Source organism: Camelus dromedarius, chromosome 35 (genome assembly GCF_036321535.1).
Source record: "Camelus dromedarius isolate mCamDro1 chromosome 35, mCamDro1.pat, whole genome shotgun sequence".
Classification (NCBI taxonomy): domain Eukaryota; kingdom Metazoa; phylum Chordata; class Mammalia; order Artiodactyla; family Camelidae; genus Camelus; species Camelus dromedarius.
Window position 1 is genome coordinate 9,352,281 of NC_087470.1, and position 144,179 is coordinate 9,496,459.

Below are 144,179 nucleotides of genomic sequence, written 5' to 3' on the forward strand. Positions count from 1 at the left end.
AAAAATGATGTTATCAGATCAATAAATGCAGAAAAGACATTTGACAAAATACAACATCCTTTCATGAAAAGAAAAAAACCACTTAGAATATTGGGTGTAGAAAGCACATACCTCAACATAAGAAAAGTACTGTTAGTATGTATATATAAGATGGCTGTTATTATAAATACAAATTTCAGTAAATATTCATGAAAATGAATTTTCTAATGAAAATACATAGCACATGCTATGTTGTCTCATTTATTCAACGTTCTTTATGTGTGCCATCATTTTTAACCTCATGACAAGCCAATGAAATATGGATTATTTTCATTTCTAATTTGCACAGAAAAATTGAGGGCCAAAATTTCATCTGTATTTCCTGATGTTACAGGGCTACAAGGTTGCAGAGCCAGGATTTGGATCCATCCAGTCTGAGTCTAGAGCTCATATTCTTAATCTTTATGTTCTGCTACCCATCTTGAAGCTAAAACAAGGACAGTGATCACTGCATCAATTCCTGTGATATTTGTGATCACTGCATCAATTCTTAAAGTTTCCTGTGTTTTAGGCCATTTTGCAGATGTTTGAATTATGGGATAAAGTCGAGTAGAGGTGTATATTACTGACTTGGAAGACATATGGAAGTGGTTTAAAACCTTGCTTTGGTACTTAGCAAAATAACCTCAAAGATTCATTTACTTCTCTGGACTTTGGAGTTTTAATCTGTATACTTTCAATAGATGTACCTAACTTTGTACTTTTTTTTTTTTTGAGTTGAAAGCATGATAACAAAAAAGCACTTGACACATATCAGGTACTCTACTTCTTCCTAAAATGAAAAGATATTTAGAATTCATAGTTTCTCTTTTAGGTAAATCACTTTGGAACATAAGTGATAACTGCAAAATTATACATTGGATGGACATTGTGTCCCAGATATTTTTAAAAAATCATGTAATGCTCCCAGTTTTAATTTGATTTCAAGTACTTTGAACCACATAAACTCCTAGGTTTTCTTTACCTTTATGACTTCTTCCTACTCTATTATTTTAGTTTTATATATACAATAACAGATTAGCTTATTTTATTTTCTTCTATATATCTTACCTTCATTCATTCATTTCTCTGGAATGCAAATAATCATAAACCACTGTATTGTGTGTGTGTGCATGTGGTGTAATGGAGGTATAGTTAAATGAATTTATGACCAAATCATGGTATGTCCATTCTTTTTTATATATATGACTCTACATATGCATGACATGCCAATTTTGTGACACCAGTTTGACACTGAACTTTGTAATGTCCCAGAAGGAAAAAAGAATTGATAATAAGAAAATGTAATGCCATTTTTCTGAATTTATTTGAATAAACTTTGACTGGAGACACAGTTTGAATTGGTAAGTTTGGGCCATTTAAAGTATAAGAAGACTTACACAACATTATAAACTGACTATAACTCCATAAAATTTTTTTAAAAAAAGGAAAAAAGTAACTATAAGAAGACTTGTCATTCATTTTGCATGTAGACTCAAAAAGATAACAACTCACAATCAAAAATGATTATATGTCCTTCCCACAATAATCAGACACCCTCATGTTTGATATCTGTACAGATTCAGTCAAACTATGTTTCAATTCATCTTTTGTTTTCTGATGAAATTTTGATATGCTATAACTTTCTCATGGCATTTTTCACTTCTGCATTCCTTAGCGTGTAGATGAGTGAATGAGAAAGGATGTTGCAATAGTATAAAATATTCCCACCATCTTTCCTGTGGGGAATGTGGTTGGGGGAGTGGATATATATAAATGTACATGGACCAAAAATAAGACAACTACAGTGATGTGGGACGTGCAAGTGGAGAGAGCTTTTATCCTCCCTTCTGCACTGTGGTTTTGCACTAAATGCAAGATAACTGTGTATTAAATTATCAGAATTACAAAGTTGCTTGTGCAAATGACCCCACTATTAAACACCACCAACAGTTTCATCACATAAATATCCATGCCTGCAAGTTTCTACAAGGGCTGCATATCACAGAATTCATCAATCAAATTGGGCCCACAAAAAGGTAATCTCAAGACCAGGTTAATCTGAGTCATGGAATGTGTAAAAGACCCTATCCATATAAGAACAATCAGGATGATGCAGACCTGGAAGCTCATGATACCTGGGTAACACAAGGGCTTGCAGATGGCTAAATAGTGATCCATGGCCATGAGGAAGAGAACAAAGACCTACATGATGCCAAATAAATGCAGTGAAAAGACTTAAGTCATGCACTCATTGTAGGACATGATTTTCTTTGCAGATGTCATCCACAATTAGTTTGGGGTCTGAGGAAGTTGAAAAGCAGGTATCAATCAAAGACAAAATAGGAAGAAGTACATGAGGAATCCCAAGTGTCCAGCTGGACTTGCTGGTCACAGTAATAAGCAAATTTCCCACCATGGTTCCCACATAGAAAATGAAGATTACAAACACCATTTTTTGCTTAGAATCCTATTCACATTCATAAAATGAAGAAATCTGGCTAAGAGCAGGGAGAATATCAAGGCAACCAATTTGTTCATATGATGACATCCTCAGTTTCAATTTCTATCTTATTCATACTTTAAGCAGGAGGTGAAACAAATTGTGGTTTCTCAAAGAAATATAGCTAGAATACTTCTTAGAGTCTGAAAAAGATAAAGGTAGAAAAAGTGTCCTAGTCTCCAGCAGTAATTTTTTGCTCTGTATTTTTTTTAAATTGAGGTCTCATCAGTATACAATGTGTCAATTTCTGGTGTACAGCATAATATTTCAATCATACATATACATATATATATATATTTGTTATCTTATTCTTTTTCATTATAAGTTACTGTAAGATATTGAATATAGTTCCTTGCTCTTAGTAGAAACTTAACTGTTTATTTTTTATGTATTTATTAGTATCTGCAAATCTTGAACTCCCAATTTATCCCTTCTCACTGCCTTTCCTCCACTGGTAACCCTAAGTTTGTTTTCTGTATCTGTAGTCTGTTTCTGTTTTGTAAATAAGTTCATTTGTGTCTTTTTTCTTTTTTTAAGATTCCATATATGAGTGATATCATATGGTATTTTTCTTTCTCTGTCTTACTTAGAATGTATTTTATTAAATTTGTTCATCATGCATTATATCTGCCTTTGTTAATTCAGCATTTTTTGTGAACCAAACATTGTGCTACTTGTAGAAACTACTATTATCAAGTAGGTAAGTACTTTATGGAGTACGACTATTTACTTATGTTATAAATTGAAATTTATGCCTGGTATTAAAATATTATTTTACTTGAATCACTACTTTTTCTGATGGGTTATCAGCATAAGATGGTGAAACAAGTGATAGAAAATGATTCTGAATGCTACAAAGAAATTTGGAAATGTGGTGTAATATGCTTTACTACCCCTTGGAGGTTAAATGGTCCATTGCATTTATACTCCTAAAGTGGTTACAGTCAACACATGACTGTCAACTATAATATATTAAAATGGGCAAAGTTATTAATACAAAATTTTAGAATTTAGTTATGTGTAATAAACTAATTTGTATATAATAGTATAATAATAATACATACAATTAATTATATAACATATACATACATATATTATATATTCTAGCACAGTCCTGTCTCAATAAATGGTAAATTGTATAATTGCACTACCTTTCTATCATATTGTCTGGCAGTGTATGACAGTGACATAAGAACATGGTCTGAGAGGTCGGTTAGATTCTGGTTACTGGTTCTTTAATATTTCTGTTCTGGAACTTTCCCCCTTGTGTTTGTTTCCTGACCTGCAAAATGTAGATAATAGCAGTGCCTACTTTGGATTGTTATAAAGATTATTGTTCAATAACAAGATGTTTTTATTTTATTTTATTACAATGAAAGCTTACTAATCAATGTACATTAAAGAAACAAGTAATATTAAGCCCCAATCTACTAGAATGTTTCAAGCAAAGTTTAGTCCTGGGCTAGGTGTTTCTCCCTTTTCTTGCATCCATTTCTTATCCCCTCCATGCAGAATCAATGATTTGTAGTGGTTAATTTTTGTCTTTATCTCATAGGTATTCTTTGCTGAAATCCCCAGTAACATCCTTTTGATCTTTTCATCAGTTGAGTGAACATTGGACTCCACACACATTTTATTGATAACCTGAAATTACTTTCCTACTACATAATTTCCTAGTGGCATTTTACATCTGGCCATTTCTCAAGGTATAGATTAAGGGATTTAACATTGGAGTTATCATCGTGTAGAACACAGCAACTGCTTTATCAATAGGCAGAGTAGCTGCAGGTCTCAGATACACAAATATGCAGGGCACAAAAAAGAAGACAACTGCTGTGATGTGGGAGACAAAGGTAGAGAGGGCTTTGCATCTTGGCTCCAAGCTATTTGTACTTAGGGAGTACAGAATGACTACATAGGAACCAATCAAGAGAAGGAAGTTTCACAGACACATGAACCCACTGTTTGCGGCAATAAAGAGTCCTAAAACGTGGCTATAAAAGCAGATGAGATTGAACAAAGGATTCAAATCACATGTTCTGAACAAGCTAGCTAAAGGACTGTTTCCACACACATTCAGATCTCAGAAGTGAGCATGTGGAGAGGCGTTCATTCATCCAGCATAAATGGCCTGGGTACAACTAGAAAGAGTGACTCTGATTTCTCAGCATGTTTCCTAGATCTGGTTTCCAAGTAAAGGCAGTTTGCGCTGGAAAACCAAGTTGAAACGAGTGCCTCCCCATATATATATAAGTAGTGTACTTCCCCTAACCCACAAACTCTGCATTCCCAACAAGCCAGCTGAAGGATGGCTTCCACACACCTTCAGATCTCAGAAGTGAGAATGTGGAGAGGCATTTATTAATGCAGCATAAAGGGCCTGAGTACATCCAGAAACACTGACTCTGATTTCTCAACATATTTCCTAGAACTGGTTTCCAAGTAAAGGCGATTTGCACTGCAAAACTGAGTTGGAGCGAGTGCCTCCCCATAGATATGTAAGTAGCGAAGTTCTCCTTACCCAGAAGCTCTGTGTTGCCAACAAGCTAGCTGAAAGATGGCTTCCACACACATTCTGTTCCAAGAATGGAACACGTGGAGAGGCATTCTTTTATCTAGCAGTAGGGTCATGGGTACATCTATAAACAATTACTCTGATTTATCAGCCTGTTTCCTAGAGCCAGATTCAAAGGAAAGGCACTTTGGGCTGGAAAACCAACCTGGAGCCAGAGCCTCCCCATAGATAGCTAAGTAGCGTAGTTCCACCAACCCGGAAACTCTGTGTTGCCATAAATCTGGCTGAAGGATGGCTTCCACAAACATTTGGATCCCAGAATGGAACAAGTGGAGAGGCGTTCTTTCATCTAGCATAAGGGACATTGGTACATCAAGAAACACTTACTCTTAATTATCAGCATGTTTCCTAAAGCCGATTTCAAGGGAAAGGCCCTTTGCACTGGGAAACTGAGCTGGAGCCAGTGCCTCCACGTAGATATGAAAGTAGAATATTACCCCAATGCAGAAATTCTGTTGCCAACAATCTAGCTCAAGGACGGCATCCACACACATTTGGATCCCAGAATGGAGCATGTGGATAGGTGTTCTTTCATCAAGCATAAGGGGCATGGGTACATCTAGAAGCAGTTACTTTGATTTCTCAGCAAGTTTCCTAGAGCCAGTTTCAAGGGAGAGGCCCTTTATGCTGGAAAATATAGCTGGAGCATCTGCCACCTAATAGATATATAAGTATCAAAGTTCCCCTAACCCAGAAGCTCTGTGTTGCCAACAAGTTAGCCGAAGGACGGCTTCCACACACATTCAGGTCAAAGAATGGAGCACGTGGAGAGGCATTCTTTCTTCCACCATAAAGGGCATGGGTACATCTAGAAACACATACTCTGATTTCTCACCATCTTTCCTAGAGCCGGTTGAAATGGAAAGGCACTTTGCACTGGAAAACGAAGCTAGAGTGAATGCCTCCCCATAGATACGTAAATACCGAAGTTCCTCTAGCCCAGAAACTCTGTGTTGCCAACAAGCTAGCTGATGGAAGGCTTCCACACACATTTGGATCTCAGAATGGAGCATGTGGAGAGGCGTCCTTTCTACTAACATAAAAGGCATGGGTACATCTAGAAACACTTACACTGATAACATGTTTCCTAGAGCTGGTTTCAGTGGAAAGGCACTTTGTGCTGAAGAAACAAGCTGGAGCTAGTGACTATGGTAGATATGTAAGTAGCCTAGTTCCCCTAATGCAGGAATTCTGCATTGCCAACAAGCTAGCTGATGAAAAATTTTGACACGCATTTGGATCCCAGAATGGTTTATGTGGAGTGGCATTCTTTCATCTAGCAAAAAGGGCATGAGTACATCAAGAAACACTTAGTCTAATTCCTCAGCATGTTTCCTAGAGCCTTTTCAAGGGAAAATCACTTTGCACTGGAAAATGGAGCTGGAGCGAGAGCCTTCCCATAGATATGTAAGAAGCGTATTTCCCCTAACCCAGAAATTCAGTGTTGCCGACAATTTAGCTGAAGGAAAGATTCCACACACATTTGTATCCCAGAATGGAGCATGTGGAGAGGTGTTCTTACTTTTAGCATAAAGTATCTTGGGTATATATAGAAACACTTACTCTTGTTATCTCAACCAGTTTCCTAGAGCCGGTTTTAAGAGAAATGCACTTTGCACTGGAAAACCATGTTTTGGCCAGTGCCTCCACATAGATATGCAAATAAAGTAGATTCGCAAAATCAGAAACTCTTAATTGCCAACAAGATAGCTGAAGGACAGCTTCCACACACATTCGTATCCAAGAATGAGGCATGTGGATAGCAATCTTTCATCTAGAATAAAGGGTATGGGTACATCTAGAAACACTTACTCTGATTTCTCAGCATGTTTCCTAGAGCCGGTTTCAAAGGAAAGGCACTTTGCTCTGGAGAACTGACCTAGAGCCAGTGCCTCCCCATAGATATATCAATAAAGAAGATCCCTGACCCAGAAACTCTCTGTTACCAAAAAGTTAGTGAAGGACAGCCTGCACGCACATTCAGATCCCAGAATGCAGCATGTGGAGAGGCATTCTTTCATCTAGCATAAAGAACCTGAGTATATCTAGAAACAATTATTCTGACACCTCACCATATTACCTAGAGCTGGTTTTATGGGAAAGGCACGTTGCACTGGAAAAGCAAGCTGGAGCAACTGCATCCTCATAGATATGAAAGTAGCGTAGTGCCCCTTACCAAGAAACTTTGTGTTGTTAACAATCTAGCTGGGAGAGTTTCCACACACATTTGGATCCCAGAATGCAGCATGTGGAGAGGCGTTCTTTCATCTTTTATAATGGCATGTGTACATATAGAAAAACTTAATCTGATTTCTCAGCATGTTTTCTAGAACCCATTTGACGGGAAAGGCACTTTGCTTGGGAAAACGGGACTGGAATGAGTGCTTCCACACATATATGTAAGTAGCGTATTTCTCCTAACCCGGAAACTCTGGGTTGCCATTACATGTCTATGGGGAGGCACTCGCTCCAACTGGGTTTTCCAGCGCAAACTGCCTTTATTTTGAAACTGGACCTAGGAACCATGCTGAGAAATCAGAGTAAGTGTCCCTAGGTGAAACCAAGCTCTTTATGATGTATAAAAGAATGCCTCTCCACGTGACCACATCTGAGATATGAATGTGTGTGGAAGCCGTCATGCATGTAGCCTGTTGGGAACACAAAGTTTCGTGGTGAGGGGAACTACGTTACTTCCATGTCTATGGGGAGGCACTAAACCAACTGGGTTTTCAAGCACAAACTGCATTTATTTCAAAACTGGCTCAAGGAATCATGCTGAGAAATCAGAGTAAGGGTTCCTAGATGTAAGCAAGCCCTATATGATGGATGAAAGAACGCCTCTCCACATGCTCACAGCTGAGATCTTAATGTGTGTGGAAGCCATCATGCACGTAGTGTGTTGGGAACACAGTTTCATTGTGAGGTGAACTATGCTACTTCCATGTCTATGGGGAGGCACAGGCTTCAACTGGGTTTTCCAGCACAAACTGCCTTTATTTGGAAACTGAGTCAAGGAACCATGTTGGGAAATCAGAGTAAGTAGTCCTAGATGTAACATTACACTTTATGATGGATGAAAGAATGCCTCTCCACATACTCACATCTCAGATCTAAATGTGTGTGGAAGCAGTCATGCATGTTGTTTGATGGGAACACAGAGTTTCATGGTGAGGGGAACTAAGCTACTTATATGTCTATGGGGAGGCACACTTCCAACTGGGTTTTCCAGCAGAAACTCCCTGTATTTTGAAACTGACTCTAGGAACCATGCTGAGAAATCTGTATAAGTGTTCCTAGGTGTAAGCATGCTTTTTATGATGGATGGAAGAACGGCTTTCCATGTGACAACATCTCACATCTGAATGTTGAAGCTGTCGTGCATGTGGTGTGATGGGAACAGAGTTTGGTGGTGAGGGTACTATGCTACTTACATGTTTATGAGGAGAGACTCACTCCAACTGGCTTTTCCAGCACAAACTGCCTTTATTTCAAACCTGGCTCTAGGAACCATGCTAAGAAATCAAAGTGTTCCTAGGTAAAACCATCTCCTTTACGCTGGATGGAAATTCGTCTATCCACATACTTACATCTCAGATCTGAATGTGTGTCGAAACCGTCATGCACGTAACATGTGGGAACACACTGTTTCATGTTGAGGGTAACTGTGGAACTAACATGTTCATGGGAAAGCACTCCCTCCAACTGGGTATTCCAGTGCTAACTGCCTTTATTCCAAAAGTGGCTCTAGGAACCATGCTGAGAAATCAGCATAAGTATTCCTAGGTATAAACATACCATTTATGCTGGATGAGAAAACAGCTCTCCACATGCTCACATCTGGGATCTGAATGTGTGTCGGTGCCATCATGCATGTGGTGTGTTGGGTACACAGGGTTTCGTGGTGAGGGGTACTATTACATGTCCTTGTGGAAGCACTCCCTCTAACTTGGTATTCCAGCACAAACTGCCTTTATTTTGAAAGTGGCTCTAGGAAAAATGCTGAGAAATCAGAGCAAGTGTTCCTAGTTTTAACCATGGCTTTATGCTGGATGAAAGAACAGCTCTCAACATGCTCACATCTCAGATCTGAATGTGTGTCGAAGCCATCATGCATGTAGCATGTTGGGAACAGAATTTTGTGGAGAGGGGTAGTATCAAAATTAGATGTCTATGGCGAAGCAGTTGTTCCAACTGTGTATTTCAGCACAAAGTGCCTTAATTTCATAACTGACTCTAGGAACCATGCTGAGAAATCAGAGTAAGAGTTCCTAGGTGTAACCATGCCCTTTATGCTGGATGGAAGAACAGCTTTCCAAATGCTCACATCTCAGATCTGAATCTCTGTCAAAGCTGTCATGAATGAGGCCTGTTGGGAACACAGATTTTCATGGTGTGTGGTTCTGTGTAATATACATGTCTATGGGGAAGCACTCGCTCCAACTATGTATTCTAGGACAAAGTGCCTTAATTTCAAAGCTGACTCTAGGAACCATGCTGAGAAATCAGTGTAAGAGTTCCTAGGTTTAACCATGCTCTTTGTACTGGATGAAAGAACGACTCTCCACATGCTCACATCTCAGATCTGAATGGGTATGGAAGCTGTCATGCATGTAGCATGTTGGGAAAACAGAGTTTCATTGTGAGGGAAACAATGTAGCTTACTTGTCTATGGGGAAGCACTCCCTCCAACTGGGTATTCCAGCACAAACTACCTTTATTTCAAAACTGGCTCTGGGAAACATGCTGAGAAACAATACTAAGTGTTCCTTCGTATAACCATGCCATTTATTCTGGATGAAAGAACGGCTCTCCATATGATCACATCTTAGATCTGAATGTTTGTCTAATTAGTCATGCATGTGGCGTATTGGGTACACAGAATTTCGTGGCAATGGGTACTATGTAACTTACAAGTCCTGGAGGAAGCACTCCCTCTAACTGGGCATACCAGTTAAAACTTCCTTTATTTGAAAGTGGCTCTAGGAAACATGCTGAGATATCAGTGTAAGTGTTCCTAGGTATAAACAAGCCATTTATTCTGGATGAAAATAACAGTTCTCTGCATGCTGACATCTTAGATCTGAATTGTATCGAAGCCATCATGCATGTAGCGTGTTGGGAACAGAGTTTCATGGAGAGGAGTAATATGAAAATTACATTTCTTTGGGGCAGCACTCACTCCAACTGGGTATTCCAGTGCAAGCTGCCTTTATGCCGCAATTGGCTCTAGGAACCATGCTGAGAAATTAAAGTAAGTGTTCTTTGGGGTAACCATGCCCTTTATGCTGGATGAAAGAATGGCTCTCCACATGCTTGCATTTGAGATCTGAATGTGTGTGGAAGCCGTAATTCATGTAACATGTTGGGAACACAGAGTTTCGTGGTGAGGGTACTACGCTACTTACATGTCTATGGGGAGGCATTCACTCCAACTGGGTTTTCCTGTGCAAACTGCCTTTATTTCAAAAGTGGCTCTAGGGACTATGCTGAGAATTCAGTGTAAGTGTTCCTATGTGTAACCATTCCCTTTATGATGGATGAAAGAACACCTGTCCACATACATCTGAGACCTTAATGTGTGTGGAAACCATCATGCATGTAGCGTGTTGGAAACACAGAGTTTGTGGTGAAGGGTACTCGCTACTTACATGTGTAAGGTGAGGCACTCGCTCCAACTTGGTTTTCCAGTGCAAACTGAATTTATTTGAAATCTGGCTCTGGGAAACATGCTGAGATATCAGAGTCAGTGTTTCTAGATGTACCCAGGCCCTTTATGCTGGATGAATGAACGGATCTCCACATGCTTCTGAGTTCTGAATGTGTGTTGAAGCCATCCTTCAGCTAGCTTGTTGGGAACATAGATTTTCTGGCTTAGAGGAAGTATGCTACCTACATATCTATGGAGAGGCACTTGTTCCAACTCGGTTTTCCAGCACAAACTGCCTTTAGTTCGAAACCGGCTCTAGGAAGCATGCTGAGAAATCAGAGTCAGTGTTTCTAGGTGTGCCCACACCCTTTATGCTTGATGAATGCATGCCTCTCCACATGCTCACTTCTGAGATCTGAATGTGTGTGCAAGCTGTCCTTCAGCTAGCTTGCTGGGAATACAGAGTTTCTGACTAAGAGGAACAACGCTACTTACAATTCAATGCAGAGGCACTCACTCCAACTCCATTTTCTGGCGCAAACTCCCTTGGAAACTGGCTCTAGGAAACATGCTGAAAAATCAAAGTAGATGTTTCTGTATGTACCCAAGCCTTTTATGCTGGATGTATACACTCCTCTCCACATGCTCACTTCTGAGGTCTGAATGTGTATGGAAGTCGTCCTTCAGCTAGATTTTTGAGAACACAGAGTTTCTGGCTTTGGAGATCTACGTTAGTTATATATCTATGTGAAGGCACTCACTCCAACCCATGGTTTTCCACACAAACTGCCTTTACTTGGAAACCGGCTCTAGAAAGCATACTAAGAAATCAGTGTAAGTGTTTTTAGATGTACCCAGGTCGTTTTTACTGGCTGAATGAATGTCTCTCCACGTGCTCACTTCTCAGATGTGAATCTGTGTGGAAGCTGTCCTTCAGCTAGCTTGTTGGGAACATAGAGTTCTGGCTTAGTGGAACTATGCTACTTATATATCTATGGGGAGGAAGTCCCTTCAACTTGGTTTTCCAGTGCAAACTGCCTTTACTTGGAAACTGGCTCTAGGAAACCTACTGAGAATTGAGTCAGTGTTTGTAGATTTCCAGCAGCCCTTTATGCTGGATAAAAGAACGCCTGTACACATGGTCACTTCTGAGTTCTGAATGTGTGTGGAAGCCATACTTCAGTTGGCTTGTTGGGAACACAGAGTTTCTGACTTAGAGGAACTATGCTACTTAGATATGTATGGAGAGGCTCTCGCCTCTCTGTGGTTTTCCACGCCAAACTGCCATTACTTGGAAACTGGCTCTAGGAAACACGCTGAGAAATCAAAGACAGTGTTTCTACATGTACTCAGCCCCTTCATGCTGGATGAATGAACGCCTCTCCACATGCTCACTTCTGCGATCTGAATATGTGTGGAAGCAGTCCTTCAGCTAGCTTGTTGGGAACAGAGACTTTCTGACTTAGGGGACCTACGCTACTTACATATCTATGGGGAGGCCCTTGCTCCAACTCAGTTTTCTAGAACAAACTGCATTTACTTGGAAACCGGCTCTTGGAAACATGCTGAGAAGTCAGAGACAGTGTTTCTAGATGCAACCAGGCCCTTTATGCTGGACGAATGAATGCCTCTCCACATGCTCACTTCTGAGATCTGAATGTGCGTGGAAGCCGTCCTTCAGCTAGCTTGTTGGTAACAGAGTTTCTGGCTTAGGGGATCTATGCTACTTACATATCTATGGGGAGGTACTCTCTCCAACTAGGTTTTCCATTGCAAAACTCCTTTACCTTGAACAGGCTCTAGGATCCATGCTCTGAAATCAAGATTACTGTGTCTAGATGTACTCTGGCCATTTGTGTTATATGAAAGTACGCTTCTCCACATATTCCATTCTGGAATCTGAATGTGTGTGGAAGCTCTTCTTCAACTACTTTGTTGGGAACACAAACTTTCTGGATTAGGGGCCCTATAAAACTATATATATAAGGGGAGGCCCTCTTTCCAACTCGGTTTTTAAGCACAAGCTATCTTTATCTTGAAACTGTCTTTAGGAAACATACTGAGAAATCAGGGTAAATGTTTCTAGATATACCCTTGATCTTTGTTCTAGGTGAATGTACGCTTCTCCACATATTTCACTATATGATCCAAATGTATGTGCAAGCAGGTCTTCACCTACCTTGTGAGGAACAGAGTTACTGGGTTAGGGACACTGGCCTACCTATATATATTTAAGGAGAGGACTCACTCCAACTCGATTTTCCAGCACAAAATGCCTTTACCATGAAACCTGTCATAGAAAATATATTGAGAAATCAGGGTAAGTGTTTCTAGATGTATCTTTGACCTTTGTCCTAGATCAATAAATGCTTCTCCACGTGTTCCATTTTGGGATCCGAATATGTGTGTAAGCCAATCTTCACCTGCCTTGTTGGGAACACAGAGTTCCTGGCTTAGGGGCATGGTCCTTCCTATATATATTAGGGGTGGCACTCACTCCAAATCAGTTTTGCTGTGCAAACTTCCTTTACCTTGAAAGCGGCTCCATGATACATGCTGAGAAATCAGTGTGTTTCTATATGTACCATTTACCTTTGTGCTAGATGAATGAATGCTTTTCCAGATGTTTCATTCTGGGATCCGAGTTTGTGTGGAAGCCATCCTTCATGTACATTGTTGGAAACATGGAATTTTTGGGTTAGTGGCACTGGCCTACCTTTACATATAAGGGGAGGCACTCACTCAAACTCGGTTTTACAGAGCAATCTGGCTTTATTTTGAAAGCGGGTCTAGGAAACTTGCTGAGAAATCAAGGTAATTGTTTCTAGATGTACCCACGTGCTTTGGGCTAGATGAATGAAAGCTTCTCCACATGTTACTTTCTGGGTTCCGAATGTGTGTGGAGACAGTCCTTCACATACTTGGTTGGGAACATGGAGTTTCTAGGTTAGGGTCATTGGCCTACCTGTATACATAAAGGGAAGCAATTGCTCCAAGTAAGATTTCCAGCATAAAATGCCTTTACCATGAAACCTGTTCCAGGAATCATGCTGAGCAATCAGGATAAGGGTTTCACTTGCCCCTTGTGCTAGATGAATGAATGCTTATCCACTTGTTCCATTCAGGAATTTGAATGTGTGAAAGCCGTCCTTCTCCTACCTTGTTGGGAACACGGAGTTTCTAGGTTAGGGGCACTGGGCTACCTATATATATAAGGGGAGGTACTCACTCCACCTAGGTTTTCCAGCACAAAGTGCTTTTACCTTGAGAGCGGGTCTAGAAAACTTGCTTACAAATTAGGATAAGTGTTCCTAGATGTACTCTAGCTTTTTGTGCTAAATCAATGAACGTTTCTGCATATGTTCCATTCTGGGATCCAAATGTGTGTGGAAATGGTCCTTCACTTACCTTGTTGGGAACAAAGAGTTTCTAGGTTAGGGGCACTACCTACCTATATATATAAGTGAAGGCACTTGCTCCAACTCAGTTTTTTAGTGCAAACTTTTGTTACCTTGAAACAGGATGTAGAAAACATGCTGAGAAATCAGGGTAAGTATTTCAAGATGTAAACTTGTCCTTTGTGCTAGATGAATGAAAGCTTTTGCACATATTCCATTCTTGGATCTGAATGTGTGTGGAAGCCATCCTTCATCTACCTTGTTGGAAACACAGTTTCTGGGTTAGGGGCACTGAGCTACCTGTATATATAAGTTGAGGCACTGGCCCCAACTCGGTTTTTCAGAGCAAACTGCCTTTACCTTGAAACCGGCATGAGGAAACATGCTGACAAAACAGGGTAAGGGTTTCTAGATATAACACTGACCATTCTGTTGATTAAGGAACCCTTCTGCACATGTTCCTTTCTAGGATCCGAATGTCTGTGGAAGCCTACCTTCCACTACCTTGTTGGGAATACAGAGTTTCTGGGTTAGTGGCACTGGCCTGTTTATATATATATATGGGGAGGCACTCATTCCAACTTGGTTTTCCAAAGCATTCTGCCTTTACCTTGAAACCGGCTCTAGGAAACATGCTGAGAAATCAGGGTAAGTGTTGCTAGGTTTACATTACCCTTTGTGCTAGATGAATGAACGCTTCTGCACATTAGCTATTCTGGGATCTGAATGTGTGTGGAAGCCGTCCTTCATCTACCTTGATGGCAACAGAGTTTCTGGGTAAGTGGCACTGGCCTACCTATATATATAAGTTGAGGCACTGGCCCCAACTCGGTTTTCTGGAGCAAACTGCCTTTACCTTGAAACCGGCTCTAGGAAACATGCTGAGAAAACAGGGTAAATGTTTCTAAATTGCCCTTTCTGCTTGATTAAGGAACGCTTCCTCAGATGTTCCATTCTGGGATCCAAATATGTGTGGAAGCTGTCCATCAACTACCCTGTTGGGAATACAGAGTTTCTGGATTAGTGGCACTGGCTTACTTCTATATATATAAGAGGAGGCACTAGCTCCAACTCGGTTTTCTAGCACAAACAGCCTTTACCTTGAAACCAGCTCTAGCAAACATGCAGAGAAATCAGGGTATGTGTTGCTAGATGTATATTACCCTTTGTGTTAGATGATTGAACACTTCTTCACATTATCCATTCTGGGATCCAAATGTGTTTGGAAGCAGTCCTTCACCTACCTTGTTAACACAGAGTTTCTGGGATAGGGGCACTGGCCAACCTGTATATATAAGGGAAGGCTCTCGATCCAACTCGATTTACAGCACAAACTGCTTTTACATTGAAACCGGCTCAAAGAAACATTCTGAGAAAAGAGGGTATGTATTTCAAGATATATCTTTCCCCTTTGAGCTAGATTAGAGAACGCTTCTCATCATGTTCCATTCTGGGATCCGAATGTTTGTGTAAGCCAACCTTCACAAACCTTGTTGTGAACACAGAGTTACTGGGTTAGAGTCACTGGCCTACCTATATATATTAGGGGAGATCCTCGCTCCAAGTCATTTATTAGCACAAACTGCCTTTACCTTGAAACTGACTATAGGAAACATGCTGAGAAATCAGGGTAATTGTTTCTAGATGTACACTTTCTCTTTGTGCTAAATAAATGAATGTTTCTCCACACTTTCCATTATAAGATCTGAGTGTGTGTGCAAGCCATCCTCACCTACTTTGTTCAGATAACAGAGTTTGTTTGTTACGAGCACTGGCCTAGCTATATAAAAGGGGAGGCACTCGCTCCAACTCAGTTTTCCAGAGCAAACTGCCTTTACCTTGAAACCGGCTCTAGGAAACATGCTTAGAAATCAGGCTAAGTGTTTCTAAATGTACCATTGTGCATTGTGCTATATGAGTGAATGCTTTTCCAAATGTTCCATTCTAAGTCTGAGTGTGTGTATAAGCCACCCTTCACCTACCTTGTTGGGAACACAGAGTTTCTGGGTTAGGGTCAGTGCCCTACCTATATACATAAGGAAAGACACCTGCTCCAAATCGCTTTTCCATCACAAACTGGCTTCACCTTGCAACTGGTTGCAGGAAACATGCTGAGAAATCAGGGTGTTTCTAGATGTATCTTTGCCCTTTGTGCTAGATGAATGAATGCTTTTCCACATGTTCCATTGTGGGATCAGAATGTTTGTTGAATCTGCCCTACACCTACCTTGTTGGGAACACAGAATTTTGGGTTAGAGGCACTAGCCCACCTATATATATAAGGGAAGGCACCCACTCAAACTTGGTTTTCCAGCACAAACTGCCTTTACCTTGAAGCTGACTCTAGGAAAAATGCTTAAAAATCACGCTGTTTCTAGATGTGCCCTTGCCATTTGTACTAAATGAATGAACTCTTCTCCAATGTTCAATTCTTGGACTGACAGACTGTGGAAGTTGTCCTTCTCCTACTTTGTTGGTAGAACAGTGTTTCTGGGTTAGTGGCACTGGCCTACCTATATATATATAATGGGAGGCACTCTCTCCAACTCGGTTTTTTAGCATAAACTGCCTTTAAGTTGAAACTGATGCAAGAAAACATGCTGAGAAATCTTGGTAAGTATTTCTGAAGTACCATTGCCCTTTCTTCTACATAAATGAATTCTACACATGGTCCATTCTGGACGTGAATGGGTGTGACAGCTTCTTTCACCTACCTTGTTCAGAACACAGAGTTTCTGTGTTAAGGGCACTGGGCTACCTACATATATATAAGGGGAGGCACTCACTCCAACTCAGTTTTCCAGCACAAACAGCCTCTAACTTGAAACAAGCTCGATGAAACATGCTGAGAAATCAGGGAAAGTATTTCCATGTGTACCCTTGCCCACTCTGCTAGATGAAAGAATGCTTCAGCAGATGTTCCATTCTGTGATCCTAATGTGTGTGGAAACCATCATTTACCTACCTTGTTCCAAACACAGAGTTTCTGGTTTAGGGGAACTGGCCTACCTATATTAGGGGATGTACTCACTCCAACATGTTTTATTAGCACAAACTGCCTTTTCCTTGAAACCAGCAGTAGGAAACATGCTGAGTAATCAGGGTAATTCTTTCTAGATGTATCCCTGCTCTTTGTGCTAGAAGAATGAAAGCTTTTTCACATGTTCAATTCTGGGATCTGAATGTGTGTAGCAACCATCCTTCAACTACATTGTTGGGAACACAGAGTTTCTGGGTTAGGGGCACTTGCCTAACTGTATGTAAGTTCAGGCACTGGCCACAACTTGGTTTTCCAGTGAAAACTGCCTTTACCTTAAACCTGCTCTAAGAAACATGTTGAAAAATCAGAATAAGTGTTTCTAAATGCACCCTTGCCCATTATGCTAGATGAATGAATGCTTCTCCAAATGTTCCATTCTGGAATTCGAATGTGTAAGCAAGCAGTCCTTCCCCTTCCTTGTTGGGAACACAGAGATTATGGATTACAGGAACTTGCCTATCTATACATATAATAGGAGGCAATCTCTCCAAATCAGTTTTCCAGAGCAAACATCTTTTACCTTGAAACCGGCTCTAGGTAACATGTTGTGATATGAGGGTTCGTGTTCCTAGATGTACCCTTGCTCTTTGTGCTAAATGAATGAACGCTTCTGCACATGTTCAATTCTGGGATCTGAATGTGTGTATAAGCCATCCTTCACATACAATGTTAGGAACATGGAGTTTCTGGGTTGGGGGTCCTGGCCTACCAATATATATATTAGGGGAGGCTCTCACTACAGCTCAGTTTTCCAAAGCATTTTATCTTTACCTTGAAACTGGCTCTATGAAACATGCTGAGAAATCAGGGTAAGTGTTGATAGATGTACACTGCCCTTTGTGCTAGGTGAATGAAAGCTTCTCCATATTTTCCATTCTGGGATCCGAATGTGTGTGGAAGCCCTCTTTCACCTACCTTGCTGGGAACACAGAGTTTGTGGGTTAGGGACACTGGCCTACCTATATATATTAGGGGACCCACTTGCTCCAACTCAGTTTTTTAATGCAAATTGCCTTTACCTTTAAACTGGCTCTAGGAAACATGCTGAGATATCAGAGTACGTGTTTCTAGATGTACCCTTGCCCATTGTGCTAGATGAATGAACACTTCTCCACAAGTTCCATTCTGGGATTCAAATGTGTGTGGAACGCATCCTACCCTTATGTTGCTGGTAACACAGAGTTTCTGGGTATAGGTCACTCCTATATAAATAGAGAGAGAGGCACTCCCTACAACTTGATATTCCAGTGAAAACTGCCTTTATGTTGAAACCACACTAGGAAACATACTGAGAAATCAGAATAAGTGTTTATAGATTTACCATTGCCCTTTCTTCTAGATAATTGATCACTTCTGCACATGTTCCGTTCTGGGATCCGAATGTGTGTGGAAGCCATTGTTCACCTATTTTGTTTGTAGCACAGAGTTTTTCGGTTAGTGGCACTGGCCTACCTATATACGTAAGGGGAGGCAATCGCTCCAACTCGGTTTTCCAGTGCAAAAGCCTTTACCTTAAAAGCTGCTCTAGGAAATATGTTGAAAAATCAGGGTTAGTATTTCAAGAAGTATCCTTGCTCTTTGTGCTAGCTCAATGAACGCTTCTCCACCTGTCACATTCTGGGATCTGAATATGTGTGTAAGCCACCCTTCACCTACCTTGTTGGGAACACAGAGTTTCTGGGTTAGGGGTAATGGTCTACCTGTAATAAAAGTGGAGTAAATTGCTCCAAATCGGTTTTCCAGCACAAACTGCTTTTAACTTGAAACCGGCTCTAGGAAGCATGCTGAGAAACCAGGGTAAGTGTTTCTAGGGAGTGTCTTTTTCCAGCCTAATTCACATAAATATTTCCTTTCTGAAATCCATAAGACCAGCACCATTTACTGTAGAGGAATTCAGTAACATTATCTCATGTATCACCTTTCTGTGAAACTTTAAATACATAATTCCTTGATATATCTCCCATGTAATACCTTATTCTCTTAAAGATGTAAAAAACTTACTTTTTATAAACTTGTCAAGTTTCCTCTTGATATTTATGGCAAAAGAAGAAGAGTGACTGTATTACTTAATTCCTAAGACCTAACAGATTGCATGCAGTGGCTACTTATTAATGTCACTGGACTATCACCTTATTCTTTGAATACCCTAGGTGACTTGGCTTGTGAATACCCTAAGGTTCTTACAAGAAAAATCTCCAGTGGGCAATATGTTTACCTAGAAGCTAGTTTGTGACTGTCTGCTTTACCTTCCACTTCTAGATTCACTCTCAAGTAGCTGGCATAAAATTAGACTAATTAGGCAACTTAGGACCATAAAGAAGTGGAATAAAAATATTGGTCAGGAAAAACAGTGTATAAATAAATAAATCAAGAACCACGCTGTATCTGCAGCTAGTATTCCATGGGACAAAATCTTTCCAATGTTAGTATGTTCCTACTCTTCTTACTTACTTACAGAGTGATGAGAATTTGTATTCTGGAAATTGGAAATTGGATTATTTTCCATTGTATCTTTAGCACAGAGAATCCAGCACATACAGGCACTCAATGAAGTAGAAAAGTAAATTCAAAGTGATATTTTAGACACACAAACATACACCAAACAAGTGAGCTATAGTCACTTTTGTGAAAGACACATCAAGTTTATTGAAGTAAACCTGGAGGTAAACTTAGAGGTAACTTAGACTACTTAAAAAAAGAAAAAAAAAAAGAAAAGAAAGAAAGAAACCTCTGAATTTAATGATTGGGTAAATTGGCTTGATTCATGTCCAAAACTCTTAGGCTCCCAAAATGCACATTTTTCAACTCTCATCTGTGGACCTATGATTTTATTGAAAACCTTAGCATCTCTCCTTCTTGTGCCACTCTTTACTTCCAACCTTAGAACATTGCTCTGCATTCAGTAGTATCTTTTATCTCAATACTTATTGACAGGCAAACTATTCTCATCCAATTCGAATAGTTCTGTCAACAAAATATTTCTGTGCAGGGCTGCTGATCTGCTTGACTCCTGCATAAAACTGCCTGGCCAAAAGAGCTGGAAATCTAGTGTCTTGGTGGTCGCAGGGAGCCTCACCATCCCTCTAACCAATCACCCTCCTCTCCTCCTGTTGTGACTTCTCTCCCACACTGACCAGCACAGCCGCCTCAGCTGAATTCTGTAACTTATTTGCTCAGTTGACTCCCACAGACTTGGACCTTTTTCCATATTTCTTTGTTCAAAAACTTAAGAAAGATTTCCAGTTTCTAGTTCCACATGCCAGGAGACTGGAAGTAACTACTTCATTCTAACAATAAGTAAAAAGTTTAATGGATTTAAAAATCAGCAACTCTTCTAGGATCCATAAGAAAAGAGAGGACACATGGCAAGCTGCTACCTCCAAGTTTGGAGAGACATACAGGGAAATATAGGGAGACATGGCTCACTAGAGCAGAGACTCATCAGCAGAAACTGCCACAGGAACCAGTGCTGGAGCAAGAAAATGTGGGCTGTAATGGATAGATATTAACCCAGCTATATCAGTGATCACTTTGAACATCAATATTCTAAGTGCATCCGTTCAGGCTGGGGGACATAGCTCAGTGATTCAGCACGTGCTTAGCATGCATGAGGTCCCAGGTTCAATTCCCAGTCCCTCCATTTGAAAAAAAAATCGAATAATGACTGAAAATATAAATCCATCCCTAGGGGCAGTATTGTTTTGTTTTTAATTTACAAACAACATTCTTCTCAGTCATCTCAGGAGTAAATAAAAGAAGTGTCTTAATGGGGACCCATCCCTATCTTTCACAAACTTCCCTGGCATTTTGTTTTAGATAAGACCAGAGACTGTCCCAAAGACAGTTTCTTATCTACCTAGCGCCAAGTTAGAATAAGTTTTGTGATCTTCTTGTTTTCTAAAAAGTGCATCATTAATTTCACATTTTAAAGAAGACACTGAGCCCTAGTGGTTATGAATATAATTAAGTGTATTTTCAAAGACTCAAATTTCAGGAACTGAGCCCAAGGTAAATTCATTCTTCTGGATCATTGTTGAATATTTCCACTATGTAATTTTCCCAACTCTGTTGTTATGCCTTAAAAAAAATGTATATCTGGTGGATAAGCCAGTGCATTTGGATTATTTTATTTTCTTTTAAAAAAGAATCATAATATCTGGATCACATTGTGGACAAGAAGTTCGAGTTTAGCTTCATCAATATGTTTTATGTGTTTCTCTTTCTGTACATTTCTAGCAATATTTGAGCCTTCTTAAAGTTTTACACACTTGCAAACTTTCTATAATGTATAATCCACTGATTAAAGGGATTAATTATAAATAGCAATCATGAATTTCACTGTCATTGTATCTAATTTAAAAATATGTTCATTGTGCAAATCTCAACATCTGTAAAGTTAAAATAGAAAATTCTCTTTCCTTCTCTCCAATTTTACATGCAAGAGATAACCATGGGTAACATTTTGACATGTATCTTTTCAGATTTTATTTTCCTATTCACATAGAAATATGCATGTACATATATTTTAATTTAGTTTAATCTTTATTGTAGAAAATTTCAAAGTTGTGGAAATTAGAATATTATAATGAGCCAATATATACCTTTCAGCCAACTTGAACTCTTTCAATTTTTCCACAGTCTTGCTTCATCCACACTCCCACACACTTTCTTCCATCCCTCACTGGGTTATTTATAAAAGGCATAATATTTTATTAGTCAATACTTTAGTATTTGTTTATCTCTAAAACATAAGACATTTAAAAACCATTACCATATGTAAAATTTTCTAAGTAAATAACTTCAAATAAAATGAAATACTGTTCAAGTATTCCTAAATATCTGAAAAAATATATAAACTATGTACATATATATAACAGAACTATACTAGATATAATGCTAGTTTATTGCAGAAAAATTTAAACTTTAAAAGAAAATGGTAGATGAAAGAACATTATTGGGATCCATTGGGATCTTTGAGCTTATGTTTTACACTCCTATTAATTTATGAAATTCTATCTGAGGTCAGGCTTAAAGCTCACTTCCTCCATAAATGGCTACTAATATAACCTATCTTTAAATCTGTGTGTTTTCCAATCCTATATCATTAGTGAAATGCCTTTTAATGCCTTTTGCCCATTTTTTGAATTGAATTGTATTTATTTCTTTATTTGACTTTGGAGTTTTGATATGAACTTAAGAGATGAATCCTTGGTCAGATGTGTGGTTATCAAATATTTTCTCCCTTGCTCTAGCTTGTCTTTTTATCCTCTCAACAGGCTCTTTCATATAGCAAAAAAAATTTCATTTTGATGAAGTCCAATATGCTGATTTCTTTTCCTTTATAGGTCATGCTTTTGGTGTCAAGTCTAAGAAGTCACCACTCAGCATCAGCTCCCCATGTTTTCTCCTATGAAATCACCTAAAAGTTTTGTAGTTTATGTTTTACATGAAGGTCTATGATTCATTTTGAGTTAATTTTTGCTTAAGGTGTAAGACTTAGGTCAAGGTTCACTTTTTTCTATGCATATCCAATTGTCCCAGTACCATTGTTTGAAAAGACTTTTCAAAAATTGCTTTTTGTATATTTGTCAAAAATCAGTTGTCTGTTCTTGGGTGGGGGCTATTTCTGGCTTTTCTATTCTGTTCCATTAACTTATGTGTCTATTGACAAATATAAATCTTATGTAATGGTTCTAAATATTTCCTACTATACAATCTAGTCACCTGTCTAATTTAGTCTCCTGTTCATTGTTGTCCTCAACCAGGGACACTTATCATTATTTTCCTGGTGTAAGCTTTTTGTTTTGGGGGTGGTTTTTTTGGTCTGTAAAGAAGATATAGAGAATCTTGAATATTATTCTATATAACGGTATTTTGTGAATTTCCTTGTGAAGAATTTAGTCTTTTTATTAACCTTTCTTAGAGGGAAAGCTCTCAGCTTCACCACTGAGTATGTTAGCTGTGAGCTTTTCATATGTAGCATTTATTATGTTGAGGTAGTTATCTTTTATTCCTAGTTTGTTGAGGGTTTACATCATTAAAAGTTGTTAAATTATGTCAAATGCTCTTTCTGCATAAATTGAGATGATCATGGGTTCCCTTCACCTTTATTCTGCTACTGTGGTATATTAAATTGATTAATATTTGTATGTTGAACCATTCTTGCATTCCAATAATAAATTCCACTTGTTCACAGTGTATAATACTTAAATGTGCTGTTAAATTCTGTCTGCTGATATTTTCTTGAGAATTTTCATCAGGGATATTGGTCTGCAATTTTTATAGTGTCCTTGTCAGGATTTGGTATCAGTGTAATGCTGACAACATAAAATGAATCTGGAAATGTTCCCTCCTCTTCAATTTTTTGGAAGAGTTTGGGGGAGAATTAGTGTTAATTCTTCTGTAAATGTTTGGTAGACCTCACAAGTGAAGTCTTCTGCTCCTGAGCTTTTATTTGTTGAAAGATTTTGATGACTGATTCAATCTCCTAACCAATTTTGGATGTTTAGATTTTCTATTTCTTTATGGTTCAGTCTTGGTAGGTTTTGTGATTCTAGGAATTTGTCCATTTCATCTGAGATATGCTATTTGTTGGTGTACAATTTTTCATAATGCTCTAATAATACTTTTTATTTCTGTAAAATTTATTGTAATATCCCTTCTTTCATTTATGATTTTAGTTATTTGAGTCTGTCTCTTTTTTCCATAGTCAATCTAGCAAAACATTTGTCAATTTTGTTTATGTGTTAAATAAAGCAACTCTTAGTTTTATTGATTTTTCTCTGTAGCTTTTCTTTTCTCATTTTGAATATCTCTGCTTGAATCTTTATTAACTTCCTGCCACTAGTTTTGCATTTAGTTTTTTCTTTTTTAGTTCTTTAATGTGTGAATTGTTGAGTTGGGAATCTTTCTTTTTTTAATATAAGCATTTGCAGGTATAAATTTCCTTCTTAGTACTACTTTTACAGAATCCCTAAGTTTTATATGCTAGGTTTTCATTTTCATTTGACTCAGTTTTCCTAAATTTTCTTATGATTCTTTCTCTGGCTCATGGGTTGTTTAAGGGTGTTAATTCCTCACATTAGTGTATCTTCCTGGGTTTTTTTTTTTCTGCTATTGATATCTAGTTTCATTCCATTTTGATTTAAAAGATTATTTGCATGATTTCAATCTTTTTAAATTTATTGAGACATTTTTGTGGCCTGACATATAGTGTAACCTGGAGAATATTCCATATGTACTAGAGAAAAATGTGTTTTGCTGTTGTGAAGTGGAGTTTTCTATATATATCTCTTAAGTTCAACTGATCTGTAATGTTGTTCAAGCCCCCTATTTCCTAATTGACCATCTGTCTTGTTCTACCTGTTATTGAAAGTGTGTTATTGTTGTCTCCTACTATTATTGTAGAGCTGTCTACTTCTCCCTTCAATTGTGTCAATGTTTGCTTCATATATTTAGGAGCTTTAATGTCTGCTACATATATCATTATAAACTATATTTGCATAAAAACTCAAGTGAAAAATAGGCAGGAGACCTGAATAGACATTTTGCCAAATAAGACATACAGATGGACAACAAGCACATGAAAAGATGCTCAACATCACTAATAATCAGAGAAATGCAAATCAAACCCACAATGAGGCATCACCTCACACCTGTCAGAATGGTCATCTAAAAGAACACAAATAACAAATGTTGGCAGGGATATGGAGAAAAGGAATCCCTCATATGCTGTTGGTGAGAATGTAAATTGGTGTAGCCACTGTAGAAAACAGTATGGAGGTTCCTCAAAAAGCTAAAAATGGAACTACCATATGATCCTTGGTGTATATCTATATATATATATATACAAATATACACACACACATACATACAATGGAATACTAATCAGGCATAAAAAATGAAAATTTGCCATTTACAACAACATGGATTGACTTGCAGGGTATTATGCTTGGTGAAATAAGTCAGACAAAGACAAATACTGTATGATATCACTTGTATGTGGAATCTAAAAAATACAACAAATTATAAACTGGTGAATATAACAAAAAAGAAACAGGCTTATAGAGAACAAACTAGTGGTTACCAGGTTACATTGTCTTTGTGTTGCTTTGTTAAGTGACTGTGCTAGTTTGTCATCATTCAGGATCATCAGGGTGTGCTTAAATAACACATTACTCATATCAACTGAATTATCTTACTTTTTGGAACTCTTAAGAGTTTCTTCATTTCTAACATATGAGAGTTTTCTCCTGCATGGTGAAAAAAAAAAGTGAAAATGAATATACGTATGTTCATGTATAACTGAGAAAATTGTGTTCTACACTGGAATTTGACACAACATTGTAAAACGACTATTACTCAATAAAAAATTTAAAAAGAGAAAAAGAAGAAAAAAAGAAACATTTTTAACACAAAGTAAAGCACTCAGATATAAAACAGAAAAAAAAAAATAGAGTTTTCTCCTGGATCCATCTCACTGTACCCACTTGAAACTCTCATTATAAAATGTTGCTTTATGGTTTGGTTTGAAGATTCTAACCCTAGTCTCTATTAACTTTTATATCTTTTCCTTTTTTAAGTTTAATTGAAAAGAAAACTAGGAAAAAAAAAAAAAAACACTTCTGGCAGCTGTGATACCAAACAGAATTATATTACAATAAACATCCTATAAATGATGAAATGCATTTTTAAACACCTGTAAACAGAATTTACCTGCATGAGGTATGGTTATGAAGCCTAATGTATGGATGTTCCTTGCTTCTGCTTTTGAAGTCCATGATGCTGAACTAGCAGAGGGTTTTGTTGATGTGTCCCTCCATGGTGTCATGCAGGTGGACCCCTAGGGTGGGACGAAGAAGGACCAGTAATACACCAGGCAGGATATTGTGCCTGGTGTGAAAGCGGTGATCATGGCCTATGCTGGGAGGAAAACAGTAAGGGGAGCATTAATTTACAGCCTTTATAGTTATGGTCAACAGAAATGACAGAACTTCATTTTCAGCAGTAGATTTTTTTTTTTTTAAGATTCACAAAACTTAATTCTTTCCTGTAAACTGGATATAGATATTGAATGTCTTAAAATCTTTGAGCAACTGCTTTAAAGTAGAATAGTTACTTTGCTTTTGGTCTTTAACCTAAGGGAATATCCAGGAGTCCAGTGGCAGTTCAAAAGCAAGGGTCTGATCCTTGCCTATTACATTTTTTAAGTACAGTAAGGTTAACTGTATACTAGGTCACTGTGGGTAACTCAAGAGTTGCTTGGATATGTTATATGTAAGTTATATTTTCAAAAATTAGAAATATCATGAAAATCAATCAACCTTGGAGATCTATTTGGTATAATTTAATCTTTAATAATGTAGATTTAGATAGACCTTTTGTATATGTAACACTTATGAAAATAAGTTGGCATTATATAACTCCTTTGTAGATAAATGATTAAAAAATTTTTATCATTTGCTTCTTAAAAATAGAATATTAATTGCATAAAATATATTTTCCTTCAAATTCATACTTTTTTCCCTATACTATCTTGACTTGTTTAGATAAGTCAACCCATAGTCTGATTTATTTGAAACACTCAGTATTGCTTTTGTCTTTTGCTTTATTAGAGAACAAGAATTCTTTATTATTTTTAATAAAATACACTAGCAGGAAGCTATACTGGGATTGTTCCATTCACAGAGTCAAGCAATGATACCTGCTTTGTTAGATCAAGTGTCTAAGCCTCTCAACTTCCAAAAGATTACATGGACAAAGTTAAAAACGTCATAAATGATTGACTAACAAAGTTTAGTGTGTTCCTTGATTAAAAGTATAAATATGGGTCAGTCTTAAATTCAGAAGTAAAGCTCTTATGAATTATATGAGTTTTCTCCAAAATTCTTTAATTTGGGCTTTAAACCCTCCAGTAAAAAACTGGTTTGAAGGAAGAAGAAAGTCGAGAATAGATTCAATCCAAATTCTATGGGAATAAACAAAGCTAGATATTTCAGTCATTTTTTGAAGCAGAACAGGTATGTTTTCTGCACCATATGATTTTAATAGTATTCATCTGAATACACAGTTTAGACACCGTGAGACCACAAGCCAACAAACGAAATCTCAGGCAAAGCAAGAAAAACAGCTAAGGGGATTTTTTATTTCAAAACTTCCCCAGCTGGAACTGTAATAGAGGAGAACAAATCTGACGCCATATTGGATCTGTTCATTTACTTTTAAGCACTGTGTCCTGTTTTCCAGGCTTAATCTTGATGGCTCTGCCCCTTTTGTAAAACAACGTTGCCTTTAGCCTGAAGGCTACAGGAGAGCATATTCTCGGGTCTCTGACCTTTAAGGATGTTAGCACTTCTGCACTTATGCAGAGATGGCAAGTTGCAAAATAGAGAATAACCTTTGTTTTGTTGGAGGTTTACAGGGACACCATAGCCTGACCCACATGGATGGCTGCAAGTACAAAGAATGCCTGCAGCAAAAAGTCTGCACAACCAACCACACCCCCTCCCCTTTTTAGTTTAAAAGGAGCCTGAATTCTGACTTGGGCAAGATGGTTCTCCAGGACATTAGTCCCCCATCTTCTTGGTCTGCCAGCTTTCTGAATAAAGTTACTATTCCTTGCCCCAAAACCTTGTCTCCTGATTTATTTATGTATCACTGTTGTGCGGTGAGCAGAACAAGTTTGGCCTCGGTAATAGAACCAGCTTTGTCATCCCCTCTGATGTGAAATCTCTCTGGGTGTTCACGTGCTTGTCTGGTGGTGGTGGTTGTGGTGGTGGTGGTAGGCAAAAATATTTCACTTCTCCTAGATTTCAATAGGCTAAAATTTTCTGCTATTTAAGTCAACTCTAGACTTTTACAGAATCACCTGCAGATGTGCTTCTGGAAACTACAAAAATTCCAACAATGAAAAGAAGTCTGTTGTCTCCTGACAAGATAGTTTTTCTCAAAACTGAGCAGCTCTGAGAAACACTTCAGGAGTACAGATAGATGCAATGTGCTTCATTTCCCATGCTGTTCTGACACAATTTTCCACTTATATCAAAGTAAGTTAAAATCGGTCTTCAATAGCAGATGCTCTGGCATGATACAACAATGTCAATTCCACTTATTTATTGAGCCAGAGCAGCTTTAGAATAAATGATTTTATACCAAACTCCTGCTTGATGTCCTGTCTTCTCCCTGGTGGCTAATTCCTTCTTCTTTCTTCCTAAAAGTTCTCTTGTTATGGGAAGTTAGCCTTTACTGTGCACATTCAATTGTGAAGGCACAAATTAACTATGTGAGGGGATGACATACATATTTAATTCTTACTTATACATATATGCAAGCACACAGGACCTGTGTCTTGGAAGATGTCACTTCCTAATGTGGGCAAGAGGATGGTCTATAGTTCAATCAATGATCTAAAAGCAGTTTTCTAGGGTATAATAAAGCAATGCCTGAGTTATAAGACAGAACAACTCCTGGATATGAATCAGTGGCACCAATCAGTGGGTGCACATGTGTGCACGCACATGCCCATGCACACGGAGCAGCCTTGGAGACACTCCATCTGTGCTGATGAGCAAAGTCATGCTGGGGAGATGAGGAAAAAGTGCCTAATACTCTCAAACCAGGACACCTGAGTAATGGGTAATAGGAGTCAACTGAATTTTCTGGTTAGCTGAAGGTCAAACAAAAACACTTTTAGTTTTAAACATCGTTGCTAAAAATTTCCTTAAAGCACAGGAGCCTGTTTTCTTGCCTTGCTTAGTGTCATATGACTTATTAAACATGACAGATTCATACTTCTCTGACTGTGGAAAGGGAAAGGCCTTGCTGTCATATTTCTGAACATTAGTCTATGTTTTGCAGCACAGTGGATACTGAAAATGGGGCAATTTGAGTGGATGGGAATGGACATAACCTAGCAGTCATTGACTGTGTGTGATTTGCCAACTTTCTCCAAAAAGTAGGGGTAGAAGGAAATCAGATAAATTGAGGGTTCTTGGGGTGGGGAGTCGGGTGGGCTGACAGCTGGGTGGTCCCAGGTAGCTTGTTTTACTGTGTAAAATTGTGACTATGATCCAGACAGTGACACATTGTCAAATTCTTGTGCCTGCAGCTTTGATACCTGGGCAAGTCTGTGCAGCCAATTTTATCGATGGTTCATAATGAAGATAACTAACATTCCCTGAGGACCAGGCTGTGTGACTTCCATGTATTGACTCACTGAATTCCCTAAGCACCCTTTGTGGTACATAACAGTCTTAAAATATGCAGCATGGAATTATTCTGTTTGCAGATAATAAAATGAAGCTCTGAACTGTTGAAGCCTGGCCCGAAATCATGCAGATGGGAAGACGCCGTGCTGGGAGCTAAGCTCGGGCCAGACTGCAGAACCTGAAGGACCCAGCAAGTCCCCTCACCCAGGAACCTGGCCAGCAGCCACTGCCAGGCCCTGTTCTGTCTCTATGAGTGCTCATAGGAAAATGCCAGGTACTCAGGGTCAATGTGACTTGGTTAAGAAATTCAAACTGGGATAGCCTTTTGTTGGGGACTGTAACCTGGGAGTGAAACTGGCAGTGAAGTGAGGGAGGAAGCAGCCCTGGTTGTAAGAATATTTCTAGGGAAGAAGGTGCCCTGATGGGCTGGCATGGGAATCGCTGTGGTTGTGAGCCCCCTGTTGCCCTGTGGGGATGGGGGCAGGGAAGGAGAGAGACTGTTCAGACTGATCATAGTCAATACAGTTTGTAAACAGCTGAGTTCTGTTCCCTCACAGCTCAGACACATGCAGGGAATGAGGATGCTTAGCTAATGACCAACAGTGGGTAGCAAAGGCCGAGTGGGGTGGGGAGGAGAGATGGGACAACCTTCTGGAAGAACCTCTGCCCCAGGGGACCAGGAAGGTAATGAATGACTGGGGAGGCACAAAGTGTTTATATGGCTTCATCAGGTAGTTCCTACTTTAAACTGATAGTGTGGAATATATGGTAAAATACGGTGGAATGACTGCTCTTATTTTAGGTTCTACAAACTCTTAAAAGGGTAGATTTCTATCTCCATTATACAAGCACTGCTGGGTGACATTTATAGTCATGTGAGGATCAAAAGGGTGGGTACTTATTAATGCTATTACCATGCTTCTACTGAATTAACACTTCAGCAAAAGTACAATGGCCACGCTTCTTAACAACTGCCTCTGTAAGAGCCCTTGTAAGTCACAAATAATAATTATAAAGAAAATATATTAAAAATAATAACAAATACAGTTACAACAACTACATTGTTTATAATAATGATAGTGTTAGCAACTCCCTCTCATATTAAACAGTACCCAACACTGGGTTCCTTAGGAAGCAACGCCAATGCATTTTTGGACTTTTCAAGGTCTTCAGCCCGTGAAGCCTTTTTACTCACATTGGTCACCACAGCCAGAATTGCTGTTCCTTGCATGGTTGGCTGCCCCGCTGCGATGTTCTGGGCTTTTTCTGGCACCATGCAGCTATACTGGTTAGTCAAGTTTCCACGTATCCACTCTGATTTCCAATATATTGTTCCCCAGAGCCAACAGAGGGGCCACTGGAAAAGAGACCACAAATAAGGTGGTAACCCAAACTGCATACCTGTTGAAGTAATGGACACACTTCATGGAGTGGTGGATGGATGGAAGGACAACATATATTCTTTTATCCTGTAAAGAGAGGCAAATGGTGAACTAAATCCCAAAGAGAAAAGACATTCATGGTAATAATAATGTTCAACAGTGAAAGAATCCAAACAAAAGACAAATATAAAATCTCTGGGAAGAAGAATAATTACAACCTGTTTCTTTCATGTATATACCCTTAGTAGGAATAACATACTTAAAAATCTTTAACCAACCATAGTTATTTGCTGGTGATAAACCTGGGAATCTTGAAGCATATTATTCACTCTCAGTGTTGAAATAATATAATCTTGGAAGATGATTTGTAATTGAGGATTAAAAAAAGAATATTGTGGATGTATCTAACAAGTTAAATGTAAATAAGAAATGTAACTTTGGGAAAGCTATGCATAGAGAACGTTGGAGGAAATACACTGAAAACAGGCAAGTGAGCAAGCTCCCTTGAGTCTGGGAAGGTGAGTGCAGCACATTCAGAGGGTCTATGAAGTTATTACAAGTCACAGAAAGGTATGCAATTAAAGTGCCTTCATAAGCAAAATATCCTTCTTCAGGAATTTTTATCTTGATATTTCTATGGTCTGTACCACTTGTTGTCTGGGTTACCTGGGGTGGTCCCCAAAATATCCTTTCCCCCCAAAATATGGGCCTCCCCCCAAAAATAGTATCTTCCATTCTGCTGCCAGAATAACCAGATCTTCTTCAACATAAATATTATGCAATTCTCTTGCTTACAAATATTCCAATATATCCCTGTTTCTTTAAGGATACATTCAAGTCTAAGCACACAAGGCCCATCGTGACAGAGGCCTTGTGCACCTGATATTCCCACCTATGGATCCTTTGTTCTAGCCCTACTTGTTCTTCAGTCTGGCCAAGCTGCTTCATGCCATGTGCTCTTATATGTCTCTACCTCTCTGCATGAAGTGTCCACTCCCTCTACCACATATTAGAGAGCTAACTTCCTTTCTCCTTTCAAGATTCAGTTCAAATATTTCCAGCTCTAGGAAGTCCAATGTGTGTTCACCTGCTGAGCAATTCATCAACTACTCGCCAAGTCTCGCCTGGCCTGCGGAGTGCAGACACCAAGTTTTACCTGTCTTCGTCTCCCCAGCAGTTGATACAGTGTTTGGCATAGCAGGTGCTCAGTGTTTGTTGGATGGATAAACGAATGAATCAGTAAAGAGATAAAAGGTCTACAATCCCCCCCAGTTACTCAGCTGCCATTTTGGGGAGTTCATTTTGCGGAGTTAAGGAAATGTCATGCAGGTGGTGGGCAGACAGAACAGAGGTGAGGGCGTGGGGGAGTCAGACCTGGTCCTGTAGAGCACAGGAGCAGCGTGGGTGGGATTGCACTGGAGAGAGAGGGAATGAAGGGGGCGGGTGCAAGGAGATGTTGAAGAACAACTGATATTAAATGCAGTAAATTAAATGGAGGATATAATATATGAAGGGAAGATCAAGTTAACACAGCAAGGGTGGAAGAGGCAGTACCAGAGACGAAGAGCTCTCACTTCATCACTCACTGCTTTTCACTTACGGCACCCGCCCTCTGGGAAGGCAGTGCCAAATTCTTGAGAGACTGGTGTTCGTGCTGTGGGTGCTCTAAGTACAAAACGGTATCTATGGCTTCCAGATTTTAAGACTGATAGATCATTTCTCTTATGTCCCATGTCTGAGTTCTCAGACAGCAGGATCACTCGCTGGTGGGGGGAGAGCTATTGTGGTTAACAACTCAGGGTTACTCTAATAATCTCAAAGGACAGTGGGGAATTCACTAAAAGAAATAAAAGAGAAATTTCACTCAGAAAAAAACATATGCCATATAGAACCTTGTGGGGGCCTTGGGGGCAATGTTACCGCCAACTCATCTAGCAGTTGTATGTGAATGTGTTGAAACTCCAAGCTCAAGTCACTTAAACACGTATGAGAACCAGGGTCCAGGCTGTGGTGCTCCAGACATGGACGGGAAGGTGAAAAGCCTGACTACTGCCTCCGACAGGATCAGTCCAGCCGGGGAGCACAATGGACATGGACACAATCACGCACCATCAAGACAAGAATCAACTGCAATTCATGCCTAGAGAGGAGAGCAGAAAATCTCTAAAAAGTGGAGGGTTTCCTGCCAAGGCTTGGCAAGAGTCCTTCCAGGCAGAAAAGCAGAGAAAGGTACTTCAGGCGAAGGAGAATAGGGTTGGTGGCTGGGTGCGAGGCATAACGAAGCACGGGTGGAGGGCTCCAGGGTCATCTGTCAGAAGCTGTTCCCCTTCAGCAGCTAAGAGGCATAACTAAAAAGGCAGGTGGGGTGTCATTAATGATCATGGGGAAAACTGGGAGGAGGAAACTGAGGTCAGTGGATCACCACCAAAGGCATTTTATTTTACAGGAACAAAAATAATTCAAAAAGCACTTGGAAATTCTATCTCCCATGAACGAAAAGAACACAAAATAAGTTTCACTCCAGTGTTGAATACAGAATAACAGACTGCCTACTCTCAGAAATGGATTGAATTTTCTAATTCGTTAGGGATTATTTAGATAATAGGAAAATGAATAAATCTGAAAAATCTCTCTAGAATAGCTGTTATTCCATCCTGTTTTGCAGGGTAGGGGGAGGCTGAATTATTTGGTATTTTAATGAGACTATAAAGTTCTAAAAGTCCTATCAATTTCTCCCGAAATTGTACAACTTTTCCTTTCAATGACCTTTATTTGACTTAACTAGAACAATAACTTTTTTCCAAGGCTTTTTCCATGTGTGTTAAATTACCAAATGATATGCTGTCCCCAGAATGTTGTTGTTATTATTAATGATGATAATAGCCCCAATAAGACATATTTGCAATTATGACTCATTTTGGAATAGTAGGTCATTAGCTTATAGTCCTTTTGAAAATAAGCAGAATAAATGAACATAACTTCTACACCAGGGACTGCAGCTGCACCCGTTAAGGAAACCGGTCATGAAACACAACAAAAGCAAAGATGAAACTCAAATCAGACACCAGGTCACAAAGCATAACTGACTGAAGATGCCACAAGATGACCTTTCACTCACCGAGGGAACCAGATGCGTTTCCATGTATAACATATATTTTTAACAGCAATTATTTTATATATAGAATGTAATTTAGGAAAAAAAAAAACCTCCCTCTATCTGTAGACTTATAAACAGGAAGCACAAAGGGGTGCCTTTGCAGACATGAACATGCATGCATAAATGCAAAGCCTATTGACCAAAATCTTTTCCTGTCTCCTAAGCTTAAAAAAAAAACAACTAATTTAAGGCAGTGGTGAGCTGAAAGGGCTTAGAAACAAAACGTGCACATCATCAGCCTTCTGGTAGATAAAAGTGCTGCATGCATAATAGAAAAGTTGATGTTTCCCATGGAAATCTATTTTGAGATGCAACCATTTAAAGGCAACCGAGAGCTCAAAACCAAGTTCAACCAAAGAGAAACAGAGCCCAAGCAAATGTACAGAAATGGACAAAGACATTGGAGAAGGAGGGGACCTGTGCTCAACCAACACCCCAGATCAGCAAATTCATCCTGAATTCAAGCCAGTGATGTGCTAGGTCACTCAAGGAACCAGGCAGAAACCATCAGCCAGAAGAAATAGGAACAACGTCAAAGGCAGGTGTGAGATGTGGAAGGGGTGACCCTGTGACCCTTGCTGCCATGAGGCAGGACGCTCTTGCGGGCTTTCTGCACAGGCTGGAGGGCTCACATGACTCTGTTTAGAAGGAGATCAGCCAACAGCTGTGCCACACGGGCTGCAGCCCTAGCTGACTCACATCTAGTAACGGTTCTGAGTTCATCCTTAGACGACACGACCAGAAGGATCTGAGAATCAATGGTGGAGACGTACCTGAATGAGTATTCCATTTCATTCCTTGGCAGTAAATCTTCAGCTTTGTACAACATAAACATTGATAAAGATACACACAGGCACCCTGTTTGAAAGCCTGACTGCATAATTGCATCAAATGGAGAAAAGCGGGCTCTGTTTCGGTATGATAGGTCATTGTTTGGCTCGGTAACCGATGCTTCTGAGACCCCAAGCATATTCTAGTATAGCCGACAGCACCGAAATCTCCACTGATGACTTGCTCATTTCAAGGTATTCATAAAATAACCCCAGATTGCCCATGGGATACAGATGGTTGTCCCGTTCCCATCATGGGGTGGTCTGTTCTGCTCCCAAAACTGTGGCACCATTAGATTCATGACCCAGCTGCCAAACAGATCAAATTATAAGGCAGGATATTATCAGACCAAGGTCATAAAAGTATTGTTGACATTTCAAGCTGGACACATCATCTTCCCAAGAATTTACTTTCTTGTTTTCAGGATACATTTCTTATTATTGCTGCCTCCCTACCCCCAAATATTGTGAAAACTAGTCCTGAATACATACCTTGGGTTTACTAAAATTGTAACGACTGCTACTTTATCTCCTAACTCCTTTTCAGTGGGCATTTTAGCTTTTAGAAGATACCTTCCCTCATTTGTCTTTTTCCCCCCATTTCTCTGCTATTATCCACCATGGCCTTTCCAGTCTGAAAATCGTCAGAGAAAATAAGTAAAAGAAAGAAATACAGGGTCTGTGAGCTGGTGGTAAGTGCTGCAGGGAAAATAAAGGAGGGCGAGGAATGTGTGGGAGGGAGGAGTGGGGATGGGGCCGTGACCTTTGAATAAGGCAAAGATGGAGGGAAGGGCCAGGCAGAGGAGGGGCAGAGGGAACGGTGATCACAGGCCTGGAGGTCCCTCACGCTGGACAGACAGCATGGAGGCTGGTGTAGGCCAGAGTGAATAGGAAATAAGTGGTGGTTTTGGGGGTGGAGCCTAAGGGACTGCAGTGAGGATGTGGGCATTTTTCCCTCTGAAGGAATTGCGGAGCCATGGAGGGTCACCGAGCAGGAAAGTGATACTCTAACGTTAGATCAAACAGGTCCAAGACACTAATTTAAGCTGAAGAAATCAAGGGCCAAAGAAGTGACATGCCGCCTCTAAGTCAGTGCAGAGCTTGAAAGAAACACAGCCTCGACTCACAGCCCAGTGCTCTGCCCCCTCCTGGATGCTGTCCCACAGAGCTGTCTCTAAGGTTATCTTTTTTCCTCACTCAGAGGCTTGTGGGCCAACTGAATGCTTCCCCCTTTTTCAAATGGCAATTTGTCCTGAAAGGAATTCGGAGTTGGCAGTGAAACAAGGCATGGACCTGTAGCCTACAGAGCTATTGTCCCTGAAACAACAGCTGGCGTGTGGCTTACTCGTGGAGCTCAGCAGAAGAGACAGAGCAACAACAGACAACTTAGCATCTGGCGGAGCTTCGGCTGACTGCACTGCACGTTTGGATGGATTTCAAATTTGGACAGTGAGGCGGCTTCACATGAAAGGCAGGTGTATACATCATACATGCCCACACATCTGTATGCACACACACGTGGACACACACAGAGTATATGATGTGACTTGTAAAGAGCTGCCCCTGCTAGGATTCCCACTGCCTCTGATCTCAGCATTAACCTTTCCCTGGCCATGCTCCCAGGTTTGCTACGAGATTTCTTTGCAATGGAACATGCCCTTCGCTTCACAAACTTTCCCCACTTCTTTCAATGACATTAGGGGAAGAGCAGGGAGCTCTGGGAAGGGGTGAGGATATGGACTCGAGATACCCCTGAATCTGAATCCACACTTCATGGCTTATTTGTTATTTAACTTTATTTACATTCAAAATGCAATTGTTGCAGATCTCAGAAGTTGATTTACACTCACTGCTGTGGCAGAATGTTGTGGTTAGTAGACCCACCACTGGATCCTCTTATTCAACACGTCCTTCCAATAATTCAGATAATACTGTATCACAAATGCCCATTTCTATATTTTGATATCTGCTTTTCAGTATAATTATCTTCCTTCTTTATTCTCTAAATCTTATGATTTTTAAACATTTTTCTGAGAAGTGTTCCACAGGCACTTTACATATGATAAGTTGATAAAGAGATCCTGGAGATCAAAACCACATTTAAATCCTGAGATAAACTCAACTGTGCTGTATACATGGCTAGTTTTAGTCTGCTTCCTTTGTTACTTTGTTTAGTAATTTTTGTTTCAAACAACAAGGTCCTACTGTATAGCACAGGGAACTACATTCAATAACTTTTAATAGCCTATAGTGGAAAAGTATATGACAAGGAATATATATATATATATATATATATATATATATATATATATATATATATATATGTATGTATATATGAATCACTATACTGCTGTACATCAAGAATTAACACAATATTGTACACCAACTATACTTTCAACAAAAAAAGTTGAAATAAAATTGGGAGATGAAACTTCCACTGCCCAGGCTGCTGTCAGGATGAAACTATACAAAGCAGGCCAGGTATTAGCAACCCCCCTAACACATCAAAACCCCATATGGGATCTTCTTTTTGAGCAACACAGGCTAACATGCTGTGGTCACATGTAAATAAGGTTGATGTCACTTAGACCCTTGGCTTGGGAACGCCGTGGCCACAGGGGTGGGGGTCACTGCAGCACTTATGAGAATGACGGGGACAGCCTGCTCCTGACGCTGCTCCCCAGGCCGCAGCCCAGAGCGCTGCAGTCAGGTCTGAGGTCCGGCCGGGAACGCGCAGCTCCACAGCCACTCGGAGCCCTGCGGTGCGGGTGGAGCTGGGACCGCGCTCGTCCATCACACTTCCTGGCACCCAGACTCGGGAGTCTCCTGGGGAATTTTTCTCTGCCTCATAATTCCTGTCTCAGCCTCTTATGGAATCCGGTCCATGCCCCACGGAACCAGGGCTTTAACCCTCCGGGACCAAAATCCATCACGGTTTGGATCCAGGAAGTAACTTCCATGTTAACTCACCTGGTGCTCCCTTCTTGTGCTGAACTGCCCTCCCCCGTCGATGGCATTAGGTCGTATTAGCAGTCCCGACTTGCTTGTCCTTAGCTAAGGCTCTGAGCCTCTTGATCAGTCTTCCTGAGTGGAGCCACTCATCTGTGGCAGAAAAGCTTGGGCTGTCGTCTACCCATCATTGTCCTCGGTCTTTTGGGTTTTCTGTTGGTTTATGGTTCTCATGCAGGGATACCAATTTGCACATGAGAAGCACCTGTAGACATTCTAAAAAATACAGACACTGGATCCTCCCCACTCTCCAGCCAAGGCTGGAAGCTTTCTCCCTCTAGCAGGGGTTACACGATCATTTGCTTGGGAATTGACCACACATATTGGCATAATCATGGTAAATTGCCCTTTACTCAGTGCTTCCCACGTGGCATTTTCTACTTCATGTTGTCTTTGTACGTTCATTATCACATTTAATCCCTGAATTATAGATAATCACCATTTCTTTTGAGGACACTCCTACTTGCTAATCTTGAATACAAGTATCTTTGATTCTCTTAATCTATTTCATTCCTGAGTTTCCTGTTCCTGGATTTAAAGAGTGAATTATGGACACATGTATTTAAGATTCTCTTATTATATCTATCTGACTCATCCTCTAACCAAATCATATCTGGAGAAGAGAGATTTTCTCTTTTAAACATTTGTTTTTTCTTATTATATAGAAGTGTGTACACACGGTGGAAAATGTAGAAAGCATATAAAGTAAGAAAATTACAGCCATACATTATCTAAACACCAAAGGACAATACTATGTCATGTTGGGCATTTAACCATTTTTCTTAATATTTTATCATAAAATTTCCCTAGGGCAAGTTACTTAACCCTGGAATTGTACTAGACTTTTGTCAAGTACAGAATAACATTCCCAGAAATGACCCCAACATCAAAATAGTATGTGAGGCTGGGAAGGCCATAGGGCACTCAGCTTATTCTCTGAGTCCTACAAAGAATGCTGTTAATTCACTGATGTTACGCATTCGATGCCTGTGAGTCACTCACTCACTCAGCTGGCTCGGACTGAGACCTACTTTATACCAGGTGCCGATCCAAGTGCTGGGGAGACCCCAGAGGGAGCCTGGATCACGGCATCACTGTCCTTCTTCATTTGCTCCCAGAATCCTACTCAAGAAACCCACATGGGATTGGGGGGTGGAGGCAGGTGAGATATGGTAAAATTCATTTCATTATGTTCCTTTAGACATATTTAAATAGCATGAAAATAGTCACTAACTTTGATAAGTTTTCTTTTCCCTTCCTATGTATTTTTGAGGATGGGTATAGTATTGGTGCAGCAAGAGTAATTGATAGATCTTTGGTATGTTAGGATTTTATATGAAAAATTAAGAAGGAAACTGGCACCTTATACAAAGAGAAGAGGCAGTGAGGAAAACACAAGCCACCCTCGAAATTGGCTACAATTCAGAATTCCTGGTTTTCAAAAAAGGGAAACATAATTCAAAATATATTCCCTAAATATTTTAGCCCAGACTAGAAATACATGTAGGCAAAGTTCAGCTCACTGGAACCTACAACAATGTGCTTACTTAAGCGAAGGTATAAACAGACCACAGATACTATAATGCATCCTTTACTTTAAACTAGTTCATGTGAGCAAGTTTCATTTCACATGAATTGCTCAGAACCAATTTAGGAAATATATCCTTCTTGATTGGTAAAAATAGCTCACTGATAACCAGATTCAACAAAATTTATTGTTAAATAATTTACCTATTTCCTTCAGGAAATGCTTTTGAGTAATCTGGGTTAAGTATTTCCTCTATCTGATCTATTTCTTTTCACAGAGAAAAGTAGTATTATTTGCACATGAGCTACTTTTACTCCTCTGGAAAAATCTGACTGTGAGCTCAGGGTAAGAGTTGTCTACTGCACAGTAGGGAAAAAAAGGATTCATTTCACAGCGAAGATCAGAATCTTTTTTTGAGGGGCGTGGTGAGCTGGGGGACAAGGGAAATGCCTTTGTTTAGAGTCAGACCACAGTAATCCATCCTGAAGCTGAAAGATGAAGACCTTGTGAAGAAATGTGGAAGGACACACTGACACCCAAAGGTGTTCACTCTGCAAAAACAGAAAGAAGGAAAGAAAAAATAATTTAACTGCCCTATAAAGAGAATGGACAGAAAATTGGTAATAAGGGAGAGTGAAGGAAGGTTAGGGAAGGGAGGAGAAACAGTGAAAGGGAACTTGGATGCGGTGGGCAGAATAGCAGGTTTCTGGAGCTTACAATGAAGGATGATAAGAAAAAAAGTAAAGTTTAAAAAAAGTTTCATAGTTTAAAATAGTTTAAAAATTAAAAAATGAAGTTAAAAAAATAATTTTTTTTTATAGTGGCATGGAAGATTTTAAAATGATGGAGGTTTTTTATTTCAAAATTCAAGTTGTTTGAGTTTCTTCTCCATGCTCCAAACAACAGTAAGACCTGCTTGTGTAATTGGTTTTGGGGGACACCACAGAGAGGGTGAGCAATGCAGTTAGGTTGGCCAGGAGCAGAATGCTTTTGTGGAAGGCAAGACAGAAGAGAGATCAACAGTTTCATGAAGACAGAAACTCAAAGCCAGAAATTATCTTAAAAAGCTTAGTGTGGTGGGCAGAAAAATGTTCCCCCCAATATGTCTATGTCCTCATCCCCAGAAAATAGGAAGAGGTCAGATTCCCTGGCAAAGGGGGCCTATGGTTGCAGATGCGGTTAAAGTTGCTAACCAGCCTACTCTAAGAGAGATGAGCTGGATTATACAGGTGGGCACATTGTAATCACCAGGGTCGTTAAAGGAGGAAGAGGGAGACAGAAGAGGGGAGAGAGGAGAGGAGATGTGACCACAGGATCAGAGTCAGAGGCACACAACCATGCTGACCTTGAGAGAAGGAAAAGAGGTCACAGGCCAAGAGACGTAGGTGGCCTCTGGAAGCCAGAAAAGTCAAAGATACAGTTTCCCCTGAGGCCTTCAGAAACAGCCGTGCCAATATTTTGACTTCAGCAGGCTCCTGCGTTCAAGAAACGCACAAGGTTAAATTTGTGTTGTTTAGTGGAGACTATTTCTTTTTTCTTCCTACTACCATGTCATTTGGGGATACTTGTTACAACAGCAACAGAAAGCGAATACACTAAGCTCCTTGAAATGTTCAGAAATTGCAGATAACACTGGACTGTCCACTTTGATATGGGATTGGGCTTACGTGAAAATCCAAAGGACAGTGTGACCTTTGCTAACATCTGCTTTTCTCATTTTTAGGAAGAGAAAAGGAAGTCAAAACCTCTGTAGTTATTATTTTAGACAAGTGTCTCTTAAAACATTATGTAACCCTGTGCCTTAGGACCCCAAGAGGGTCTCTGTTCTTAGAAGAACATGGATTCCATGAGATAGGGTCTTACATCTGAGTCCCACAGTGGTCTCTTATTGGCAATGAGAACTTGGGCAAATAATTTACCCTCTTTAAGCCACAGGATCTTCATTTGAAAAGGAAGATAAGAATAAGGATTGTTTGGGTGATTAAATTGTACACACACAAACATGCACACACACATATATGTAAAACATTTAATACAGTGACTAACACATACTAGGCACTCAACAAATTCCTGTTATGGATTTTTAAATGCATGTATAAAAGGAGGAGAAAGTTGCGGGAAGTTGTGGGAAAACATAGTTCACGGCCTCAAAAAGGGCCATCTCTCAAAGTGCTCTGATCAGTCAGTCCCCAGTGATGGGCTAATAAGCAGAAACTATAGCACTTGAGGATTTAACTTAAACATAAAAAGGAAGGTATTTAAACATAATTATTAAACAGGAGGTATGTTTACACTGTTGGCTGGATCATCTTATCTGGAGAGCTTTAATAAGCAGAGTCTCCCCTGTTTTAGAGATGGGCATGCAGGAAAATGACTTGAATGGGTGGGCCGTTCTCACCCCAAGATCACATGACTTAGTACTCACAGAAGTAACACCTCTTGTATGTTATTCCAGATGGACTGTCATCCCATGTTTATTGTCAGCTGCGTCATCAGTTCAAGGAGACAGCCACCAGGGTCACACTGGAATATTAGAAAGAAAATCTCATTTAAATTTTAGATAGCTCTAACATGAAATAAAGTCATTATTTTATGCTTAAAAAAATCTAAGGAACAGAGAGTAAAGACACACTTCATTGGGCAACTAAGAGAAAACCTGAAACAGGTTAGACTGTCAGAACACAAAGCTGTATTCACACGTCTTCATTTCTGTATTTTCACAGCCAATACACCAGATCTCCAGGATAAGACACAAATCTGACCTTAAAGAATGTGATGTAGAAACACGAGGAGTAGTAGTTGACAAACTGGAAGAAGAACACCTTCATGGCTAGGTTGTTCCCACAGTCAGTCTGCCTTGGGATCTCTGCAGCTAGAATAAAGAAAAGTTAAGTCTGTAAAACTGTGAACGGCTTTGAGACCCTAATCAAAGCCACAGACACATGAATTAACATGCAAAATATGTATATATATATATACACAATTCACACTTTTTTCATATAAGCTGTTTTGAATTCCTTAACATAGCTACTATGTTAATTCCAACTGTACACACTGTTGTAAGAGTTTCTCCCACTATGAATGCAATATCACACAAGGCAAAAAAAAAAAAAAAGTCACCCGTTCCTTAAAATTTATAAGCACAACAGTATCCAATGGGCAAGAACTGTCCTCTGTCAGGTGTAAGTTGAAAGAAAGCTACTTCTAAACATCCTGCTAAATGAAATTCTCTTGTCTCCCTGAACGGCAGGAAGGTAGGACTATTGAAGAAAACAAACAAAATACGGGGCAAATTGCTAGAAGCATTTGGGGAACATAAAACATCCTCCTAGTTCAGAATTTGAATTGGTCTTAGTGTTTTCAGAAGATGACCACTGAGCAGACAACTGGGAGAACGACCCAGCCACATGCAGCGTGTGGGAAGCACTTAACTTGGGCCACTAAGCCGCTGGCTGGGATACAAGCCAGAGAGAAGAAACATTTGTTATAGAAGCCACAGCTGATGAGAATGGAGCTACACTAACAGGAACAGCATGGGGGGAGGACAAATAACAGTGTGATTACTTGTCCTCTCAGTAATGCACAAGCAAATCTGCCACTGGAACCACGACCCTCTTCCACTTATTTGCAATACAGAGACTATTTACTTTCAACAATAGGGTACATGATCTAATGTAATTGAAATTATTATTAAGCACTGACATATTTACACAGAGCTTGGACATTCTAAAGCTTTCTTTGTCCCTTTTACTAATGCAAAGCTGCAGCTAATTCACTTCTCATATAGGCTAGAGAAAATACGTTTACACTTGAAGTTTTCTAAAGACTGTAATGTACTGGAATTGAAGTGCCTAAAAGATAAAGTCTCTGATTTGACCTGGTTCTAAAACTGGTGTAGAAATGACCTCAGCTGCAGAAGGAGCTTAACAGACTCAGTCATCTTGATTGCCACTTTCTCATATATGGCGTTCAGGGTCACGATGATGATAAAACTGATGAGGGAAGCAGTGATGGGCGTGGCCCACCTGCACAGTCAGGTACTTCTGGATTGGGTCTCTTCCATTCAAGTTCTTGGGAAGTTCTGCTGAAAATACAATGAACACTGAAAGTCCGTAGACAATGATCCCAATAACTGAAGCAATGGTCAACAGGACCTGACAACCCAAAAACCCAGCAGCATAAGGCTCACTAATGATCGTATTTTTACACAGAAAACTTGCCCCCAATCCACGCTTAAACAGACAACATGCACGTGCTCTAAACCTCACATAAACGTGAGAAGTGATGTAAATCGCATGTAAATGCCACAAGAGACGTGAATATCAGGCATGTTAAATTTTAGGGGAGGAGGAATGAAGGATGTCAAAAAGAATGAGTGCATCCACTAATGTAACATGCTGACAGCAGGAGCAGCTGTGTGCAGGGCATAAGGAATATATGGGAACTCCACTTTCTGTGAATTTTTCTGTAAACCTAAAACTGCACTAAAGAAGGAAGCCTGTTAAGTATATCTTTAAATGGCTGAAAATGGAGTAACTGGTGGCATGTTCTTTTGGAGACAAGTCTGTGATAGCAGAACCAATGAAAGTATCCCTTCTACATCTATAGAATTACTTAGGTTATGAACTAGTTGTAACCCATGAAAGGTATATGCTTCCTTTCAAGGGAGAACCTATCACTGATTCAGGGGTCAGCAGGTGCTAGCTGTCATCTTCATTCTGAATAGGACCAGTGAAGCTGTGGACATGCCCTGAGGGAAATAGTGGAAGTGACAGCAGGTCTCTGCTGATGAAAGCTTCACATGCTTTTCATACTCCTTGAGATCTTAAAATGGCAGGTATTCCTACTCCCTGCATTTGCACAAGATTCATGTCCCTGATCCATTGTAGTTCTGACTGTGTGGACCCAAAGGCAAAGGGAGTGTCTGAAGCATAATTTGCACGTGGCTGGTAGGGCTTCAGTTCCTCACTAGGCAGGTATTTTTCTGCCCACTGAAGAATGCACATTAAAGGTCCCATTTTTAAACTGTTTTCCTTCCATCTACCTTCTTGGTCATAGTCCAGAAGCATGTACTCAGTGTCCCTGGCCGCTCCTGATGGCTGCCCCAGAGAGAAAGCTACAAAGAATGTGAATATCAAGACTAAGTGAACCACATCATGTTATTTACAGTAACAGCGGGAGGCTGGCTTGCACCTGCAGGGGAGAGCAGAGGGAGTGTTTACAAGCCCCTCCTGGAGCCACACTCCTGTATCTGGATCCCAGCTCCGATGCTAGCTGTGGGGCCTTGTGCAAATTTCTTAACTTCTAGGGGCTTCAATCTCCTCACCCATATAATGGGGGGATAATAATAGCAATTTATAGGACTATTGTGATGAGTCAATTATTTACTAATTGTGAAAACAATTAGAACATTAATCACAGGCATGTGAAAAACTCTACCTAATTATTAGCTATGAATATGATGACCAAAGTCTTAAAAAGGTGTTTTTCTTAGTTTTTAAGCCATCAGTTTGTAGAGAAAGCATTTTATTTTCTCCTCTACTCTCTTTCATCATCCTTTTCTTCACAGTAAGTCTTCATGATTGTGAAAGGAATAACTTTTTGGTGTGTGTGTGATTAAATGTGAAAATTACTTAAGGCTGAGAAAAATGTATTATAGAAGGTATATTAAGCCTTCCTCTCTTGTACAGCACATATAGGCCATTTAAATACTATGCATTTTTAAAAAGTCTGCATAATAATTTTTTAATTATGTATTAAGTAATCTTAATAGTTAAGATTCTTTAAATGCTTACTATTGCTTCAGCACACATCTATTTTTCTAAATCCTCACAATCACCCTGTTGGGAAGGTAATATTATATCTCTTTTACAGATGATGAAATAGAGCCACATGGAGATGATGCAATTTGCCCCAAATGAAACAACTATTAAGTGAAAGAATTGAAACACTCAAAGAGCCCAGAGACACACTAACTGTAGAGCACTGTCTCCTACATAGTCTGTGAAATCAATTGTAATTCATTTCAGAACTTTTACAAACTTGACACATTTCCATTTTTCTTCCAAGCACTTAATGGGTTCAATATTTCTTATGAAACAGGAAAGCTTTCCATTCTCCTTCCTCAAGCTTCTTCTTATTTATCATCTTTTCTGATCATAACTTTAACATTTGCTCATTAAAGAAAATTTGAAAGTACTCAGTAGTGGACAGAACTGTTGTCCTGGATCTGTCCCCAGTCTTAGAAGAGGACCCAGAATTTGCTTTAGGATAAATAACCTCCCTTTTGTTTTTAGTCCTGTGATTTAAGGTCAATTAACCCACTCTTTCTGAACCACCAGAAGTAGATCTCAGTTGGTTTAAGACAAATAATACCCCTCATTGTATTGGTCTCGCACATGATTGGAGAATTGGCAAATAACCCAGTAAGAGCCACTATTATGTGAGGAGATACGTGCTTGTGCCCATGTGAATGATAAGCTTCCTCTATCAAGAGAGGAAGCTGCCAAAAGAGACCTTTCTTGGTTTGGATGGATGATCTGGGATGCTGAGTGCCTAGAAGCAGCATGCTGAGACATCATTGGACACAGAATGAAGATAGGACAAGACCAGCCCTTGACATCATCTGGGCTATAGTATCTCTCCTTGACTGAAGCCAGACCTCAGATCTGAGGTTTTCATTTACAGAAACCAATAAATCCCATGCATCCCCATTTTTTGGGTGTTGTTTAAACACATTGGAAATTGATTTTGTCACCTACAATGAAAGACTCCAACTCTGAAAATGAATAAAAAATAAAATAGAAAAATGCTTCTACCTATAGACATAATTCCTTCAGAAGTGTACATTGTTTGTATATTAAAAATCATTTTATATATTAAATTTATTCTCAAGCCTATCGTAAGCATAACACTTTGACTTGTCATAAAATATTTTCATGGGCACACTTTTTCATGGCTGCGTACTATTCTACTTTGTGAAGGGTTGGAAGAATATTTTGGCTGAGATTTTATATATATATATATACATATAAAAGTATGTCTGTGACTTGCATCCATACTGATTTTTCCCTGCCATTTTGAAATACTTCCTGATTAAAAGTTTTTCAAAGCTGAATTAGTGGATTAAAGCATATGAATATTTTTGACTCTTGATATCAACTGCCAGACTGCTTTCTAAGAAGGCTTGTGGAGTACACCAGAAATTAACACAGCATTGTAAATCAACCATACTTCACAAAAAATATCCAGTAACCTAGGCATGGGATTGGTGATCACTGGCATTTCATCCTCATAAACAGAGCTGTGTCACTTGAGAGGTGGAAAACTACTTCATTTTGATGTGCACTGAGTGAATTACCATTGGAGTGTGACATCTATTTTTCCTTTGTGAATGTGTGTTCATTTTCTCTGCCTTCTACGCTCCTGAGATTTTTTGATGTTACCTTTGAAGTGATCTGAACTCTCTATGTATTGAAGGAATTAGCCCCTTGTCAGATTTGTAAACAAATAACATCCTCTGGTGTTTTGTTTAAAATTAGGATGCTTCTGATGCATGGAAATCTTTGTATACTTTCCTCAGAAAGTTACTGTTCATCTAGAGGTTGTGTAAACATCCATATTTATTTCTAGTTTTTTTCTAATTGTGTTACTTTTTAAATGTTTCTGGAATTTATCACAATATGTGGTTCACTGTATGATTTCAATCTTTTCTTTTCCCCCCAACTAGCTAACAAGTGTTCCATTCACTGAATAACCTTTATTTATCTCCCTGATTTGTAATGCCTTCCATCTCTTATATTAAATTATTATTGATATCAGAGCCCATATCTGGACTTCCTGTCCTATTTTCTACTCTGGCTATTCTTGAACTAGTAAAAGTCTCATTATCTTATTAATTATTATATTACTAATATGATTTTATTCACAGTAAACCCCAAATCAACTTTATAACTTCTGATATTTTGGAGATATGATCTTTTAATCTAGAATCATGTGATTAAAGCATCTTTTATGTCTTTCAGTAGTTTTTACTTTTATTTTTTGATAGTTCCTACTATCCTTTTCTTAGGTTATTCTTAGACATTTTACCTTGGTTGTTACTCTTGGAAAATTTTAGAAATATTAATGCCTCCATCTGGTCTCTTAATCAGACCATGGAGAATCCTAAACCACTGATCTGATTTGAACAAATGAGGTGAAAAGAATTGGGGGAGGCACTGTGAGCAGAAGAGACAGTGGAACCTCCAGAGTGGCACCCTGCATTGGCTCAGATGTTCTCTGGAAAAAGTTTTCTCTATGAGACTTCATAGTTCCCAGCTTGACTTTCAGTTTTCTCAGGATTTCACATTAGATTTTAAAAAGTCTGTGGCAGGTTCTTACCCAGAAAAAGAGCACTTGCACAAAGGGTTATATGTATACACTTTCCCCAGGTGGTAAATGGAAAACGTTCTTCTTCCTAATTAAAAAAACAAGTTAAGTCAATCAAGGGATTACACTAATGAAATGACTTTTCTCCTAACTGGTCAATAAATCCTAAACATAATTAAAAAAAAAATAATTTTCAGACATAGCCTCATTATTTGTAATTACATGGGGTTTTTTTCCTGTTTTTTTCTTTTCTTTTCTTTTCTGTTAACGATGTCAAACAAACAACAAAATACGTACAGTGTTCATTTTAATACTATTTTTTTGAAAATGCATACGTGAACAGCAAAATGTTTCCCTGCCATGGTCTGAGCTTGGGGGTCTGGGTACCTGACGAGGCCAAGCTTTAAAGCTCTACTCCTGAGCTTGCCTTAGATTTCAGAAGTGACTCTAGTGACAGCATAGAGTCCATGTAGGACAGAATGTTTCACAGGTGTCGGCAGCTACCTGGTCTCCACTGTGTGTTTCTTGGTTGAGCTTTGTGTGTTAATTAGCTACAACTATGAAGTTTTAGAGTTTCCATTTTAGAGTTTATATTTCGAATTATTTTAAGAGATGAAATCAGTAAGAATCAAGATTTACCTGGATTATAAAAGCAGATATAGTATAATAATAGCTGTCCCTAAGTACATGGCCCTTCTTCTGTGCCAGGAAGTCTTCCAAGTAGATTCTGTACATTACTTCAACCCGTCCTTGCCACAGTCATGAAGAAGCAACTCTCTTATTCTTATTTTATAGGAAACTATGGCACAGAGAAGTTAAGTTGTCCAAGATCACTCAGGAAGCAAGCTGCTGTGTTCAAATGTGAATTTAGGCAACTTCATTCCCAAGCTCTCACTACCACAATGCTGGCCTCTCTAAACAATGGAGCATACTTTCACAAGTAAAGTAAAATGCTTCAATTAAAAAACTAAACAAAAAATTAGGCAATTTTTTAAATAAGGAAGAACGATAAAGTGAAATGAGTTTCCATCTTCAATTTTTCAACAAGCATGTTCTAATGAAAATTTAAACTTATTAGCTGTCAATTTTAAATTTAAAATTGGCAGTTTAAATGACCAAAAAACTTTTCTTCAGTATTTTTTGTATGCTGCCAATATGATACGTTTTTGTTTTTCAGGACTCAAAAGCATTATGAACATCTAATTTTGTCTAAGTTTCAGCTTTCAACTCTGAATGTACAGCCTTTTACCAACATATGCTTTGACCCCCATCTTCAGTTGTAAACAATGGGAAATATTCATAATGGGGATTATTAGAAGCTTATTACATTGGAAAAGACAAATGTCACTTTCTATTGGTAGCTGAACCTCATTTTTTTCCATTTATAAAAAGAGGAGTTTTACCTGTTCCCTCCAGAACTTTTCAGTGCCAACATTCTGTAGATCTGTGATTCAATTTATTTAATCTATAGTTGGAGACATTTTCAGATGCTCCTAGTAAAAGCATTTTCTTTCCAAGAGTTATTCATGCTCACAACCTACTGTCCTGCTGCTGCTGGCTGCAAGTACCATCAGCTCTAAATTATCTCAGCTGATGGAAAGAAGCAATAATACAGATGACTCAAAAAATCATCTTTTCATAGCTCTGGAAAGTTGATATAAAGATACATAGTTTTATTTTTTAATTTTGCAGCAGGAGTGGCAGCAATAAATTTACATTTCCAAGTATGTAAAATGCCTAGCTCAAACACTGCTCAAACACTGATGGCACCTCAACAAATGTTTCCCTGCTTCTTCTACACTTTCTCTGACTTTAGGATGAGAGCCATGCTGCTTTGTGCACATCCCAACAGGAAGGGGAAGCAGTGACCGGGACTTAGTTAAAGACAAAGGGGCACCTAGTCTACAATGAAAAGGAGGCGGCAATAATGAAGGCACATGTGAAAAAATGGGAGTCAACTATAAAAACCAATGTGTCTTTCCTCCTACATCTATGTCATAGCAGCTAATTTATATTTTGCATTTATTTATTGGTGTTATGAAAGGATACAAGTCAATGCCTCTCTTCTTATACACTTATACCAGACGTTTTTTTTTCCCCCTTTTTACTGTTACTATGAATGAAGGACCACACTTCTCTTCTGTGTCCACCATTCCAGGCAGGGCTCCTACAACTTGGATGCACATTAGAATAACCAGAGGAACTTTAAAAACTTCCCTATGCCAGAATGCACCCCAGGCCACTAAGTACCATCAGAGTTTGCAGTGATGGAATCCAGGCAGCAACATTTTTTAAGGTCCCCTGGTGATTCCAACATGCAGCCAAGGCTGACAAGCCCAGAAGTAAACAGACTAAAGTGCATCTAAACAGCGCCCGCTTTTCCTGGGTAATTTTATCTGTCTCCACGTGGGGACACCACACCTCCTATTCTGGCCGGACTTGTTCTTCCTGCTCAACCGTGTCCCATTCTTACCCAAGTTCCTCCTGGGGACGCTTCCAGATCTCCAGAAGTAAGGTGACTAACAGAGAGAGAGAACAGCAGAACGTGGATCTTCAGTGATGACTGATGCTTCAGAAATCTGTACTTAATACTTATTACCCTTAACACTTTGGTAAACGGTTAATAAAATCACATTTTATTTATAGGCGATAGTAAAGAGAAACATGAGTTAATGCCTTTTTTTTAAGAAAAAAGAAAATGTAGATAATTTATTGAACTTGTGAAAACAGACTATGTAGCTCTCTAGCTCAGGGGAAAGGTATTAACATGATGGTCAGAGGCAGGTTACTGTGTCTGATGCTAAAATACCTGCTACCAGCACATTATGCCCACTAAAAACACAAATATCTGGGGGAAGGGTGGGTATAGCTCAGTGGTAGAGCACGTGCTAAGCATATACAAGGTCCTGGGTTCAAGCCCCAGTACCTCCATTAAAAAAGAAAGTTAAAAAAGCACAAGTAACTGTCATAATTTAAAAGAAGTGCACGGTCCACCCTCCAAGCCTTCTCCTCACATCCCTGTCTCTTCTGTCAGAAGGACTTGAGTGTGGGGAATGGGATGAGAATGCTTTAGTAGCCCCTGCATTTCTATTTTCCACCACCCCAGTCACACAAAATTAAAATAATATTCTTAAATATGGAAAACTGCCATTTTCCTCAATCTTCGGTAAACTAACTTTTAGAAATCGTTATTCTGTTTAAGACTCGTAACCTCAAATAGTAGACAAAAACAACATGAAATGTTAATTGAAAATGTGGCTTCAGGGTAAATCCCCTAAGCCTTTCTTCCAACCAGGCTGTTAACCCTAGGCCCCAACTCTAGAGAAATTCCAGAATAACCACTGTTCCCTCCACCATTATACCTGAGTCTCTACCATACTCTGAGAATAAAGAGAAAAAAGACACAGTCCCTGCTTCCGGGAGCTCCTAGGTGCACAGGACTGGTCGTGAAATGATGGCTGAGGAGGCGTGTTAAGAGGGCTTGGATAACAGTCAGCAGTGGGTGCTCTGGGCAGAGAGCCAGAACTGTAGCCAAGGCTCTCCCTGAGGAGGGAACCACTGTGGTGAGTTCTGAGATGCCCTAGAAGTGATCAGGTGAAGGTATAATTTTAAGGCCATTTCTCCCTGGGGAGCTGCACATGCAAAGGAGGGAGACAAAATAGAGCCAGGTCACTTCCAGGAACTGCAAATAGTCTAGAAGTGAGCACAGGGTGTGGGAGGTAGGTGAGGCAACCAGGTGGAGAGATCACAGGTGCACATCACACAGGACTCTGTGTGCCTCCAAGGTAGAGGAGACATGCAAAATGATCTAGAAGGAGACAAGTTAGAGGCAGGGAGACCTATTGGCAGGTTCATGTGAAGGCCTGCTGAGGCCCCTCCATGAGGAGAGAGTAGAAAACATTTCACTAGGTGGACGGATTGGCCACAGGTGTGATGGAAGGGCAGGAAGAGGTCAAAGATGCCTGTCAGCTTTCTGGTTTTGGCAGTGTCCTAAATTATAGTGCCATTCCCTGAAATAAGAAGGGCAGGAAGAGGGGCAAGTCGTGAAAGGAGACAACTGATTCAGTTCTGGCTGGGTGACTGTGGGCCCCAGGAGAGATGTCCAGTAGGCAAATAAAAGTCTAGAAATCAGGAGAAAGTTCTAGGCTGAGCCAAGTAGTTTTCCTGTTTAAAGAGGCTAATGGGTGTGAGTGGACAAACTCATGAGAAGAGTTGTAGAGGGGTAACTTTCACCCTTCTGCACATGGGAAGCATCTGGGAGCCTTTAAGACATAGTGCACCCCAGCCTGGAGTGGGGCCTTTGTACTCTTTATTGTTTTTTAAATACTTCTTTCCTTTTTTGGGGGGTAGTTAGCTTTATTTATTTTAATGGAGGTACTGGGAATTGAACCCAGGACCTCTTGCATGCTAAGCACGTGCTCTACCACTGAGCCGTACCCTCCCCATCTTTTTTTGTTTTTAGATATTAGCTCTACTGAGCAGTCATGTTTGAGAATCAACCTGTAGAGAGCAGAGAGCCTTGGGGTAGAGATCAAGGAGAAGCTGCCCAGAGTGCTGCAGACCCCACCAGGGACAGCCGGAGACACAGGGAGCCTCAGACAGGCTGTGAGGAACGTGAACTCAACACTCCCCAATGACAAACATGTTTCAAGCACCCACTTCCCAGCAGTGTTTCTTCTGAGTTTACGAGTTTTCCTGTAATACTGGGTTAGAATAGAAATAATCTGGACACAGGAATCAAATTCAAATGCTGGTTCTGACCATTCTTAGCTGCCTGATTACTGATTAAAAGGTTACCCGTCTGCCACGTGTAAACTGGGGGACCTAGAACCGTGCTCATAGGCTGCTGTGAGCATAATGAAATGACAACTATAAAGGCCCTCCTGACTCTCAGAGGTAATTGCTACTATTTTCCCCATTTGGGACACCAAGAAACAAAGGCACAGAAAGCTTCAAACATTTGCCCAAGATGAGGGTTGGGGTCAGGAATCAAGCCAATGACTTCTTGGATCCAGAGCCCAGGATCTTCTTACGAACAACACGGCACTGACCAAGCTCCCTGCTCCAAAACCCACCTCCATTTGGCTGGGTTCCATGGTGTCTGCTCTGCAGAGATGTCATCACTGCCTGCCTGCCCGCCCTGTGTCTGACCCCGGCACTCCTCCCTCCGTCCCACACACCGCTTCCTTGGGCACACCAACCCTCACGAGGCCATTGCTGTGGCTACTCGGATGTTTACACGGAAACGCAGGTGGCAGCCCAGCTTTTTGCTATAGATGCTGCTGTCAATGGAGGCAAAGAGCTCACAGTTGGCAGGGTAGGCCACTTCTGGTCTCCTTCTTGGCAGACAGCTGGATGGAATCCAGTTTCCCTCTGCAACTTAGACATCCAGCATGAGAGATATGTAAGGCCATCTGGGCTCTTAACGTAGATATGATGCCCCTGCAGTTGTACTTAACATTGTAATCTCCTGGCTCCACCAGGGAGCAGAGGCCATGGCCTGTTGTCCACCAAGTTTTGTTTTCTTGCATGACAGCTACAATGGTGTGAGTTAACACCGGACCAGAAAATCTACAAAGCCCTCATGTACTATTTCCTGACAATTGCAGGTCACCCAAATACCCCAGATCCTCCAAGTAAACAACTAGTAAGAGGAACGGAGCTGGCTCGTCTGTCAGACCCCTGATGGCAGGACGGATTTGGCCTCTCCTGCTCTCGGGATGATCTGTTCCCCTTCTGTGTGCCCTTCCCCGAGTGAAAGAGACTGTTCTTTTTTAATGGGCTAGGGAGTATTTGTGCCTCTCTGACCAGAACCTTCAAAAGAAGAGCTCTTGATGAGAATGGAAGAATGGCACCTACATCTCATGAGCTCAGCTACCCAGCAGCCTCATCTAGCCAAGGCTGTGGCCAACACCAGGGGTTCATGCTGTTGAGTGTTTAGTCCAGAGAGCAATGCATCCACCACTGAGAAGCTGCCCCACCACTTGTGCCCTTGTCCCCATCCAGGGGGAGGTGATACATCCATGGGATGAAAGCCTTGAGAGCACTAGGTGACTGTGGACCAAGCTTTGACTGGCCGGTCCTGCCCCCCATGTGACCCATGTTAGCCTCAAGTGCAGAAAGTCCCCAAAGAGACCCCTGCTTGAGTGAATGGGTCACCAATAAGCCAACTGTCCTCGGGCCACCTAAGAAGCAACACTGTATACACAGTGAGCCACCCACTCACTGAAGTCCCCAAGGTTCACAGCTCCCTAATGGGATACCAGGTAACCCCAGCAAACAGAAGACCCTTACTTTATAATTGATTTGAGAATTCTACTGCCAACTCTGCCTTCCTACTTCCACTTATGAAGTACTTTCCACTCTGTCCCCTGCTCTGCAATTGTGCAATCAATCCAGAGCTCCTTCATGAGACAGGAGGGATGGGGACCGGGCACAGCCATTAAAGGAATGGCACAGCCATTAGCACCAAGACGGTGGAAAAGTCAACTACCAGTAGAGTTTGGTCTTCAATACACACTCACCGAAATACAGCAGGATGCTAGATGGCACTCCCACAGGTGCCAGGACAGGTTCAAGGCTGAACATAAAATGTCAAAGGGTGAGTTCTGGCCCAATTTCTGGGAATCCCAACACGTTCCCCAAAGCTGTTGGAATATTCCTCCCACTTATTAGCATATGAAGATACTGAGTGCATAAAAACTAACAACCCCACACCTCGTGGCTGCTCTCTCTGCTGAGGGAGACAGCCCACGCTCTGTCTGTGGAGTGTGTATCTACTTTTACTTTAAACTGGAGCACCCAACCCCCACACCTCATGGCCTTTCTCTTGCCTTCTGAAACAGCCCACTCTGTCTATGGAGTATATATCTCTCTGAATAAATCTAAATTTACCGAACTGTGGCTCTCTCTTCAATTTTATCCTGTGGAAACCAAGGGCCTACACTTGGCGAGGTGCATCCCAAGGACCCAAATAAGACCTGGGATCCGGCCATCCCCTCCCCCACATTTTCCTGTATCATACATTCCTTCCCAAAGGATCTCACCTTGTGCACTCCAAAATAGACAGCACTCATGTGTCCTGACCTGGATCTGCTTCTGTGTGTATCATTTCTCACGTCCACTAGAATGTTACCTTCATGAGGACAGGGATTTGGTTCTGTTCGCAACAGAAGCACCACCACATCACAGGTCCTGGAGAAGTGTTAGCTGTATGAATGAGCTGTGGGAAGTCCTGGAAATTCCACCTGCAACTCCTAGCCACTTGGGTCCCAGCTGACTCCAGGTGCTCCCTGCTACTCATGGCTGACCTCTTGCCACCACTCTCTGCTCTGCCTTCACCTGAGCCGGGATGAGCTGAGATGGGCACACACCCCGGAGAGCATGGCGGCTGGTTCATGAGGTTGCAACACACTTGCCCTCTAACTGCCAGGGGTTACTTACGATGGACAAACTGAAGGCAGCCCCATGTGCACCGCCCTGCCCCACAACTCACTTGAAGCACCAGGACTGCACACAGGGGAAACGCTGGCCCTTTCCAACGTAAGGAGAGGGACTATGGGTGAGAAGAGGGTAGATGTCAACTAACAGTCTCTTTACAAGCCCAGTCTTAGAAAATCTCTTTAAAGGCACTTTTGGTATCTTCCTTGTGTTTCTGTAATCCCTCTAGATTTTGTCATTTTCATCTATGCATCAGAAATACAGATGGTCTTGAAATCTCTATTGTTTTTCAATGAAGAAAATCCTCTATTTCCTTCTCTGCTAAGAAAATTACTGCACTTTATATTAAAAAAAGCAGCTTCCTTTCATGAGTTTCTCTCTTCAAACACCTAATTTCACAAGAATCAGTGAAGCAGGGCAGGAAAATCATGCTGTGCTTTATCACCTACAGGTGGGCAGGGATGAAATGAATGAGGACTGATCTCATGAGACGGGAAGGCTGGGGCTGTCTTAATCCTGCTACAGATGGAAAGGTCCATATCTGTGAGGTTGAGGAAGGACCAAGGATGTGAAACTAAAATTTTCTAACCCATTTCTCTTTTTCAGAGTCCCAGACAAAACAGTGTCATTGTATCAACAAAAACAAGAACATCTGCACCCTTCTAAAAGCACGCTACAACTTTACTACTACACACGGCACTCTGTCACTGACCTAAAGGCTGATGATAGCCCAGAAATTTGCAGGGATCTTATTCTGTGCTCATCCCTTTTTGTCTTTGGAACCTCAGGAAATTTGTCTCCTCTCCATGAGTGTCATTTTCCTCATACTTCAAATGGGAGTGTAACAGTCATTCATTTGCTCAGTGTCTATTTGACAACAGGAGACGGCTTATGAAAACAACAACAAAAAAAAGCAAAATAGCAATTCTGATCTGTGGTGTCTTCCTCCTCCTCCCTGAACATGATCTTACAGGGTAAAATGGCATTTTTCACTAATTCCCGAACTTAAGGAGCAGTTCTGATAAGGAAGTCACAGGACTGCCGTGTAACCGACAAATGACCTGGTGAAAAAGAATGAATTAGCAGCAAATCCTCGAAACTCATAAGGGTGCAAACCCTGAGAGCTACAGGCATGGGTGGGAGTTCCTTAGTTCCCCATTTCACAAAGCCGAGAACGTTGCAGGGTCCATGAAAGACACAGATAGCCCAGTACAACCACACCATGTTTTGGAGTACACCGGGGCCACGTCGCTGCTGACCTGCACTGCTGTGTGTCCCAGAGCAAGAGCCCTGGGCGGGAGTGACTGTGTTTGAGGCTGGAAAAGAACTTCCTGTTCTGTCTCTTTTGCTCTCTCTCTTCCTGCAATAAAACAACTTGTAGGACTCTGGTGGGGAGCACTGCACCCACTTTTTCTGGCAAACCACACACCAGGCAGCTCTAGCTGATCTGAGAGAGGACTCTTCAATGAACATATATACACCAAAGTCAGGCAGAAGGCTGCCTGTGACCTTGGGAATCCAAACCAGCTTGTCCTGTTAATCAGGATATTACACATCTAAAGAAAGTGTGCACCAGATGAAGACGATGCCTTAGACAGCGTTGGTGGTTATGTCCAGCAGTGTCTAAGGACAAGTCATGCTCTGGTAGATGGGAGCATTTTGGTTGCTTTCAGAGTTTGCTACTGAAGGGCTGGGACATTTCACTGGGCCTTGAAATTTCAGACCTCTTTACTCACAAATGCAGACAAGTTAGGTGAGCCAGCTCAGCCTTTATTCCAACTTCCTAACCAAAAGGCCATGAGGTTGAAAATATATTTCTCAGACTCTTCTGCAGCAAGCGTTCTAGATGTAGCTTTAAAAATGCCCATCAGAGATTGAGATTTGCAAATATTATCTACTATATATAAAAATAGCTAAAAAAATAAATTTCTTCTGTATAGCACAGGGAACTATATTTAATATCTTGTAATAACCTTTAATGAAAAAGAATATGTAAAGGAATTCATATATATACGTGTGTATATGAATGACTGGAACATTGTGCTGTACATCAGAAATTGACACATTGTAACTGACTATACTTCAATTAAAATTATATATATACATATATATATATATGTATATATATAATGCCCAGCAGCAGCATCTGAGTGTCACTGAAAGCAGAAACCCAATGAATGGAGGCAGAGGTGTTTGGAGGAGCAACGTTATTTTACTGAAGTGGATGCAGCCGGCATGGCAGAGATCTAGAAGGAATGGTCACAACAGCCACTCACTGATCTGCAATTGAGTTAGGGTAACAACTTCCTGAAATCCTCCCCACCCCTCCTGATGAACCAGGTGTCTGGCATTTCTCTGGTAATCACTAGGCGCAGCCTGGAACTCAAAGGTAAAAATTAAAAACTGCAGTCAGGCTGGGAAGAGACTGGCAGGATGCGTTGGACAAAAGTAGATCAGAAACAACAAGGAATGGGGAGGGGATAGAACGTGTGCTGAGGACCGTGACTTCAGTGGTGGATTGACTGTGTTGAGGACTCTGAGTCAGTATGAGTAGATGGATTGGTGTGGACTAAAATGGTGGCCATTTTTCAGATAAGTGTGTGATTTGAACTATATTTATTAGAGGAGGGTTACTTTTTCCACTTCAACATTGATCATTTCTAGGGAGCAGAAAAATACTCTGCCACAAAACATCTAAGTGCAAAAGAGATGCTACGGGATGATGGTGGTATGAAAAATTTCAGTTCTGCATTTCGAAGCTTTCTTTAATGAGGTTCACAGGAGTAGGTACTTAAAATAAAATAAGATACTTAAAATAAAGACATCATCATATGTACATATCCTTAAAGCTACACATATGGAGCTATAAGTGGGCCTGAAATGTGTTCTGCATTCTAAAATCAGATGAAATAAAATCAGTAGCTCAATATGCCTGTTGGCTCTATAAACATGATGTAGCTAATGATCACAGAAAGCAAGATCAGCTAGGAAATATGAGATTTGTCTTTTCCAGTGTCAAATTTAATATTTTTGCTTTACTTAAAAAACATTTTTTTAATTAGGGCTGTCAGCATCCATTGGTACACGGGGTTCAGTAGATGTGTTCAGATGTTCTAGACAGTGAATCAGAGCAAAGAGTGAGGTTTAGACAGTAGTTAAATGTCTCATCTGTGTGAACATCATCCACATACTGCTATACTGAAAATCCTTAAATGTGGGAACTTCATTAAAGCAACGAAAAGAGAGGGAAAAAAATAGCCACAGACTAGTGGAAGTTTTGTAACATGTAAAAGTGACAAAAGGCTATTCCTGAGCATATTTTTAAAAACCCCTACACTTTAATAAGGAAAACAACAAACTGACAACAGGTTGCACACTGCTCCCTTTAGGAGAAGCCATGCAGATGGACTCTTATCTGAATGGGGCTGGAGCTGTAGAATTAGTTAGTCTTGCAAGTAACTCAGTTAAAAACAAATGCAAATGGGATACACTTCTAGAATATCTGAGTAAATATGTTAGAAAACTTACTCCTCTATGAAACAATGACAATGGCAAAATTTGTCAAAATTAACCTCTGCAGAACTCTGGAAATTAAACCAAGGCTTCCAGCAATCCGGGGAGTGTTTATTTGAGAAAAAACAAAACAGCAAAATCTCCATAAAGATAGTGAGTCTTGTGGCATTGTAACTTGATGTACCCCCATCCCCGTATCCTCACCTAAATGGTGGCCTTTAAAAGCAACAGTCTCACAATCAAGGTAGGAGCAGATGTGATATGAAGTTACCTAAAAAATCCGTCCCCAGAGAGCTGTCAGTATTTGATCTATCTCAAACCCATGCTGTGCAAACAGCCTGTCCCCAGAGTGTTTGTGGAAAACAATCAGCAGTGAGTATTTAACATTACAACTGCCTGAGGCAGTGGTACCAGTAGAGGCTAACTACATGCTGACTAGGAAACTTCGAAGGCAAAATTAAGTAATGAGACGTTCTGGGGGTGGAGGTAGGGTTAAAAAGCTCCAAAAACTTCCGTGAACTGTAGAAGGCCGTACACATATGTGGCACATGGCAAGGAAAGGTCTGAGAAAATCTTAAGCCTTCAACTCTGGCTGAACTTGAGGTTCTGCCTAAGCAAGAACTAAAGGCTACGGAAGAGCTGCAGACTGCCTGCCGGTTCTGAGGGCCTCCCTCAGCACACAGACACACAGCCACCTGACAACAGCTCAAACGATTGGCTCCAGGCATTGAAAGAAATCACTGTCCATTTATTACAGTGATGACAACTAGGCTTTCTGCACACACACTGATCTCATGACCATGCATGATAAAGAATACAGACTTTAAAGAATTTGTTCAGGAAAGTAACTAAATAAATAGCTGCAGCAGCAATGACAATGGAAACAACGATAAGCCCTGGAAAAGAAGAAACTCTGGCTTTCAGATGAGCCACATTTTATTATTTTAAATGTCCAGTTTTCAACAGAAAATTAGAAGATGTACAAAGAAACAGAAAAGTTTGGCCATAACACAGGGGGAAAAGTAGTCAATAGAAACTCCCTGTGGAAACCCAGACACTGGACTTACTAGACAAAGACATAAATAAGCAATTACACATATGTTCAAAGAGCTAACAGAAACCATGCCTAAATAATTAAATTATGTGAACATCTCATTGTACAGAGAATATCAATAGTTAAAATTTATATTAAAAACCAACTAGAAATTCTAGTGATACAAATATAATGACTAAAATGGAAACTTCAATAAGAGGTTTCTCTGTAGATATGAACTTTTTGAAGAAAAAGTCAGTTAACTTAAAACTAGTGAGATTATCCAGTCTTTGGAACAGAAAGAAAAAGGAATGAAAAAATAATGAACACTGTGTCAGAGATAGGTGGGACACCATCAACAATACCTATACACACATATTGGGAGTGCCAGAAGGAAGGAGAGAAAAAAAAGGGGTAGAAAAAATATATAAAGAAATAATGGCTGAAAACTTCCCAAATTTGATGAAAACATTAATTTGTACATCCCAGCAGCTCAACAAACTCCATATGGTATAAACATAGAGACATCTAAAATCTGCACATCAGACTCAGTGTGTCAAAAGACAAGAACAAAGAATCTTGACAGCAGAAAGAGAAAAGTGGCTCAACATATACAAAGGCTCCTCAGTAAGACAGTTGATTTCTCATCAAAAACCATGGAGGCCAGAAGCAGTGTGATGGTGTTGTCAAAGTGATAAAAGGAAAAGACTGTCACCAAGTATTTTATAGCCAGCAAAATGATTCTTCAAAAAAGGTAAAGGAGAAATTAAGACACTCCTACAAAAACAAAATCTGAAAGAATCCATTGCTAACAGGCCTGTTCTAAAAGAAATATTAAGGATAGTCCAGCAGCTGTAAATGAAAGGACACTCACCTGAAAAATAATGAGTACTAACAGAGGTAACTACATGAGTAAAAAAATAAAACAGTGTAAATAGAGTATTACATGTAAGTGTTTTCTTCTAATTGATGTAAAAGACAACTGCATAAAACAATACATATGAAACTGTGTAGATGCACTTATAAATGCATAAAGGTGTAATTTGTATGACAGTGATAGCATGAGGAGGGGGAGGGAAAAGACTGATACCAAAGCAAATTTTTTGTGTACTATTGAAATTAAGTTGGCATTCATGTGAACTAGATTGCTTTAAAAAAAGATGTTAATTATAATCTCCAGGGCAATGGAGAAGGAGGAGGAGGAAGAGGAAGAGGAGGAGGAGAAGAAAAAGATAAACAACAAATTAAAATGGCACACTTGAAAATGCCTACTTTGTCCAAAAAAGTGTAGTAATAGAGGAATGGGAAAAGTAAAAGACATATAGAAAGCAGATAACAGATGTAAGTTCAACCTGATAAGAAATTACATTAATGTAAATGAATTAAACATTCTAATCAAAATACTAAAGGCAGAAATAAATGGAATAGAGAATAGATGAACAACAGAATAATCAACAAAAAGAAAAGTTGGTTCTTTGAAAAGATCAACAAAATTGAGAAATTTTTACCTAGTACTGAAGAAAAAAAGAGAGAAGATTCAAATTACTAAAATGAGAAATGAAAGGAAGGATGTCACTACTTCCCTTACAAAAATAACAAGGAATATAAGGGAATAACAAGAATAATTATATAGCCAATAAATGAGATAATCTAGATGAAATTGATAAATTCCTAGAAGCACATAAATGAATGAAGCTAACTCAAGGAGAACTAGAAAACTCAAATAAACCTACAATAAGTAGTGTCTGAAATTGTAATCCAAAACATTCCCACAAGGAAATGCTAGGCCCGAATGGCTTTGCTGGTGAATTCCATCAACTACTTAAAGAAAAAACAAAAACAAAAACAAACAAAAAATAAAATGCTTCACAAATTCGTCTGAAAATAAAGAGGTGAGCACACTTCCCAATTCATTCAATGAGACTAGTATCACACTGATACCAAAAACAGACAAAGGCATCACAAGAAAACTAAAGAGTATCTCTTATGAATATAAATGCAAAAATCCTCAAGAGAATACAAGCGAATCCAATCCAGTAACATATAAAATAGACCACAATTAAGTGGGATGTATCCAGGTATGCAAAGGCAGTTCAACATACAAAAGTCAATTCATGTAATGTGCCATATTAATAGAATAATGGATAAAAACTAGGAATAGAAGAGAACTTCCTCAACTTGACAGACAACATCTATGAAAATCCTGCAGCAAAGAACATACATAATGGTGAAAGACTGAATTAATTCCTCCCAAAATCAACATTGTACTACAGGTTCTAGTCAAAGCAACCAGACAAAGAAAATAAAGCCTCTAGTTTAGAAAGAAAGAAATAAAACTATTTCGATTCCAGATGACATGATATTATATATTGAAATCCCAAGGAATCCACAAAGAAAAAAGAGAGAGAGAAAAAAAAACCTATTAGAATTAATAATCCAGTCTGACCAAAATTATAAGACATAAATCAGTATATAAAAAAGTAATTATATTTCTATACAACAGCAGTGAATAATCAAAAAATAAAAAGAAGGAAACATTTTCATTAGCAATAGCATCAAAAAGAATAAAATACTTAGGAATATTAAGAAAAATATGTGGAATACTGAGAAAAATGTCTGAAACTTGTATATTGAAAACTAAAATACTACTGATAGAATTTAAAAATGACCTAAAATAAATGGAAAGCTCCTCTGTGTTCATGGATCAGAAGCTTTATTATTGTTAGGATGGCAATTGTCCTCAAAATGACCTATAGATTCAATGCAACTCTGGCTTTTTGACAGAAATGAACAAGCTGATACTAAAACTAATATGGAAATGCAAGATACCCAGAATAGTCAAAACAATCTTGAAAAAGAACAAAGTTTTGAAGTTTCCAAATTCAAAACTCACTAACAAAAGTGTAATTCATACAGTGCGGTACTTGCATAAAGGACAGACAAATAGATTGAGAGAAAAGAACTGAGAGTCCATAAACAAACTCTTACATGTAGCCAGTTAATTTTTGACAAGGTGCCATGACAATCCAATGGGGAAAAAGTAATCTTTACAAAAATGATGCTGTGACACCTGAACATACACCTGGAAAGAAAGAAAACTGAACTTTTATCTTAACACCATTTATGAAATTTAACTCAAGACAAATCACAGACATGAAACTATAAACCTTTTAGAAAATGAACAATGAGAAAATCTTCAGGACTTTGGATTACAAATACTTCTAATATATGACACTAAAAGCACAAACAACAAAAGAAAAAAATCAAGTAAACTGGAATTCAGTAAAATTAAAAATTTCTGTGCTTCAAAGGACTTCATCAAGAAAGTAAGAAGACAATCCACAGAATGGGTGAAAATATTTCCAATATTTTCCCTGATAAGGGACTTTTTTCCAGAATAGACAAAGAGGACTTAAAACGTGACAATACAAAGACAAATACAATTAAAATGGGCAAAGAATTTGAATAGATGTTTCTCCAAAGAAGACATACGAATGGGAAATAAGCACATAAAAAGATGTTCAACATCAGTAGGCATTAGGGAAACAGAGATCAAAAGCACAATGACATGCCACTTCATACCAACTAGGATGACAAATATATATGATATATGATATATAAATATGTATCTATAAACCCGGTAATAAAGTGTTGATGAGGATGTGGAGAAACTGGACTCCTCATACATTACTACTGGAAATATAAAATGGTGCAGTCACTTTAAAAGCTACTTTAGCAATTCCTGAAAATGTTAAAAGTAGAATACATCCCAGCAATTCCATTTTTGATATATCCTCAAGAGAACTGAAAATATGTGTTCACACAGAAACTTGTCCATGAGCATTTACAGCAGAATTATTCATCATCAACTGATGGATGGATAAGAAATGTGGTGTACTTATAACAATGGCATATTATCTGAACACAAAAAGGAATTTGGGTACCGAAATATGCTACACCATGGATGAGCCTTGACAATGTCACACTAAATGAAAGACGACAATCAAAAAAGGCAGAATACTGTATGGTTCTACTTATATGAAATGCCCAGAACAGGCATATCCGTAGAGGCAGAAAGTAGAGTGTTGGCTACTGGGGGCTAAGGGAAAGGAAGGTTAGGGAGTGACTTACTAAAGGGTACTGGTTCCTTTTGGGAGTGATGGCTACACAACCCTGAAATGTTCTTAAAACCCTAATGCACACTTTCAAAGGCTGCATTTTATGGTACATGAATTATATCTCCATATAGCTGTTATTCTTGAAGTTGAGCCCACCTATGGAGCAACTGGCACAGCACTGACTGCAGCATCTGGAGTGGGAGTGACCCACCAGGCCACCGTGAAGGAGAGCAGCACCTGACCCAGTGTTGGAGGAGCATGATCTTCTTGCCGACGGACACTGTGAGCAGCACAGACGAGGGGGCCAACAGAGCAAGCTGAGTTCGTGAAACAGGGTGAAGACACAAAGACCTCTCAATAAAACCATTAAGAGTGCACAGTCTCTAGGAGAACATATCTTTGTTTTTTAAATCTTGTTATGTCTGTTTTGTTTTCTATTACCTTTTTAATCTTTACTTTTTAAACAGTTCTATATGTTTACAGTTCTTATTTCATTTTTAATTCTCTTGGTTTTGATCTGTTATTGTTTATTCACAGGTTTCAAATATTGTGTTTTGATTTTTTTCTTCTTTTTATTAAGGTTTTTAAAAGACACCTCAACTCGATTCCTAATCTGCTTCAACTTGCTCTTCTATTATTGATTATACACTTTTTTCAAACTTTCTTTTCCTCCATTCTTTTAAAATTCTCTCTCTCTCTCTCGTTTTTAAGTTTTATTCCCACAAAGACTTTAGATAGATAAATAAACTCCTTTAAGGATCACAATAGATAACTGATACTCCTTAAGCCACAGTGCCAGAGTTATAAGCATTATGAAGAAGCAGAGGCAGTACTCCCAATTAAAAGTGCAAGAGAAATCCCCTGAAAGAACGATCAATGAAATAGACATTGATGGCCTACTAGATCAATATTTCAAAAAAGAAGTGATCAAATTACTGAAGGAACTAAAAGAGATAGTGTTTAGAGACATAAAATATGTCAAAAACAAAATAGAAGCTATAAAGAAGAGCCAAGTAGAATTGGTAAATTCATTGGCTGAAATGAGGTCAGAACTAAAGGCTGTACAAAGCAGGCTAGATAATGCAGAGGAATGAATAAGTGACCTAGAATACAGGACAACAGAAAGCACCCAATCAGAACAGCTGAGAGAAAAACAAATAAAAAAGAAAGAAAACAATATAAGGAACCTATGGGATAATATAAAGCATGCCAATCTATGTATAATTGGGGTTCCAGAAGGGGAAGAAAGAACAAAGGGGATGGAAAAGGTATTTAAAGAAATCATGACTGAAAACTTCCCAAACCTAAAGGAGGAATCAGACACCGAAGTACAGGAGGCTCAAAGGTTCCCAAACCGGAAGAGCCCAAAGAGACCCACACCAAGACATAGCATAATCAAGATGGCCAGACTGAAGGATAAAGAAATGATCCTAAATGCAGCAAGAGAAAAACAAAGAGTGAGTTACAAGAGAAGGCTCTCAGCTGATTTCTCTACAGAAACACTACAGGCCAGAAGGGAGTGGCAAGATATATTCAAAGTCCTGAATGAAAAAGAAGATGCAGCCTAGGTTACTTTCTCCAGCAAAGCTATCCTTTAGAATAGGTAAGATAAAGAATTTCACAGAGAAGCAAAAACTAAAAGACTTTAGCAACACTAAACCCATGCTAAACGAAATATTGAAAGGTCTATTCTAAATAGAAAAGATGCACGATGCTACAGAAATGAGAACTCATAAGTGGAAAGGTGATAACTACCACGAATTACAAATAGAATAAACATGAAATTGTAAAAGAAGACATATAAATCATTGAGTGGGAGAGGGAAGCAAGAAAATATAGAGTATTATTTTCTTTCTTCTTCTGTTTTTTAAATTTTTTTGTTCTTGGTAGGATGGGTTTGAGGTTACATTACTATCTGTTTAGTACACACAGTTACAGTAATTGGTTAACAGACTTACAAAAAAGTGTAACTACAAGACAAAAACTTACAAGTGAGTCACAAAAACTAAATACAATCCAAGATAATACAAAGGAAAATTACCATACCACAAAAGGAAGAAGAAAGGAAGAAGAAATACCAAATCAACTGCAAAAATATGTTCAAAATAGCAATAAACACTCATCTATCATTAATTACTGTAAATGTTAATGGACTAAATGCTCCAGTCAAAAGACAGAGTGGCAGACTGGATAATAAAGCAAGAAACTTCAATACACTGCATACAAGAGACACACTTTAGGGAGAAGGACACATATAGATTGAGAGTGAATGGACGGAAAAGGAAACTCCATGCAAATGGAAATTCCAAAAAAGCAGGTGTAGCAGTTCTGATTTCAGACAAAATAGACTTTAAAACAAGGCCCATGAAGAAAGATAAATAAAGACATTTTATAATGATTAAAGGAGCAATACAAGATGAGGACATTACAATCATTAATATATATGCATCCAACATGAGCACCTAAGTGCATAAAACAAGTATTAACAGAGAAAAAGGGGGAAATTGATGGGAATACAATCATTGTCAGAAATATTCACACCACATTAACATCACTAGACAGACCTTCCAGACAGAAAATAAATAAGGCAACAGAGAAATTAAATGATACAATAGAAAAATTAGATTTAGTGGAGATTTTCAGAGCATTACAAACACCCAAAATAGGGTATACATTCTTTTCAATTGCACGTGGAACATTTTCTAGGATTGATCATGTACTTGGTCACAAAAAAAGTCCCAACAATTTTAAGAAAATAGAAATTATCTCTAGCATCTTTACTGACCACAATGTCATTGAAACTAGAAATCAACTTCAGAGAAACAAAGGAGAAAAAAAGGAAAACATAGAGATTAAACTATATGCTATTAAAAAAAACAATGGGTCAATGATGAAATCAAAGTTGAAATTAAGGAATACCTTGAGACAAATGAAAATGAAAACATAACCACACAAAACTTATGGGACACAGCAAAAGCAGTGCTAAGAGGAAAGTTTAGGGTGATACAGGCCTTACTCAAAAAAGAAGAACAATATCAAATAAACAATCTAACCCACCAGTTAAAAGAACTAGAAACAGAAGAGCAAAAACACCCAAAAGTCAGCAAAAGGAAGAAAATAATAAAGATCAGGGAGGAAATAAATAAAATAAAGATTAAAAAGAAATAGAGAAAATAAACAATCACACCAAAAGCAATTTTTTTGAAAGAGTAAATAAAATCAACAAACCTCTGGGAAAACTCACAAAGAATAAAAAAGAGCACAAATTTGCAAAATAAGAAAGGAAAATGGAGAAATTACAACAAATAACATAGAAATACAGAATATCATATGAGAATATCATGAAAAACTACATGGAAAAAAATGGATAACCTAGAGGAGATGGACGTTTCTGGAAACATACAATCCACTAAGACTGAATCAAGAAGAAACTGACCACTTGAACAAACCGATCACTAGGAATGAAATTGAATTAAAAATAAAAAAACTTCCCTACAAATAAAAGTCCAGGACTGGACAGCTTCACCAGGGAATTTTACCACACATACAAAGAAGAACTCATACCAGTCCTTCTCAAACTCTTCCAGAAGATTGAAAAGAAGGAATATTCCCAAACTCATTCTATGATGCCACCATCACCCTGATACCAAAACCAAGCAAAGACACCACCAATAAAGAGAATTACAGACGAATATCACTGATGAAAACAGATGCAAAAAAGTCCTTACCAAAATACTAGCAAATAGAATCCTACAGCACATAAAAAAGATTATACATCATGCTCAAATGGGGTTCATCTCAGGGACACAAGTGTGGTTCAACATATGCAAATCAATCAATGTAATACTTCACATTGACAAGAGAAAGGACTAAAACCATATGCTCATCTCAATAGATGCATAAAAGCTTTTGATAAAATTCAACACCCATTTATGATAAAAATTCTCACCAAAGTGGGTATTGAGGGAATGTATCTCAACATCATAAAAGCTATATATGACAAACCTACAGCCAGTATAGCACTCAACGGTGAAAACCTCAAAAGCTTTCCACTAAAATCTGGGACAAGACAAGGATGCCCACTATCACCACTCCTATTCAACATCGTCTTGGAAGCGCTGGCCACCGCAATCAGGCAAGTAAGAGAAGTAAAAGTTGTCTAAATTGGAAAAGAAGAGGTAAAAGTGTCACTATATGCAAATGACACGACACTATATATAGAAAACCCTAAAAGATACACACCAAAACTCCTAGAGCTGATCGAAGAATTTAGCAAGGTAGCAGGTTACAAGATTAATGTTCAAAATCATTTTCATTTCTTTACAGTAATGATGAATCAACAGTAAAACAAAGTAAAGAAACAATCCCCTTTAAAATAGCACCCAAAGTAATAAAATATCTAGGAATAAATCTAACCACAGAGATGAAAGAATTATACACAGAAAACTATAAACCATTGTTGAAGGAAATTAAAAAAGACTTTAAAAAATGGAAAGGTATACCATGCTGTTGAATTGCAAGAATCAATATTGTTAAAATGGTCACACTGCCCAAGGCAATCTACAGATATAATGCAATCCCTTTCAAATTACCCCAGACATATTTCATAGAACTAGAACAAATCACAATAAAATTTATATGGAACCATCAAAGACATAGAATTTCCAGGGCATTACTGAAGAAAAAAAGAAAGAGGCTGGAGGAATAACTCTCCCAGACTTCAGACAATACTATAGAGTTACAGTCATCAAGACAGCATGGTATTGGTACAAAAACAGACATATAGACCAATGGAACAGAATAGAGAGCCCAGAAATGAACTCACAAACTTTTGGTCAACTAATCTTCGACAAAGGAGGCAAGAATATACAATGGAATAAATACAGTCTCTTCAGCAAGATAAACATAAGACAAAATACAATAAACCTCCTAGAAGAAAATACAGGCAAAATATCTGACATACATCTCAGAAATGTTCCCCTAGGGCAGTCTACCCAAGCAATAGAAATAAAAGCAAGAATAAACAAATGGGACCTAATGAAACTTACCAGCTTCTACAAAGCGAAGGACACCATAAGTAAAACAAAAAGACAACCTACAGAATGGGAGAACATTTTTGCAAATGAAACTGACAAAGGCTTGATCTCCAGAATATATAAGCAGCTCATATGACTTAATAAGAAACAACCAAATAACCCAATCCAAAAATGGGCAGGAGACCTAGAAAAGCAATTCTCCAAGGAAGACATACAAATCATCAATGGGCACATGAAAAAATGCTCAATATCACTAATTATCAGAGAAATGCAAATCAAAACTACAATGAGGTATCACCTCAAACCAATCAGAATGGCCATCATTCAAAAATCCACAAATGACAAACGCTAGAGAGGCTGTGGAGAAAGGGGAACCTCCTACACTTCTGGTGGGAATGCAGTTTAGTGCAGTCACTGTGGAAAACAGTATTGAATTTCCTCAAAAGACTAGGAATAGACTTGCCATATGACCCAGGAATCCCACTCCTGGGCAAATATCCTGAAGGAACCCTACTTCAGGATGACACCTGCACCCCAATATTCAGAGCAGCATTATTTACAATAGCCAAGACATGGAGACAGTCTAAATGTCCATCAACGGATGACTGGCTAAAGAAGTGGTATATTTATACAATGGAATACTACTTGGCCATAAAAACTGACAATATAGGGCCATTTGCAGCAACATGGATGCTCCTGGAGAATGTCATTCTAAGTTAAGTAAGCACGGTAACAAGGAATAAAGTTACCTCCAGGTACAGTTATTTTGATTAAAATATCCCTACAGAAAGCAAGTCACCCCCATGACTGCTGCCAGTAGGACGATCTGAGTGTAATAACTCAGCCAAGCAAATTAGATTCAGACCTTCTCTGCACAGAATTTCCTGCAGAAAGACAGAAGGTAGTTTCAGAAGACACACATAATCACTCTGTAGCTTCATCCTCGTGTTAATCCCTTTTTTCTTTGTTTTTTTGGGGGGGCATAATTAGGTTTATTTATTTGTTTTTTAATTGGAGGCATTGCGGATTGAACCCAGGACCTCATGCATGCTAGGCATGAACTCTACCACTGAGCTATACCCTCCCTCCACCATATTAATTTCTGATTCTAAATCAAGGGGGCTTTAAGTTTAAACCTCTGGCTCAATTCACACTTAAAACATATGCGTTTTCATAGCAGCCCCTGAAATCTACCGTGAAATAAGAAGTATTTTATGCATCATAGAAGTACAGATCACTGGTTCACCTGCTGAAGAGAGATAAATGAGAACAGAGCAAAGGAGGGGACGAGGCCGACTCCGGAGCAGATGCAGGGGATCATCACCACTCACTGGACAGTCTGGCACATTCAACAATTCCCCCCAAATATCATTCTTAACAGGCTTGACACAAGTGGACGTCAACAACTGGCTCAGTCATCTGCTCCTGCCTTATCTCGGGAAGGTCCCTGGAGCAAATGCATCGTAAACCACAGATAATAAGGAAATGGCTGATAATGATAACAACTGGGAGTGCAATGTCTCTCTGACAAAATATTTATAAAACTCATTGTGGGAATGGGAGAGGGCAGGAGGGATGTGACTGAGGAAGATACTGCCCTGTATTCTTTGTATCTAGCACGTCTGTTGTTCCTAGGTTTTAAAAACTCTTCAATGTTTCTCAGTTAATCTGGAGCAGATGGAACAGGCCAGGGAGGCAAGATTAGAAGAAAGGAAGCAGGGCATGAAGCGGTGCCAGGCTGGTCCTGAAAGGGAGACAGACACAGACAGGCAGGCACAGAGGGTTTAGGGATGAGGCGGAACAATGAGACGGCAGCTCAGGTGTGTCTTGCTGTTCCTGATACTTCCCTCAACTGGCTCACTGCTGACTCGGCAGTGCTGGGAAAAACCTGTGGATTTCCTCAGCTCTGAGTTCTCTCTGAGGCTTCCGGCTCAGTCTGGAGCTGAGCTGAGCTCCGAGGGCTTAGCCTAGGGGGGACTCAGCTCTGAGAACAGCCTGGAGTCCTGGGAAACTTCACACAGGTACCCCCTTGGGCTTGACCAGCGCTCACAGGGCTGCTGTGAGATCAGCTTCATCGTCAGAGACCTGGGCGTTTACCATTCCATGGGGAACAGTGCTGAGCCCTATGCCAAATCAGATAGGAGGGACAAAGTGTGTTCATTCTCATGTGACTGGGCTTTGTGGCCTGGCTCACGGATGGCAGGCTCAGGATGGTGTCTGGCAGAGAAAACCCTGGCAATGGGTTTGAGAAGTCTTGGATTCTTTCTTGATAAGCTTTTTGTAATACATTCTTATCAACTTTCCATCCTGAAAATGCCACATTCAAAACTGAAAGAATGTTAGATGTTGCCTGTTCTAACTGGCCAATGGTAAACAATCCCTGCTACAGTTAGAGAGCTGGTCAGGCAGCCTCTGCCTGGATTTTTACAGTGACGGGGAGTTCATTACTTCCAAATGTTACGGGTCGGTAAAAGTGTCAGAAAGAATTTTTGAAACTTAAACAGATGTCTGCTTCCTAATCCTTGCTGAAAGGCTAGGAATAATGAGGATCCCTTCAAATGTATTTTGTCTGATTCTTATATCTCTCTGTCAAAAACACCCCAATTCTTAACATCAATTTTTCAAAATTCAGCTTTGATTTCTTTTTATCAAAGTTATACCACACATTCATTAAAGAGTCAAACAGTTCTCAAACACCGATTGTAAAAAGGAGTAGTTCCCAACAACCGCCCCATTTCCTGGCCAGAAGCAACCAGTTCAGCTCCTACTGCTGACTCTTGGAATAATTACTCCCTTTCTCTGACTAATATCCATGTAACACAGCCTACTGACTTTTTCAGATTTATGTAACACCTATTTAACTTTCTATTTTGGAAAATGAGGATTAAGCTCTCTTTCAATCCCCATCTCATCTACATCCCAAAACTTCATTCTTCCAACCTTTTGATACAATTACATTATAATTTTGACCAGCTCAGTATCCTTACTTTACGTTATTAGGACTCTGTACAGACTGTTCACAGCTGTAGCAAGTTGTCTGCTAGGCTTACTTTTTTCTTCCCTACTTTGTTTTTCCTGGAGTTAATAATTGTCTTGGTGGTTCATAGCTTAGATTTCTGTGCACTTAACAATTCAACCCCAGGCCTTCCCCTAATGAATAACTTTCTCAATACTTCCCAATACATTGTTTACAAATTTCATCTCCTTGAATAAATCTCTTCAGATCTCTTTCAATCAGGATTAACGACATTCTAGACTTGTCACAGAGCTCAAGGGGCCACTAGTGGGAAGCAACAAAGGGAACACATGGACCAGGAGCAGGGAAAAGATCAACATATTTTCCTTAGCAAAACATACTTAAAATAGTGGGAAAATTATTTTCTTTACAAAAACACTCACAAACCCCAAAAGCCCATAAAGAATGATTAAAGAGCCATCAAACCCATTGCCCTGCCATCAAATACTGTATAAGAAAACAAAAGTAACACAATGAAAGTATCATATAAATATAAATCTTAAGGGAGATGGGATACACTCAGTGGCAGCGTATGTGCTCAGCATGCATAAGGTCCTAGGTTCGATCTTCAGTACCCTCATTAAAAAAAAAATTAAAAAGAAAAGAAAAATGTATCAACTTTAAATGTTTACATATGTACAAACATCCTCTTTTAAAACTGTGTTCTACAGGATAACCCGGGTTAATGAGAAAGTGCCTCTTCATGTCTGTGATCCTGCTGATAATTGAGGGAGGAAATTAGGGTATGACCACATTAAATAAAATCCCTTATGAAATAATGATCCCAGGTGACAATCATTATTGGCTGCTGTCATCACAAAAAAGAGAGTCAACTGGACATTATGTACCTTATGCTAGGAGTACAAAACTTCACATAACAAGTATTCTTGCACAAAGTTGAACCTCAATCAGATCAAGCTTTTAGGGGAGGATCAAATCACTTAGTTAAAGCAAATACATAGGATGGAGAAACAAGTCTTACACCACAGGAGAGAATGAAATCAGCCAGTCAGGAAATAGAGAAACCCCTCAGCAATTTCAAAGGAAAATGAGAAACAGGAAAATTATAGATTAGAACCCAGTTGAGAGATATGCTAGCAGAAATGTCTGAACCTAGTCTGGATCCTGATTTCAACCCCAAAACTACTTAAAAGTGTATTTTTGTGACAATCAGGGAATTACTTTGTAACCCAAAATAAAAAAGGAATATTCCATTTGTATTTGAAAGAGACCATGTCATTTCACTAATGAAAGGTTAAGCTATGTAGGATTGCCTTCAAAATGATCCCGTAGTGGGGGAGGGGAGGAGGTGGCGATGAAAGATGCAACAACAGTGACTCTGAGTTTATAATTCTGGAGCTGGGTGACTGATACAGACAGGTTCACTGTGCTGTTCTCTCTACTTCTGTACATGTTTGAATCTTTCCATAATATGTGAAAAATACAAGAAGACTTCCGTGTTTTAAAACCCTCACTTTGAAGGTTAAGAGGTTTGCCCAAGTAGGTGGGCACCTGCATGGGGCGCTGAGATTAGAAAGAACAGGCACCTGGCTCCAGGCCGACCTGCAGCTACCTTGACCCTCCTCTTCTCCTCACCATCCACAGCCAGCCCATAACTGCATCCTGTCAGCCCCACTCCCCAAACGCATTCCTCCCTGGCTCCCACCGTCTCTCATCTGGCCCACTCCAAGAGCCTCCTACCCGGCCTCCCTGCTTCCTGGGTCCCTGCAATTCATTCTCCACATTATCTTTGCAAAATATGAGTGAGAGAAAATTACCTTAGTCCTTAAACAATCATGACTGCTTCTCACTGCGCGTAGAATCTACACTCCTTTCTGGGCTCCTGATGCCCTTCTAAACCTCAAGTCTCATCACTCTCACCAGCGCTGGCTCCAGTATCTCCTCAAACCTGCTGAGCACATTTGTGCCTCGGGGCCAATGGACAAGCTGCCTCTATTCCTGGGGTGACTTCTCCCAGATCCTCAAAGTCCAGCCTCCTTATCACCATCTCAGCTCACATGTAACCTACTCAAAGATAGCTTCCTTGACTCACTTCCTCTCAAGTCTCCCATCTCAAAACTGTTATTTCCTTCATTTCAATCTGACATTGTTTCCTTATTCGCCTGATGATTTTTGTTTCCTTGGTTGTCCTTGGCCTCCCTCCCCCCAACAGCCTTGCCCAAACTGCATAAGCTCCCGGGAAGCAGCCGGCTCTGGTGCTCTGAGAAGACACATGCTGAGGGCGACATTACAGTCACGTGGTGTAGTGAAACGGTGTCGAACAGCAGATACAGCAAAGCAGTGAGAATTTCTCTCTTATTTTATAATTTAAGTGAAATCTAACATTTACTCCTGTTTAATGAAGAATTTGGTAGGTCTTTGGTCCCTGTTCCTGGATGGCAACCACTAAAGCCTTGAAATTTCCCAAGATAGGAGTGTCTTTGCTGTTCATGGTGGACCCTTGAATGGCTTGTGTTCATGAGATGACTCAGAATGGGGACTGGCCAGACAGAGACACCAACCATGTGATTAGAGGAGTGGCGCTTTGAGCTTTGTGACAAGTGACTGACCACCAGGAGAGGAAGGGGCTCAACGGTTAGGGCTAAGGAAAGGTTTCAGTTACAGTTATGGTTTGGGTTAGCCATGTCGGTAGTGACCCAGTAAATCATGTCTTTGTTATAAAGCCTCCAGTAAAAACTTGGGGCAACAAAGCTCAGAGCTCCTGTGAGCTTCCTGGTTGGTAACACTCTTGGAGGACTGTCACACTCAGATGCCATGAGAGCAACCCTTAGCCCTTCCCACTGGAGTGCTCTCCACAGCAGCTCACCTGAGGAGATCTAAGGGCTGCTTCTTGTCTATGCTTCGAGGAGGAGCCCATTCCCTGTACAGAAGGCCCTGTTCGCTGGGGCAGCTGAGGTCCTCTGACGGAGGCTGAAGTTGCACTGGGAAGCAAAAGCAAACAGGTGAGCATCACTGTCACCACGTGTTCACAAGTTCTGTTGATAAAATGTGGTGCTAACACTTAGTGGTCATTTGTAAATAAGGGGCCCTCCCTTGCCAGGAGGGATGGAGGTACCATATAATTTTTCATAGTTCTCACCCAGGGTTAATACTAACCCCTTGAGGGTCATTTGCAAACATGGGTGGAAAGGAACGCTTGGATGTTACACTCCTGGGACAACCGTGGGTATCTGGTGAGAGCCTTGCAGATGCTTAATGTCCTACAACCGGGCCAGTCTTCCACAGCAAAAAAACTAGGCCACCCAAGTGCCCAAACTGCTGCAGTGGAGGGACACCTGATGGTCCAGCCCCCTCCTTGGACACCCAGAGGAACTTGGACCCTGGCAGGTTAAGGGCAGGGTCAATTCTAAAACCCAGGCTTTTTTGTCCCCACAATTCAGTAGTTATTCAGTGACAGCACATGGAATATAATGAAGAACTTGTTTAAAAAAGAAACTTGGCATGATGTTATATATTTAGCTTACTCAAGAAACAAAATTTAAATGAAGTCATTCTCTTTCCCACCTGACCTACTTTCCTTTCTCCTGTACTAGAACAAGATTATCGCCCACCCAGCCTTAACATGGGTCCTGACTCCACTTACCTCCCTCCCAAACACCACATGAGATGATTCCTCAGCCTGGATGTGGGACCAGCAGGTACAACAGGCTTTAGTGGAAAAGAACTGGTTGTGCACAGATGCCAACTAAACACTGTAGAATCCTGGTGTCCCACAATAATAATCATGACAGCTTTTTGCAAGTGTCCCCAAAGTCCATTTCAGTCCCTCACTGCTAATTTTGCTGGGACATAAATATAAACCTTGTGGACGGCTGGGCTGGACTGCTATGCTGGGTCTCTGATCCAGGAAGCTCAGTGTCTGCTCCCTGCACCCAGCTCCCTGTTCTGTTCATGCATGTGCATCAAGCAGCTGTTTAGTGTCCATTTTAATATCTTAAACAGTGCATTTCAGTATTGTCTTCATCCACAAATACGTGTACCACACAGTAGTAATGATTAATCTCAGTCTTTGCTTTCTTTGGTCTTAGAGAGTCAGATAAATGGATAGCAAAGATAACAAATTCATAGAGCGCTATAATATAGTATTTCATTTATTTCAATGACAGGATTTATTTAAAGAGCTTAAATAGAACATCCTTGCATTTATGGCATCATTAAACGTCGGAAGCTGTTACATTTTATAAACTTCATTTCATGTGAGATGTTATCACTTAGAGATGTGCTCCTGAATTTGAGGGGTTGCTATCATCTCAGACGGAGTCCCTAAAAAATGTCAACACTCTGCAGTATTGCCATCATGACAAGAACCCAGACAGATGAAATTTGGAAAGCCCTGTGGCTTTCTAGTGCACAGACAGAAAATGGTATTTCAGAAGGAAAAAGCCTGAATTACAGAAGATGATAAATGAAATGGTCTAACATGTATTTCCCTTACAAAGAACTAATACTTCTTTGGTTGATAATAACATCTGTCAGTAATTATGAAGAGAGCTGACAGATGCATAGTGCTTACTATTAGCCAGGTCTGTTCTAATATTGACACAAATTCATTAATCCCCATAGCAACTCTACAAGGTGGATACTATTATTATCCCCATTTTATTGATGAGGAACTTGATAAACAAAGAGGCTAAGTGACTTTTACAAGGTCGACAGCGAGAAACAAGCACAGGTGTTCCAGCCTGAGTTTACGCTCTTGGCCACTTCTCTTTTTTTTTTTTTTTTTTTTTTTGGTGGCGGGGAGATAATAAGGTAATTCTGGTGGGGGGGTGGGGAGGGAATTAGGGTAATTTGTCTATTTTAGAGGAGGTGTTGGGGGCTGAACCCAGGAGTTTATGCGTGCTAAGCATGTGCCCCATCACTTGAGTTGTACCCTTCCCTCTCGAGTCTATATTCTTAGCTGCTAATCCGCACTGCCCCACATGGTAACTCTGGGGAACTACAGTTCATTCATTCACTCACTCGTTAAACTCAGCCTTCCCGGTGCCTGGGATTCAGCAGTGAACAAGACAACATGGTTCTTGCCCTAAATGAGCTTTTTGCCTCCTGATATATTATCTTCATTTTACCCAGGAAGAAACAAGGTCAAGAAGATTAGCCTTTTCCTGTTAACACTGGAGGATACATGAGGTGCTTTATTTCATTTCTGCCATTTGACTTACACCACGGGGAGGGAAAGCTGCCTTGCAGATCCCGGAGCTCACAAGCCTGTTAATCCAGAATTTTCTTTAACACTGTCCTTACTTGATACTTGATCTGAGAAAGGATGAAGTAAACCTAAAAAGTTTCTAAGAGAGTGTGTGGTTTATACAGGGTAATTAGCCAGCCACTGTTTACTATTCTAACAGGAATCTGTTGGCATATTTCTTTTCTTTCCCTTTTTTCCTTTTTATGGGCAGCTTTTAGAAACCAAACCAAACCAACCAAACCAAATCACTGATAATTCAACAGCAGGTTTTATATCACCCCCAAGACAGCAGCTAAACTTGGTTTAGACTTACAATGTGGCTTCTGGTGGCTGGATTGAAGAATGTATCTCTATCCTGAATATATAAGTCATTCACACAGCTCTTCTCAAATAGGGCAATGAAAAACTCTTGCTCCGGCTTGATGATACTTTCATCCACATGAAGGACTTTCATAAAACAGCTGAAATTATCAAAGGCTGAGTACCGGGTTTTCAGATCATTGTGCTTCAGAGGCAATTTTATGTGCAGTATCTCAGCCTATGTACAGAGCACCTCCCACAGGGTGTGTATTTTGCAAATACAAGCTTGTCATCCAAAACCTATATTGGGAGAATGAAAACACAAACCAGGAAACTAACTATTTTCACATTTTAAGTACACAGATTTTTCTTACGTTGGTGGTAGTTAAAGCACTTGTGCAAACACACACACATATGACACTGGTAAAAGTGAAGATATAATAAAAATAAATTTGCAAACCATCACAGTTTTTTGCCTTAAAGATAATTTCTTTGTTGAAATTACTGAAAAGTTATTTAAAATCCTTACAGTTCATTCATAAAATAACCAATGTTTTAGATTAAGAAAAGCAAACGTTAATTTTTAGTCCAAATTAGTAACTAAAAATAGAAACACCAAAATATTCTTTGCAGTGGTATTGTAATGTCAATTTTTTAAATTTCTGAAACCAGGACTATTTACATATCTGTTCAATATAGTGTTAAACAGCCATTAAAGGGATTTTAAAAAATTATGTTTATTGATATGGAATATATAATAAAAGGAAAAAGCAAAAAAATGTGAAATAATAATTTTCCTCTTTGGAAGGGAAAAATATCTTCATTTGAACAAAAAATAGTTTAGAAGGATTTTAAGATTCTTTATATATAATTAAGGTACAGATGATTTTTAATTCCACAGTTCTTTCATTTTCAATTTTGGGGGTAAATTGTTATAATAAAAAATCTTTTAAAAGGTTCTTGCATGAATACATTAATAGATATATTTATGACTAAATTCTCTGGCTATTAAAAAAGATCTCCTAGCTTTGGATCTGAAACATGCATTCCATAATGCAGATTCTGACTGACTCGCCTCCCAGCCCACAGCGAAGGAATGGCTAGGGTGACATATTTCAAATACCATTCCAGGTAACATGCAGGCTCCCAGCCAATGGCTGCAAAGGGACTGACACTGATTTGGTTGCTCCCAGCTGCAGACCATTACAGATGAAGTTAGATTCCTAGGCTCATGTTTTCTCTGTCAAAGGAAATCAGAAAATTTTAGGCTTTTACTTTCACCAAGGGAACAAATTGTTTGATTTTTTTTATGCAAAAAAAAAAAAAACAACAAACCACTTTGAACCTGATGAAAAGACATTTGCTCAAAACAGCACAGTAGCAATGAATGTGCTCTGGCTGGCAGGGACTTGTTGGATTACTGTGAGTGCTGGACTCCTCACATGGAATTCCCTTGGCACTCCAGAAGGCCTGTGCTGTCCCCATGGGTTTGTGGCCATATGTGGTGCACAAAAGTCTCTGGCTTTGCCACAATTTCAAAGCCATTTTTGGCTTATGAAAGGTTTTGCACTCAAAGAGAGTTTTCTTGAGTCAACTCACTGATGTCATTCACCAGAGTTATAGTCCAGATCTGACATTCTAGACTCTTAAAATCTTGCAGACATTCAATGGTTTAGGTTTGGATGTGTATTCACCTCTGTAGGCCTGGACCAAATTAGATAAAGCCACCCGGACAAGTTCAGCAAAATGTAAAGACATTTTCCTCTCTGCAAGACTGAAATGCCTGTGAAGCTATAAAAACTTCTGCATCTACAAAAATAGGGAACAAACTCATCAAAAAATCTATCCATAATGCATGGCCATTTTAAAAAAAATACTGTATTTACTGCTATTAAATTCTATCTGGCTTTTGCCAAATTGTGTCCTAAACTGTAAGGAAAGTATATAAACGTAGAGAATTTTTGACCTTTTAAGAGAAAAAGGAACCCTCCTACTCGGTTGGTGGGAATGTAAATTGGTGCAGCCACTATGGGGGACAGTATAGAGGTTCCTTAAAAAACTAAAAATAGACTTCCATGTGATCCAGCAATCCCATTCATGGGTATATGTCTGGAGAAAAATATAATTCAAAAAGACACATGCACCCCAATGTTCACAGCAGCACTATTTACAATAGCCAAGACACTGAAACAACCCAAATGTTCAATGACAGATGACTGGATAAAGAAGGTGTGGTATATTATATATATATATGTATATATACATATATACATATATACACACACATATATACACATGAACACACACACACAATGGAATACTGCTCAGCCATAAAAAATAAAATAATGCCATTTGCAATAACATGGATGGATCTACAGGGTATTATGCTAAGTGAAATAAGTCAGGGAAAGAAAAAAATATTCTATGTATTAACTTATACGTATATCTAAAAAATAAAACAAATTAACGACAATAATAAAACAGAAATAGACTCAGAGGTACACAGAACAGACTGTTGGTTACCAATGGGGAGAAGGAGGAGAGGGGAGGCAGGAAGGGGGTAGAGGATTGAGAGGTAAAAAGTACTATGTATAAAATGGATAGGTTACAGGGCTGTATCATACAGCACAGTGAAATATAGCCATTATTTTATGGTGATTTTAAATGGAATATAATCTATAAAAATGTTGAGCCTCTGTGTTGTACACCTGAAACTAATATGATGTAAATCAACTACTCAATTACAAAATTTTTAATCAAAGTTTTCTTTTCATATTATTTGCAATAATTTAGAAGCCAGCACTGTCAACCGAAACATAGTGCAAGTCACAATTTTCCAGTAATCCCATTTAGAAAATAAAAAGGAACAAGTGAAATTAATTCCAGTAATAATTATATTTATCCCAATATATCCGATATACTATCATTTCAAAAGTGTGATTAACACTTTTAAAACTTATTAATAAATATTTTACATTATTTTTGCTGTACGAAGTCTTGAAAATCTATTATGTATTTTCCACTTATAGAACATCTCAATTCACAATAGCCACATGTGGCTGGTGGCTACCATACTAGACAGAGCAGATTACACCATTCCCACTTCTGGTAAATTACCTGCTCTTACTTATTTAAAAAACTTGCAGGAAAGGCTTTAGATATTCCCTATATGAAACAAAGCAACCTTGACGGGTGGGGAGTATCTTCATTATAAACTGAAAAATAAAGGTAAGAAAGCCATGGTTACATGTATGTTAATGTAACAATACCTTCTTAATTCATTCAGGACTTTACAATCTTTCTTCATATGCCAAGGATTCACTGTCACTGCGCAATGTTTTTCACTATTATCATGTTTGGAATTGAGAGGCTTCCGATGACCCTGCTTTGTACATCTGTACATAAAAGAAAATAACAAAACAGAGAAAAAGGACTTATTAAAGATAATTTAGGGGGGATGGTATAGCTCAAGTGAAAGATCATATTCTTAGCATGCACAAGGGCCTGGGTTCAATCCCCAGTACTTCTTCTAAAAATAAAATAACTAAATAAAAACTTAATTACCAACCCCCTGCAAAAAATTAATTAATTACTTTAATGAAGAGTTAAAAAAAGATAATTTAATCCAGGCTTATCAGGCTTGAAGAGCTACAATGAATGCCCCTCCCCCCATTAATTTAGAAGATGTCTCACAGTATTTCTGAACATAAAGTCTAAAATACAATTCAGAACACTTTCTGATGGTCAGCATGATTTTAACAAAAAAATAGATAATTACCTCCCTGGTGTCAAAGCTCTGTCAGAGATGGGCACAGAAAATTTAGTAAAAATGATTTTGCAATTACCTTTGAAAGAAATGCTGAGAAATGATCTTTTCTGTTGGAAATTAGTCTGCTTTTACATTCTGCAGTAGGCATACGTGTTTACAAACCAGGCAGGAACTGAATCATATTTTACACATACTTTAGAAACTGATTTGAATTTTGCTCTCTACCTGCAAGGCTATTTCTTAGGTAATAACATAAGCTGGCCACTGTACTAAATTTTGTTTCCCTGTTTGCTTAATCCTCACAACAACTCTGTAAGCTGCTATTATTACCCCCATATAACAGATAAAGAGCTTGAGGCAGAAAATAATTTGGATAACTTGGTAAATGGTGGAGCTGGGTAAGACTGCAGCCAGTTTGACACTCAAGTCCATTCTTCTCACCGATGTCTGATACTGCTACCTACATTCAGCAATGACCGTTGATTTCATATTTAAGTGTGTCATTTCTAAAAGCACAAAGCTATATTAGTACTGCTGTGTAAATAATTCTTTTGAGATGTGATTGCCAAAAAAACAAAAAAAAATAATAAAATCAGGGTGCCACCGGGGGGTGGGCGAACTGCATATGGATGGACAAAAGGGGACTTTTTGAAGACACAGTTGCACAACTCTAGAAATAGCTAAAATGGCTGACTTGTACAATTATAATGTGTGAATTTTATGGACTGTAAATTACAACTTAATACAGCTATTAAATTAAGAACCTGGGATACCAAATTAAGACTAAAACACATATATATATCACACAAAGAACAAGAGGCAAATATCATTATTTACTGCACCATTTTCCTTCATGCAGCTTCCTTTCCTCACCCTTTCCTGAAAGGATGATTCATTTTTAAAATAGTATTTTAATCTATTCAGCAAATAATTTTTTACTGCCTACTATGTACCCAGGACTAGTCTAGGCACTTGGAATGGATAAATAAAGAAAACAAAAGTCCTGTCCTCACGGAGCTTGGTTGGAGTCTAGCTGGGGTGGGGGTTGGAGATGACAATTCACACAACAGAGCAGCAGAGGAGGTGGCATGCTAGGAAAGAGGAACCATGGAAAAAAGTGAAAATGGCAAGGTAAAGAGAGTTGAGGGTATGGGATGAGGGTGATGTTGTATTATATACCAGAGCAGGCCACACTGAGGACTGAGGTTAGAACTAGGACTAGGAGGTGAGAAGTCCCAGGTGGACGGAATAACCATCACCAAGGCCAGTGTGCACGTCGCATGTTCCAGAATGGGGGCATGGCTGGAGCTGCGGAGAAGGGTCAGTGCAGATCCTGTATGGCCTTGGAGGACGTTGTAAGGACTGTGGCTTTTACCTGGAGTGAAATGGGGAGGCACTGCAGAAGGACGACACAATCTGACATAGGTTTTCAAGTCTCACTTGACTGCCGAGTGAGAATAGTCGAAATGGGTCAGAGATGAAAGGAGGGAAGCCTCTGAGAAGGGCTGTGCAGGAGGAGAGGACAGTGGCTCAGGGCAGGGAAGTAGCAGTGGAGGCAGGAGCCATGGTGAGAAGTGGCTGGGTTCTGGATATGTTTTAAAGGCAGTGTTAAACCAGATCTATTGACAGAATTCATGTGGTATGTCAGTGAAAGTCAGAATAACTCCAAGATTTTTGACCCAAGCAGCTGGAAGGATTAAGTTTCCACTAACTGAATGGGGGAGGCTGCAGAAAGAAACAGTGTGGGGGGTAGGAGGACCAAAAGCTCAGTTTTTACACATGTTGGTTTTAAAATATCAGAGTTCCAAGTGAAGATGTCAAATCAGCAGAAGATTGTAAGAGTCCAGAGTTGGAGAGAAAAAATCTAGCGGGAGACAGAAATGTGGGGATCATGGGACACACAGTTGGCAGAGGAAGACATGAAACCCAGGTACTCAAACATTAAGATAACCTGGCATTAACCATAGAAGTTATCCTTGAGAGCCTGCCTACTAGGTGTGGATATCAGTCCTATTTCCAGACCACTCGAGTTTTAAAAAGGAACTTACAAATGAATTCGTGCAAGACACTGCCTCCAGTGGGTGGGTCCAGAGCTTGAGTCGGAGAATGGGATGGTGCACGCTACTCCCTACGGCAGAATGTGTGTGTGTGTGTGTGTTTGTGTGTGTATATACGCATGTGTGTGTGAGCAGGGGGATGAGTTAAACCTGTCTTAAGAAAAAGAGCTAGAAATTCTAGAAGCCGAAAGATGAAAGAACATCCAGATCTGGTAGAGGGAACAGGGGAAACACTGTGTACTGTAAGACATATCCCCATAATGCCATTTCCCACCATCCTTTCATCAGGAACACAGTTGGAAAGTGGGGAATTATGTAGATACGTGTGATGTACACAAAATTTCTGACTATGTAACACTGAATATCTACATATGTAGCAAGTTAATGATATTTATATCTGCTTCAAGTTTAATAACAAGTTCACAACAGAGGGAAAATAAAATATTGAGGACTGGTAGAAGTATCGTAGAAGGCCTTTCAATGCTCAGAATGGAAGCAAAAGCGGCTTCACCCCACAAAGAATGTCATTAAGAGTCAAGAATGTTTATATTTGCTTAAGAAATTGAGAGTTACAACTTCCTGCTTTAAAGAATTAACTTTTAGACAGATACCATACTATAAGCAACATCTATACTGGTGCTTTCTTAAAGCTATTTTTAGTTCCTGCTTGTTCTGATGTACTCCAGAAACTCTGCAAAGAAAACCTTCTATTCAAAGGCTTAAAGGAATAAAAAAAGAAATAACACTGCATTCTTTTAAGTGTTCTCTGTACTGAAAGTCATTTGCAAATGTAGCACCCTGCCACATATCTACATTTTTAACAATAAAGACTTTTGTGCAATTTTTCAATTGCTATGTGACTTTGTGTCAGTCTCTCACTCAGAAGCAGAATGCAGTACCAGAAAATGACACATCATGTCTAAAACTACAGATGTGGAATATGAACGTACACCAGGAAACAGCTAAGTGGGAGGGTGAGGTTTACCTTTTAAGTTACCGTAATTGCAGTTACACCTGCTCCCTGCTTCCCCTGTGAAGTGAATAACTAGTCTTTTCCAGAAAAGCTCTCATTCTGAGAACTGTCTTCTTTAAAATATTGGGAGATTCTTTTTTAAGGTTCTTTCACTTTTAAGTCTTTCCCCAACTCTACATCCCATAACAAGTGTTAAAATTATCCAATAGCCTATTGTTACAGAACATACTCTACAACAGCTGAGGTTTCCCAGGAATTGGATCCCACAACTCTGCTACCAGATAATCCTAAAGCCTTCCTTCCATAACTGACTCTTCTGCCAATTCCCAACTGCAGGCAAATTCGGCTTCTCAGCCCAAGTAACTGTCTAACTCTGCCTACGAACACTCTACTGCCAGTAAGGGAACTCTAAGGAAGCCAACAAAGCCCCTAGTGAGGGTTGCCTACTTCAAACAATCAAGAGGCCATCACCAAGCAAATATTTAAACCTACTGCAAAAGTTTTGAAGACATCTTACAAACAATATATTTAATATAGATTCATACTATTTGCTCTGGAATAGTGATTTCCAATGGAGGGAAAAAAGGACCACATGACCCAAGCAATTATTTAAAACTGCACATAACTATCCCTCTTCACGTGAGGATTCAGGCAAGCCCGTCTTATACGTCTAGGTGTAACAGAATGGCAGCACCTCTAGCAGTGGGGTGAAAAGCAGCAAGGTAGACTTTTAGTGAAAGGGGGGTGATGTAATAGGCCCCATCGCCCACTTACCTCCCACCACAGGACAATCATCTCAGATCGAGAACAAACACTTTGGGAAACAGAGGTTGTTTATGTTTTTATGGTTTTCTGGTGGAAATAATGCCCTGAGTCATTTGAAGTTGTGGCTGCAAAATTGAACAAGAGACCAGACGTTTTCACACTCAGGACACAAATACTCAGCCCCCGGGTGGTCACCATATCTGCTCTCCCCTTTGCCTGTTCACCCAAAAAGCTGCAGGACTCTCTTGCTTGCAGTGACACCCACCATTTCTCACAAATTCCTGCCAAGTTCAAGTCAGCAGCTGGTGGTGTCAAAGTCACCATTTGTACTGCTCTGAAGTCCCTCCATTACTTTATATCCCTTCTATTTTCTCTGTTGTCTTCCTAGCTACACTTGCATTCAGAAGCTGGTTACCGCACTAACATTGCCTCTGTAATCAGTCCAGGATATAGGAAGCAGAGATTCAACTGTAACCAGTCCCAGAATACTTGTCATGCCACTCTAGTGCCCCAACAAAATACTCTGGCATCCCTCATCTCACCCAAAGAAGCACCGCATTACTTAGAGGTTGTAAAAGTAGAGGGCTTTCTCTACTGGGAAACACTGTGGCTTGTGGTAGAGTCGTGATTTCAGTTTTTGCAACTAGTTACAGGCAAAAAGACATGGTCCACAAATTTTCTTCAAACGTTTGGAATTTAAACTTTTATTAGATACAGAGCCGGTGGACTAACCGTAATCTATGAACATATGGTCATATTATCAAATAATGTCCATGTCTGTCTTACAGCCATGTAAGAACTTGAAGTATACCTGCATCCTGTAGGCCTTTAGAATTGGATGTGAAGCATTCTGTGTTAAAAACCTCCTATCCAATCACAGAACACCTTAAAGACAACATCACATTAATGCCACTGAATGCATTAGTATAGTACTTGTATGGTTAAGTTACATCTCCAATTTATCAGAGCTGGAAAGGAGATGTCTAGAAAAGCTGGAAAAGCCCAATTACCAAAACAGCTCAAAAGTTAAAGCAGACTCCTGAACCTCCCAGAGCAGAGGACGGAGGGGGCATTGCCAACCACCCTGTCCTCCCCCAGGACGTGGCATGTGGGGAAGCAGGCAGGAGTGGGTGGCTGGGACTCAGAGGTGTAGAGGTGATGAAAGCAGGAGTGGAACTGCTCTGGTCCTAGAACAACAGAGCTGTAAAAAGCTCGGCTTCAGTTCAGCCCGCTCCCTCTCCCACATCCCCTCCCACCTACGTGACAAACAGAGCAGTCAGGCACTTTCTGCCCATGACGGTGACTACTAGCAGGAAAGGGACCAGGATAAAAGCATGTCCTACAAAAGATCAGTCTGATTTTAAAGACTGTGTTATAATCAATGAACGTCAGTGTCAGAGTGGGACACTTGTGTGGCGCTCAAATAGGGAGGTGGAGGCTGAGGATCCATTTCCAGCACTTCCATGTCTTTTATCACTCCTACTTCTGACCTTTCCTTTGCCACTTTTTGTAGCACTGCCATCACTGGCAGGTAAAGGGGCAGCAATGTGACTTGGCCGTTTGGCTGATGGGGCTACATTTCCCAGCACTGGAATGAAAAGGCACTGGAAGAGGAACAGCTGGAAGATGTGAACCGCGGTCCTGGCCTGTGCCAAACACTAACCAGGTGACCCTGGGTTAGGCTGTTAGTCTCTCTGGGCGTCCGGCTGTTTACTTATAAAAGAAGGTTTTGTCATTCCACAAATATATCCAATATGAAATGTAACGTGAAAGTCAAGCATAGTGACATCTCACCTGCTTGCCTCAGGGAACTGTACAAGCACTGAACACTATGTGAATGTAAACACAGAGTTAAGAAAACTGTTGAGGTAAAGTGCTAAACTGAACATGGAGATAAAGTTTTATGTATTTTCTTGGCTTTCTTTTTTAATTGCAACACTGAATTAATAGTTATTAGCTATACTCCACACCACCACACCTGCGAATAAATAAAGTAGGTTAGCACTGCCTGGATGCCTGCTATTGACCGGTGCTAAGCAGGGTGAGGGTATAAAGGAGGCTGAACAAGGGAGTCTTCTCCAGTTACCAGTTAAGTGAGGAGACACATTGCAAACCACCCGGGAATGGTACCAAGGCAGCACTCAAAGCCTAGATTACAGGTTACCGATCATGAACAGTGCAGGAATACAAAGAGGAGCTAGAAGTATTTGGAGTAAATAGGGAAGACTCTATGAAGGGGATGGGGCTCCAACTAGTTCTCAGGGCAATTCTAAGCTGTTTTAACTGAGGACTGGATAGGAAAAGGCTGGTGACTCCTGGTTTTTAATAAGGCACAGGTTACCCTAGGAGGCTAAGTCACATAATGATTTGAACAAACAAAGTAAGTCCAAAATGATGGAGGGGCGAGACTACCTGGCTGAGATCTGGTTGTGGTAAGTCTTTGTCTTGACTCTAGATGTTGGAAGGTCAAAACTGTAGGTTGACGGAAAGGGGGGAGAATATCCAAGAATTCAGCAGAAGGAAAAATTCATGTATCAGGGATGAAAGCTCTTCAACAGAGTATCAGCACTCAGAATAGACATTTGAAACCAAAAACATACAGTTCCAGAAGCCGAGAATATGTGGAGGGTGGTGAGAGAAATATAAATCAAAGACCATTCCAAGCCTTTGGGTATTCAAGATCAGAAGAATGATTAGCCCACTGAATAAGTGGTGACGCTGCAAGAAAAAAGATTATGAAATCAGCTTTAGACATGTTGAATCTGACATATGAGCTATGAGTAGGTGTTCTCTAAGAAGCTCAAAATTCAAAACTGAAGCACAGATCTAGAGTACAGTCTTAAGATGCAGATGGACAAGACATGATAAATCTCCTAAAAGAAAACATGCGCAAAACATTATCTGACATAAATCTTAGCAACATTCTCCTAGGGCAATCTACCCAGGCAATGGAAATAAGAGAAAAAAAAACAAAAGAGATGTAATTAAACTCATAAATTTCTTCACAGCAAAGGCAACCATAAGTAAAACAAAAGGAAACAACAACCTACGAATGGGAGAAAATATTTGGAAATGATACGACTAACAAAAAGCCTTAATTTTCAGAATATATAAACAGCTCATACAACTTAAAAACAAAAAAAAAAAAACAACTCATTCCAAAAATAGGCAGAAGACATAAACAAGCATTTCTCCAATGAAGACACAAATGGCCAATAGGCACATGAAAAAATGCTCGATATCACTAACAAACAGAGAGATTCAAATCAAAACTACAATGAGGTATCAGCTCACAACAGTCAGAATGGCCATTGCTCAGAAGTTCATGAATGATAAATGCTAGAGAGGCTGTAGAGGGAAGGGTACCCTCTTACATTGCTGGTGGGAATCCAGTTTGGTGTAGTCATTATGGAAAGCATGGAAATCCCTCAAAAAAGTAAAAGTATACTTACCCTATGACCCAGCAATCCCACATCTGGGTATATAACTGGAAAGAACTCCAATGTGAAAAGATACCTGCACCCCAGTATTCATAGCATCACTGTATACAATAGCCGAGACATGGAGGCAAGCTAAATGTAGCAACAGATGACTGGATAAAGAAGTTGTGGCATATTTATAGACTGGAATATTACTCTACCATGAATAGGACAAAATAAAACCATTTGCAGCAACATGGATGGAGCTAGAGATCGTCATTCTAAGTGAAAGCAGCCAGAAACAGAAAAATACCAAATGATATCACTCATATGTGCAATCTAAAAAAAGAGAGAAAAAGACACTGTGAACTCATCTACAAAACAGAAACAGACTTGCAGACTTAGTAAACAATCTTAAGGTTACCAGGGAAAGGGGAAGGCAAGGGATATATTTGGGAGTCTGAGATTTACAAATGTTAGCCACTATATATAAAAATAGATTTTAAATAAAGTTTCTTCTGTATAGCACAGAAACCTATGTTCATTATCCAGCAATAACCTATAATGAAAAAGCCTATACAGCCACCAACTGATGAAGCAAGAGAAGAAAGGAGAGTTCGTTATGCTGGGCTAGAGCCCACTTCCAAAATCCTTGTCAGCCACTGAGGCTGCCCCGAGTGCACTGAGCACTCCTCCCAGGGACAGGCTGACATGACATGCGTCCTGCGAACCTGGGGCAGCAGAGGCCGTCCCCAGGTCTGGCCCTGGGGGAGATGGGAGCAAGCCCAACTGATCCCCTTGGGGCAGCACCCCTCCCCGCAGACCCCGCCTCCTGACTGCACCACGCCTGACTCTCAGGAACCCACTGACTTGAAAACAAGTGATCGACGAACCTGGGGCAGCGGCAGGGAGATGGGCAGCGACCTGGCAAGCTTGTCGACTTGCCCCCATCTCCCCCACGGCCTGTCCAGGGCTTTGCTTCTGCTGCTCCAGGCATGGTCCGCAGGTCAGCCTGCTTCTGGTAGGAGGGCGTGGTGTGGTCGAAGGCAGTGGCGTGTTATGGGGTCTGCCCATGGGAGCCCGTGGATTTGCTTCAAACTCCCCAGCACATGGCCTGAGCTTGGCCTTTGCTGCCCCAGATTCGTGGAACTCAGGTTACAGGTCAGCCTGCTCCTGGAAGGCGGGTGCTGTGCTGTCAGGGAATGACAGCGGCTGCGATGGCGGGACTGGGGCTGCCCTGTGAAATTGCGGGGTTTGCGACCATTTCCCGCAGGTTGCTGCAGCCATCCCAGCACACTGATCGCACTGCGCCCACCTCCCAGGGGCAGCCTGACCTGTAACCTGAGTCACAAGAACCCGGGGATTTAGAGGCCGCCCCCAAGGTCAGGCCGCGGGGAAGATGCGAGCAAACCCAGGGGCTCACATGGGGCAGCCCCCATTCCATCCGAGGCCCCGCGCCCGCACCACACCCGCCTCCTGGGAGCAGGCCATGGTCTGAGGGCCAGTCAGAGATGCTCCGGAGCCGTCCGGTGCCCTCCCACCTCCTGGGGCTGTACCTGCTCTCCTAAACCCGGGTATAAGCTGCGGCAAAAACGCGGGGTTCAGGAACTACTAACAGCGGGGTTACCACGAACCACAGCGGCAGCTGGGACCCGCCTCAGTGTTCTAACGGGACACGCGGCCGGGACTTCACCTCCGCACCCCTCCCTGGGCGCCTCCTCAGCCACACAGCCCAGGCGTCACCCGCCGGCTTCAAGCAGCGCGCCCCCACCAGCGCCCCCTTAACTGCCCGGCAGCGGCAGCTGAACCAAGGGCAAGCGGCGGCCCAGACCCCAGGCCGTGTTCCTCTTCCAGGAGCTGGTCCAGGAGCAACCGGCTGCCGCCAGCTTCCACGCTTTCTGGGCGGGTTCCGGCATCGCGCGTCTGCCTGTCTGCACGTGCGCGCCCCTCCTCCTCCCGCCCGCAGCGCAAACTGCCCGGGTGGGTCTCCTGCTTTACCGGACCTTGCCACTGGGGCCGGGAGGAGCTAGGTGGGGCCCCTCCTGCTCGTCCCGCCGGGTCTCCATCCCCAGAGCCTTCACCCCGCCACCGACTGGGTCCTGGCACTGAACTAGAACCAAGACTGCCCTGGGCCAGGCCACACCCCGCCAGCCTCACTTCCCCTGCTCACCTTCCCCTCCCTGTTACTACCCTCCCACCCCTGGCCAGGCCCAGTCTCCCACCAGACCTTGAAGACAGGGCTTCTTTTCCTCACACCGAGGTCCGTGCCCTGACACTCCGTCCTGCTAGGTCCTAACCTATGGCCCCTACACCCTCATGCCTCACCACAGGACCCCCAACATCCTGAAACTATCCCCCTCACCTCTCAGCCAGGTCAGTTCCAATCTGAGTGGCCCCACACTCCTCAACCTATGCCCCCTCACCATGGGATCCCCTTCACTCTGAGTGCACCCCTACCCTGAAATCACTCCCTCACCCCTCACCCTGTGGTTGGGGTGGGGAAATCCGGGCTCCATTAATGATGACTACTGCCACCAGCGGGGGATCCAGCCTAGTGTGCACCTTCATAGTTAATGTCTGAGGCTACAGGGTGAGGCAGGCTGGGCTGAAAGCGGTTCCAATTCCCGCCCTGGCACCCTGATCCCCGCACCCTGTGTCTCATCTGACCCGATGGGTCAGTGTGATCCCAGGCTGCCAGCCACTGGCCTATGGGCCTTGGGTGGTTGATTGTCCTGATGGTGATCTGGACCCCTAGGGCGGAGGCACTGGGCACGCAGACCTTTGGGGTGGGGGAGTTCATAGGGTCCACTTGAGCCCAGGGGTAGCAGATGGTGGGCTTTGTGCATGGGGCTGTGTGCGTGGCCTGGGCTCAGCCCAGGTGGGTGCAGGGATCTTGTTCATTCACACCAGGCCAGAGGGAAGAGGGACGGGAGCTTTCAAAGCATCAAAGTTAGGAAGCCAAGGCTGGAGAGCAAAGTAGGAAGGTGCACTGGCCAGGCCACCATGGATCCCGCCACGACGCTGGTCCCTTGCATCAGGGGAGACTGGTAGTTGACTGGTGAATGAGACATCCCCTGTTGTGGTATAGTTTACAGGCAATTGAAGGGATTTTGACAGGTAATTTTAATCCAATAATTGTCACTTTCTCTGCTGGATATCATGTCCAAAGTCATGGGGAATCTGGCAGTGATCCTGCCTGAATTCCAGCCTGGGACAGTGGAGGACCCACCCAGGAATCATCATCTTAGCTCTCACCAAAAGTCACTGTAATAGAGAACAAATCTGACTCCATATTGGATCTGTTCATTTTCCTTTAACCCTCTGCTGTGTTTTCTAGGTTTAGTCCAGCTAGCTCTGCTCCTTTTGTAAAACAATGTTGCCTTTAGCCTGAAACAAACAGGAGAGCCTATTCTCAAAACTCTGACATTTAAGGATATTAACACTTTTGCACTCCTATAAAGGTAACAAGTTGCAGAATAGAAAAACTTTCTTTTGTTGCAGGTTTTACAGGAGCACCATGATCTGACCCATGTGGACAGCTGCAAAGGTTTCCAAGAACAAAGAAATCCTACACCAACAAGTTTGCAACAACCAACCACAGCCCCTCCCCTTTTTGGTAGAAAAGGAGCCTGAAGTCTGACTTGGGGAAGATGGTTCTCCAAGATATTAGTCTGCCATTATCTTGGTCTGCAGCCGTCTATGTAGACCAGGTCATAGTGCCTCTGTAAAACCTCTAACAAAACAAAAGTTATTTTCTAATCTGCAACATGTTGTCTTTATATAAGTGCAAAAGTGTTAATATCCTTAAAGATCAGAGCCTTGAAAATAGGCTCTCCTGTATATTTCAGGCTAAAGGCAACATTGTTTTACAAAATGTGCAGAGCTAGTAAGATTAAGCCTAGAAAAGAGGGCACAGGTTTAAAGCCAAAAGAACAGATCTTCTATGGAGTCAGATATTTTTCTTTTCTATTATATTATATTCTATTTTTGTTTTAAGTTTATAAGAATAAAGTTTAGCCTTTTCCCATTTTAAATTGTGCAGTTTTCAGGAGCATTAAGTGCATTCACAATGCTGTGAGACCAACACCACTGGTTTCAGACTATTTCCTTCCTCAAAGTAAAAGCTTGTATATAAAGCGCACCCCACATCCTACCTCCCCCAGCCCATGACAAGCCCTAATCCCCTTTCTCTCTCTATGTCTTTACCTATCCTGGAGGTTCCCTATCAATGAAATCATATAAAAGGTGGCTTTTTTTTTTTTTTGTCTGCCCACATATCTTAAGTAGGGACGGGTGAATTTTTGTTTGTTTTTACGTTAATTAGCATTTTTGTATTTTGAGAGGAAAACCAGCTGAATTAAAGATGAGACGTACCAAATGAAGCCCTTTTAGTAACTCTGGCATAATCTCGGGCTAGGCACTGCTGTTCTAAGTGTGAAACCAGAGCCAGAAGGGAGATGCTTAGCTCTTCTTGTGACAAAATGAAACCAAACAAAAACAGAAAACAAAGGCCAAGAAAGACAGATGGAAAGACAAACCACAGCCTGGAAAAACCTTTCCTCATGACCAAAGGTCGGAGAAAAGCTTCACATCCCTGTGGTCCAAAAACCTCTTGAAGCCTAGTGTTCTGAAAAGAAACAAAACACACACAGGCAGTTCCAACAAGAGGCAGTGCAGGTGGCCAGTGTCTGCTAGAGATGCTCGACCTCTCAGGTGAGGACATAGGCAGACAGACAGACTGCAGAGACAGCATTGACCACCATCACACTGGCAAGTCTTTAGCCCGGTGACAACCAGCCCTGGTGACAACGTGAGCAGGCAGAGGCCCCAGGAGGCCCCCTGGAGGGAAGAGTGAAGGGACGCTCCTCTCCGGCAGAACAAGGGGCAGGACACATCAAAGTGCCACAGGTGCATCCCTTCCCCAGCAGTGCTGGTCCTTAGAGCAGACCCCACCAACATTCTTGCACAATTTTCAAAGATAATTTTTCTTCAGTAACATGAATCCAAAATAATCAATATGCCATCAAGGGATTTTCAGAATTGACCTGCCCTGGGCCCGAACAATACACACACATAAATACACACATACACACATAAATATATACACACATACATACAGGAAAAGAGACAGACAGACTGAAACCCAGAAAAGCAAGGGGAGACAGAGAAACAGAGAGAGAGACAAGACAGAGAGAGAGGCACTGAGAGACAGAGACAGAGAGGAGGAACACTGGAGCTGGTAATGAGTGGAACTCACGCACATTTTCACAAGTCAGTCTACATGTCAGAACCTGGTCCCAAAGTCCATCCACCCTCCAGGGGAGGGTGTGGGGATCACACAATTGCGAGGGAACAGAAGGCAAAAAATAGGAAGACACTGTGGCGCAGCCCACCACAGAGGCCGAGATGAGACACTGGACCTGTATGTCAACATGACAGAATGACCTAGGAGGTTGCATGCCAGAGCGGACGATGTCAGAGTTGTATTTAATTTCAGTCTCATGACTGGGAGCTTGGAAGCAAGTAGCAAGGAAAGTGACTTTCTCCAGACCCCAGGGCAGACCCCGGCCGGTTTGGCATGTGCTCTGTGCTCCGCCAGCCCTCTGTGGGGTCCTTCCTTTGCTGAGTTTGTGCACAAGCTCCCTGTGATGCCAGCCCGTGGGGGTGACAGATGCAGTAGGTGTTTCTAGGTCTAGACACAGGATGGCTTCTCTAGGAAGCAGGGGCCAGAATGATCCCCACTGTGCCGATGGGGGATTGGGGAGACCCTGAGAGGCACGTGGCTTGTCCAGGGTGACAGCACTGCTGAGTGGGGAGAGCCAGGTCTGAACCCAGCTGTGTCCTCAGAGCTGCGGCACTGGATGCATCCAGGCCTCCCCAGGGCTATGGGGGAGGCTGAGTTGGTGTCACTGTGTGTGAACATGGCAAGAAGTGAGAAATGAGAGATCGGCAGCCCAGAAAGGCCCTTGGGGAGCTTTGTGTCAGGAGGAAGCTTGGATAAGTGGACCCCAGTTAGTGACCTCACTTCCCTGGCAATAGAGCACAACAGAACTTGGAACCGAAGTCACCAGGCACCCACTCTGTAGAGAAGTCCCTACTCAGCTCACCTGGTTGGAGACAGAGACATATTCTGCTGCATCCCAATATCCCGAGGCCGCAGCCCCCGGAAAGCCCACAGCGAGGGGCTGTACCAACGCTGCCGGCACTGGGTCAGGTCTCACCCAAGGCGCCTCTGGCCTTTTGGCCAGAGAGACCCAAAGGTAACACAGGGAGGCCCAGGGCAGGCCCGCCCAGGCCAGGCCACCCCTCAGATCCCACCTAGGTAGAACCACGGCCCTTTCCTGGCTGGTGGAGGTGGAGCAGTCATGTTGGGGATGGGTTTCTGCCTCAAGCAAGAGCAGGTCAGAGGCCTGGGGGCCCGGTCACATCCACAGCCCAGGTCAAAGCTGGCTGGCTGGGATGTGGAGAGCCGGGGAAATTTCCTGCTGCCCGAGATGGAGCCCATGCTGTCTGGGTATGTCTTTTCCCTCCCGGGTGTCTGAGCTGAACAAAGTCACGGTCTGATCTGGCAGCAGAGGTTCGAGTGGACAGAATCAGGAATGTTCCTGGCTGGGCAGGGCTCTGAGACTTCCAGGCAGGGTCAGCTGCTGGTCACTGTCATTGCAGAGCCAGATACCACATACTGAACAGAAGCTGATGAATAAGAACACCAATGCCCCCTCCCCAAGTGAAGGGCTGGTGTGCCACTCTTCTGAGGGCCAGCGCAGGCTCCAGGTGGGTCTGGATAATGAGGGGTCCCCACCACCATGGCCCAGTAATCAGTGGGGCAAGCCACCGACCCAGACATCACCCAGGGCTCTCCCCAGGGACCTGCCCGGGGCTGACGGGTAGCTCAGCACACCCGGCTCTGACCTGGAGCACCATGCCCAACTCGCTGCAAGTCAGGTGGAGGACCAGGGGCCCCCGAAGCAGAGCCCGAAGGTCAGAAAGGTGGGGCTGGTGCATGTGTGTAGGTGAGGGAGGGGTGAGGGCTGGGCCACACAGGGAGGTGTCCCCAAAAGCTACTGTTGGGACCAGAGCAAAGAATGGCCTCATACCACCTGTCTGGAAAAATTCAGTCACAGAACACATCCTGTGGGCACTTTCTGGTTGGGAGCTCTCTGGAAAGGTCTGGGAAGGTTTCTGTCTTTCAAGAGGCATATGGATAAGGAGGCAGGTGGATAAATTTTTCCTCTCACAGCATAATCTCTTCCACAAGACTTAAAACTCTCTCCACATCCAATAGTAACAGAGGAGGCAGGGGCAGGGGAAGATGTCAGAGACCAAAAAAAGGATGATCTGGATCCAGCAGGAGACCCCGAGCTCCCTCCTGCCGCTCCTGCAGCTCCTCCTGAACCTGCATCTGCACCTGGATTGCTGGGCAACGGAGAACCAGTTCAGGAATCACCACCCCCTGAGGCAGAGCACCCTCTGCACCCACCCACACCTTCTTCTCCAAAATCCCACCGTTAGCCCCCCCCCAAACTTGCCGTCCCTTCCGCTGGAGATGTTTTTGTTTGGTTTTCTTTAGTTTACTTTGTTTGTTTCACATCATTTATGGCATCCTTTATTTTTCTTTTTAGAGTTTCATGTAATAAAATACAGACATTTCCCCTTTTAAATTGTGCAATTCATGAGCATTATGGGCATTCACAATGTTGTGCGACCATCACTAACATCTAGTTTCACACTATTTCTTTCCTCAAAGTGAAACCATGGATCCAGAGAGCGCACTCCCCTCCCTCCTCGCCCAGCCCCTGACAACCCCAAGTCCTCTTTCTCTCTGCGTGTCTTTAACTCTGCTGGGTGTTCCCTTTCAATGAAACTTTATGATAGTTGGCTTTTTGTGCCTTTCCACATGTTTTCAGCTGGGGTTGCTGGTTTTTCTGTCTTCACTTGAAACAGCATTTTTATTATTTTAAGGGGATATACAGGAGGATTAAAGATGTGATGTACAAAATGAAGCCCTTTTAGTAACTCTGTGCATAATCTCACGGTAGAAACTGCTGTTCCCCCTGTGGCACCACAGCCAGAATACAGAAGGGAGATGCTTAGCTCTTCCTGTGGCAAAAACAAAGCCAAACAAATCAAAAAAATTAGAAAAAGCCCAGAAAAAATGCTTGAAAGACAAACCACAACCTGGAAAAAGCATTCCTCATAACTCAAGTTTGGAGAAAGTTTCCCATCCCTGTAGTCCAAAAATCTTTCGAAACCCATTGTTCTAAACAGAAACAGAACAGACATTGGCAGTTCTAATGAGAGGCAGTGCAGGTGGCCAGTGTGTGTTAGAGATGCTTGACCTCTCAGGTGAGAACACAGGCAGACGGAAACACTGCAGAGACAGCACCGGTCACCATCACACTGGCGGGTCTTTAGTCAGGTGACAACCAGCCCTGGTGACAATGTAAGCAGGCAGAGGCTCCAGCAGATCCCCTGGAGGGAAGAGTGAAGGGACACTCCTCTTCAGGAGAACAGGGTGCAGGACGCATCAAAGGGCCACAGACGCATCTCTTCCCCAGAAGTTCTGATCCTTAGAGTTCATCCCACTAAAATCCTTACACACTTATTCAAAGATGCCTTTTCAAGGGTGTTCATTACAGCACTGGTTGCAACAGTCGGGATTAAAGCAACACTAATGTTGATGGAGAGGGGATGGGGTCCACTCGTTCTGGTTCATGTGGATGAATGAATGCTGTGCAGTTGGAAAAGTGGGTGCCTGGTCTCAACCCAATGTCACGGGAGGCCTCAGGGTGGAAGTATACAGACCCACTGTCTGCACCCAGGGTCCCATCTGCACGACCACATATGTGTGAAATCAGTATAGATGTAAACTGATCTGATTGTGAGTGTGTGAGAGACAGAGATGGAGAAAGACATACTGAGAGACACAGAGACTGAGACATAAGCACCAAATCATTCATGACAGTCACCTCTGTGGGTGGGAATTACAAATCTCTTCTCTTTTAGGCAATATTTCAATTTTTCATACTGTGTCTGTATTACTCTATTAATTCTAAAAGGAATAAAATCCTATGTTAATGTGACCCATTCATTGCTCATCTATGGAGAAATTAAAGTACATTAATCCTATTTTTAAAAGAATTTAAAGCCTTCTCAGGACTCAGTTCCATGTCAGCTCCGTGGCAGTAGAGGTTCTCCAGGAGGTCGTGTCTCTTCTGAATCAGAATCCAAAAGAGGTGAGGAAGAAGTACCAGACTTGGACACTGAAGACTACAGTAGATGAGAGATTCTGTCAAGAGAAATTAAGACCTTCATTCACAGAGAATAATCCCATATTCATGGAGCAGAAGGCTTCATTCTACTAAGATGACAGTAGTCCACGAATAGATCTAAGGATTCAAAGTATGCCTATCCAAATCCCAGGTGGTGTTTTGCAGGAACTGACAATCAATATAAAATTCACGTGGAAAATCCAGGGGCTCAGAATACATAAGTGAATCTTGAAAAAGAATAACAAATTTCGAGGAATGGAAAGTCAGATGGAACCCACGGTTAATACAAAAGCACTTTAGCTGAAGATACCTGAGATTCAAAAGATGTAGAAGAAAACCTGTCAGGGAAGCCAATTCTCTCCTCTCCCTTTGCCCTATTAAGTTAGGTTGATAACAAAGCCTTTAACGTTCACCATTTAACATGGTAGTTACTTTTCTTGTTGGCTCCTGCGTGTGTATAAATAAACCGTTTCTCTCGTTCATCTCCTCTTTACTTTTGTGGGCTCTTTGGGAGGGACTCTGGATGTTGGGGACCTGCCCTTTTCTCACCTTCTTTAGTGATATCTTTTGTCCATGGTGAAGTGATTTAAAAAAAAGAAAAGCTCATTGGTTTTGGGCCAGATTTGGAACATGTATACCTTTGGAGACCCCCTGGAGGAACAAGGGGGTTCAATACTGCTGGGAGAATTTACTGGTTGTCTTGTCCAAATGCCTAACAAGACGCTATTTGCAAGTTTTTTTTTTTTTTTAAGATTCTTACCCTAAAACAAATACCCTATCTAAACCTCTTGGATGATCAAATAGAAACAAAAAAGGAGAATCATGTCTGATCTAAGAACACTTCCTTAATAAAACGGAAGGACAGAATCAGATTCAGAGCAAAAATTAAATCCATTTATACCATCAACCCTCCCACTCTTTTGTACACTGTCCTCATGTAATCTGCCAGATGGCGCCCTGGAGAAGGCCCTTTGCCCGGAACTCGTGCTCAATTTCAGAGCTCGGCCAAGTGGGAGGTTTGTCCCCAGGGCCTGAGAGGGGCTACTTGTGAAAACTTCTCTGCTGAGACCCAGTGGACTGAAGGGAACTGTGTGCTCTGAGGGAAAGAGAGCACACCGAGCCTCTGTGGAGGCATCTCTGAGATCATTCCAAAGGCACACATGTCTAACTGTGAACACGGGAATTTTTGATAGGCATCTTAGTTGGAAATCTCCTCCTGGATAGAAAGAAGCAGATTCAAGATGTTGCAATTGGATGGGCAGTTCGGCCTCTCGAATTTGTCAATGAGGAAGACACGCAATTCTCTGCAGAAGTAGGAACACCCATCCCTGCTCTGCTGACTTCATCTACAGAGAAACAGAGACGCGGCTCTAGAGAGAATTCAACACCCACCAACCCTTCTTACCGACGTCAACGTCCCCACTTTATTCTCCTGTCAGGTCTCTGCACAAAAACTGTGGCTCAGCCCCAAATATCACTTACCCATCACCCTGAACCACTCTGTGTCTGTGTCCAACTCGAGCATTAAGGCCTGTGACCGTTACTGTCAAATTTTGTCCCTATTTCAGCCCGTCTCCCGCCATCATTCCAGCCCAACCTCGGTGTCTTTCTCCAGGTCAGCAGCACTCTTCCCAGTGCCTTCCCATCAGCTTACCTTGCCCTGCTTCCATTGCTTATTCCCCATATGTTACCCACAGCGGTCTTATTAAATTATGAATCAGATCAAGTTGTTCTGCTTTGCAAAATACTCTCGTGATTTTCCGTTGTATTCAGAAGGATATCCGAAGTCCCTACCAAGGCCCTGTGTGATCCGGTCCCTCACCTGTCTCTGCAGCCTCAGGTCTCACTGTTCTGCTTCAGCCCATCTTCACCGCCCAGATGGTCCCCACTGGGACAGCTGTGTTTGTAACTCCAAGTCTCGTACTTAGACTTCTCCCGGCCTGGGAGGCTTTTCTTGTCTGTTACCTACGTGGCTTATTCTTTTGCTTCATTCAGGACTTTGTTCAAATTATTTTACCCTCAGAGAGGACTTATCTGACCACATTATTTAAAATAGCATGCACATATTTCTTATTCAATCATTTTCTCTCCTAATAAGTTTTATGTTTCTTTGTGTCAATTATTAGCACCTGGCAGTACATAATATATTTATTTGCTCACTGGCTTATTATCTATCTTTCTTACTAGACTTATATTCATGGAACCACAAATAACTGTTTTAACCAGTAACTTTCTTACCACCTTTAAATGAATTTTTTTATAAGCTGAGAATTTCAGTAGTTTCCACGGGTTGCTTAGGGGAAAAAAGAGAAAGGATTCAGGTTGAAATAGGTTATTAATGACCTGGGAGTTGGTTATTTATTTTATTCATTGTAGTGTGTATCTGTTAATCCCAAACTCCTAATCTAGCAAAAGACTAAGCTGATTACTATGTAAAAAATGGTTTTTTTCTTTTAAAGTTGGATTGTTTGAGATCTCTTTTCTTCTTTGTTCTTTTTCTTTTTTAAAACAGAATTTTCCTTATTATTTTTTTACATTGAGGTACTGGGAATTGAACCCAGCATGTACTCTACCCCTTGAACTATACCCTCCCCTCCAAAGACAATTATTTTTATACTTTGACAATACCATACTGAATTAAGAATTTTTTACTCCATTTTCCCTTCAGAGAGTTATAACTGTGTGAGAGTGTCAGAGGAAGCCCTGGGCCATCCCTTCATTCTCAGTGGGGTACTACACAGCAGAGGAGCTAGGCTGTCACCAGGCCCAGCTCACCTTTCTGCTCTGAGGGTAGACTCAGGCCACTTCTCTAAACAGAGACGTGTTAGAAGCAGCAGAAAGCCAACTAGCGAGCAACAATGACAAAACTGACCCACCTGCAGTTGGACATCATCTGCTCTGAAATGAACCTCTTAAACCTCTTCTTCATATTAGTGGATTGTTTTCAAAAATATTCCCAAGGAGATGACTCTAACTCTATTTTCTGGATTTCTTGGGCCTTCTATGACTTTAACTGCAGGCTTGATTTTCTGCACAACGTCTGCAGGGAAGCCAGGCAGAAAACGTGAACAGACCCTGCAGGCCACAGCTGAGGCCTCCGGTCAAAGCATCCTTGTTGTGCAGAGCCTATGTTCATGGGACCATTTTCATTACTGCTGTAATTAGTTCTCATCCAAGTGTCCCACTGAAAATGTTTATAGATGGAAGGTGGTCTGACGCAGGTGAGCAGTGTGGATGTGGGATGAAGATGGCAGACAGACTGGAAGGAGAGACGGGAAATATTTCCTCAGGCTTCAGCTGGGAAGATTTCTGATTTTCATATGGACATTAAACTGGTCAGGATGAAGCGCCGTTTACTCTAAGATGGGGTGATGTACACGTATCCCTACAACTTCTAAAAAATATGTTGAAGTTGGATGTGACAGCCTAGGGGACAGTCAGCTTAGAGTGACACCTCCGTTCCAGGATGCCTATGATCTTGGGCTCACAAAGAGGAAAAGAATACACATATTTTTCCTTTGTAGCTCTATGTGAAATTATTTTGACCCTTGCCGGATGGTGTAAGATCAGAGATCATGTAGTCTTTCTTACGTCGCAAAGATGACAATTCTTCTTGATGAGTCAGCAGACTGTTTCCGATGGCCCGGGGTCTGTGCCAGACATTAGCTGTCTAGACAAATACCACACAGCCCCCCATCCCTCAAGGAGATCACAGTGTGTCGTGGAAGAGACAAATTTAAATAGGTTTTCAAAACAATGTGGTAAGAGTCACTTGGCATCATGTTTACTGTATGTTCAGAGGGGCTTTTGCACTGACTGGGGCAGGGTTCTAGAAGGTAGGGAAGGTGTCAGAGAGGAAATCCTTTCTGCACTGACATCTGAAGGATTCCAGCAAATCTCTAGTCCAGGAGAGTCCGTGGTGGGGACGGGATACTCAGCAGCTTGCGTGTCTCGTGCAGATGCCTGGTCGTGTCTAAGAGCACTTTGCAATTAGGGAAGGAAGGTCAGTGAGGCTAGAGGCTGTGAGGAACTAACGGAAGCTGAGGCTGAAAAAAAGCAACAAGTAGGTGATGAGAAGGTGTGACGTTAAATCAGGGAGCGTGGACTTCCTCACATACGCAGCGGGGAATTCTTTGGGGTTTTAAGGAGGAGAGTGACACAGATTAGCCATTAAAAGTGAGAAAAGTGGATTGTTCACTCTAAAGAACAGCACTGGGGTGACTAGCAAGGGGTGGGAATTAATGCAGTGGGGAGTGAGGGGCGGGGACTTAGTTGGGGGATATTAAGGAATAGAATTTTAGTACAGAAGGGGGTGACGGAGTGGAAAAGTAAAGGAAAACTCCCAGATGTATGGCACGGAAAACAGATGGGATAGTGATGCCATTGTTTGAAGAAGTAAACCTACTTTTGAGCGAGTGTAAATTCAAACACACAGAGCTTGAGATTATTATGGGCTAATCAAGTGGGAATGTCTACTTGTCAATTATAAGTATATTTCTGGGACTGAACTGAGATGTCCTTGCTGGAAAAGATTTGACAGTTAATCAGTGGACAGAGAGAAGTTGAAGCCACGGGAATAAATGCCACCCACTGACATTTTATCAAAGAAAAGGGTAGGAGGGCACTTGTGGTTCAGAAAATATGGCAGACCAGAAACTTGAAGACCCACTCACTAAAGACACATAAAAACGTAGGACACAATGCCGCCAATCTTTTTTTTTTTTTTACAGGCACCTTTATTGTGGTATGATTCCTGTATAGTAAATTACACATATTTCACATGTACTATTTGATGAATTTGATAGATGTCTACACCCAGAAAACCATCACCACAATCAAGATAGCTAACATTTCCATAACTCCCCAAGAGGGACACTTTTCCAATTCCCATATTTATCCCTTCCCATCCCCTTCTCTCCCTGGTAACCGTAAGTTTGTTTCTCTATGTCTGTGGGTCTGTTTCTCTTTTGTAGTTAAGTTCATTTGTGTCTTTTTTGATTCCACATATAAGTGATATCATATGGCATTTTTCTCTTTTTCTGGCTTACTTCACTTAGAATGACTATCTCTATGTCCATCCATGTTGCTGCAAATGGCATTATTTTATTCTTTTTAATGGCTGAGTAGTATACCTTTGTATAAATATACTACTACATCTTTATCCAGTCAGCTGTCGATGGACACTTGGGTTGTTGCCATGTCCTGGCTATTATAAATAGTGCTGCTGTGAGCATTGAGGTGCATGTGACTTTTTGAATTAGAGTTTTCTCCTGACATATGCCTGGGAGTGGAAAGGCTGGATCATGAGTTAAGTCCATTTTCAGTTTTAAAGGAGCCTCCACCCTGTCTTCTCTAGTGACAATGCAGCCCGTTTTACTAAAGCAGAGCCATGCTTAGAAAGTAACGGGTATTTCTAGGGGCCAGACATGAGGTGCAGTGAGTGTGGCCTGTTCAAGAATCAGAGGCCAGTCTGGCAGGGCTGGAGGAGAGTGACTGTGAGAGTGGGGTACAGGCAGCATTCAGACCACGTGGGGACCTGACAGGCTGGGATAAGGAGCCTGCACTTCCAGTCATCCCTTGGTAACCATGGGACACTGGTTCCAGGACTCCCCCCTGACGTCAACATCCATGGATGCTGACGCCTCTTGTATAAAATGACATAGGACTTGCATGGAACTCATGTACATACTCCCATCTACTTTTTTTTATATATACAAACATTTTTTATTGAGTTATAGTCATTTTACAAAGTTGTATCAAATTCCAGCATACAGCATAAGTTTTCAGTTATACATGAATATACACATATGTTTGTTGTCACTTTCTCTTTCGCTGTGTCCTCCTGTGTAAAGTATCTCCAGATTACTCATGGTATCTAGTAAAACATGAATGCTATGTAAGCAGTTGCCAGTGTGTGGCAAATTCAAGTGTTGCTTTTTGAAACTTTCTGTTTTCCCGAATATTTTCAATCCACAGTTAGTTGAATCTGCTGGATAGGGAGCCCCTAAATACAGAGAACCCCCAAGCTCCTCCTTCCCACAGCCTAAATTTCCACTGCAAGCACTGAAGGGGTCCAAACATAGAAGAGCACCATCTACCTGCTGGAAACCCTGAGGAATTCCGTCAGCATATTTAGCGCAAGAGAGAAGGCTTAGAGCCAACTAGTGGGAAAGGAGGGCCTGCCTGGAGAGGAAGGAGGAAGGACCGCCGTGGAAGGCATCTCGTACTCTTACTGGAGCTAGCTGATAGCAGTGAGGGACGCCGAGGAACTGGGGACGCGTCGTGTTGGGGGCGATCCTGGCCGCCAGGTGCAGGGTTCGCATAGCTGGGACCCAGTTTGGAAGATCAAAATAACAAGGAGGGAGAGGGGCTGCCTCAGCCCCGGGATCCTGACAACAGCCACAGCGCCGTGACCCCAGCTAATGCGGCTCCCCTAGTAAGCCAGAAAAAGGAAACTCTGAGCCAAGATATTGCACATTCCACCGCAGCCACACGGATAACTAGATCTCTAACCTGACAAAATATAACCACCAGAAACAGGAATCTTTCCTTTTCCCTTCCTTTGGACCTTTGGACAGGGAGCCACACATCTCTGATGGGAACCAACTTTAATCTGATAGAGAGCTCACTTTTTCAGGAGTAAGCATGGAGAAAAAGAGTGGGGTGATGGTTTAAAGTGGAAGTCAAAGTGGAAGCCCATCTGAGAAATGGTAAAAACATGCATCTCAATGAATCCGAGTTATGGCGAAAAGAAGGAGGAAGGTTAAGGAAATCTCTATCCAGCAGACAAGACTAGCCAGTCATAAAAAGACAGCACTTTAAATCAAGAAAACTTTTTTTGTTTTTTGGTGATGAAAAACAATGCCTTATTTTATAACAAGGCTTGGGCCATCAACAACACACTGAGAGCTGTTGATGAGGAGAACATAAATATGCAAATAGATATGTAAGGGTTCCAAGTACACCGCTCGAAAAACATTAGTCAATCATGTGTCCAGTTGATTGGGAAATCCCGATAAGTAAATAACTCAAAAGTGGGAAAGACATGGGATTAAATAGTGGTAGTGAGCAATGAAAACCAAGATGTTTATACCTATGTTTTCTCTGTTAATGTAACAAACTTAAAGCAACTGTCTAAAAAGTAGTAACTGGAGCACACAAACACACAAACACACACATAATTTGGAACAGCAGAGAGGTAAAATATGCTAAATTTATCATTATTGAGGAACAGGAGTTAATAGATTATTTCATTTTTGAGACTCTTATAGGAATACTGGTCCAATTGCATATAAAGTTATGAACTTAGAGATGATTTATAAAAATTTAGAGAGAATTTTCATTAAGAGGCAATATAGCTTCCAAATCACTGAAGAGAAAATTAACAATAAAAAAATTAATCAATCCAGGTAATATGGAGTAACAGAGACCATATTTACCACCCTAAAATAAACCACAAAATGGATAAAATATATGAAGCAATGATTTTTAAGACACGTGAAAACGATCATCCACTAGGACCCTGTCCTGCCACCTCTATACCAAGGCTGCTAGGCCTCCTACAGTCATCACCAAGGATGTCCACCAGGAGGCGACATTTCCTTCCTCTGCTCCTACTGCAGAGCCAGTCCTGAGCAGTCCTTTTCCAGGTTTTGGCAGGCAGCTCCCAGAAGTGCTCTCGTGGGCCTTTGTCCCTTTTAGCCACCAGCAGAGGGATCAAGGATGAGCAGTGAGCCTCCTTCCTCATCCAAGACCTAGGAACCTATCTGACTTCTGAGCAGCCCTTCACTCTTGTCTGCTGTCTGGTACTATCTGCCCGGCTTCCCGAGTCCCCGGCTTGGGCAGCCTGCATGCTGGCCACAGCCCATCAGAATCTGTTCCCCCTCCAAGAGGCCACGCTTGACCGTGAGCAGGGCTCCAGGCCTCTGGAGCAGCGCGGCTTGGACTGCGTCCTGGTCCTGGGCTCGTGAGCTCCATGCCCTTGGTTGAGTCAGTTAACATCTCTAAGCTACAGTTTCCTCATCAGTAAAATGAAGACATAATCAATATGGAAAAAAACCAGAATCTGAGGGGGACTAAATTTGGTGATTGAACATTATTTTAATTTTGAATTATACAGCAAAGGATATCATAAAAATTTTACTACTTCAGAATTCTAAAGGACAGCTTCTACTGTTAAAACTAATGCATGCACGTACACACAAGCACACGTGCAGACACACTGGCTCTGCTCCACATACATCCCTACACTCACACATACATGGACTCATGTACCACACACACACGTACCATACACACAACCACACACAACCCCAGGCGCGGGCGTGCACAGCCACACTCACACTCTCAGTCATGTACCACACACGTCCCCAGGTGCGCGCGTGTGCACACACACGTCATAGACACCTTTGGCGTTATTCTAAATCAATTTACAATTGAGGGTCTCAGTGTCCATTGTTTTATCCACTCAGAAGATCCTGACTTTGGAGCGTGAAGCAGGAGCCCCTCCTCTCTGGAGACGGTATTTACCACTTACAGTCTCAGTAGAGCCAACATAACTGCTCTGGACCTTTGGAAGTGTGGGGCCAGAGCATACCTGGGAGCTCACATCCTATACATGTAAACATGTGAAATGTAGTAGGTTCTAAACTCCTGCCTTTACAAATATACATTCATTATAATGGGGAAGGCCAGGTTCAAATTTAGAATTCCCAGACTCAGGGGAGTCCTGCAAAGAAAGTGAGTGTGTGGGGAGAGCTGATTCCCAGTCTCTGACCACTAGCCTGACCATTTTCTTCCCAATGCTGGGTCCATCCCTTGTCACAAGGGGCCTTGGATGTGCACAGGGGGACACTCAGAACTCACATCCGGGCTCTGCTCATACCCTCTATGCAAACAGCTGCCCTTTGGCCTCTCTGTGAGTCCTGGGAATCTGAATTCCGGGGAGAGCCGGTGCAGGCACTAGAAATGGGTCAGGGGCTGCTGAGGCAGGGCATTTGGGGTCCTGGGTTTCTAGAGCACGGGATGGAGCCAATGACCGTGTCCCCTTGGCCCTGCTGACTCCACCCCATGGAGGGCGTGGCCACAATAAGTGTCAGGGCCAGAGGGACCCTCTGTAGTGCAGGACCCAGGGCAGTGGGCCCCCTTGCCGGGATCTAAGGGCAGAAGCCCTAAGGAAAGTTCTGAGGAGGCTGTAATGTATCTTCATTCCCACTAATTAAAAAAAAACAAAAGCTTACCACAGGCGTGGGTGGAAAGGATTATGTTAGAACAAGGGAAGGCACTTGCCAAGGTCTGGCCATAGAGGGCTGGTGGGCTTGCCAGGTTGACGAGGAACCGAGAGGCCGTTACTCTCCACTGGGTCTAAACACTGCCTGAATTCCTCCAGGTGACACTTAAATGCAGTGAGACATGGAACCCTCTCAAGTTGTTAAAATATTCATGGTGAGCCATGCAACTCTCTCCTCATTCTTGGCTACGAAAGCACGATAAACACAGGTGGGAATCTCATCAGCCTGTTGGTTGGTTCACTGTCCATCTGGGGCCCCCTCTTGTAGGAGCCTTTATCACATCACCCAGGGCTGACCCATCTCAGGATTACAGCTGATTTTCCACAGGTGGCATCACTTGCTGGTGACACGAAGGAGTCATATTAGCCACCTCCCAAACACTGAGGCTTCTCCTGGGAGGAGCCTGCAGACCCCCAGTCCAGCCTCTGCACAATGATGCTCCTCACTGTCACTCCCGGCTTGCTGCCCTGGCCTCTGACTCTGGCCAGAACCTCGCTGGATTGTTGATAAATGTCACCCATGCAATAAGTCTAAGCTTGGGGTCCAGATGTGACCATGGTTCTTATTTTCTTCTCATCGATGGATTGTTTGATCTTCGTGTAATTGTGTTGGCAGGAAGGCCAGTACCGCCCTCTTGAGCCTCCCCGAGCCGCCTCTGTCTATAACTGGCCTAGCGCCCCAGGGGATCGTGTCTGAAGCCTGGCACTCAGACACGAGGATGACAGCTGGAGAGACAGGAATCCACTCCTGCTGTGGCTTCTGCTGAGTCTCGATGTGGCCATACAAACGGATCCCACAGGCCCTGACTTCATTTAACTCACTGCAGGGATGCTCCCACACTGCCCCATTCCCCCAAGAGACCGAGGGCTTTCTGCTTGTTCCAGAAGGCCCCACCCCCGAGGGGGAACTGGGTCCAGTGGAGCATCCAACCTAGTTCCCCGCCAGCCCTTAGGGCTTTCGTGGGGCCTGGAACATCAACTGCCCTCCCCTTAGGGGCCCGTTTGTCCTTTCCAGCCAACAGACCTAGGTCATAAGCACTTTAACTCACCTGAGGGTGTTTTCCTCACTTCAGGGGCAGTGAGGATGGGGCTTCTGCACACTCCAAGTGCCCCCGGTCTGGATGAGGACAGTCTGGCTCTACCCCCAGTCCTGCAGGTCCCGGCCACACCTGCTGATGGTCACTGAGTCTGTGCTGTGTTCTCTTCCAGGACAAGAGGTGCACTCTGACCCCTGCCCCGCCCCCACCAGCGGTGGCAGAGGCAGTGGACAGGCAGGTGAGCTGGGGCCTGAGACCGTGACCACAAATCAGTGCCCCTGAGGCCGCTGGGGACTAGAGGGACCACAGGGCAGAAGCCAGCATGGGATGGGAGGAGGAGGAAGGTTCAGGATAAGGAGATGAAAGGGGGAACGGATAGCACAGTGAGGACCTCGACCATGAAAGGGAAGAGAAAAGACAGTGACAGCTGGAGCGGTGTCGGTGTTAAAATCTGCGGGCTTTTTTTTTTTAATTTTATTAATTACCAATATATATTGACAGATTTATTATTTTATTAAAGATTATGTGCCATGTCATATAACAGGATATAGTATGTTATTATTTATTAAATAATACATAATAGAAGATATACTAGCCTAATTTGTTCTGTTTATTTATTAGCAGATAGTATATAATATATATATATGTAGGTGTTTATATACATAATATATAATTCATGTATCTATGTAATATATAACCCATAACAAATAATGTAAGATTATGATTAATATATAATATAACAAGATTACATAACAATAATGATGTAATATTACCCATTGTATGTCTTGGTTCATGACACATTCTCATTGTAGGTGCCTGTCAGAGGTATTTATGTATTAAAATTAATATTATAAGACACAGTTATTAACATATCACCCAGCATCATAACAGGAATATTGACAGTGACATACTGTGTCCTCTTTCCCTATCCTGCTCTTGGCCTCTTCTCATAGGAAATAACCACCATCCTGAATCCTGGCTTACACTTCCCTTGTGTTATTTTCACACACACAATATTTAAGATCAGTTAAAACAAATGAACTGCAGGTACATGCAATGAAATGGATGAATCACACACTCTATGTTAAATTGAAAAAGTAAGCCCTAGAATGTGGCCTATAGTGTGCTATGCTTTTAACTGTGTATATATGTCAACTAAACTCACTAAATTAAGAACAACTACAGCTAGCGTCCAGGTGGGAGAGAGACAGATAAAAGGTGAGGTGAGCAGATTTGTTGCAGATGAGTGAGTTCCTTTCCAGTAACATGTCATTCTCTCTGAAGCAGGAGGCAAGGCCATCTGATGGGAGTCAGGGAAGAGACAGAGGGAAGCTTCGAGGTGTGCAGAGAGCAGAGAATGTTAACACCACTGAGTGATAAGTGGGGAAATGTGGTCACTAGAGAAATCCTGGAGGATTGCCTGGCAGCGGCAACATGGTGGGCATTGGTTTGCAGTCTTAGAAACCTGTGCTGGGAGAGCCTGCTGCCTGCAGGCTCAGAACAAGTAGAGCTGGGTGAACCGAGATGGAAGTCGGCCTGGTGAGGAACTGAAAAGGTCAAGGCTCAAGGGGGTTTTGTCTGTCACAAAGAGAGTGCTGACTGTGGATGCAGAGCTGGAAGGTGGGGAAGTGGAAGTAAGAGGAACGTGGACAGGCAGGAAAGCAGAGTCAGTGCATGATGCCCCAGTGAGGGTGAAGGAGGGCCAGGGAGGCTGGTGGAGAAGCAGCTGGACGGCTAGAGGTGGGCACGTAATGGAGAGAGCATGGAACTTGGGTGGAGACACGCCCAGGTATGAGCCCGGGGGTAGGGTGAATTGGGGGTGGCTGGCTCAGGCTGACGGAGAAGAAGACCCTAAAATGACCACACTGGGTGGAGGAGGGAGTATGAACATTGACGTCTTGATGGTAGGAGGCGAGGCAATACAGAGCTGGTGGTCCAGGTGCTCCTGACTGAGGCAGATGAGCAGGGAGGCCAGGGTGACAGGCACTGCTAGGAAAGGATCTGGGCTTTCCAGGTGCTCCCACGAGGGGAGGAGCAATCATCTGAAGGTGGAAAGTGAGCACAAGGAGGCCAACCCAGGCTCCTGGTCAAACTGGGGTTGTGAGGGGGCAAAGTGTCAACTCCAGAGATGGTTTATCGAGGAAGCAGGGACCACGGGTGAAGTGAGGGGGCACTCAGAGAAGAGAGGTTGAAGAGTCTTCTGGGTGTAGGGGGAAGAGAGGCCCCAGGACAAAGGAGCACAGGGTCACAGTGATGAGGATGGACTGGCTCTATGGTGACACTGAAGGTATGGCTGGATCTTTGTCCTAAGGGCTTAGGTTGGGGGGGCCACTGGCCTCATGAGGACCCCCCTCTCAGCAGCCTGGACAGACGCTCCCGCTCCTGAGGGCTGTGTGGCCACCACTGTTCCTGGAGGGGCTCTGTCTCCATCTTCTCTTATCAGACTTTCCTGCCCAGTCCCCGACCGCCAGCGATGGAGCCTGGGCGTCACAGCTGCTTCCCGTGGAGGGACACAGGCTCCTCAGAGAAGCAGGCTGATCTTACTTTTCTCCGTAACCCAGAGCCTAGCAAAGCGCCAGCCCATGTGTGGGCCATGTAGGGGCTCAGATACTTACCAAACTAACTCAAAACAGTAGAATAGCAGAGCCAGAGGAAGTGATCACTGAGCTCACAGAGTTCACTGCCCACACCCCCATTCTACAGATGAGGAATCAGAGACCAAGTGGTGAAGCAGCCTTGGCCAAGGCCACGCTGCTCTTAAATGCTGGCCTGTGTTGGGCATGCCAAGTGATGAGCTGCAGTGAAGGGGCTGAGAGAGGGCTCTGGGGCCAGACAGCTTGGGTTCAAGTCCCAGCTCTGCCATTTATTAGCCATGTGATTAATGAATGACCTTACCTTTAAAGTGGAACTCATAGTGGTGCGAACTCATTGGGTTGTCATGAACACAGCGTTCATGGAACAGCAGGACAGAGTTCTGTAAGGGTTTGCTATTGCTTTGGTTACTATTATTATCACCAAGTGAACCCTGAAATGAAGAACAAAGGCAGCAAGAATTTTTACTTTAAAGGATTTTCAAATCCTCTGATGAATGCTTCATTTCATCTATTCAAGTTTGCATTTGACACTTATTAACAACTACACAATGGATGACTTTTGAGGCAATCTTGCTTCATGTCTTTAATTCTCACTAATGACACAGGCTATTTAACAGGCAGCAGTTTCTTTTCCAGGAAGAGGGACAAAAAGTTAAAAGTGTCTCAGTGCCTCTCGGTCCCCAGTTGGTTGTGACCTGTCAACCCAGCTTTGGGGAAGTGCCCGCTCCCCCTGGGCTCACTGAGCTGCCCCACAGCCTCCAGGGGGCGCCGTACCCCCACAGGAATCCAGTCTCTTGGTTCCTATCTTTGCTTCAGATCCCTCAAGGTCTGCCCATGCCCCAGGGCCCCATCTGCCCCACCAGCCTCGCCTGCTGGACTCCAGGACACTATCCTGGATCTCAACCATCCTCTGTTTATATGACTGCCCCACTACTCTACATTATGTCCTTCAAGTGTGGGATCCTGTGGCTCACCACACAGCAGGGGTCTCCCCGTCCTGCACGGTGCCTAGCGAACCCGTGTGGAGGCAGGAAGAATACAGAACTACAGGTGCTCAGAGGGGCTGCCTTTCCCACTGCAGGGGCCCTAGAGAGCTTTCTCCCGGCTGGTTATTCACAGGTGCTGAAGCTGTGGAATCTCGATCTCACCAATTTAAAGGGCACCATCGCTAATTACAAAAGCAATTTCTTCAGTAGCAAAAGGAGAAAAGACTTTGTGTTCACCACCTCCAACTTTTTTCCTCCACCTTCAGATGTTTCTCATCTCTGGACTAGGGTAGAAAGCAACTGACAGAATATTATTTTTCAATGTTTTTTCCCACTCTGAAGATTGCTTTCCCAGAACCGATGAAGGTTAGAATGGACTTAGCTTTCCTGGACTTAGTATTCAGAGGCCTGGGGTGGGAAGAGGGAGGGGGAGGGGAGATAACTCAGCAATATTGAATCTAACAGAGACATTACAATGTTCTATTTTAAACAGAAAGGAAGCAGGGTGCTATAGAAACAGGAAAACCATAGTTGGAAATGCAATAACGAGTTATAAGAGAATAAACATAAAAATGTAAAAATGAAAAAGGACATCAAAATAAAAAAAAATGGGAAAGGGGAGCAAGAAAATATAGATTTTTTTCTTTCTTTTTTTTCTTCATTATTCTTAGGATGTGTTGGAGCCTACGTGATTATCAGTCTAAAGAAAATAGATATAGTAATGGGTTGATATATTTGAAGAATAAGGTAACCACAAATCAAAAGCATACAATACAGTCGCAAAAAAACCAAAAAGAAACAAACTCAAAATGGCTTAAAGACTTAAATATTAGACAAGACACTATAAACTTCTCACAAGAAAACATAGGCAAAACATTATTTGACATACATCTCAGCAATGGTTTCCTAGGGCAATCTAAGCAACCCAAGCAACAGAAATAAAAGCCAAAATAAACAAATGAGACCTAATTAAACTTATAAACTTTTGCACAGCAATAGAAACCATAAGTAAAACAAAAAGACAACCTATGGAATGGGAGAAAATATTTGCAAAAGATGAGACTGACCATGGCTTAATTTCTAGACTATATAAATCGTTCATACAACTTAATAAGAAAAAAATAAACAACCAAATCCAAAAGTGGGCAGAACAACTAAACAAGCAATTCTCCAATGAAGACACACAAATGGCCAATAGGCATATAAAAAAATGCTCAATATCGCTCAATTATCAGAGAAATGCAGCTCAAAACTACAATATTATCATCTCACACCAGTCAGAATGGCCATCATTCAAAAGTCCACAAACCATAAATGCCGGAGAGGCTGTGGAGAAAAGGAAACCCTCCTACATCGTTGGTGGGAATGTAGTTTGGTGCAGCCACTGTGGAAAACAGTATGGAGAGTCCTCAAAAGACAAAAAAAAAAAAAAAAAAAAAAAACTTATCACGAAATACAGCAATCCCTCTCCTGGGCATATATCCAGAGGGAACCTTCATTCCAAAAGATACCTTCACCCCAATGTTCACAAGAGCTCTCTTTACAATGGCCAAGACATAGAAGCAAACTAAACGTCCACTGACAGATGACTGGATAAAGATGTGGTATTTAGATATAACAGAATATTACTCAGTCATAACAAAGAAGGAAATAAAGCCATTTACAACAACTTGGATGGAACTGGAGATTATCTCACTAAGTGAAATAAGTCAGACAAAGACAAGTATCTTATGATATCATTTATATGTGGAATTTTAAAAAAATGATACAAATGAACTTATTTATAAAACAAAAACAGACTCACAGACTTATAAAACAAACTTAGGAGTTTGGGATTAACAGATACAAATTACTATATGTAAAACAGACAAACGACAAGGATTCACTGTAGAACACAGGGAACAGTATTCAGTATCTTGCAACCTATAATGGAAAAGAACCTGAAAAAGAATAGACTATGTATATTTACAACTGAATCACTATGTTGTATACGTGAAACTAACAAAACAGCACAGGGAGTGAGTACTTCTGGGACAAGGCCTCTGTGGCAGTGGCCTCCTTGTCACTGCTCCATCTCACGAGGAGGCCAGGGTTTTCAGAGGTGAGCGGACATAGAGCTCATACACTTCAAATTGTTTTCCCGAAAAAACTATGGAAAAACCAAATTCACCTACAGTGTGGGAAACATGAACAGGGCCCCTAAGCAGACCGACAAGCCCGTTGTTCAGATCGGAACCAGAACAACGACCACCTGGCCCCAGTTAAATGACCACCTCACCTGCAATGAACTGCTCGTACTCAATGTCAGGGATGTTTCTGTTGAGACTTGGGAGGTCAAAGGAGTCGTACTAGGGAATCCAGACCTGGTTGATGTCAGGGCTCTGCCAGTTGTAGGGGTGGCCCCAAGGGGATAGCACCAGTACCGGCTCCTCCATCTTCAGCAGGGTCTTCAGGAGGAAGGCAATGTGGATGCAGACGTTCCTACGGAGGCTGAAGCCCTCTGGAGGGTTGAAGTCACACAGAAGGTACCTGGCAGGGAGCAAAGGAGGGCGGGTCTTCAGGGCCAGGCCTCTGCACAGGAATCCCGGCTTTGATAGAACAGATACAACGGGAATCCCTGCACAGCCCATGGCCTACAATTCAGACACATTCAGCAGCTTCTGGTTTGTAAAGTGGAGGCACTGCCTACCCATCTCCATGTGGCCAATTACTTCAAGTCCGGGAGCAGTTGCAGAAGACATCTTGGCATCCGTCTAACACCACTAAGCACCTGACTAGCACCTGAGCACCCGTTCTCCAGGGGTTCTCAAACTTCTTGTTCTACAGAACCCTATACACTCTTAACAATTACTGAGAACTCCAAAAGGCTGCTATTTATGTGAGTTAAATCTATCAATATTTCCTGTGTTAGAAGTTAAATAAGAAGTTAGAAAAAGTGTATGAATTCACTTAAAAATATTAACAATCTACTGTATGTTACCATTAATACTCTTAAAATATAATTCTATTTTTCAAAACAAAAATCATTAGTGAGAAGAAGAGCAGTGATTTTAATTTCTGCAAATCTCTTTTGGACTGGTGAGAGCCGAATTCTCCTATCTGCCTCTGCTTTCCCTGTTTTGTGATATCACAGGCCAGGTTTTCCCTGGAAAACTCCACAGGAACTCGGGAAAGCAAGAGTGTGCAAAAGGCAGGTGACATCCCGGCGTTTCTATGAAAATGGTCTTGCACCTCAGGGGCCTTGGATACACTTTGATAACTGCTGCCCTATTCAAGGCGAGACTCTTCTACACAAGAGCCAGGCAAGGGTCCTGGATTCTGTAATGAGTTACCGCCAAAACACCCCTCCCTTCTCTGTGTGTTTCTCACAACCTCCATTACTGCAGATGAGGATGTAATCCTCAGCTGGGGCCTCTAATCCCAGAAGACTGCTAACTTCAAGAGAGAGGGTCCCATGTACTATCCCTACACCCCGCATAGTTTATTTTGAGTCAAGCCCTAGATAACTACTTATCGGCACTGACCCTTGTGTCTTATTCCTGAGGTTGACTGAAGGAACCAACATCTGGATGGAACTGAAATTTCCCTGCAGATAAACAAGGCTGATAAACCACCCCATTCCAACATCTGACTCTGGGGCTCTTCAAAACCCGGGTAAGGACCCGCTTCATCTAAGAGGGGTCCTCCGCCTGCCCGTCCCGGTGGGTTCTGGGAGGCCGCGGCCACCAAGGGCGACCCAGACACGCGGCCCCAGCCCCAGGGCCTGAGGGGGAGGAAAGCTTGAGTCTGTGCCCCAGCCCTGCCCCGCCCCGCCCCAACACGCTCCCCGGCACCACAGCACTACCCGGCCACAACCCCAACCCCGATCCCACCCCGGCTCAAGTCCACCGGCCCCGCCGACGGCGCGGACGTACGTTTACCATCTGTGAGACGCCGCCCCAGACAGGATGTCGGCCGCCTACTGACCAGGCCAGAACTAGTCGCCCGGCCGAGCAAGCCGCCATCCCCAGCAGCAAGCACCGCCACGGTCCCGGGCAGCTGCACACTTCCGGAGCCCGCTCCCCGCCCCAGAAGCACACGCCGGCCCGCGCGGAGCGCGGCGCCTGTAACCATGGCAACGCCGCGGGGCCCTCCCCTAGCGCTTGTGTCGTGTGTCTTCCCGAGTCTAGATGTGCGAGGGCAGAACTTGCGGAGCCAATGGGAGCCAGGGCGCGGCCAGGACGCGGGTAGGGGGAGGCTTATGGGGCAGCTGGGCGGGGCCGTGGCGGACGGGGCCGCGCGGAAGTCCTGACCTGCAGGTGGCGCCGGCCGGAGGCTGGGGCGGTGCTGCCACCAGTGGGCGGGGCAGCGGGGCAGCGGGGCAGCGGGGCGGGTGCACCCTCGCCTGTCCCTGTGTGGGGATCAGCCTGGGCTCCGTGGCCTCCGCTTGCACCGGACATGGACCCAGGCTACCGGTGGGCAAGATAGAGGACTGAGCCCAGGCACGCACGGCTGGCCAGGTAGGGCACCTGAAGTGCAGATCCGCCAGGCCCGCTGCCGGCCTTGAATACGCGCTGCTAGGCAGTTTCCAAGAAGAAGGGATCTGTCATAAGAGGGGAGGTATGGCTGGGATGCCAGATGCCGGGTTCGGTGCAGACTCACAGGAGAGCCACGGTGAGAGGGCGCAGAGCGACCCCTGTGTTGGCGGGGCTAAGAGTTTGGGGTATAGGGTGGGGGTGGTGTGTGCCTTGCTCTGTGGTCTCCCCAAGAACCCTCACTCCAGAGCAAGGGGCTCTGCTCCCCCCACCCCTCACTGCACTCCCTGCCTTCCCCAGCACCACCTGGGGTGTGGTCATGTCGGGGCAGGGAAGGCCCAGGGAAGGGGCTCATTCAGGGGCAGGGGCCACTCTGCAGGGATGCTGGACCTGACAGCGATGCGGTGCTTCAGAACTCCCCTGGGCTGGGTTTCTAACCAGTGGGATGGAAAGGCCTCTCCTTCCTGGGGTGCAGTTGGGGGAACTAGATCCATCATGAATGTCAGCCCTGAAAATGGAGGCTGTGCTACATCCATTCCTGGAAAGAAAAATCAGGCCCCTCCAGCCCAGGTGACTCAGAAAGTCATTCAGCAATGTTCGGGGCCCCCAGTTTAGGCTTTGAATTAGTGCTGAGCGGCTCAGGATGCCAGATCCCTGTCCGTGGCTCCAGGAGTAGGCTTTCTGCTGGGGGACAGGATCCTCACAAACACCTGTGTCTTTGTGGGTCACTCCCCTCTGACCAGCTGGGAGGCAGGGTGCAGTTGTGGAAATCGTGTTTCCATGAGCAGTGGGCCACCAAGTGGTGGGGGCACAGGAGACTGTGAGAATGAGTCCTGCAAAATTTCTGGAATCAAAAAACTGGGAAATGTGAAAAAGGGCATAATTTGTTTTATTGAACAGGCTGCTTATGTACGTTTGGAGGGCCAGGTTCAAGGACTCTGCATCCATCCAGGACAATAGCATCAAGAGAAGAACAGACAGAGCAGAAGGAGATCTGGGGTTTCCCCCAGGAATGAGGCAGAACAGGGATTTCTGCAGATTTGCAAGGCGTCCCCTACCACTGAGCATGGGGTTACAACCCCACGTGACCCCTGTCGTGTTTGGCTTGGGCTCTGGGTCTGGCCTGATCATGTATTCTTCCAGCTGAGTTCCAGAAACTCAGAGGGTAGACTAATTGAGGCTGCGTTTGGAATCCGGTGTGGAGACAGAGGGTCGTTTATCCTGAGTCACCTCAGCCTAACCACTGTAGCTGAGTTCCAACACCACCCAGGACCCCAGGGTGGCCGTGGAGGGAGAGCAAGCCTGGCAGGTGACCCAGGGGTCCCACTGCTGTTCCCCTCCCTTATCTTTGTTCCCTTTCATCCCGGAAGTTGTGATTGTCTCATGTCATGGTGACAAGCCATCTCTCCTCTGTCAGGTGGGGTCCCCACCCCCACTCAGCCTTCTCTCTGCATGGATGCTGAAGGACCATGCTCACTTGAAGTTCTGAGCTTGAGCAGTAAGGTGGAAACAAAGAAACCAATGGAAACAAAGAAACAAGTCATTGTGGCAAAGCTCCCCACCACAGAGAAGCTGCCCTGAGTGGAAGGGTGGGTGTGGGCATGCCCATTTGTTTCCTGTCTCCCAGTGCTCTTCGCTTTCTTATTGCAGACCTGCATGGTTACAACAAAATGATCTGCAAAACTGAAAATATTTACTGTCTGGCTTTTACAGAAAAGGCTGACCAGCCTCTGGTTCCCGTACCGGTCAAGTGATTGGAGTACCTTTCCAGTTTGGAAACATCTGGGCAGGCCCAGGTTTGCAAAATTCTTTAAGAGTAGTTATGGAGTTTTGCTTCTAAACATTTTTACGGCTGTATACTGAACTGAGGTTGTGCTGTGTAATTCTGAGCCAGGATTTTCTCAAACTGTTTCTCAATTCTTATACCAGACACCACTAAATTCCAAGGGGAATGGGATGTTAAGGAAGCCATGGAGTTTAGGAAAAAGATACAGATTTCATTTCCATTTAAGCATCGATGTATCTCCATCCTAGGCAGTATTGATTCTGTGGTATTGATAGGGGAACTAAATAGCAACCAAATTTATAGAAAATAGTGGGTCATTGGGTACACAAGTTCTTCTTTTCAACATTTTTGTAATGTGTGCAGTTTAAGATGACCATTCCTGAGAAACAGGCAGCCTCTTAGAATGAAATAACATTTTCCCTGAACCATACTCAATTTTTATTTCATAGACAGCAGGAAGGACAATCACACATCCAACAATTGGGGACCTCAAAGATAAAATGTAACTTTCTGAGAGCACACTCCCCCCATCTCCCTCTGCTCTTTTCACTGTCCCATTGTCCCAGAAGGCTCTTTCGTATCTTCTGCTCATTACTTCAGTAACTCTTCCTCCTCGTTCCTCAGCTGGTAAGTTTACTTTTCTACTTTGACCAAGCAAACTGAAGCCAACAGAGAGAATTTTAACCAGCAACTCCTAGCACATCCGCTCGCTTTCTGATGTCTGTGACCTCACTCTCGCTTCCCCACCTCTTATTACATGTGACATCGAAAGCCAGATCATCCAAAAGTCGCCAGGGGGCCCATCCATCCAGTTTTCTCCGGGCTGTCTCTCCCACATCCATCCTCTCTGTTACTACCTCATCTATTTTGTTCTCCTGCTAGTTGGCTCCCATCAGTATATAAAAGTCCATCCTTTTAAAAGAAACAAACAGCACTCATTGACCCTAATTGGCCCCCACCAATTGCCACCCCATGTCTTTGCAGCAAATCTTTAATGAGTAGTTTAAACTCACTGTCTACATATTCTCTTGAGCCATCCCCTTTTGCACCCACTCTGGCTTTTCCCCTGATCCATCGCTCTATGGAAACTTCTCTGTCAAGGCCATCAGTGACCCCACATTGCTAAATATAGTGGTCAGTTTTTAGTCTTCATCATGCATGGCCCTTTGGCAGCATTTGACCCAGCTCTTCCATCCCTCCTCCCCCGTGTTCCTGCTTTACTTGGCCTCCAGCCTTTTGCTCTGCTTTCGATCCACTGGCTGGTCTTTTGCCAACGTCTCCTCTTTTTTCCAAACATTTACTGCGAACGTGCCCCGGAGTTGGGTCCTGGGTCTCTCCTCTATCTCTCTGCTATACCTTTGGCGGAAGCAACCAGACTTGGAAATTGACATGCCATCAATTTCTCGATTTGTCCAAACTCCCTGATTTGCCCTTTCCATTTGGAACTCTCTCCCTGATACTCATATTCTTTTTCTTTCATTCATCTTGCTTTCACATTCATACATATGTTCTACTGTGTAAATTACTTTTCCAAATTTTGAATCAGTCCATACATATCATGTAAAATATTCAGATCTCTATTATTTCCACTAAGATGCTTATTCTACCTTAGAACCTTTCTGTATTTATGTATTTATGTCAATAAAGTGAATAGTATTTCTACAAGCCTCATATTTAAACAGTGTGTTTGTTTGGGGCTGTTATGTAACATGAAATAATGATACATCAACATAGTCCTTTTTCATTTAATTTTATGTAACACTAAGATAAAGTTTTTGCATGAAGACTGGTTTTATTGAAATTTTACCTACGTTATGGACAGTCAGTTTATGTGAAAGCCCTCATTTCTCCCCTTTTCTGATATATATTTCCATTTGGCTATTATAACATATACCTTGGCATGAAATAAAATTCCAAATTCATTCACATAATAAAATCAATACATTTAAATTATATTTTTAATGTTAATAAGAAAGAAAAAAAAAACCCAAACTCCTCTACTTATTAGGCATTTCTGTGGCAATATTTAATAGACTCCTTAACCATGACATTGAAGAACTGAGCTGATTCCAGCCCCTTTCCACCTGCTCAGCCCCATCTTATCCCATCCCCTGTGGATGGAGAGGACATCCATCCCATTTTCCAGGTCCAGATGTTGGAACCATGTTCTTTCTCTCTCTTTCTCTTACACACACACACACACACACAGCAAATCCAGCTTGTTAGAAAATTCTGGCTACTCTGTCTTCATTAACCACCTACTCCCTGTTCCCCACCCTCCTAGAAGCCACCTTCAGCCCCTTCTTGGACACCAAATAGCCTACTTCTTCCATCTTTGCTTTTCTACAATCTCATCCACACAGAGTCAGAGGGAGCCTATAAAAGCATACATTGAGGGGGTGGGTGTAGCTCAGTGATAGTGCGCATGCTTAGCATGCATGAGATCCTGGGTTCAAACCACAGCACCTTCACTAAAATAAATAAATTACCCTCCCCCCCAAAAAAACCAAAACAAAAGCATAAATTGGACATCACCCATCCCATCAAAACTCACTAAAAGGGTCACCATTCCATTAGGAACCAAAGTCGTCCCAAAGTCTTCCAGGACCGGGCATGCTCTGCCTCTCCGCCTACACTCTCCCCATCACTCTGGGGGCCTCTGGTTCCGGCTCTTCCTTCTTCCTCCGGATCTATTCTGCTTCAAGTTCATTACTCCGTGAGATCTGCCAGGATAGCCTTATTCCCTCCTGCCTGCCTCCCACCCCACCACCATCACCTGAGTTTGCTCATATCACTCTTATTTTTCCCCAAGCTCTTGCTACCCCCAACATGCTGCCTGTTTCCTCTGCTAAAATTCTGAGCCCCCAGTGATGGGGAGTCGTGTCTATTTTGTTGACTAATAAAGCCCAAGACCCTTGGGAACGGGTAAAGTTACTAGATTCCCATGTGTAGTAGGAGCTTATACAGATTTGCTGAATGAATGCAGAGGTCCTGGTCCAATCCGATGGAGCACTTCTGTGTCCTGCTGAAAGAATAACTCTCCTTTCCTCCTGAGAGTGAGTGACAACTTCCTTGGTGATCAAAGGCAAGATCTATTTTCTTTATGCTGTTAACCTTAGGTGGGGAGACTGGGGGATCTTCATTTATATTTTAAAATTTGATTCACTCTGCAATTTGCCTTCTGTCTATGTATCCTTTTGAGAAACCTTTTATGAGTGATCATTCTTCCATCAGATTGAACAGGATCCAGGGGGAAGTACCAAGCCTGTCCCATCGGCCATTCTGTGTGTCATGTCCTGTGACCCAGTGGATGCTCAGCACGTAAGTGAACCTACAGGAGTGAGTGAAGTGATGGGAGCATCTCATTATTGTGGTGGCTGCACTCTGTCCAATGCCTTGAGATTTGGGGAACGGTTTACAAGTGCGGAGGTGTGAGGACAGGGCCTCTGTGCTCTTCCTGAGTGCCCTGGCCTTACCCATTCCCCCAGCCCCCTCTGGGCAGCCAAGCTCAGGAGCTGGGCCACCGGCGATTGTGCTGATCAATAATCCACCTTCATCCCAAGTCCGGGGGCAGGAGCGGCCAGCACACTTGGTTGTAGACTCTGGAGTCAGGTCCTTGGAGGAATTCCTCACTGAACAATGTTTTTGAACTTTTATTTTTCTCTGTAGCCTTCAGCTGAAGAAACAGATTGCCTTAGATACATGAAAGGTGAGGACACCTACTATCCCCATAGAGCCCAGGTGGAGCTGGGAGTCTGCTGTTTGTACAGCCGGTGGGCTCGTGTTGCTTTGGGCATCCCTGTGCCTGAATTCCTGCAGTACACTCGATGGTAAGGATGGGGGTGCCTGGCAGGGAGGGAAGCGGGTCGGGGGACTACAAAGCTGGGGAGACGTTAACCTGGGGTGAGCGGGAGCCGGCTGATGCATGGTATCTCAGTGCAGGGAACTTTCCACACTCAGAGAGGTTCCCACTCCCGCAGGGTCCCTTTGATCAGGGTGCTGGGCTGTCAGCACAGCAGGGTCCCTGTGAGGATCATGGTGCCTTCAGGCAGTGGGAAGTGAGGGGTCCAGTGGCACTTAAATTAACTGTGTACCCGAAGCCAACCCCCGTCTCTTTCAGCCTGTTTCCTAATCTGCAAACCTGGAATGATGTTAACCATCCCGCAGGTTCGTTGATGGGCTGGGACACACTAGACAGCCAGGAGCTGGAATTCCTCTGTCCCCTCATTGTTTTCCTTCCTTCCCACTATTTGCTCTCACAAGCTCAGTCTCTCTGTCTCTCTCTCATTCACTTGTAACTTTCTCTCCTGCTCTGGTTTCATTTGATTCCCACCCTCCTCCCAATCCCCAGATGAGTGAAATTAATTTCTGTGTGTCAGTTCCAAATTACCGGGAAAGATGCTCTGTCCCCTCTGGATTGGTTGTCCAACCCATCAGTTGCAGTCAGAGGAGTGAGTCCCTCTGTGACCAGAGGAGGGGCTCTGCCCAGCCCCCCAGCCACCACTGTGGGAGCACATAGCTCTCCGAGGAGGAGGTACTGGCTGTGACTTGGTGTCACTAAGTGTGAATTTATCTCTCCTCTTGCCCCACCTCCATCCTCCTAAACAAAGATGAAAATTAAACACTCCCAAGATTTGTGTCATGGAACACTCAGGGTGGGGGCTAAGAGGGCTGGATTCCCTGCTGAGTGTAAGGGGCTACAGTGACTCCCTAACGAGAACCTGTAAAGGGAACAGAACCGGCCCCACCGGACACTTAGAGGGCTGAGTCTGCGTGACATTGAGCCAGGCTTCTGACCACAGCTTAGGGGTCTGGTCCGACCCGTTAGTTTTTGAAACCAACCAGCTTTGGATTCCTAAATCCCTGAGGTTTTACCTGAACCACCAGCTTCTGCATCTCTGAAGACAGATGATGAGGACCCTTCACGTAAAGCATTTGCACAGCCCTGTGCGGGAATTTGTGCTGCAAGGTCTGCCCGGCGAGCTGACCGAAGTTGGTATTTTACTGATCTTAGAAATAGTCTGGTTTCCTGATGCACTGTTTCACTGAACAAGCAACAGAAGCCACCTCTGGCTGATAAAAGCAAAAAAGGGACTTAATGAAAAGATACTGGGAGGGTGCATGGAGTGGCCCAGACCAGAGCCTACCCGGGGGCCGTAGGAGATTTTGGGAAGCCCAAGGCACCAGGCTGCGCAGGGTGCTACCTGGCCGCCTGCTGCCCCAGCAGGGACCCCACTCCTCCTGACCCTCCACCTCACTGCAGGTTCATGTCCCGGCAGGGCCAGGTCACACTGAAGCCACCAGCACACACCTCAGTTGGGGAGTTGGCTCCGTCTCAGCTGAGGGAATGCCTGGTGTGGGGAGACGCCCAGTTAGAGGAAGGCAGTTCCCCTACTGTTCCGAGTTAAGGTGCAAGTCAGTGCCCATCACTCAGGAGAGCCAGGCTGGACGGACCTTATTGCGGTGACTAGGCCGTCTGAGTTCACTTAAACTTTCTATGTTTGAAGGCCCTGGAGGGAGAAAAAGTGAAGGTTCTAGTACTTATTTTGTGTTTCCCATGTACCAGGTGCGGTAAGCAAGCCACTTCAGACAAGGCCCAGAGCAACCACGTTAATAGGCCACGGAGCAAGTCGTGCAGTCAGGCCTCTGTGGTCCCGAAACCCGTGTCCCCATCGGCTCCGTAGTTACCAGTGGAACCTGGGGGGATTTATGGGACTGTGTGCTCCTGTAGGGGCTGGGATGTGTGTGTTTAAATCCACATCTTCAGAAACTCGACTAGAATCACAGCTACTTATTGCACAGAGGCAGAGGAGGGGAGGATTCCAGCCTCTGTTCCAGCACGTGTGGAGCTCAGAAATTGCTCCTTCTGTCCTGAAAACAACACCAGGGCTGAGGGAGCTGCAATCCCACTATACTTCTTAGATCCCAGAAAAATTAGGGGAAAATCTGCTCCCAACCCAGAGAGGCAGCCAGGCAGGCTTGGAGAGTCACAGCTCCCAGGTCAGAACCCGCTTTTGTAACAGCAGGCAGATTTAACAGGTCCCTGAGGCCAGTGGGAGTCTCAGCGTGGGGAAGTCTGAGTGTGACAACTCCAGGGGGCCAGTCAGAGGGGCCCCCTGCTCTTTTTCATGCATTTTACCTCCAGGACCGTGTCCTGTTCTCAGAATGAAGGCCTCAGAGGATAACTCCTCATGCTTCCTGCCTGGAAAGAAGAAAATAACTCTATTGAAATACACCCAAAACATTCTGTTTCATTTGGGGAAGTTTTTTTTTTTTTTTTTTTTAATGAGAAATTATTTTACCAGAGCCTAACCAACCTGGGAGAAGGGAAATCCCTTCTGTCTCACCCAAATTGGGGTGGGGGGAAAGACACACTTGTGGAGGTCACAGCTCAGGGCACAAGCTCAATGAGAACTAATCACAGGACTACAGATGCCCTGCTCTGTCCTGCTCCCCCAACACCTTACCTCCATGACAGTAGGGCCCCTGTGTAATAACAGGAATAAAACTAAAAGAAGTAAATGTCTCAGGAGTGTTCTAGGAAAAACCCAAAGACAGCAGGCGGATGAAAACAAGGACACACAGGCAGCTTTAGCCTCTCGCACGAATAGATGTAGCAAACTACACACAGCTCATCCCAGTAGATAAACAGAAAACCTCACAGAAGAAACTATTTATTTTGGTTCTCTTACCCAGTGCATTCCATGGTGCATCCTCGCCTAGAATTGAGTGGAAGCAAGTCCATCTCAGAAGGGACATACCTGAAGAGAAATGGCTTTCCAGACTCTGAAGGGCAGAGAAAGCACCAGCCTGGGTTAGAGAAAGGTGAGGGGTGGGGTAGGGGGTGGGCTGCCTTCTTCCCCAAATAAGGAACCTTCCTGAGGCCAGCACAGTGGGAGGGAGGGCCATAGGGAGGAAGCAGCCGGACTTCTTCCTGAGAAGTGATAGGATGCCTCCAAGGGACCATTCAGGTGCCCAAACTGTGTCCTGATGGTGGGAGCCAGTCGGTCTGCCTCAGAGCCCAGGACTGAGGTGGGCGCACAGCAGGCAGGTCTTACTTGGCCGGATCCATTTCACTTCTCCGAAGCCCTGTGTAAAACATGAAGCGTGGACGGCCTGGTGAGCACAGCTCTGTCCTCAAGACCGGTTTCTACTCCTCTCTTCCCAGAGAACAGCATCTCTGAGCCCGTCCTGGGTGACCTCACAGAGATCACCGTAGTGGCCCAGGCTAGAGACCGGGAACATGTACCTTCCTGCAGCCAACCCCAGACGTCCACTGATGCATCATATACTGGCAAATATGTGAGTTCCTGTGCATTGGTCTAACAGCAGAGACACTGCCACAGGCCCAAGAGGTGGTGTGTGGGACATACAGGGGTGCAGGAGTGTACGCAGTGCAAAGGTGTAAGTGGTGGCAGGGGTGCAGGGGCTGTGGAGGGTGAAGGCAGTTCAGGGGATGTGGGGGTGCAGGCAGTGCAGAGAGTGTCAGGGGTGCAGAGGTACAGGGAATGTAGGGGTGCAGGGAGGTGCTCAGGCAAGTGCACATCCTCGCAGTCAGCCTGACCCCGGGAGGCTAGTGCAATGGTTTGGGGCGGCGGGGGCTGCGGCTGCGGCGTGTGGGAGGCTGCCCGGGCAAGCCGGTCGATTACTTCTCTTCCCTGCAGCCTGGCCTGGGGGGGCCTTGGCCGCCGGAGATTCGCCAGATGTTGGACTCCAATTAAGCTTGCTCCTGGGAGGTGGGGCGGTTAGGTCAGCAGGCGTTGGCAGCGGCAAGGGGGCGGAGCGGGGCTGCCCCTGGCGAACTGGTGGAATAGCTGCCTTCTCCCGGCTGCCGGGCCTGGGTGCAGCCTCTGCTGCCCCAGATCGCCGCACACACCTGTCCCACTCAGTTTGCTGAGTGGGGAGTGGAGGCGGTGCCGTTAAGGTGTGGGGACCACGGGGGTAGGGGGCTGCCGCGGGGGAGCTGGTCAATTCGCTCCGCTCTCCCCCACGGCGGAGCCTGGGGGCAGCCTCCGCTGCCCTAGAGGCGGGACCCCGGTCTCCAGGTGAGCTTGCTCCTGGGAGATGGGTGCAGTGCAGTCAGGGGGCTTGGAAGGTGGTGGCTGCGGGGATAGGGAGGCTGCCCCGGGGGAGCTTGTGTATTAGCTCCATGTCTGCACCGCATGGCCTGCAGACGGCCTCTGTTGCCCCAGGTCCCGGGACACCCCTGTCCCACTTAGCTAACTGGGGGCAGGAGGCAGGGTAATCAGGGTGCAGGGGTGGCGGGGGTCGGGGGCCTGCAGCGGGGAAGCGGGCCCATTTGCTCCCATCTTCCCCGCGGCTTGTCCTGGGGGCGGTCTCTCTTGCCCTGGCTTACGGGACACGTGTATCCTAGTTGGCCTGACCCTGGGAGGCGGGCGTGGTACGTTGGGTGTGGTGGCAGCAGCGGCGTGTTTTCCCATGAAGCTGGTCCATTTGCTCCCATTTCCCCTCATGGTTTGCTCTAGGGGCGGTCACTGTTGCCCCAAGTTCACCGGACGTCCATCTCCAGGTCAGCCTGCTCCCTAGAGGCGGCCACCGTGAGGTCAGGGGGCAGGAGCGGTGGCTGATGCGGGGGGATGGGGATGCCTTGGGGAGTTGGTGGATTGGCTCCCATCTCCCTGATGGCCTGGTGTGGGAGTCGTCTCTCCTGCCCCAGATCACCAGACACACCTGTCCCATTCAGCCTGCTGGGAAGGGTCGCCCTGGGCGCTGCCTTTAAGGTGCGAGGGTGGCGAAGGCGGATGTAGAGGACCTGCATCGCGGAGCTTGTCAATTTGCTCCCCTCTTCCCCGCGGCCAATCCTGGGGGTGTCTTCTGCTGCCCAAGAAGCCGGATGCCCGTCTCCAGGTCAGCTTGCTCCTGGGAGGCGGACGCGATGAGGTCGAGGGGCAGGGTCAGCCAGCCGTCGCAGCTGCCTAATGGGGCCACTTCTTCTCCTTTCCCCTGACCTGGCCTGGGGACGGCCTCTCCCGCCCATGATCGTCTGACACACCACACCAGGTCAGGTTGCTCCTAGGAGGTGGGCGCGGTGAGATCAGGGGGTGGGGAGGAGAGGGGTGCTGCCTATTTTGAGCTGGAGGATAATCTCCCATCTCTCTGGAGGCCTGACATGGGGGTGGCCTCTGCCGCCCCTCGTTCCCAGGTCACATTTCTCAGGGTCATATTGCCCGGGGGTGCGTTAAGGTGCGGGGGTGGCGGGGTGATGTCGAAGGTATGGAGCCTGCCGCTTCGGAGCTGGTGGTTTAGCTCCCATCTCCCCAGCAGCTTGGCCTGGGGGCAGCCTCTGTTGCCCCAGGTCTTAAAGCACAGTTTCCCTGACAGCTTAGCCACCTGAGGTGGGCAGGATGTGCTGAGGGAACAGAGGCAGCTGCCAAGGCAGCGACGGAGGGGGCTGTCCCAGGCCAGCTGGTCTATTTGTTCCCATCTCTACCTTTGCTGCCCTAGTTTTGCAGGACGTCCTTCTCCAGTTTTTCCTTCTCCTGGGAGGTGGGCGCAGTGCATGCAGCCCAAGGTCTGGGCTCTCCCCTGGGGAGGGGCAGAACTCTCTTGTTCTCCTTTGTCTTTATTCTTCAGCGAAGGGGTTACTGGACCCAATTCTTAATTCTGAGAAAGTGTAGCCTGTGTTACGGAAAAGCTGCTGGACAGTGTGGTTTCTAGGTGGGTTTTCACATCAGCTGATGCCCAAGGCAGGCAGGAAAGCTATTACTCAGAGCTCCTTAGTGTGGAGTTGGGGGGTGGCGCTGCTGTCCTCACCATACTTTTTAAAAATGTGTTACTCCCCTTTTTTTCCTAGGTGACATTTTAGGTTATTGGGTCACAGATTCCTGGCACAATCATCCCTGTTCTCAAACATCTTTTAAACTTGGATGAAGTGATAAGTAGGGGAAGAAGATGATTTGCTGAAAGGTAAGAATACTTAAATTTGCATTAAAGCTACATTCTGTCAATCTTTCTCAAATGATTTTTCTCGGATTCAAAATCCACGACCTAATGAATGTTGTACTCCTGTGTAAATCATTGATCTTCACATCACATTTGTTAAATGGTCAATGAGATTTGTTAAGTAGATTATTCCTGAAAGGAAAAGCTCAGGCTTTTGAGAATTCCTTGTCTGATGTCACCCAGGCAGTCACAGTAGAAGACAGAGCTGATATAAAAATCCCTCAGCTGCCTGAACTGCAAAGCTTCTGGGATTACTGATCCCTGAAATGCAGGTGACTCTTGATGATATTCTGTTGGGTGGTTTACATGATCAGATTCTTCCAGTCCTGTAAATGAGTTCCGTGGCCCCAGCCCCGGGAGAACTGGTCATAAGGGCCATATCGTGAGGGGTGGGATGGGAAGGCAAGGTCTAAGAGCTGGAATCACTGAGATTCCACACTCGCTAAACACAGACTCCAGAGCCTAATTGTTGTCAGGTTCTGTTCTGGATTTGAGAGTGTGTTCAGACATGATTCTTGCCCTTCAGGAGTCACTGCCTGGGTGGAAGTAACCTTTACACAAATCTGGGAAGGATGGCAATTAAGTAGATGGGCTGTTATGGTTCTCAGTGTGCCCAGGCTCACTATTCCAGGCACTCATGGGACTAACGAGAGTCATGTTATTCACTCATTCACTGATTTATTACACTTGAATTGATCATTTGTCCCATTGTAAGTGAAACAAGGGATCAGGAACATGAGTTTTGTCCCCTCTCCCATCACTGATTGTATCTGTCAGTCGGGCGCCCTGCGTATGCATTGTGAAATGGTGGTATTTCTTGCCCAATGGGGCAGCACTGTCAGTTCTGAGAATCAGGGGAGTCTCGTGGATAGGACAGAACCCTGACACACATGGCAACACGCCCACCATGTGAGACAGCATTGTCGATGCTCAGGTGACCTGATGTAGACCGCTGTGCTAAACCTGAGCGTGTTCAGTGATCTTGGCTGCTCTAAAAATACAGACTACAGGTCCCTACCTCTGGAGACGCTGAGGGTCTGCACCCCAGAATTCTGCATTTTAAGAAGCACTTTAACTAATTCTGATGAAGATGATCTGAGTGTCCCAATGAGAAACACTGGTGTGCGATTCAGCAATACTGAGGATTCTCAGGGAACGATGTCTTTTCAGGATGGTCCAAGGTCCCTCACTTGAGACTTTTGCCTTGGGTTTAATTGTATGTGTTCAGAAATGATGTCTCTCACTTCCAGTGCTTGTCAGCATACTCTGTGCAGGGACTTGCACTCAGTAGATGGCAAAAACTATGAGTCTTCAGGTCACTGAGCTAAAGTGTGAGCGATCTTTTATTTTGGTTTTCTTTATAGCAATGCAGAGTCTCCCGAGAAGAGATTCAGACTGAAAAGCTTTGTGTCAGACTTTGGAAGACCGCTGGTGCCCAAGGTGTTCTCTGACAGGGCAATGACGAATCTAGGTCCCTCTTTCACTGCTATGTCAATGAAGTAGACCGCTTGTACAAGGCCAAAACTGGTATCCCAACCATAGCCCTTGACAGTGATATTTGGCTCCAGGAAGACATCAGATGCAGCAGGTGGCCAGAGGAGGAGCTGAACGGGCTCATGAAATGTGACATCCCCAACTTCATCAACACGGACCAGAACTCTTCCTTTGGGGAAGATGATCTCCTGATTTTGGAACCACCAATTGTTCTAGAAGATAAGCCAGTTGCTCAGACCTCACACATAGACTTGAATTGAGAAACGTGCTTTGTCAAGTGTCTTTCTGAAGATGTGAAGTTTGTCTTTGTATGGCAGGAATTCCCCTTTCACAAAATTGTATGTGTTTGTGTCTGAGAGAGAGAAATGGAGACAGACAGAAAGACGGAGACAGAAGAGAGCCCCCTCAGAAGAGAGCTAGTTAAGGTGAGTTTTGTGCCTTTAAAAAACATTTGGGGTTTTGGGGGGAACAAAGTATTTACACTGTCTCATTCTCCTAGTTGGAAACCTTGGCCCATACTCAATGTTAGCGGCCTTGAATGGGGATTGGCACGGTGCATTTCATCTGGCGCTGCCACATCCATGCTCTGCCTTTAGCACGTTGCTTTGCCTCTCAGGGCTGCCACCCTTTTAACTGTAAGGAGAGGAGTCTGGAGTAGGTGATCCATCCCAGCTCTGCTGTTTCTCAAATTTCTGATTTCTTATTCGGATGAGGCTGTGATACACCCAGAGCAGTATAAACCAGGCCCTACCTCCTGTCTCTTGCTGGGGCATCCCTCAGGCCTGTGCCTTCTACTCAACCCTTTACTGAGCCCAGCTTTTGTCAGGAGCCCAAGTGCCTACCGAGATGGCAGGGGACGTCTCTTGTGGTCACGGTGGCCATCATTTCTATTGGTTGTGCTGAAACAGCTCTTCTGAGATACCCCAGCCACCCTTGCTCCAACCTGAGGACAGAACTACCGTTCCTTTCCTAGGAGGAAGATCAATCCATGGTGCATTTTATGACAATCCTGTCCCCAGGAATGCACGGAAGGTTATCAGCTGAGTGAGGGGTGGTGCCTCTGTGTCTCTGTGTCCCTGTATCTCTGTCTGCTCACAGTGCCCTGCCACCGGCTACTGAACAAGAAAAGTGCTATTCACCATGCTGTGTGTTTTGCAGATGTGTAGGTGATGGTCTTGGGGCTCATGTGTGGGCTTTGTGCTGGGATGGTGAAGGGCTTATAAATACCTCATCAACATGTATTCGAGATGGCCTGGTGCCACACAGACTTGATTCATGAAGGCATCAAGCCTGCACACTGGTTTGGAAACAACTTGGTTTTGATCAGTCACACTGCATGCATGACTCACTGCTGATCTCTGGGTGGTTTTTTCATTTTAGATTTATTCACCCAGTGTCTTGCTTAAGCTGAAAAATACATTTATTTCACTAGAATATTCTCAGATTCTTTGTTTTCACACATCCAGTTGTTTAATTCCTTTAAAAATTGTTCTGTGTTTATAATGCCTCCTTATTTCTATCATCTCTAGATTCCCAGTGGCCTGAGCCATGCACCAGATTTTATGTAGGAACTGTACCACCAAAAGAAATCCCCTCGCCATAATATCTTTTGAGGAAAATATTATTCTTTAAGACTCTAACTCTAAACCGTAGAAGAAAGCATGGAACATTTCTTGTAGTTAATACATGTTCATGCAAAAAGAAATTTGATATTTTCATTGAAAAATGTTGATTTTAATAACTTTTACTAATGTGAATATTATTATTCATAATTTAAGTAACCAAATAAAACCACAGTTATTTATTATTAAGATTGAAAACTATTTACACAGTCTTTCAATTAGAAGACTGAAGTGTATTTAAAAGATGGAAAAATACCCATGATGACACCATCTTTTTTATTAACTAAATATCAAGAACTGTGCAGGGTTAAGATTTGACCCCCTGCAAGCTGCCAGGTTAGCATGAGGTAGTCTGTGGATGCTGCCAGAATACAGGACACTCCCCCAGGATCAGAGACAAAGGACTTCCTGCCGGCACAGCAGGCAGCCTGGGGTTCATGGTCATGTTGGTTCCTGAGATCTTTTCCTATTGCTGTTGTAACAAAGGACCACAGACTCAGTGGCTTAAAGTAACACACATCCATTGTCTCACTGTTCTAAGGTGCAGAAATGCAAAGTCAATGTCAGTGGGCTAAAACCAACGTGTGGCCAAGGGTACGTTCCACACTGAGGCTCTTGGGAGGGATTCATCTTACTACCTTTCCCAGCTTGCAGAGGTGCTCACACTCCTTGGCCCAGGGCCCTGTGTCACTGTGACTTCTGCTGCCACATCACATCTCTGTCTCTGACCAATCTGCCTCTCTCCTCTAAGGACCTCCGTGATGACGTTTGCTTTCCCACAGTGATCTGCCATCCCAAGGTCCTTGACAGTCACACCTGCAGAGTCCCTTTTGCCATGCACAGTGACATTCCTAGGTTCTAGGGATCAGACCGTGGACATAATGGGGGCCATTATTCTACCGAGTTCTTCCCTTTGGCCCCACTGGTTCTTGTCCATCCCACATGCAAAATGCATCCACCTCATCCCAACACCATCCAGAGTCTCATTTACTACACCATCAACTCAAAGTCCAACATGTAGTCTAACTATTATCAGCTCAAAAGCCTAAATATTTTCATCCTCATCACCTAAGTCAGGCATGATTGAGACCCTGGGTGTGATCTTCTCTGCTCAAAATCCTGCAATGGCTTCTCATTTCACTCAGTGAAGAAGCGAGAGTCCTTATGGTGACCTTACAGCTTTCCTCCCCCTCCCCAAGCTGAGCTCATCTCCGGTTTTCTCCCTGGCTCACTCCGCTCCAGCCACACTGGCCTCCCTGCTGTCCCTTGGGGATATCAGACATGCACCCACAGGCCTGTTGCCCTGGCCGGTCTCTGTCCAACTCATATGCTGAAGTCCTAAACCCCAGGACTAGAGAACATGACCCCATTTGGAAATAGGGTTGTTGCAGATGTCATTGGTTAAGAAGAGGTCATTAGGGTGGGCCCTAATCCAGTATGACTTGTGTCCAGATAAAAAGGGGCAATGTGGACACAGAGACAAGTGTACATGGGAGATGACGTGATGAGATGTGGAGAGAAGATGGTCGTCTCCAAGCCAAGGAGAGAGGCCTGGACCAGCCTCTCCCTCCCAGCCCTCAGGAGGAGCCTGCCCTGCTGACACCCTGCCTGTTGACTCCCCGCCCCCAGGTCTGTGAGACAGTGAGCCTCTGTGGTTCACGTCACCCAGTGTGCGGTGCTGTGTTAGAGGGAGCTCAGCAACTAGCACCCTGTTCTCAAGGTCCTCAGTGAGCCCAGCTCTGGCCATCTCATTTTAACCTGGAAACTGCCTTCCCCTTGTCTCTGCCCCAGAAACCCCCTCTCCCTGATCATATTATTTCTATCACCTTCTAGAATACCATATATTTCACATGACTGTCACGACTGTAGTTTATGTTCTGCTCCTCCTCAGTCCTACAGGGACAAGGATCCTTATTTGTTCACTGACGGACCTCAGGTGGCTTGACCTGTACCTGTGGCACAGCAGTCAATACAAATTGGCCGGATGGAAGGAGGGATCGTTCCTTACATTCACAGGTGAGTGAACGAAGATTCCGGGGGACTGAGAGTTTCGCTCAGGCACAGAGCTGGTAAGTGTCAGGCCAAGGTGGGTTTCAGGTACCTATGAACCTGAGGGAGGCTTGAGTGATTCCCTTTCCATTGATTAGTATTTCTCATGTGTCTCTTTTTCTGGCTCTAACTTTTGACTTCTTTCTGTTGTTCTTCTAAGCTTTCAACCAGTTTTAAGTTTTAATTCTGCTTTGTCTCAGGTAAACAAATGAAATCTGTAAATCTTTTAACTCATTATTTATTTCATCTAAATACATTGTGATTAGTGATGATGTTTTATTTCTGGCATCTTGTTTTGTGAATTCTATTTGCTTTGCTCTGCTTTTCTCCTGCCTGTTATATACCTTGCAGTCACTGTTAAGAGCATGGCATCTAGAGACAGCCTATCCGGGCTTGGTTCCCTCCCTCGCTAACCATGTAACCAGGATATGTAATCCCTCTGAGATTCACTTTCTTCATATACAAAAAGTACTATCCACCTCAAAGAATGTGAGGATTAAGTGATAAAATAGATGAAGAACTTAGAATAGTGAACGGCCTATTTTGCATTCTTCATTTTGACTTCTTTATTTTTATTCTCTTTTTAAACAATTACTTTAGAGATTACTGTTGAATTTTAATGAACACCCTAGATATTGAAGATTAAAATGTTACTTAACCCATACATTGAATTTTATATACCAAATGATATCTGTATTTTGTTTCCATAAGTTCTGTTTAGTTCTTTAAAAAATTGATCTGTTTTCTTTTTCATGATGTCCTGATTGTTCATTATGTTATATAAGATTCATTTTATCTTTTAATGATTCAGTCATACTTATTTTATGCTCTCTCTTAGATTGTTTCATAATTTTAGGCTCTGGAATATTAATCATCCTGTGTTTTACGGTTAGCTCTTTCTTCCCTGTGGCACTCATTTCCTTCTGTTTTTAGTTGTGTGTCTGTGTGTGTGTAGAGATGTGGGAGATTCTCTATAGTGAGTACAACTTTTTCCTATGATTGTCCCTTACATCCTGGTTTTTAAAGTTTCCCTAGAGAACAATTTTGTGTTGCTTATCCTAAGGCTCCAAGTGATATGATCAACCATGAATTATTATATTTTTCGGTTTGGGAATTCCGGAATCTTAAGTGGAGTATCAATTTGGATTCCACATTCATATAAAGCAGGGGTGTGGAGATTAGATTTTTTTAAGGGAGACTTTGTTTTTCCCTAGAGAACTGGTTGTTTCACCCCTTTCCTGTGTGCACATGTGGAGAATTTTGAGTCTCCCTTTCAGTGAAGAGGCAAGTCTTCCAATACGTCTTATGCAGAGGTTTCTATAAAGGAAGACTCTTCTACATCTGGTATGGACCCTGTTTCCTAAATGGACATTGTATCCCTATTTATGTGCAGATGAAAACCCCTTCCCTCCAGGGTGAGGTGGCATCAGCTCACAAGATTACCATTTTGGCGTTAAATGTCCTCTTTGTATTGTCACCTGGGAACTTCTCTCTCCATAGTTAGCTCTGTGTTACTTTTGTTGTTGTATTTTATCCGGCATTATTGAAAGTTTTACTTAAAAGGGATCCTAATTAGCTCTGTTTACCTGTTTCCAGAGCTGAAAGCTTCAGTTCTAAGAGTATCTGTTTGATTTTTCTTAAAAATACATTCCACTATATTTCTCTGGTGAAAGTCTTGACCCTGTTTTATATTCTCCCATCATTTCCTTATTTTCTTGAATGTATTAAAAGTATTTTATAGCCTTTATTGGTAACTCTGATGCCTACATCACCTGGGGTTTGCATCCTTTGTCTAATATTTCTTTTTCTCATTTTATCCATCATATAGTCTTGACATGTTGCATGTCTAGAAATTCTTTATTACATGGCAGACATTGTAAATGAAAAATTCATATCTTATCTTCTGTAAGAGGTTTTCTACCTTCCCGTTAGGCAGACAGGGTGAGGGACTGATCATCTCACTCCAATCAGGCCCTGAGTTGTGTCAGGACAGAAGTGCCTTTTTTCTTAAGACAGCTTTGAGGTATACTTGGCAAAATAATTTTCACACATTTAAAGTGTACAACTTAATACATTTTGACATAAGTGTATCCCCAAGAAACCATGACCACATTCAAGACAGTGAAAATACCCATCACCCACAAAACTCTTCTCCTGCATTTTGTTGTCCCTCCCTCCCTCCCTATCTATTCCCCTGGAAACCATTGATCTGCTTTCTATCACAACATACTGGTTTGCATTTTCAAGATCGTTGTATGAATGGATTCATGCAGTATCTACTCTATGTTGTCTGACTTCTTTCATTCAGTGTAATTATTTTCAGAGTCATCTGTGTTCCTGTATTAATAGCTTATTTTTCTTATAGCAGAGTATTGCTTAGTGCTGAGATTTCCTGAATAGTTTATTGTGAGCAGTGTTTGGATAGACCATTCTTTGTTTCTTCATTTACTTCTTGATGGATGCATGGGTTGTTTACAACTTGAGCTATTATAAATAATATTGCAGTGAATATTTGGTTACAAGTCTTTGTATGGACATATGCTTTTATTTTCTAAAGCATCAGATGAGGAATGTATGGCTTATATGGCAGATTGGTGTTTACCATTTTTAAAGAAACTGTTAAACAGTTTTCCAAAATGGTTGTGCTATTGTAAATTCCTCGTGGTGTGTATCAGTTCTGGCTGCTCTATTTCCTTGCCAGCACTTTGTAAGGTCGGTCTTTCTAATCGTATACATTCTAGTATGTATGTGTACTACTATCTCACTGTGGTTTTAAAAGCATTTCTCTAATGACTAATGGCATCTATAATCAGCATCTTTTCATATGCTTATTCTCCATCTGGATATCTTTACTGAAGTGTGTTTTCTGGCCTCATTCATTCATTCAGGTGTTTGCATTATTATTGAGTTTTGAAAACTTTTTATTCTGGATCAGACACAAAGAGACACCTTTACCAGATATATGATTTGCAAATAGCTTCTGTCTATGGCTTGTCTTTTCATTTGCTTTGCAGTGTTTAGAAGAGCTTTGAAGAGTCTTCAATTTTGTAAAGTTCACTCGATCAGTTACTTTTTTTAAAATAGATTATACTTTTAGTGTCATAGCAAAGAAATATTTGCCAAACCCAAGATCATAAAGCTTAAGCCTATGCTTTTTCTCCTAGCTGTTTTATAGTTTTAGATTTCCTATTAAGATCTATGATCCATTTTGAGTTAATTTTTGTATATATTCTGAGGTGTGGATCAAAGTTCATTTTTTTTTTTTTGCATATCACTATCTAACAATTCCAGCACTACTTGTAGAAAAGATCCTTTTCTCCACTGCATCCTTTTGAGAATCAATTGTCTATATAAGTGTTCATTTAGTTCTGAACTTTCTATTCTGTTCCATTATTCTATTTCCCTGTTTTACACCAACACCATACTTTCTGATTACTGTAGCTTTATAAAAAAAGTCTGAAAATCAGATAGTGTAAGTCTTCCAAATTTGTTTTTCTTGTTCAAAGTTGTTTTGGATATTTGGGATCCTTTGCATTTTTATATGAATTTTAGAATCAGTTTTTAAATTCCTTACATCCTCTTCTGCCAAAATTCCACCCATGTCTTTGGCCATCTCCAAAGCCACATTTTCTGAAGATGTCTCTCTAGATCCCAGGTGAAAGTAATTTCTCTTTCATCTGTGCTCCATTCACATTTCATAATATTTGATTACATTTATTCATATTTGGCTTTATTCACTTGTCTGATCTTTCCTGCCATATAGTAAATCTCTCAAGATTAGGAATCTTGACTTGGTTCCCTCTGTCTGCTGAGAAAAGTAGTTCTATGCTTTGCAGGAGTGAGCCCTGCAGTAAGAGGTATCTGCAGCACACATCTAGCTCATTGCTTGCATATTGCCAAGGAATCCTGCAGATTTAAAATTGTTTATTGATTGTTGACTCCAAGACGGCTCAGTCTTTTTTATTTCTATTACTACTGCTGCAGTTTCAAAGAACAATGGGCTAATTATTTTCCAAATATGAAAACATACTGTAATTGGGTTGTGATGCAAATTTTGTGCTACTGTGTCTTAAAAACCTGCTTAGTGTTCACAGGCTCCTTCACTCATGGAACTTTTGGGAGAATGACATATCCTTAGAGATAGCACTGCTGACTTTGGCAACCTGAGCAGCAGTATCTGAACTCACTCCTGCTGTTTTTCCAGTGTCCCCTCTAGGCCTCCTCCAGCCCTCCATGCCCGAACCTGCAGTTCTGCCCTCGAAAAGCCTATTACTTCTCAGGAAGACTTCCCTATGAAACATAATCGTATCCTTCTTGCAGGGACATTCAGTCCAGTGACCTGACAGCAGGGGAAAATGTTTAGTCTGCTCTTGGTAGAGCCTAAACTCTTCCATACTTATTAGAAGCAAATCCAATGAGGAAACTGTGTTGGCATCTAACAAATCAGCATAAATGTCTGATGAGGAAGATCAGCTTCCCCATCCCACTCAGGCGTCATGTTGGTGTGACACTCACCGTGGCTAACATTTTCTCCTGTGTGCAATGTAAGTTTCAAGACATTATGAATGGCTTTTTCTTTTTCTTGGTCTTTCCACATTCACTGTGTCTGGTGAGATTATATGAATCCTGCTTATTTTCAGCCCAGCACTTACCCTTTTTAAAGGATCACGTGTTTAAAAGGCTAGTGGACAATTTGTTAGAAGATAGAGATCCTTAGATTTTGGTCCTAGAGTTGAATCTTGGTTAGGGGTGAATGAAAATTCCCATTAAAATTTTAAATTCAATGTTACAAAGTTTTAAAAATAGTTAAATATTAGCCAATTTCATTAAACACTTTAGCAGTTATTTACTTTTAAGCCTGTTTCTGGGGCAATTTTGCAATGATTCCCTCCCTTTGTTGATTCCCTCTTTGTCAGAATCCTTGAGAGGCCCCTGTCATCACTGTCAGTATCATCATCATCATCATCATGGAACTGATTCCTCTGGAAGATTCTAGGAAAATAAACAGATGGGTGGGGTTATGTGTAGGTCAGTGTGTGCATATACAATAAGAACAGTTATCAGACATTAGATGCAAGATATCCATTTTATTTAGAGAAGAATGTGATCATGAAATCCTGATGTGGTGAATGAAGGAAGCAGTGGGAACAGGAAAGTCAGTGGAAAGGAGGAGGGAGTGAGCGAAGCGGGGAGCATAGATCCTTGGTTAGCCGATCATCAAATTGGTGTGAATGAGGGGAGTGTGGTGGCAGAATCATGTTCCTCCCCCACCACAGGTTAGCCAACAGTGACATGTTTCTGTACATGGCAAAAGGGATGACAGTTATATTAGGAGAAATATCTTAGAGGATTTCTGTATTCTAAATTCTCTATTAGCCTTTTAAACCCATGATACATTATTAAAGTTTAGTGGAGGCCCACAAATAAAAAGGATTCATATAATCTCACCACACATACTGAAGGTAGAAAGACTAAGGAAGAAAAACAAAAAGTCATTCATAAGTGCCTTGAACCTTAAATTGCTCATGGGAGGAAATGTCACACAAGGTGAGTGTCACAGCCACATACATAATGTCTGAATGGGAGGGGAGAAGGGGATCCTGAGATGGGACAATAGGGTGAGTAGCCTGGATTGTCCAGGTGGGCCCAATGTAATTACAGGGGTCCTTAAAATGGAGGACATAGACCAGCTGAGTTTAAAATCAGAGGGAGGTGTGGCCATGGAGCAGTGTTCAGAAAGGCTGCTGGCCATGAAAATGGAGGAAGTCGTGGGACACAAGCTAAGGAAGTTGGGTGACCTCTGGAAACTGGAAAAATAAAAACAAAAACAAGGAAACATTCTCTTCTAGATCCTCTAGAAGGAAGGAACCCTGCTGGCAACTTGAATTTAGCTCAATGAGAACTGTGTTGGATCTCTGACCTCCACAGCCATAAGGTGAAATATCTGTGCTGGTTTAAGCTGTTAAGCTTATGGAAGTTTGTTACAGTGGTAATAAAAAAATAACATAGTGAGCGGTAGTGTAAGGGATTAAAGTTCTAGGCTGGGGTGTGGAGAGGATTCTGACATTTACACCTAAAAACAACCAGGTGCAGTGGGAAGGTGTTTTAAGGAAGACCTACCTGGCAGGGCTGTTAATAGGACTGTTTGGTGTGAGGAGAGCATTGGAGTAGAGGAATCAATTAAATCTCTAGCAGAAAAATAAGGAATAAAATATAACAGTGCTTCAGTGTTAGTGGATGCAGGAATGGAAATGGGCAGAGAGATATAAACATTACTTTGAAATTAGCTACAGGTTTGATGATTGCATGTTGGGGAGAGTTAGCCGATGTGTGGACTGAATGTTTGCATACCCTCAAAATCCATATGTCAAAACCCCATCTCCCAGGGTAATGGTATTGGGAGGTGGGGCCTTTGGGAGGTGATTAGTAGGATAAAATGAGGTCATGAGTGTAGAGCCCTCATGAATGGGATTAGTGCCCTTATAAAGGGCCCCAGATAGTTTGCTTCTCTTTGCTCTCTGGCCCATGAAGATAGTGGGAAGACAGCCATCTTTGAGCCATGAAGGCTATCCTCTCCCAGATACATTGACCTCAGCCTCCAAAACTTAAGGAATATGCTGGTTATTTAAGCCACCCGACCCATGGTAATTTGTTACAGCATCCCAGACTGACGAAGACAGTGGAGAATGCCTCTGAGTTTGACACTGATTGCCTGGAGAATGCTGAAACCCAGGGAAGTGGGCAGCACAGACGTTTACTCATTTAATCCTGGCAACACGGTACGAGATAGAGTCTACATATTCCTCGCTATTTAAAAGGGAAGGAAAAAGAGGCACAAATGACAACAACAACAACAACAACAACAACAAAACAACAACAACAACAACAACAATAATTTTTCCAAGATTCACACAGAACCCCCTGGAGGCAGAGTGAGAATTTATACTCAGGCAGGCTGACCCCAGAGCCCCTGCTCATAACTACTAAGTCAGATCACTTTGCTTATGTGGATCAATTTTTTTCAAGTGTGATATGAGGGTACTGTGTCCAGTAACTTATAATTTCAAAATAACTCACTGTAAGGGAAACATTAGTCGCAGGCATTGCAAACCACAGAAAGCTAGACATACAAAAATAACTCGTTAGGGCAAGATAAACAATAACGTTTTTAAATATTATTCTTGCTGTACCTTTGCAATAAAATGTGTATTTATAATTCTGTCTGGCTACAGAAAAACTTCATAATCCTGAATGTGCCTGGTGGCTCCCATGGTGGACAGCAAGGGCCTAGAGAATTTAAGTGACTTGTCCAGCCTCGCCCAGGAAGCTAGTGGTGAGATCAGAGCTATAGGTTGGGACTTTTCCTTCCTATCCAACAAGTCCCTCATGGAGGCTTAGAAGCTTCTCCTTTGGTGCCCAGCTGTCTATCCGTACTTATGACATCTTGTCAGGTGTCCCAGCCTTCTCCTGAACATAAGCCAGTAACAACATCTGCGCTTTTCTGGCCAGGTAATACATTCTAGCAACTTCCATTGACTTCTTGGCATCAGTTCTTACCTGGAAAGGTAGTGGCTAGAGATGCAATTGTGTCCACATGACAGGGTTTTCATAAACATAGCAGGAGTTGTCAAGAGAAGAAAACGTCAGGAAGACGAGTGGAAGCAGGTCATTTAATATACCAAATGGGTACTTTCAATGTATGTTTGTGTTTCCAAGTCCAGACTTGTTCTGCTCATGCATTACAGGCCAATAAATCGGGAGACCAGGTTTTGGGGCAAGAAATAGCGACTTTAATTTGGAAACCCAGCTGAGAAGATGGAAGTCTAATGTCCTGGAAAACCATTCCCCAAAGTCAGAATTCAGGCTCTTTTTATATTAAAAAGGGGAAGCAGGAATGCTTGGTTGTTGCAAACTTGGTTTATGAATTCTTTGTTGTTAGAGTCTTTTGTTCTTGCAGCTCTTCGCCTGGGTCAGATCCGTGTAAACCTACAACAAACAAATGTTATTTTCTATTCTGTAACATGTTATCTTTATATGAATGGAAAAGTGTTAATATCCTTTAAAGTCAGAGCCTTGAGAATAGGGTCTCCTGTATATTTCAGGCTGTAGGCAACATTGTATTACAAAAGGTGTAGAACCAACAAGACTAAACCTAGGAAACAGGGCACAGGGTTAAACTAAAAAGAACAGATCTAACATGGAGTCAGATTTGTTCTTTCCTATTTCAGTAGTGCCATGGAGAAGGCACATTGGGCAGCTTTTTGTAGGGTCCTGGAGGCTTTCTCTCTCAGCTTCTGGGCGCCTCTGTTGCAAACCCTTCATAGCTGTCTGGCCTGCTGGAAAACCACTCCGACTGTTTTGCCCGGAAGATGCGTTCTGTTTATAACTCATCTCTACTTCTTGGAAAACAACTCAAGAAAAACTCGGTTTTCCACCAGCGTTGGGCAGGGGTGAGGGATAGCATGTAATTATTTTATAAAATTAAAATTAAAATTAAAATAATAATAAAAATAATAAAAGAATTATTAAAACAGCACTGGGCACATAGGAGAGAGTCAATAAATATTTCCTGGCTTAAATTAAAAGTGATGGCTTAGTGATTCTATGGCTGCTCTATTTGCTGAGATTGTTACTCCTTTGCTCCATTACAATATTTTTAACTGAAAAAGAAATACATGCATATGGTTAAAAAAATTCAAACAGAGCACAAAAATACACAAGTGAAAGAAGTTTTCCCTCACCCTCTGTTCTTTCAGCCCTCTCTGGAGATGCCACTGTTTATTATCCTTTGTGTGCTTTTCCAGATAGGCTGTGCACATTTCCACCTATGTATGTAAATTCCTTTAAACTTTTACTTATTTTTAACTTAAAGGGGTTTAAATCCTCAAGTGCCTTCTGCCCGGGTAATAGAAAAGAACAAATCTGACTCCATACTAGATTTTTTCCTTTGAATTTAACCCTGTGCATTGTCTCCTAGGCTTCATCTTGCTTGTGAAACAGTGTTGCCTAGATCCTGAAATATACAGGAAAGCCTATCCTGAAGGCTCTGACCTTTAAGGATATTTAACACTTTTCCATTCATATAAAGATAACAAGTTGCAGAAAAGAAAATAACGTTTGTTTTGCTGGAGGTTTACAGAGATTTGACTCAGGCAGATAGCTGCAAGAACAAAGGATTCTAACAAAAAAGAATTCCTACACCAAGAAGTTTGCTACAACCAAGCATGTAGGAAAGGAGCCTGAATTCTGACTTGGGGAGATGGTTTTCCAGGACATTTGTTTGCCATCAAGGTCTACAGAAACTTGCTAATCCATGCCCCAACACCTGGTCTCTGAACTTATTGGCCTGTCCTGCACTGAGGAGAATGAATTTGGACTCAGTAACACTCCTATCTACCTAGCAAGCTGGGCACTGGATCTGAGGACAGCTCTCCCACACCCAGGGACCTACTGTGAGCCCTTGATGGTTCCACTAGGGTGGGGTGTGGTTTACTCAGGAGGGATGGGGACTATGCACCAACACTGAGGCAGTCTGCTCTGTCTGGGGCTCTGATTATGTACCTCCCGCTCCCCACCAGCCCAAAACCTGGAACAGTGGAGCTAAGACAGAGATCGTGCCTGCCTGTTTCCCAGCGTGTAAAAGGGGAATATGTACTCTTCCCAAGGTAGTTCTGAGCGACAACACCTTCGGGTGCTTGGTTCCCAGAGCAACAGGAAACCCAGCTCCGCGTGGGGGCAACGGGTGTGATCCCGTAGGGGTTCTGCAGAGGCCTTGGCTGGAGGGCTGGACCAGGGAGGGAAAATTTGAGCTGCGGGCCTTGAAGTGTTAGAGAAGGGTACAGAGGAAGGACTGACTTCTGTTTCAGGCTGCCCCCAGAGGTAAACCTTTTTCTCTCCATCTCTGCTACTCCCCTCCCCTTTCTAGATCCCTCCCTTCTCTCTGCACCTCCTGTCCATCTATCTCCCTCCACTTTTCCCCTCCTCCTCTCCTCCTCCCATCTTCTCCCTCCCTCAATTCCGCAGCTTCTCTCACAGAAACCAGAGGATCGCTGGCCCTCCTGCGCATGCGCAGTCAGTGCCAGGTGGACAGCGGGTTGGAAGCTGCAGCTCCGAGCCGGGGATCGGCCCCAAAGTCTTCTCAGCTCTGTCGCCCGGTAAGCCTTTAGCTCCTGCCCCGGGGCCGGGGCCTCCGGCTGTGGAAGTGCAAGGTGGGGGGCTCACGGGAAATGTTCAGGCGGCTGCGGGAGGGCGGTCCACGTGTCACAGCCCGTGAGGGCATGAGTCAGCGTGTGTTCAGCTATATTGCTCGGGCCAGGCCCCTCAGCCCGCGACACCTGCCCGGCGCCCCTGCCACACCTGTCCAGGGCCAGGTGTGCACCTGCCGCCTCTCGCCCCAGCCGGTCTCCCCTCAGTCTGCGGCTGGAGTCCCCTTCCCCTCTCCCTCCCGCGAGTCCTCTCCTCCCGGGCTTCCTCTCCTCGGCCGCCTGCCTGTCCCCGTCCCTGGGCGGGCTGTGTCCCGGGCGGGCGGGGTCTGTGGACCCGGATGGGGAAGCTGGGGCTGGGGCTGGCCTCCGAGCGGAGCTGCAGCCCGCGTCCCCAATCCCCCACTTTCCCTGCCCCGTGACCCCTGGGCTGCCCTCCTCTCCCTTTCCCGCTCCATCAGGACCAGCTCAGTTGTGTGGGTGCTGCTCCCCGGGCTGAGAGCTTCCGGCCGTAAAGCCCAGCTTGTTCTGGTGAAGTCTGCAAAAGGGAGCGTCAGTGCTGAGGGAGCTTCCGTCACCTCCCTCAGTGTTTCTGCCCCAGGTAAGTTCCTTGAACACTTTCAGGTGTCATGATGGCGGTGCTTGATGATGTCACGTGTTTTTATATTGCGAGGGATTACAGTGTTGAAAGCAGGACTTGGTTCAGTTAAAAATGAGCTGAAGGTATGAGTATGTGACATCCTCCAGGCTTCCCTCTCCCAGGGTGAAACGTGTGACCGTCAATTTTAGAAAGATAGTTACAGTCCCTAACTAGCCCAGCCCAGCTTGTGTGTGTTAACAGGAACAGCACCACCAGAGGCGTTGGAGACCTAGGGACATTGCAGTCCTAAAGAGCTCCTGGCACAGTTTGGTTTGTTTTGGTTTTTTCTTTTTCTTAAATTGTGCAGCAGACTAGTTGTATAGAGGGGAAAATAATTGTCAAGAAATTATTTTTCATATAACAGCTTTATTGTGATTTTGTTCACACACCATGAAGTCCATCCATTTAAATGGTACAATT

At 42.7% G+C, this 144,179-nt stretch overlaps 2 long non-coding RNA genes and 2 pseudogenes across 2 annotated transcripts in view; 2 read left to right on the forward strand and 2 right to left on the reverse strand.

Moving 5' to 3' along the window:
- Positions 1-1,692: 1,692 nt before the first annotated feature.
- On the reverse strand, positions 1,693-2,199 carry LOC116155467 (olfactory receptor 4C11-like; annotated as a pseudogene).
- A 23,569-nt stretch (positions 2,200-25,768) lies between these two features.
- LOC135319987 (anoctamin-6-like) lies at positions 25,769-90,227 on the reverse strand (annotated as a pseudogene).
- A 31,703-nt stretch (positions 90,228-121,930) lies between these two features.
- On the forward strand, positions 121,931-125,008 carry LOC135320026 (uncharacterized). The gene is made up of 3 exons (XR_010379153.1): positions 121,931-121,956; positions 124,486-124,614; positions 124,958-125,008. It is a non-coding gene; the product is annotated as an uncharacterized LOC135320026 (long non-coding RNA).
- A 17,998-nt stretch (positions 125,009-143,006) lies between these two features.
- LOC135320027 (uncharacterized) overlaps positions 143,007-144,179 on the forward strand; it is a 4,810-nt gene continuing 3,637 nt past the window's right edge. Inside the window, exons 1-2 of the long non-coding RNA XR_010379154.1 lie at positions 143,007-143,071; positions 143,581-143,720. This is a non-coding gene — a long non-coding RNA (uncharacterized LOC135320027). The remainder of the gene's footprint in view (positions 143,072-143,580; positions 143,721-144,179) is intronic.